Raw genomic sequence first — 144179 nt, forward strand, 5'->3', positions numbered from 1 at the left:
TGCTGTGCCGCTGGCATCGTGTTATGTGCCGCGCCAGTAAATATGCCAGGGAACTTTTTTTATTTACAATTTGAAACGGAGTGACGGGTATCTGATGGTCAAGGAAAATTGCTTTAATGTGCTTGAATCTTGAATTTGGCGGCATTTGCATTGCTTATCTTAACAACCAGGGTCCGAATTTAATCGTTATATCAATTTTTTCTAAAAACAAATTCCAATTTGTAAGGTCTTCCAAAAAAATAAAGAACACCAATGAGCTCAAAATTGGTCAATCCAACATAACTTTTATTTTGTGAGTTTTATTTTTATAAATCAATGGTAAAAATTATTTGTTGAGTTTTATTTTAAAACTATTGATGAGTTGTTTTTTACTTTATAAAATTCAAAATAAAACTGAAAACGCTATTGAGGCTATTGTATTAGGTATTTAAGTATGATTTAAAATGGTTCCTGTTGGCTTGACCATGCAGTTTCAATGTAAATAATAAACAAAGTTGTATTCTAACAATAAACTTTTTTAAAAATGAAATTTAGTTTTTGTACGACTTTTATGTGTAACAAGATTAAATAGTTTTTTATAGACCTCATAGCTTTCAATTGAGTTGCGAGATCTTAAAAGTCACAAGACCAAGTTACCATTCGACATAAAGAACTCACGAAGAAATTAATAAAATTATTGTTGTCTAATTAAGTTTATGGTAAGGTAAAGGTAAGTTTATGGTAAAGGTCTTAAACATATATGAATCCTAACCCAAATAGTCCGCGAATTCTTCAGGAAAGTGGTCCTAACTCTCAAAAGTCTTTACCATTGCTTATACTGTGATTGATTTACTATTTACAAATAACTGAAAATATTTTTTTTACCAACGTTTTTTTTGCGATTAGGATTTTGAACTTCCGCATCTCCATCGAGAGTTAAAAAGAAAAAAAGTTTCCTTATCACGAATAAAAAAGCCTAGCCTAGCCTTAAAATTCCTACAGAAATGCCCCTTCTATGACTTTAGTACATTTTTAAAGTAGCTTATTGTTAGAATATAGCTTTTTTGATAATGTATATATTTATTGTTAGGCCTAGTACCCACCTCAATCAAAAAGAGGACGAAGATTTTTTACCACAGTCATTACCGACAAAAGCTTAATTGGCCATCGTTCTTTAGGTAAATCTCTGAGAACTTAGTTTGAAAGAGGTACAACCATTTATTTTTGTGCTAGATTTCTTGCATCTGGGGATATCCGACGGAGCAAGCACCGTCTAGGTGTAACTATAGATAATGTGTGTTCGCTCCTTGCACGATGCTAAAAACGAGGTCCCAAGATGGAGTAAAGACAATATGCAAGGCTACGGATAAGTACTTCAAAAACTGGAATTTCCAGAATTGAGTTTCGGCCATTGAGGAAGGTAAAAGGAAGCGTCTCCGACCCCAAAAGTATGTATGTTCTTGATCAGCATCACTAGTAGAGTAGATCTTGCCATGTCCGTCTGTACGAATGGCAGTCTGTGATCTCGGAAACTATAAGACCTAGAGGGTTGAGATTTCGGATTTATATTCCTTATTTTCGTACGCAGCGCAAGTTTGTTACGCGAACATGCCACGCCCACTCTGACGCCTACAAACCGCCCAAAACTAAGGCTTCTTCAGTTTTATTATTAGAAAAAATTGTAAAACGAAATGTATAGTTCTCGTCAATATCTATCGATCGAGCAAAAAAAAATATTGCCACACCCACAAAACGGTTAAAACTGTAGCGCCCACAGTATTCATGAAATGAAATATTTGCTGCTTGTACATCTCCATCCGCCTTTTGCCCCGAAGGCTTTCGACTACAGCGTTCCTCCTTGATTTTACATTTTATTCGAAGTTCTGAAATATTAAAAGAATGATATTTCCAGTAGACTAGAAGTTAATATGTCAAAAAACACGGATGTTGTAATTTGTTTCATTTTTAAGAAATGTTTTTTTGATCATTCCTGTGGGATCTATAGGATGTAGTTGTCCGATCCGGCTCATTCCGACTTATGTACTACCTGGAATAGAAACGAGACTTTTGGGATGGTTTCACCTCGATAGCCTTAGAACTTTGAGATAAGTTCGAGTAGAAACGGACAGACATGGACGTGGACATGGCTAGATAGACTCGTCTGGTGATGCTGATCAAGAATATACACACTTTATGGGGTCGGAAGGGACCTTCACTGCACGACAAGCTTCTGACTCAAATCATTATACCCTCCGCCGGGGTATACATATCATACAATGAGTTTGAACGTCCTCCACTTTGCTATTTATTATCCACAACTTGAAGTCCCACTTCGATTTTAGTAAGATTGGTAGATGATTGTGGTTTCTGAACTACTGCAAATAATATTATTTTTGAGTTCAATATACAACAAATTATTTTGTAAAATCTTTTGTTACGCAGCTACCAACCGATAGGTGTCTCTGCTATTTCAGTTTGGTAACGTATTGGCGAAAGAAGAACAAATACAAATTCTTATTTTTGCTTTTTATTAGGGTTTTATTAAAATGTACAGTTTTTAATTAAACAAAAGTATGCATTCTGGACTGCTCTTCTAAACTTAATTTAACGCATATTATGAAAAGTGTTTGTTGACTATTTTTCACATCACAACTCGAAGGAGAAAAGAGGGTATTTTTGCTATTGCTCTCTTGCTCAACCAATTCCTAAGAGATGTTTTCGAGTTTTCCGTCGTGCCGACCTAGTTCTCTTAAGCTTTTTTTTCTCTTTCGCTGCACAACTGTAAGAGAACAAAATAATATTGTTAGCATACAAAGCATGGTTTTAAAAACGACACGTTGATGTATTTTTAAATAACATTGTACAATTGGTAGTACTAGGTTCCTTTATATTTTGTTTCGTTTTTTATATGTTGTATAACAAATAAACGTATTTTGTTATATTTACATTGGCTTGCCGGCAGTAAATTCTTTTAGTACATTCTGACTCAACAAATATCCAAAATGATTTGTTGCCTGTAAGTACTGGCTTTTGAAATAAAACATCATTTAGATGATCAAAAATTGGCTTTAGTAGCTCTCCTCTGTCTCGATCATGTGAGTATTTTCTTAAGACAAATTGATCTGAATAGCCCTGAACATTTATATGTAATTTAAAGGTTGTTTTCCGGTCCTTAATATACATTCTTTAAATTTAAATTTCAGCTGCACACTGGGCCAGCACACAAATCGAGTTATTTTTGCACATTTGTATGTGCAAAATATTACGTTATTATTAATATTATTGGTCATAGTTAAATAACTATTTAAACAAGTTAAAAGTAATAGTAACTGCAAAAAGAATTTTTCAAAAATCATTTTTCTTATATTTTTTATAATTTTTTGAAAATGCTAAAAAACATGAATTTTAGCCATATTTTTCTCTTTTTCATACAAATTTTTTCCGACATTGTCACCTTCAAAAAATCATAAAAAATATAAGCAAAATGATTTTTGAAAAATTCTTTTTGCAGTTACTATTATTTTTGTTTGAAGAAACTTTTTGCATCAAAAAATTTAAGTTTTCAAGTCGAGGAAAAAATTTCAAAAAGCACATTTTCACACAAATTCGTCCTTTTCAATAAGTGTTGAATGGGTTATGAAATGTATTGTATCATTCAAACGGCGTTTAAATTACCTTTCCATTGATGCCAAAGTTAACAAGAAGTAAGTTTAAATTATGAGTATATTTAACTTTTGTTTTGAGAAAATACTTTCGACCACCCCTGTATATTCTTTATGGGGTCGGAAACGTATCCTTTACTGCGTTGCAAACTTCTGACCTAAATCTTAATACCCCCTGCAAGGGTATAAAAAGTAATAAGATACAACAACAAAATACACTAATCCCGTAAACGCAACTTATTTAATATTAGCTAATGTAATTATAAGTAAATAAAGAAAAACAAATACATAATACTACTACTACTAAACTACTTTTATTGTAAAGTTATTTTTCCCAAACCATCTGCATTGGTCAATTTGGAAAAGAAAATTTTGCTTGTGTATCCACCCTAATGAATTTTTAAGGTGAAATGAGCCCTCCATCTGAAATGGTAGTTTTCTGTACATAATTAACTTATGCGAAAACCAAAAATTTGTATTTTAAAGTTAAGGCGATGCGCAAAGGCCTCAAACTTTCAGTAAAAATGACTCACACGGCACATACAAACGTTTCTACTTTTCCTTAATTTGACATATTTTTGGTTCTGATCGAACAAGGGAAACAAAGAAAAAGAAAAGAAGCAAAGTAGGCTAGACCGTAGAGCTTCTGTCTCTGTACCCAAAAGGACCGTGTTCGTTCCCGAGCAATTCTTTTTTTTTTTCTTCTTTCGTGCACCTTACGAGACTTAAATTAATTTGGCGGTATTCACATTGAAATGGCAATTATGTTTTAAATTTTTGAAGATCAAAGGGCTATGTTAGCATAAAGCAATTCGCATACATAGAGTGATAGTCCATATCACGGTATTGACTTTTATTTTTAAGTAGGATTTTGCATTCAGGGACTTCGACTTTATGAATGGCTTCAATGCTTGAAAAAGGTAAAAAAGTATTTAACAAGCTGTCAAAGATCAAATTAAAACTTGGGCAATTAGACAAATATAAAATATTCCTCAAAAAAATTTTTTATCAACTTTTTCTATACGTTATGCATTAAGGATATCAAAAGGAAATATATATGAACTTAAAAACTACACACGAAAAAAGCCCGCCCGTAGGAACATAGACGAAATAAATGTAGGGGAAAGAGTCTCTGGGCTTGAACGGTCTGTTTTTTCTTACAGTCAACAACCTACGGTATTGAGCCCTAAATAATTTTTTAGTTTTTGCTAATGTAACGATTTGTATTTTCAGTTACACAAAGGACTCGCTGGCACGCCCGTATGGATCAATGTCTTTGAAAACCTGTATTTATAGTAAAGTTTAAAATAAGCAACTTGTCCTTTAAAATCCTAGTCCCTTAAGGACTGATTATGTGATTCACGAAACAAAAAAAAACAGTTCTAAAAGTTTGGAGGCCTTTAAGTTAAGTTTTTCTTTACTATTTTTAGACTTCGGGTGGTAAACTTTTGAAACCAACGTGATCCATTTTTAACTTTTTTAACATTATTGTACTCAAGATTTCAGTCGGAAATCGGAAGCGAATTGCCATACAACTATGTGCGAATGCTGCCATTACAAACCAAATACATATAAATAAATACATCAAGTCATTACATATTTTTTAACAAATAAGTTTGGATTAATTAATCACCTACTTATAAACTAATTTTAAATGGCGATCTGCAGAATAAATATGTTTTTCAAATTTATAATTCAGGATTTTTTTTTAGAAATCATATGACTCTTATACCAACCATTTTTCTGTAAGCATTGCTATTTAACATATTCCTGAATGTTTTATAATCAAAATCCCGATGCTACTTTCGCTGCAATACACGCTAAAATACTTGACGCGTACTTCTTTTACAATTAAACATCCCTCGAACCCTAGCACAGAGCCAAAAGATGGTTGCGCTGCAAATTCAAAGCCACTATGCTCTCTTTTTTTAAACAAGTCAATACGAAATGCCTTTTTTGATTCCAAACGCAGTTTGTCAAAGAGTTCAACTTGCACGACTCAATGAAAATTAGCTAGTTTGCCATCGCAAAATAAACTATGGCCTTCGCATTGTAATTCGATTGGAAGGGTAAGGTTGTCAATGCAGTCCAGCTATAAATGAACAACTATAAATTTGGAGACAGTTCTAGACATTTCAAGCAAAATTGACCAACTTGAGATTCCTAGATTCCTTGATTCCTGTATCAGCTTTTGTCTTATGTTATATATGAATTTCTTTATTCTACCGGGAACTTCAGCTTAAATAAAGCTCTTGCGTTTCGGCACCAATGTGTTAATAAAATTCTGTTGTACACGTACTTTTCAGTCATCCTTAGTTGACACTTGTCAAATTTTATCTGTATGGCAAAGTTAAACTCTGATCTGTTGATTTAATGAAACACAAACTGGCCAAATTGGGTGGATACAACTCGAGATATAAAATAAGATACGAAAAAAGTTCTATATTTAACATTTGAAACTTTAAAAAAGAAAAAATGCTATGGTCGATAGCCTCGACTATTAGATACCCGTTACTCAGCTAAAGGGAGTGCGAGAGGGATGGAGATATGCCCAAAGCAACTCTGCTTGGCCTATAGTGCCACCTAGCCTATAGCCTCAAATTTTAACAATGCATTAAAAAATGTTGTCTCGGAAACTTTAAAAGCTAGAAAGTTGGGACTTGGCATGTAGATTTTTGAGCTTCTTGCGCAGCTCAAGTTTGTTGCAGCAGAGTGCCACGCCCACTCTAGCGCCCACAAACGCCAATTACGCTAGAATCTGCTCTCAGTACGATATCGACTATAGCGTTCTCCCTTACTTCCAATTCACCTGTGGTGTAGAAACGCAGAATAAAAATGTGAATCAGTGGAATCCATAATTTTAATACGGTGCCGCACTTCGCACAATTAAACCAGTAGGCAAAGAAAAGAGAAGGGTTCAGGAACTGAAACACAGAAACAAAAAATTGAATGAAAGGGAATTACAATAGGCACTTTCAACTGACTAGACCAGGAGCATATCCTACACCACAAACGCCAACCGAAGTGAAAAACTTCTCGGGGCTGAAATACCTCCCTAATGGTGGTCGCCAACCCACGGCAAGAAAGTGGGCCGAATTGTAACATTCTCATGGCTCCGAAGCTTTCTTTTTTCCACATCCACTTTCTGTTGATTTTTCTGCTCTTCGCTGAAATTAAATTTTAAATTGTTTCTAGCAGGCCGAAACTGGGCCGCGTCCGGTTTAATATTATCGGAGAGCTACCAACCCCACTCCCACAACCCAAGCAAACCCGACCATCCCAACTTTTGTCAGTGCCAGCATCGTCTTAGGCTTGATTCTCCCCTCAATTACATTTTATTTGCGCGAAGTTGTCTCCCTTCCCATCCCCGTCCAACTCTGCCCGAAGAACCCAAACTTGGAGCACGGGTATTCCATTGCCATGGCATTGCCATCGTCATCGTCATCCATCAAGGCGGCCTTGGCAGCGCTCCCTGCTTTCTTGCCTCTGCGGAAGGAAGCGCGCCATGCCAACATTTATTCAAAACAGAATAAAAATATATATAAAAACAACAAAAAGGGCAACTACAACTAACGACGGACTCGGATCTCGGTGGCAAAAGGGTAGTCGGCTGGCCGGGCGGACGGCTCGTCGGACGGTGGGTGGGTGCGTAGAGATTTTTAGATGGTTTTTTCGGCGGACGGGGGAGGGCATGGGAGGTCCTGGAAGGGGCTGCTTGAACCACACCAGTAAAACAAAATGGCAGTGCGTCCTTATATCTATTTTCTTTTATTTTCACATTTTTAAATTTTTTAAACTTATTTTCTTTGCCACAGCTGCTTTTATTATGGCGAGATTTATTATGCCTTACGTCCTCCCAAAAATAAATTGTCGATTATCCGAATATAACTGTCTCCACGAAGAACAGCGAGGACAGCACTGTTCATTTCGACTTTAAAAGAATATGCTGCAGTCAAATACTGTGACAACAAGTTACTCGGTTTTCTTCTAATTATATAGAGGTAAAAACTATATGACTATATACTGGCCATACATGTATGTACGACCTTGTTAATTTAAGCCGGACTTTGGTAAATGTAATACATGTTTTGTACCCGCTACTGTATTGCACAGTGTTCAATAAAAAGGATCTGCGTCTGGGCTCACATGGTCAGAAACGTAACTGCCAGTAAATGAAAAATGTATATAAGGCTCGAGCTATCTGTGTTGAGGTAGAAATCCGTTGTTTTTTCCATATTTAAACGGGCAAACATTTAAAATCATCGATGTTTCTCCAGTTCTAATCGGAAGGTGTATTTATTTCGCAATTGGTTATCAGTATCTTAATGTGAAAGCACTCGACTTGTGTGTTCCTTTTCGTTTGTCACTGTGCATACACTTAGACTTAAACACTTCGTAAAATTTTCGTTACACTCAAAATATTACAAAACTTACAAGTTATACTATACTACACAGAAGAAACGTTGTTAAATCAGAATAAAACAAGAGAAAATGCTATTGTCGATGTCCTCGACTATAAAATACCCATTACTTAGCTAGAGAGTGCGAGAGGGACAGTGGGACAGTGGCACCCTGTTGGACTTGCGCTGCACAGGAATCCCAAGAATCTGCATGCCTTATCCCAAGATTCTAGCTCTTTTACAAAGGCTCCGAGATCTCAGCGTTCATACGGACAGGAAGACATGGTTAGCTTGTCTCGGCTGGCGGTATTGTGCACTATTGTAGTGGGTATCTTATAGTCGACAGTCTCTTGATTTGGACTTTGGTCGGCTAGAGTGATTCGTAATCTCTGCAGCGGGTATTTGAATCCAGTCTTTGCACCTGATATTTTTAAACCATTTTCTCATTGATTAAAAGGTTATATAAAATCCGTCGGAAAGTAGGTAACAGGTAGAACGAAGCGATTCCTTCTATCGATCTAGCCATGTCCGTATGAACGCTGCATGCAGCCACTAGAGATTCCTGCGTCTTACAAGTTTGTTTCAGCAAAGTGCAACTCCCACTTTTACGCCCCCAAACCACCAAAAACGTTTCCGGAGATAGCTAGAAACAAGCCACACATTTATCTTTACGGGAATAGCTTTTGAATGAGTGTTCAGCGACTCAAAACTAACCAGAAGAACGTTTATTTTGAAAAAATCAAATCTGTTACCTAGTGTAACGTAATGTTTTTGTCTAATATCCACCAGATTTATTTGAAATGCTTTAAAACTATTTATCGTTCTTGTTATTTTTGTAACGGTCTACTATATGTATGTACATATGCGCAGTTGGCTGGCAAATTTAATTTATAAATCATTTTAGCGGTTGCTCTTATCTGGGTGCGGCCGCGAAAGGTTCAGCATTTGGAATGGATTTGAATGTGGAATATGTAAATGATCTAAGTCCGAGGGGTGCAAAGCGATGGGCAAATCAGTGTCCGAGCACCAACCCTTTAACACTTCGAGGTCCTTCGTTGCCTGACCCATCTACCTACATATGTCTGTCAGAGTGATTACCTCTCCCTTGTCCTCAGCGCCTCTCCTGACCCTTTTGCAGCGAGCTGTCCGCTTTATGCATAAATTAAGTGGCAGCGACCCTAGGCGCAAACAGGCACCACTGACACTGATCGCCGATACCGGTGATACCGGTGGCGGTACCGTTACGCACTGGAGCCGCGTTCGCACCGGCGCCGGTGCCATCTGGTACTCCGTCCCTTGAAACTCGAGCGAACCGTCCGCTTTTGCACTGCGCGGCAATGGATTGGAGGGGACTGGACCGGGTTGGGGCTGGTGACCTAACCCTTCAGGGGTTGCTGCAGCCAATTGCCTGCGCTTGCGCCTGCGTGACCCTGTGCACATGTGTATCTGTGCGTTCGTACACTGAGACAAATCAGTCCAAAGGTGACGAAACTGTCCAAAAATCAACGCACTAAAGCAAGAACCAGGTTAGGAAATAAAAGTCTTGGTGCGGGTGGAAATTGCTTTGATATTTTGAATAACGCTGCTATTTTATAAAGTAAAGTAAAGTAAAGTACATTATAAAGCATACTTAAGAGCTAGCTCAGCTGGGGCGAGTGCCACCTAAAAAAGGCGAAATTATTTTTTTTAATGTATTTTCAAAGAGGAAAATCACTGATGAAAATTCAAACCTGGGGGGTTCAGTCCCTCAGTGTATAAAATTACCACTTTTCCATCTCAGAAATTTGTCCGCATTGCTATTATCTACGGTGGTCGCCGGATTCCATCTGCCGCTCTACTGCTAGGGTTCAGCCAGCTATAAGGCACAGCGTTTGATTAAAAGCACTTATACTTGAACCTCTGAAGTAAAGGCAAATAGTCAGCTAAGGCAGAAGAACTGACTTGATTGCAACTGACAAAAACAAGACTACACGCAGATCACAAATCGAGTATTTTGAAAGCTTCTCTTACAATTTTTTCTCCTTCTTTCCTGTTTTTACAGACCCAAGTCGCGGAAACAGATGTGCACTTGCGGATGCACAAACACAAACGCATTTTTAAGAGGTCACTTTGCTCCATCCCCACCAGTGCCTGGCTAAATTTATGTTTTTTCCTTCTTCGGGGGTCAGTATTCCACCATCTGCTTCTGACCGCAAATCGTGATCGCGATTCCTGACGTCGATGCCACCACTTAGTTTCTTTTTAGCTGCATATATGTAAATGACTGCAACAGTATGCTAAAGGCATTCCCGAGACGGACCAGTGGGTTCCGCTTACTTTGCTGTGCTCGTAGGAGTAAAATCATTCCGGCCCCAACTCACTTATAGTTAAAATTTCTCAAAAAATATTAACTTAAATTGAGTACATTTGGAATTTTAAGAAATAATTAAGCTTGGATTTTAGAAACGAATCTACCCTATTCTCAAGCTGAGAAATGCCAGGCGCTCAAATAGAGAATCAAGTTCTTGATAGTGAGCTTCGAAAGTCTCAAATTCAGAACACCACCCATTTCCAGAAAATAATATTTTATAATAAAAAAAGTTGTTTAATTTTTGCGTTTATTTATTTAACTCCCCACGTTACGAAATATCTTTAACATTCAGATTTTGATCTAAACTTACAACGGCATTTAGCCACTCGAAAATGAGTAAGAGCGTGGTCCAGCGGAAATGTGTCAGCTCCTGTTTTTTTTAATCCGGGCTCGAGTCCTGCGCAAGACTTCTTTTTTGTTATCTGTTAATTTAAGTATTATTAGTAAATGAATAAATAAATAACAAATGCCAAGACATTACAAATTTCAATTGAAAAAAACGGTGAAAGTGGAAAATTTTTAAATTGAAAAAATTGGAGATGTTGGGAACACAAATTCCTGGGCTAAATAAACTTGCTAAAATGTTCGGCATATGTATAATAATTTGATGTCTCAAAATTTGATATCACAACAATTGTACATAGTTGCTTTTATTTATGGAAGTATACATAAACATACATGCATAATTATTACCTGAATCATTTAATCTGAAATATGTACACAGTACATTGACAAATATGTATAAATGGCTGTAATGTATACCAATTACATGTGTGTGGCTGCTCACAAACACATGTAAGCTCTTACATTTGCCATTTCGATAATTATGTATTTGTTGTACATGTGTACATATGAATTTCAAACTTTCTAAATACCTCACTTGGTGCGCGACCTTAATCATATTTAGAAAAGATATACAACAATAAAAGAAGCTAACTTCGGCAAGCCGAAGATTCTATACCCTTGCAGATATGAATGTATGTACAGATCTTTCCGATTTTAGAAAACTACAAACTAATTACAGAAATTTTAATGTTTCATATCAGTTTACTACCGTATGCGTTTACCGAATTTGAAATATAACGGAGTTCGTATTATTTTGACATTGATTATCCGATCGTACCTATATCAGCTATATGATGAATTCGTCCGATTTTATTTAAATTTTATTCGATATTCTGAAATATAAAAGAATGATATTCCCATGAGTAGAGGTAAATATGACAAAACAAATTGAAATTATAATCTTTTAAATTTGTTTAAAAATATTTTTTTTATTTTTCCTATGGAAACTATAGGATATAGTTGTCCTATCCTGTATACTATATATACTATATACTACCTGCAACAGAAAAAAGGCCTTTGGGAAGGTTTCATAACGATAGCTTTAAGTCCGAGAGACTAGCTTGCGTAGAAACGGACAGACGGGCATCGCTAGATCGACTCGGCTTGTGACCCTGATCAAGAATATATATACTTTTTGGGTCGGCAACGCTTCCGTCTACCTGGTACACATTTTCCAACGAATCTAGCATACCCTTTTACTTTACGAATAACGGGTAAAAAAGAAAAGCACAATGAGTTGTCCGCCTCGACGTGGAATTAAACCCACACTTGCACCTATAAGCTTCCAAAACATATGTACAATGCGCAGGAGTTAGACCCCAAGGATACCACTTAGGGCGGTTCTTAGCGATTATTTCTAAATTCCAAACAAAACTTTCTTAAAAATAGAACATTTTATACAAACTGGAGCTGATATAGTCAGGGTAACTTGTTCTTGTTTTTTAGAAAAGTATTTCTAAAAAACATGATTTTTTCCTGAATTTCAATAGTATTTTCATTTCTATCAATTTTCTTAGAATGGCAATTTTAAAAATCAGCACCGTTTTTTAAAAAGTGTAGTAAAAAATCTCTAAAATGCAAAACTTGTTTTGTTTTTAAAAAAACAATATTGCTACAATGTACAAATTTTTCTATCCTTAAAAGGGATTTTTCTTTAGTTTTAGAAAAATGTAATCTTTCCTAATATCAAATGCGATTTTCACCCTTGAATATAAAATGGCAAAATAGATAAGAAAACAAAAAGCTTTTCTATATTTCTATGATGAATTTTTGTGAAGTTCAGTAAATCTTTTCTTTATTTTAGAATTTCTTTCTTGTTTTTATATTTAAGAAAACTATTTTTTGAGTGTAGATGGTATAATACATTTTCGTCAAAAAATTTGATATATTGTTTTTACCACGTTAAGAGAATAAAGTATATATATTCTTAATCAGGATTAATAACCGAGTCGATCTAACCATGTCCGCCTGTTCGACTGAACGACTGTTCTCAAGGTGGCAAACACCGCAACAGCGCCACCTAGCGTAGATTCCTTTATTTGCTTAAAACTTTTCAAGAAATGGTCAGATTTAAAAATGTTGTTGGCAGGTAGATAACATGATAATCAGAACAAAATCTCATGTACACTTTTACAAAATATTCGAAAATGTGGGCGCCAGAGTCAGCGTTGCTGAAACATATATGCGTTGCGCAGGAATCTCTAAAATCTGGACTCCTTGGCTAGATTGGCATGCCTGGTAATCCTGATCAAGAACGTATTACATTTGTGAGAATTTATTGCTGCTGATCTGCTTTTTATTTCAAGAACAAAACATTTGTCAATTTTAATTTGCCCTACCTCCGCTCCTTGTCTATATAAGAAAAACAAAAAACATATATATGTTTTAGTGTGGAAAGCTTTTTTATACGTGATACAGGCCCCACTGGTCGGTTTTGGGCCACCTTCCCCGGCCTACAGTCACAATTGTCACATAGCAAACAAAAAGAGGGTCCCACAAATGTAAACATGCGTGGAAATATAACCGCCACGCATTATATAAGTGAAACTTTATGTACGCATATTTATTTCCAGTATATACACATATTAAGGTAGGCGCATGTATGAATACCAACGCACTAATGGAGCTGCGTTCTTTGTACTTAGCATTTATTTATGCAAAACAAATTGCATTTACACATTTCACGGCTGCTTGCATCGGTGCACTGTACGTGGGCGCGATGGTATCTTGTGGTTGGTAGCCATCCTTTACAGATTCATACTTCATGCTGGGATAAAAAATAGCGCCTTCGACGCTACAACCTGAGCTTATCATTCAAGTTTATTTTTATACCCGAGATACCCAAACCGCAGTTTGTGGCGTCCATATATGTAAGGCTTTTTTCCAGGATACATTTTATACTTGATTTTCCAATACTTATCGGCCGAATAATACATTTTGGATTGGTTTATGCAAAACAAATTGCATTTACACATTTCACGGCTGCTTGCATCGGTGCACTGTAAGTGGGCGCGATGGTATCTTATGGTTGGTAGCCATCCTTTACAGATTCATACTTCATGCTGGGATAAAAAATAGCGCCTTCGACGCTACAACCTGAGCTTATCATTCAAGTTTATTTTTATACCCGAGATACCCGAACCGCAGTTTGTGGCGTCCATATATGTAAGGCTTTTTTCCAGGATACATTTTATACTTGATTTTCCAATACTTATCGGCCGAATAATACATTTTGGATTGGTTTAGTCAAATTACCAATATTTAAACCGTTAAAACATACGTTCTTAACAGGTTATATACATTTGTACCACGAAAAATAGCGTGGTATTAAGTTACTTTCAGACCAAATAATTGTGGGAAGATTTGTTTGCCCGAAGAGTGCCTGTGAGTGTGGACTGATGTGAAATTTTTTTTAAGTCGTGGGAAACGGAATTTATGAAAATTGTAGTACCATTATGCCAGTTCACATATTATTGGCAAGACTTTAAAGCTGAAAAGGTCTCTTTGAAATAGCTAGCCATACATATATAGCCGTTAGAGTGGGCGTGGCAAACTTTTTTTTAGGTCAATCGATAGGTGTTGTCGAGACTAATACATTTCAGTTAACATTTTTTTTCTAGCATGAAAATTGTGGGCGCCAGAGGCTTGGCCGGTTTGTGGGCGTTAGAGTGGGCGTGGCACACTGACGAAACAAACTTGCGCTGCGCAGGAATCTCTAGAATCTGCATGCCTAATCCCAGTATTGCAATTTTTATAGTTTCCGAGATCAGAGCGTTCATACGGACAGGCGGACATGGCTGTATCGACTTGGCGTTATCCTGATCCAGAATATGTATACTTTATAGGGTAGGATACGATTCCTTCTACCTGCTAAATACATTTCGGAGAATTTATTATATCATTTTACTCTACGAGAACCTGGTATAAACCTCTATGTATGCATATGACCCCTTACATTTAAAACATGTTGCTCTTAACTTTAAATCAACCACTTTGGCCTGACTGAAATAATTATTTTTAAAAAAATGTTGCTTCGTTCATTTCGATCGCATTTTCTTTTAGTCTGGGATATAGAATATTTTAACTTTCCATCTTTACGAATTTAATTTTACACAAGTATCACTGAAGCTAGTAACAATCCTTAAAAATTGAATAGGTCTTACTAATATGGATTTTTTCTTATAAGTACAAGGGTATACAAACTTCGGCTTGCCGAAGTTATCTGCCTTTCTTGTTTTAAATTTCGTTATACCCGTTACTCGTAGAATACAAGGCTATACTAGATTTGTCGGAAAATATCTAACAGGTAGAAAAAAGCGTTTCCGTTCCTATAAAGTATATATATTCTTGATCAGGCATTACTAGCCGAGTCGATCTAGCCATGTCCGCCTGCTTGTCTGTCTGTCCGTCCGAATGAACGCTGAGATCTCGGAATTTATAAGAGCTAGAATGTTAAGACTTGGCATGCAAATTCTTGTGCTGGATTCCTGTTTGTTTCAGCAGGGTGCCACGCCCTCTCCAATATTATAATTATATTATATTTTTAGTATATTGTAAAAATGTAAATGAGATTTTGTTTTTATTGAAATCGGAACAGTCATTGAAAAGATATTACTAAATCAATATTTTGCAATTCAATAGAGATTGCACACCACATGCAGCGAATCAGCTGTTGTCAGCTAGGTGGCGCTATCCGCTCGATATGTTAGTGGAAAAAGCAGAGTTGCTTTAAGCATATCTCTATCCCTCTTGCACTCTTTTAAGCTGAGTATCTTATTTTAAATTGTCATTGTTCAACAAAAGCATATAGAACAAATTTTAGACATACTAATTTTAAATCTATGAAAATACAAAAGTTTTAAAAAATCAAGCAATAATTTCACAATGCCTACAAACAATGCGAAATACTAAAGTTTTAAAATATTGTGGGCAAGTAAACATAAATAAAAATATTTAGGTAAGAATAAATTGAACTGAGCGAGAGCACATGAGCCGGGCTTAGTTAGCGCTGTTTTTAAAGCGTGTTTTAAGAGTGTTTCTAACTTTCAATTATGTATCTCTTTACTAAACGAATATTTCAACCTTGTTCAACTTTAAAAATAAGATCATTTAAATAAAAAATCATAATTAAAATATTTTGAGTACAAGTAGTTCTAAAACTAAGAACAGTTTGTTCTTAAATTAAGAATTTTTCGCTCTTAAATTTAAAATTTTACGAAAATAAATGTATTTACGAAATACGGTACCTTTTCTTTCAGTGAAGAATTGAAGACTTCCTCAAGCAATAAGTTTGTTATTGCTGTCAACGGCAGGATATGTGGTAAAGTAGTTTGTTTTTGGTCCGTCAGCGAAGAGTCAGTTTTTTCGCCTAATATTCGAATTCTACTTATGTCACTACAGCTCTTGATATTTAAATTCTTTTCTTATAGTAATGAGAAGTTCTGCCAAGTTGATATCAACTAACTAAACTTGATCTTTTGAGATGGTTGCTAATCAACAATAGGTATGTTTCTACCTCTAACAGACCTTTACCAACAGCATAAACAAAGATTTGCATGGGATTACTTTACATTTTTAAAATCTAAGGTTTTTGTACGGTCGTTAATGTGTTTAATCTGGTTCGGTGTTCAAATACCTCCGTACATATATGTACTACACACTTATATAGGCACATAGGTAAAGGTACATAAGGAAAGAGCGAGATAGGGGCAGATGCGCGCAATGTGTTTATTAATTTATAAGTATTAATTCGTGCAGGCTTGCCACAGAGCGAAAATGCACCATTATGACCGTTCTCACACAAACACCGGCCACACATACACACATGCCAATTATGAGTTTATTCACACACATGCATTTGCGCATACATTTATGTAGGCACATATAATGTGCTCTCCAATGCACTTAGTATACAATTGCAGAAGTAAGGAGGCTATAGCAATTGTGGCGTTTGACTTTTTACATATAATTAGAGTTGGGATCTAAATATTGTTGGTTATGTATTATGTTATATCCTCGGTAGAAATCATTATTTTTCAGTACTAAGGGAACCCAAGGATTGGATTATATTTTGATTTTTTAAATTAAACAAAAAATGAGACTGCCTCCTTGTTATTGGCTTTGACTGTAAGACAATAACTTTTACTATCGAAGGAACACAGGAAGTTATTCGCGTGTCTTATAAGTGTATACACTTTGTTGATCAATTGGACCAGTGCGAGAGGGATGGAGATAAATTCATACAGCAAATCGGTTGCTTACGAAATTTCACTAGCGCCACCTAGGCTTTATTGTTAGCTAAGTAACGGGTATTTGATACTCGAGGCCATCGACTATAGCGTTTTCTTTTGTTTAACTATGAACATATTTTAAATAGATGTACATCCATGTTTACTATGTTGCTTATAATTCCCAACTAAGACCAGCTTTCCGTGCACCCAGACGCCTTAGTCAAACTGTGAGAAGCTAAGACTAATTTAATACAAATTTTCTGTAAAAAGTCTTCACGTCAAGCCATAAACTATCCAGTACCCGTTACTTAGCTAAGGGGAGTGCGAGAGAGATTAAGATAAGCAAAGGGACTGTCCCGAGATTTCACACTTAACTTGCTTTTAACTTTAATAAGTGGTCCGATTTGAACAAAAGATGGGTATTGATAATAAGAACAAAGTCTTATTTAAATTTTTACAAAATATCAAAAAATGTGGTCGCTAAACAGGTTTTAGCGTTATGGGCGATGCACTGCGCAAGTAGCTTAAGAATCTAAGTGCCAAATCCAAACTCTCTAGCTTTTATAGTTTCCGAGATCTCAGCGCTCATACGGACGGACTGAGAGATTGACGGACATGGCTAGATCGACCCGGCCAGTGATCCTGATCAAAAACATAAGTACTTTATAGGGTTGAAAACGATTCCTTCTACCTGTTACATACTTTCCGACGAGTCTAGTATACCCTTTTATTTAAAAAAAATATGAAATTATTTGCATGTTGCTTATGAAAATGTCGCTTTATCTTGCACCGATTACCATTATTGCGATACAACTATCTCGTTGCAGTACTGCAGAAGATGTTGGCGATTATTATCAAACAGCTTTTTATACCATTGCAGAAGGCATAATGATATCAGACGTTTCCGACTCCATAAAGTATATATATTCTTTCCACGCAAACTAGTCTTTCAGTTTTAACGCTATCAGGACGAAATTTTTCAAAGTCGGATCGAGCCAGATCGGACAACTATATTCTATATATAGGAACGATCGGATAATTTATGTCAAAATTATAGATAGACCGTTATATTTCGTTTTCGGTAAGCATACACATAGTAAAACGAAATGGAACATTATCTTAAAATTTTTTAAAAATTAGTTTTTAGTTTACTAAAATTCGGAAAGCTCTGTACATCCAATGCGCCCACGGGAACGACCTGCAACGGTATAGCAACTTCGGCGTGCCGAAGTTAGTTTCCTTCCTTGTTTTATATAATCTTACATAATTTCTTAAGTCGCTATAAGAAGTATAATTCCGGTTTTCAAAACTTTGCCCGTATATTCCTCAAACATCCTTCCGATCTCTTCCATTTTTACGGAGAATTGTTGGATGGTTCATCTCCAAAGTTCAAATGTGGCACAACGCGCGGTAAGATCCTCGTTTGCTTCAAACTTTAAGAAGTACGTGTATTTATTTAGCTGTTTACTAACCTTTACCCTTTGAAGGGCACCAACTGGAAGCCCGATTCACCTGACCAGGACAAGTATATTGTTGTTAGCGCATGGATAATTCAGATCCCTCTGTGCTGCTTTGTACACTCTGTGGGTGATTAGCGCCATAATTGGTAATACGGCATTACTTTCGTATACATGTCATATCTTAGCAAGCGTTTATTTTACAAAAAAGTCTATAGTGATTAAGAATATATATTCTTATAGGGTCGGAGACGCTTGTCCTACCTGTTACATACTTTTCCATACTTGTACATACCCTTTTACTCTACGAGTGACGGGTAAAACAAGTAAATGGTTTTTAATGTTCTTTTTATGCTTTCTAAACCTTAATGTGAGTACTTGTAATAATAATAATAATAATAACTGTGATAGTAACTGTGAAAATAACAATATTATCTACAAATCGTTAATGCACTTTTTTAAACCTGATTTGCAAATTATTTCTACGATTTAATTTACTACCCACTTGAAAAGAGTTTGAATGTGGCGCTGATATGGTTAGGATTACGGCATTTGCTTTAACTATGGTTTTGGCTTAATATTTCGGCAGTGAGCTTTGAACTTTACCTTCTACCACAACCTACATACATATGAGTGAGCCTGGATTGCAAATGAATCCAAGTACGTACTTTTTTTGCACTTAGCAGTAACTTAGAGCCCCGAAACAAGGGTCTCTCCTCTGATGGCTGCCAGTTTATGTATAATAGTGCAGAAAATCGATAGAGGTCGATATGCCTCGGACGGAGCTCAGACTAAAATCGATTGCACAGCAGCGGTGGCAACCAGCTTTACATAAAAACGTACATGCAGCACACACGTCCCCGTATATACATGCATTTAAATCATTTGGGGTTCGATAGTGTTTGCCGGCTGCATATGGGCTCTGGAGCTGCCCACATGTATGCGTTTGTACATAAGGACATCACATAAACATTAAAATGCATACTGCTGCACCGTGACCAGAAATGCATCCGAGTTGCACACACAAGCTAGACAGAAACAGTCGGCCACCAGAGGGAGAAAGGGAGATGGCTGGACTCGGCCAGCAGGGGGAGCAGAGGTGGCAGGGGTGGCAGCAGGGGTGGGCGCAGGGCAGGAGGTGCCGGAGAGGCCTTGAAGTAGACATTAAATCATGCACAAATTTGCATACCACCGACCAGGACCCGGGTCTGCTGTGGTTGCAGCAAGACGGCAGCGGGTGGGGTGGTTCGCCGGGTGGTTGCAGTGGTCATCACGGCCGCCCCGCCGCCATATAAGGGATGTTACTGCGGAAAGTGCAGCGATGACCGGACCCGGCCCGGACCCGACGAGCAGCGCCGAGTGCAGCCGGGACGCACGGACGGCACTGGCTGCCCCTCGGCCTGTCTGCGTGCCGTGAGAGCAATCAGTTGGCGGGGGTGGCGTAAGGGATGATGCAACGAAAACGCATCCGAAGCGCGGCATGGGCCAGACATATTTGGCCCACACACATCCACGGCAACGAATGGTCTGTGGGCATCGACAGCATGCAGTTGCATGCACTGGAAAAAATATCCTGCAACACCCACTCACCATGGGATCGAAAACGGTTCCAGTCCTGCACTCGCAGGAGAAAGGGGTGCAGTCTTGACTTGTTGTAATCTTAGACCAGTTTTTTGAGCCGCCTGGCTGTTACTAGTAAAGTTGCACCTACGTTTTTAAAATAAATGCTGTTCGCAGTGGCACCTAGGGCATTTCTCCGAGTGTGCCACTGCAACTGCAAGTGCAGAAACAACTGCCATTGCAACTGCAGTTGCCGAGAGCGCCGGCGCTGCGTGGCTCCCCGTCCAGTGCAGAGTGCAAGGACCTGAATCCACATCCGCCGCTTCGTCGCTGCAGTCGCTGCCGCTGCTGTCACTTTTTGTTTAACACACACAATTTTTATCTTATAATAAGCACACCGCTGACTCCCAGTCATTCTCCCACTCGGCGCCCCGCCGTCCCTTCCCCACTCTGGATTCCCCTTCTCCAGCTTCCCAAACAACGTATTGCTGAGGCGATGATTTTTATTCTCAATTATTTTGGATGCGGCATTCACAAACGCAGTATTCCATGGAGTAGAACAGCCGACTGCGGATCGTCCTGACCTCGCGGAGCATTTTTATTTTATCAAATGTGCATAAACAAGATATAAAAGACTGTGGATTGTTAAAAAACCAAGCCAAACTGAAGAAACTAATTTGTTTAAAAACGACTAAGCACAAATGAATTGCGTTGCGAATGTGTTCAAGGAACTTTCTACTCCTGTGCCTTTTCATTTGTGTTTTGCCTCTATCAGATTGAAAATCTGACAAAACCTTTTCTTTTCCTTTCGTTTAATTTCAGATCATCATAATTTTAACAAAAACAATAGACCAGAAAACGTTTTTAACATAAAAGCAGAATCCGTAACAAGAGATAAAATCACCCAACTTAACTCAACTCAACTCAACCATCTTTTAGTTATAAAAGCAATAGAACAGATGCAATTAAACCTCTGATTTTTATAAACTCATTAGCGAAAAGAAATATCAACATCAGCTTCATCACAATTTAAAAAAAAACAACAACCAAATTGATATAACCAAAATACAAGCCGACCAACGAGAACAAACCGTTAAAAACCATCACAAATTTCTATGTTAGATAAATGAAACAAAAAAATAATTTACAACAAAAAGTGTTGCAAAATTGAAATCAAAAGTACAAAACCACATAAATTAATTACGAATATAATTATACAATTATTACAAGTACTAACGAAACTTAATGCAAATTATAAAAAATTGTAACAGAATATACTTTTCATCTTTCAAAGGAGTACTCTTCTGTAGGTTTGAGTGAGGATTACGGGCAGACTTGAATTAATCCGGCAGAGGCTACGGATCGATAACATACAAATTTACTTGTGTATATAATCAAGAAGTCATTTAGTTGTATAAATAGCTAACATTCTATACTTAAACTAAACCATATAGGCCAAGCATTTGGGTTTTCGGGCTACACCGACATTAATAATTCCTCACAGAGGGTACATTCCCACAGCTACAAAATACATTCCCTGAATGCTTACTCAATACACACTGACACCGGAACAGACAGTTTGGAATACCACATACCCTACAGCTAGCACTTCATGCAAAGCTGGCCATACTCACGCCGTGGCATTCTCATATGTAACTACACACCTAACAAGAAAATCGGGTTACCCCTTTTAATAATAAGAGCAATTTTCAAAAACACTAATTGTAATAATATGATTAAACCTGAAGAGAGATATAACAATTATTGTAGACCACAGTACGTAAACTAAGATATAAGTCGTATAGTTGTATAACACCACTAATTAGGCCCCTACAATATCATAGATCAGTAAAATACGTGGGAGATTTTTTTAATTGGGTACTAATTTAGGTCGATTGATACAAAAGTACTTGTAGTCCATTTTTGGAGATCCTCGGAATACTTTCAAATTTTATAAAATTATATTTTTATATACCTTAAATAAGGAGGCGTACATATATAATTGTAGTTGCGAAAAATACAAATCCGATAGTTAAGTGATACTCTTTGGGCATAAAAATAGATAAAGGTATCGGGTAACAAATTGTGATGTAAAATTAAAAAAGTAAAGCTAATAAGGAAGGGAAAATCCAAGTAGAAAATAAATCAATCTGGCTCCATGGCTGTTTGGAGGGAGTAACACCAAAATAGGCGATTAATGAATTTCACAACCAATATATCGCGACACCGAAACGTGTGCCTTATTCCGGCCTTATGTTTAAAGGACTTTCAATAACACATCAAAAACAACTTATACTAAACCAATAACCACACTAATTATAAAATCGTCGCGTGTAAAGTCACTAGGAACTAGATATTCCACAAACTCTAATTTGATTGGTATGCTCCCCGTCGCCTGCGCTGCAACTGTCATCGAACTGTAATCACAACGGAGGATCAATGTTTATTTTCAAGGTAATTACTGAACCCGAGTGCCGATGTGTAAATTGAGTTCAACAGGACACTCGGTGATCATGTCCTGTCTACCAATACACCTAACTATTTAGTGCTTGACCGGTATCCCTATCCCAGTGGGGACGATTTGCTAGCTAAGAGCAAGTTAAAAGAGAGCGTTGGGGCTGCTGAGCGAGATGCTGGTGTTGGTGGACCCGAAGACGGGACGAAGATATTTTGCCGAAGGTTTTGGCGCTGAGTCCAGAAACGAAGACGTTTGGCTTACTTTGAGCCAACGAGGACGATGACGATGGCGACGGCGATGACTCGACTTCAGGCCGACTCCACTTTTGTGTACAAGTTCTATTTCTAAACGAGACGTGTCTGAACCCCCAGCAACAGTCATATTTATACTTGGCCGAGGCGGCGGCCAAATTAGTTTTTCTATGACTCGCGTGCCGCCAGGTTATCTGTAGTTTACTGGGAGCAACTTCGATTTCTCAGCTGTAACTTAACCGTAACCGTAATCGAGGCCGTGCACACAGATATTTATTATTTTACTTATCTACCACTACAAAAATAACCTCGTATAGAGGTAAAAGAGGGCGGAATCCCGAAAGTTCGCATAGGCCACTTAAAATAAAAACCACAAGTTACTATTATTTGCGGTCCCTGGCTTCTATCTTTTATCAAATTCTTAAGTGCAGGAAACAAAATATGAGTTTCCTCTGTTGAACAAATATAATTTTGAATTCGCAACTATCTTGTTTCTAATCCTAAAAACAGTAGTGATAAAGAAGGTCGGAAAGTATTATCGACATCCATTAACGTAAAAATTGTGATAGTGCTCAGTTATAAAGCATCATATATATTAAAGAGAATCGATAATTACCTACAAAGTAAAAAAGGTGGAGAATTAGTGCGGCAGCTCGGAATAAAGCAAAGGTTTTAATTCATTCTAGCGTTATTTGGAATATATTCACAACTACAGGTTCGAGAAAATGCATTATCTATCTAAGCTAAAACATTTTTAGTGACCTTTTTGTCCATAATAAATTCACTTAAATTGTGACAACGATATAAGTATGGCTAGTATGTAGCTTAAGTCATTTAGAATCTGCATTAACGCCACATAAAATGGTTTATATATACACGGTAAAAAAGGAGCACCTATCGATCAAGTTAAACTTAACTTCTCAGATTATCTGAACAGAATAATCTCGAGATTAATTCTAGCACATTCCACAGTTGTATTCTATAGCGCGGAGATCCTACGAAAGCATTACTTCTTGTAACCATTTGCTTCTTCACACCCCACTTTAGTGAATTAAAAAAATATGAGAAATAAAGGTTACCAAAATTTAAACTGTGAAGGACGGCAGCATTCCGAACCACATTCCAGGTTACTTTTGAGATCCTTACAGAAGGCTTTTTAGTATTGGTGAAAAGTTTGCAGTGCAGTGGAATGCCGTCTTGGCTTATCTTTTTAACAGCTCAGTTTAAAACAAGAGAAAACGATAAAGTCGACAGCCTCGAATATCACATACCCGTTACTTAGCTAAAGAGAGTGCGAGATTGCACTCCCCACAAAAGCGGCACCTACCGTTCATTCCTATAGGCTGTTTACCAGATTTCACTAGCACGCCACATTGTGTGAAGCCTAGGTGGCGTCTCCTAAACAGCCAATTATATCCATCCCTCTCGCACGCTATTGAATTTGGTAATTATTTATTAATGTTTGGTTATAACTTTTTAACGAATGGTCCGATTTGAATAGTTTTTGGCATGTAAATGGGAATTGATAATAAGAACAAAATCTCATTAAGAGTTTTACAAAATATTATGTTAAAGGCGATGAGCAATAGCTTCAATGGAAATAATTTTGCTAATGAAAAAAATGTTTATATTTTTAATGTTAACCAAATGAGCTATGATTTAATATTATTAGATTTATATAGTTATTGACTTTATGTTGCTCTAGAATTTGTGTGCTGTACTTTTTGTGTACTTAAGTTAAAAGCAATTTCCCCTGCTGATAAGAATAATTTACTCTTTATTTAAGGACATTAATACAATTTTTTTAAAAATCCGGTACTTTTAGTGATCAATTGTTTGTGGTTACCAAGAAAAATCTTTTTTTGTGATTATATTACTCCTTAGGGTTAGGAAAAATCATACTTTTTTGGTCCTGCTTATTAAATATTGTTATTCAGACAAGCAAATTTTCGGATAATTTGCGATTTAAGAATGATTTATTCTCGATTCAAGAACGCGCAGCGTATTCATACTTAAAGCAACCGAAAACGCAATCATATACCAGTCACTGAGCTAACAAAAAATGTAGGCATATGATATATCTCCATCCCAGCGTTCATAACGTTCGGAAACGTTTCTTTCTCGCTGTAACATACTTCCGAAAAATCTAGTATACCCTTTTACTCTACGAGTAACAGGGATAACAAGGACAACAGTTTCTATCCAAAATCAAGTAAAAACCGCACTTAAAATTAGAATTCGTTTTTTATGAGTGTACTAAGGAAATTCTAATATTGGCTGCAGTTCTTTTTTAAACTTTCAGAGTTTCGAATAAATTTTTTTAAGTCGGATGACTCAAGAAATTAAAGCTCCGTTGTTTTTGATCAAATTTCCTTGCAGTGCAGCGCTGTTTAACGATTTCAGAATTTGGAAAAAATTGTTTTTAAAGCTGCCATAATGAAAAAAATGTATAGCTTTATTGTCTTTCATTGTACTCTCTTCTAGCATTGTTTTAAAATTTCACAATTTCTAATTTATTTTATATAAATCGGGCGATTCTATTATATAGCTGCCATATAAATATATATATATATTTTGCCAAATATTTCGAATATACGGATTCTCTAATACTCGTATACGTATGATTTTAATAACATGATATATTAAAGCATTCAATTTTTTTAAGCCGTTTCAACAAAATTAAGAAAAACACGGATACGATTGAGAAAGTATTCAAAACCGTTTTGCTTTGTTTCCTCAATTACTACTTGCCAATACAAGAAAATTGCTCATATTTATTATATGGTTTGAATAAATAATAAATAATTATATTAAACAAATAAATAAATAAATTTGAATCGAGTATAAAAGCTAGGAAAGCTCTGCCAAGCGAGAGGCTGGCAAGATATTTTGTTCAGTGTTGTGTTCATAGTCAAGAGACTCTTGGCTCGAAAAAGAAATAGGATAAAGCCCATTGCCAAGCATCCAGTCATTAAAAGAGACGATCGCACATTCAACATATATTTTGTGACGAAAAATGTCAATAAATTGGAAAAAATAAACACAATATTTTCTCATTCGGTCCTTTTTACCTTACAGGCTTTTTGCCTGCACTGGTATTTTCTGTTGCAACGTAAGGGTTTTAAAAGTGGATTCAGATAATGCGTACTTAATCTTAAAAGCGTTGGTCCAACTGCTGAGTTACACACGGATCGAATGTGTCTTAAAATCTTGACGGTCCAGCGGTATAGTAGCATATAATTGGACTTCAAAGACAATTGACTTTTGAATATTTGGGCAACCCCCAAATACCCCATTCGCGAACCTTTCTGAACTAAGCAATGGATTTCATAGTTTCTTGTTGTTTTATTTTACAGGCAGTGACATGATATGAAATTAAGATGCTTTAGCCAGGCACCCACCTCTCGCAGTTGGCAGCACAGATCTGCGTCCAGGATCGAAAGTAAAGGTCTTATCGATCGGCCCGAACGGCCAAGCGCAGTGAGCTGGGAAATCGATTTCTGCCGTCTCCCAACCATCTTGCTTCGAATGTTCAAGATGGACGCCGCAGACTTCTGGCAGCAGGCACGTGCCCCGTTCGGCCTGCAGTACAACTCGCCCCCGAGTCAGCCGCAAGCACCCCACCACACCCTGCACCACTCCCTTCCCCAGGAGCACGAGCTGCTGGCCGAAGTCCACCCAGGAGGCCCAGCCACCGGCTCGGGCGCAGTGAACAGCAGCAGCTCCATGGGCCTCTCCAGCCCCCACCCCGCTCTGGGCGGCAAGGCCGAGTCCGGCCACATCCTGCAGCAGCACTCGGAGCAGCAGTCCTACGGGGGCGACTCCTTCCGGGGCTCGCAGTCGCCCCAGCTGAGCAGCCACCACCTGTTGTTCAACGCAGCTGCGGCCGCTGCCGCGGCGGCCCACCTGAAGTCCACTGCCATGCAGAACAACCTCTCGCCGATGGGGGCGGGCAACTACGGCCACGGCTCCTTGAACGCCCTGTGTGGGATCAAGCCCAAGCAGGAGATGGACGCCAAGCCGGCCCTCCAGCCGCTGGACGAGTGCCGCCAGCCGCTGGCCCAGGCGCAATCGCAGTCCCAGCCTGCGTACGGCGCAGACTTCTACGACGTGGGCGAGTCGCCGGCAGGGGAAGTCTCCGAGGCGGAGGGACGAGCGCTGACCATCGGGCTCGGCGGAGCTAGCAAGAGATCCTCCGAGGAGCCGCAGGCCAGTCTGCAGACCCAGCAAGCGACGGGGGCAGGCCGGGGCTTGCAGACGCCGCAGTGCCCCTCAATGTCCCCCGGGACCGGGGGCAGCTCCAACTCGGGGACGGGACCCAGACCCGGGCCAGCACTGATCAACAAGACCTTGTCGCAGGGTCAGCAGTCTCCGCAGCACTCCACAACGCCGTCCGGCGGCAGCACGACGCCCGACATTAAGTACAGCAACGACAAAATGGCCAACGAAATTCAGGTACTTTATATTTTTTTCATTTCAAAATATATTTGTTCTAAGAGCTTCTTAAATGCCACTTAAAATTTTGAAAGATTTAAAAAGAAACACAATATTTAAACGGGGGAAACGCTCTAGTCAACGACTTTCATACACTTTCATACTCAGCTTACCGAATTATTTTATTACCTAGTGGTCCGACTTAAATAATTCGAAATTGAGCCGTTAGCAGGTGTTTGTGTGGCGTGATCGACTGGTCTAGTGAGACTGATCAAGTTTCAAACAAAACGCCTCTTAACGAGGTAAAAAACTAGTGAAACATCTTCAACTTTCAAAAGTTCTGATATCAACTTTTGTGTCGAAAATGTTTTAAGGGATCCACTAAATAAATAAATAAAAAACGCTTCATCAAAATCGCTCAGCTTATTTCCCCTTACGCTATTGTATTGAATTGTGTATTGATAGGGCCACGACCACTCTAACGCTCACTAAATTTTTGGGTCAAGCATGCAGATTCTAGAGATTCTGGCGCAGCGCACGTGTATTTCAGCAGGGTGATACGCCCACAAGCCGCCCAAAACTGCGGCGCCCACATTTTCTGAATTTAAAATAAAAAATATATTTTTTTTTCGCTTGTCAATACCTACCGGCATGCAGAACGTTGCTTAAATTGGAACATTAGTTAATAAGTGGTGCCCTTCTGATAAGCCAGTAGAGAAAAATGTAATGTAATGTAATGTAAATTAGATGTAAATGAAAACATCAATGATTCCTCACCTCATATTGAAAGTATATTTATTTTAATCTTCGTTAGGAGTAACGGGTCAAAAAGTATGTAACAGGTAAAAGCAAGTTTTTTCCGACCCTTTAAAGTATATAGGATCAATAGCCGAGTCGATCAACACAGAGAAAATTCTGACGTTCTCATCTGAGTTGAGAATGTTCTTAAAAATAGAACGACATTTTTAAGTTGAAAAAGTTTTTATTTTGCATGAATCAAGTTGAGTTGGCGTTACTTAAGTACATTGTATGTACAAACAAACTATTAGTTCAGTCCTTAGTGTATACTTATCAAAAAGTTGTTAAATAAACTCAATTTTACTTTTCTCTTCTCACCATTTCGCTCTTATATTAATACCAAAATGTACTTACACGGTTTTTAAGAACGAATGCTCTAAATTCAAGAACAATGTTCTCAATTCAAGAACAATGTTCTTAAATAGTTTTCTCTGTGTAGCCTTGTCCGTCTGTCTGTCTGTCCGTATGAACGCTAGGAAGTTGTTATAAAGCCTACAGGATCTAGGGGTTCTTAGGCAGCGCAAGTTTGCTTCAGCAAAGTGACATGCCTACTCTAACGCCAATTTATTTTGCTCTCTTGTTCAGTAGTTCACTTGCTGATGTCTTGCAATATTTTCGCCTACTGTTTGGATGAATGACCGTATGCAAAAATTAAAAAAAAAACCAAAATGAAAAACTAAACAAAAACAGCAAGAGATCAAAACTGAGCAAGTGAGCAAGGGAACAACATTCATTCACTCAGTTGAGTGAACAACTCTTTTTTGTTTCCTCGTTCATGCAGCACAACACTAGTGTTAACTTAAATACAAATTATTAATAATACCTATCTACATACTGAGAATCGTGCCCATCGAACTATTTTTTAAATGTTATGACTAAGTTAAACAGGCTTTGAAGTACCGCTACCGTCCGCTAACTGCCGTTTCGCTGGCATCGCCACTAGAAAAACCCAAGAATTTTATTTTGTTTGAAATTTGGATTTGAGTAACGGGTATCTGATAGTCGAGGCAGTCGACTATAGAATGTGTGTAGAACAAAAATTTGTGTGGAAGATTTGCTTTTGCAATAACAAAATAAACACATCACGTGAACGTAATAGTAAAGTACTATTTTTTAGATACGAAGCTATCTGAAATGGTCAATTTGACCAAGAACATTTTTTTGTATCTAGAATAAAAATTTTAACATAAACCTATTGGTTTCGTTAATATGTACACATCGACTGAGTGGGCGTGGCAAACTTTTTTCCAACTTTGTTGCTTTGTTGGCTTCCGAGATCACAGCGATCATACAGACAAACGGATATGGCTAAAAACATATCAAAATATACTTTATAGGGTCGAAAACGCTTCCTTCAGCTTGTTACACGTTTGTTTTTACTCCACGATTAACAAATACATATATTTTTTAATAATCATAACTCAAAAGACTTACACATTCAAAGAAGACATAAATTATTAAAGGAATAACGGCAACAAAAAATATCGTTGGTGCTCAGTAATTTTACATGGGCATTTGCAACCCAAAAACTGTAGGCGTTTCCATAAGCGTCCATTTAACAATTTTTAAGTGAACGAGCCTTTTTCAATTTTTACATCCTATGTAATGTGTTTTATTCTTTGAGTAAACCATATTTAATTCTAGCTGCTATCTATGGTATCACTGCGATACGTATAAAATGACACTGGATTGTGAATATATTAAAAAAATATACAGGTCTTAGAGGTATGGGAGCTTGCGGCGTTAAATAAGCCCGCGCTGCGAAATAACCTTAAAAATGTGCATGCCAAATCCCAAAGTACTACATATGTCATAGTTTCCGAGATCTCAGCGTTCATACGGACGGACGGACAGACGGACAAGCGGACATGGAAGTTCGACTCGGGTAGTGATCGTGATCAAGAATATATATATTCTGTCACATACATAGTGTCCGCCGACAAGTAACGGGTATAACAACCCATTGTCATAAATCACTTTCGATTATTCACCAAAAAAAAACGATGAAGTACTAAAGTAAATTAACACGAAACACTCAAAATGCTGAGACTTACGTTTTTTGCGTGTTTAATATTTTAGTGGAACCGTTATCGGAAAAGTGAAAAGGTAGGCTGACTATGTTATTAACGACCTTGAAAGTTTTGGTCTGTTCATTTGCACAAAAGTTTCAAAGTGAATTCGTTATTGACCACTGATATTTTTAAGTTGTTTTAGTTTGGCGTGCTCTTTGTTGTGCCCCTTGTGTTTCAGCGATTTTCTCTTAGTCCATGCCTCTCTTCTCCTTTCCCTTAATACTGCCGCCTTTGCTTAAGAGTATATCAAAACGTACCTAAGCCACCCCTTTTTCCAGGAGGGAAATTTCGAAAGCTGCCTTCGCCTTAGTTCCGCTCAGAAGGGGAACATCGTCCACGAGCTCGCCCAAGTCTCAAGAACCTGCCCGCACTTGGAAGCCCTTGTCGCGGGACATCCAGCCTTTCTGCGCCAGTTTTCTTGGCAGGCGGTAGCTTTGGCGGCAGCACTTCTCTTTCGCTATCACTAAACACCACCCGTCTCGGTCCCACTGTATCTTCTGTGTGCCGACTAGTTCGGGAAAAACGGTCGAAAATGAGAGAGGGGTAATGGTAAACGGTGGTGTGGTGTGGTGTGGATATGTTAAGTTACTATAGTTAGGCAGTGAGAGCGAGGGAGAGCGATGGCCCGAGAGAGATGACAGAGAGAGTGAGGGAGAAGGCAGAGAGCGGTTCTTATCTTTGCTTAGTTTTTAGCTATGCTTTTTCTTGGAGCACCGAAGTAACCCCCGTTGTCGAGCTTCTTCATATGTACGCGAAGTGTGCGAGATTCTTAGCCTCGGTTAACTTGTAGGCGAGTCTTGGGGACCGGAACGGGGATGCAAGTTCAGGTTCAGTTCAATAACACACACACACGCACTCGAACACTCACATAGGTATACAAGGATATAAAAGTCAGTTCACTGTTCCTAGTCCAGACGTAAACTCCGCCGCTGCCATAATTTTGTTTTCCCTCGACTTGTCTTCCCCGCCTGCCCTGCCCTCCCTTTCCCTCCTGTTCCTGCCTTCCTGCGAAAAGAGAGAAGAGAGCGCAAGATGCAGACGCCGTTCTTTCGGGAGCTTTTTCCTTCCGTCTTTTTTGAAACTCCGTCCACCGTCCATTCCGTGCTTATTTCCTCAAGAAAACAATAATAGCGCATAGAGAAAGAGACGTCGAGTTAGAAGCTCGACCGCGGCAGCGACCGAGACAGAGACAGAGACAGCGACGACAGAGACGAGGCAACAGCGGGATAGTTTAAGAAGAACCCCGTGGCACTCACGCAGTGTCCCGTTTGCTGATGATAATTCGCCGTGCCGGCAGAAGTTCAAAGGACATCAGACCGTAAGGTTGTGTGCTCCGGTCTGCATCGCGTAGCTAAATATCCCAGCGAAACTAGAATCAGTTCGTTCGTTCGCCAGCTATTTCGTGGTCGCGAGCCCAAGTAATTTCGATGCCCTGACCACCGATAAAGTGTACCTCTAGTGCATTCGCGGTCGAACAACAACCTTGCGATCCAAAAAGGAGACGAAAATGCGTCCTTCAGCCAATGCAAAATCCGCCTAACATGAAACACAAGTGCCGCACAGTTCGCCAGTCTATAGCTCGGGAATAGGCCAGGGAACCAGTCACCAAAACAAATCAACGGATAAATTGAGGCATCAACACACCGCAAGGGAACTGTGTTGTATTCGTTCCGTTTTGTTTCGCCCTACGATCGGCCATTTAGATCGATTCGTATACAATGACACTTGACTGTGAAAAGGAGCACGATGTAATTTTTCATTTTTCAATCACCACTTGAATATGTTCTCTTTTACTTAGAGAGTTTTAAGTTGGCCATATTTGCTATAGTTACTACAGCCATGTCGTTGGCAAACAACAAAACAAAGCATTTAATTACCGATAAGAAGCCATTAGAACAGGTCCTCTTATAAAACACTTCTAGCTAGTTTCAAATAACATAACATTTTGCAATAGGGCAACAATTTTTCATTCAATACAAGTGTTTAAAAATATTACTTACCAAGCTAAACATTTAAAGAGAAGTACCTAATCCGCTGTCGAAAATCGGACAAAAAAGGGGTCTGTGTACGAATACACAATCTTGCAACCTTAACCCAGGATATATTGTTATTAATATCTTGAACATGTTTTTAAAAAATTGTATAATGTTGTTAAAGTAAAATACGGAAAACACCGTCTAATGAACTTTTAAAATGCTAAGCAATGAAAAGTAAACTTTAAAATGTGGCGTTACATGAGCCAAAACAGGGCCTGAAAGAAAATCGCTCCACGTGAGTTTAGTTACCGACTTGTTCTGATCCCCAGTGTCAACGCTAAAACCGTTATAACTAAATAGCGCTGGAAATGGGTGTCCAAGTAGTCTTACGTGAAAAAGTCGTCTACTTTTGACCTAGTAATTTCATATTTCCCGCATCACTTCCCCTATATAAGAAACAAATGTTGTGCGTCAGCTAACTTATGATTAAAATGTATCCCTTCGATTGTTTTTCAGCTTCAGCTATCCCGGTCGAGCAGCGCAGCCGCGATCAGTGAACGCACCCTTGAAGAATGTTGGTCAACCCTGCAACGAGTGAGTTGGCATCTGTTCCGTTGTGTATAGTACTCTTCCTCGTCAAAGACACGTACTCAGCTTCAGCTGCAGCACAGCACATCCCCATCACCGAACACTTACGTACCAACAACTAGCTATAGCTGTACGCGCTCCCACGATCCGTGTACCTTGTTACCTGGGCTTGGGGAAGAGTGATACTGCTGCCTAAAGTTAGCTTATTTCAAGTTCACTACACTTGTTTTGCTTTAATTTATTTTAGTGGGCCTTTTAGTTTGGGTGCACAAAAATACTACGATCTCTGGTTACCTTTAAGTTAAAACCTATTGCTGATTTTAAAGCTGATAGGACACAAAGGGTATCTGCGATTATAAACCCAGACGTCGAAACCCTGCACCCTAAATTTTGATTTGCAAGTAAAATGTTTATTTTCCGTCCATATAAACATAGTATGAGTTATGTATTTTCTTTCTACAATTAATGGCTCTTTTAAGTTTATTGTTTTAAAACATGTACAAGACACACAAAATCTATTACAAATTAAATGTATGTATCCGTAAAATTATGCACTGTTTTATTTTCTTTTCTCTTATTTACACATATTTTTGGGCCAGTACACCGAACCAAATAACCACTAAGAAGAATCTCAATATAGTATAACCTTCTCGGGACTGTCCTGATTATGGGCTATAGGATGGTATAAAAACAGCCGGACAGAATGAAAGACGGACATGTCATATCGACTCGCCTAGTGTGAGCGTCACTAACAAGTATCCTTTAAATGGTTGCAAATGTTTCCTTCACCGCCTTTGACCTAAATAATAATACTCTTTGAAAGGGTATAATAAGTGAACGTCGTACGGGATACAGTTTCCTAACTGAGGTTATTAGCTAAATAGTATAGTATCAGGGTCTTGGCACTTGGCATTAGGGAATATCTAAAAAGTAACTGTAAAATAACATGGTACAAGCCTATAGCCATTAAATTATGTTAATATAGACGTCTATAGGCATGTCTACATACTTATTTTTCGATCCTAACGAGTGGCGTTTGTGAAATCGCGGACTGCATCCAAGTATGTATAATGTTTCTCGATGTTAGTGCCATAAAGCAGCCTAGAAAAGATTGGTAAGGTAACAGAAAAATCGACATCACTTCCTTTAACATACGGATAAAATAGTCTTCAAGACTTCCTTTGTGTTTGCGTACCACTTAGTAGAGTCTATCTGGACAAACTACTGGTATATGTGTACAGTGTACACACAGATAGGCACATGTATGGCTCTTTCCAACATTTAGAAGAAGCGCCTTTAAAAAATTATCAGAAAAGAGCAGGGCAACAACAGATTTTCCGTACATTTGAAGACACCGGCGTCCCGTCTGAATTGACCTTCCCTCGTATGTTTTGTCTTCCACGACTAAGGCGCAGACATAAACACATTCGCAAGTCCTTGCTTACGTGAGTGTGAGTATATATCCTGCACGTGTGTGTGTGCCGCTTACATACGAACCAACGAACTCGCCCCAACCGTACGAACTCATTTGTCCACCCCTCACGTTTTTTCAACCATTTTTATTTCACTCACCTCGACCACACGCCGAGCGAAGCGAAAAGAAGCGATGGTTACCGCCTCCTGCTACCCCTAAGATAGAGCGAAAGAGGTCCGGCGGACCTAAGTCCATCCCTCTTTGAGTTTGCGTCCCTGGCACTAGGGGTCGAGTGCTGGCGGAGGGTGGAAGGCTGGGGGTGGAGGGCGGCGGGGAGAGACTGCGATACTGCGAGAAGAAGGAAGCGAAAATAAAAACCAAAACGAATGAAGAAGGCAGGACTTACAAAAGGGAACGAGGTAGGGAGAGGCATGTACGTAAATTGAATGCGACTTTCTGAGTGCGCTCTCTTCCTCGACCTTTTTTTCTCCCAACGATAGTTCCCCTTTCCTTAGTTTTATTTTCAATTAATTCGACAACGATTAGAATATTATTAAAGCAAAGGAAACACATTATTGAGCAATGTTACATTATATACAATTTTGGGAACTATCTTGGGACAAATTAGTTCACCAATCTACAGTGATCAAATTTTCTTCAGTGTGCCAAATATGCCATTGCATAGTTTCGGGCGGCACCTCAAATTGTCTATCTGTACAGAACTATTGTTATAACTTTAAAGTGACCAGTTGAGTATACCCGTTACTCGTAGAGTAGGGTATATTCTGTTCGCGGAGAGGTATACTGCATATTTTTGATCAGGATCAAACCATGTCCGATTGTATTGCTAGAATAAAAACGTCAACAGGTCTCGTCAACACCTATCGACTGACCTAAAAAGATTAAATATCTCAATCTCCCTTCCGGTCTCATTAGCTGAGTAACATTATTATTATTATTATTTTTATAATTTTAGACAGAAGTTTGTAACACATTAACGGTTTCCCATAAGGTACAATCACTAGACGAGTCGATATAGCCATGTCCGCCTGTCTTAGTACCATTTTCATAGAATATGTGCGCGGATATCAAGTTTGAAAACCCCCCGATTGGATCTTCATATATTATAAGTTATAACTCCAACAGGAAAGATCGGCTTAAACCGCGATAATTTTGACGTTTTTGGTGCAACTTTGCCAATCGTATTGGTTTATGCATACCTTGATTAGGTTGAAAGCGCTTTCCGATCGAACTATATCCCCTAGCTCCCACAGGAACAATTGGTTAAAGCATTCCGCTTTTCGCGGATTTTTAAGAAATGTTAGCGGCCTTAAAGCTAACATTATAATATAATACCCGGTACTCGTAGAGAAAAGGGGTATACTAGTTTCGTCGGAAAGTATGTAACAGGCAGAAGGAAGCGTTTCCGGCCCCATAAAGTATATATATTCTTGATCAGCATCACTAGCCAAGTCGAACTAGCCATGACCGTCTGTCCGTATGAACGCCACCAAGCTCCTAGGTGCGCTATAGGCTAGTTGGCGCTGTAGGCCAAGTGGCGCTATAGAAGAAGAAGATAGGTGGCGATGTAGGCTAGGTGTGTTGGTAAAAAAGGCAAAGTTGCCTTAAGCATATCTCCATCCCTCTCACACTCCCTTAGACTGGGTAACGTGTCTCTAATAGTCCAGGCCATCAACTGTAGCGTTTTTTCTTGTTATGCTACCAAGGTGTTTTCAAGATATTTTATATTGTTTTATTATTATCTTATTATAGTCATATTTGCTTGCCTAAGATCAATTTAAATTAGTAATGGCTTTTCCTATTGGGATTTCATTATTCAATTTTTTTAGCTAGTGCAACGCTTGACAAGTCTGCCCCAAATGTGTTTAAGATTTTCAGTAAATAGCTGGAAAATCACCTCCTTTGTCGGTCTCAAATAAAGTAGGCTGTCCCTGAAACATCTGTGCTGGACCGGACTTGTTATTTAATCGTAATCCCATTTGCCGGCAGTTCGTAACTGCTGTTGGCTGAATCTGGACACGCCGTCCGTTGGGCCGGTGGTGTTTGCATTCCATTTTTACGCGATTCACAGACTGGGGGTAAAGGACGAAGTCAGACGGCTGTAGTCGTGATGCCGCTGCTATCCACCTACCTACTAGGACCAAGGGAATAAAAAGTGCATTCTGTCTCGGACAAAACCGAATGGCCCTGGCGATACGATGGAAGGTTGCTAGAGCCAGTGGAAACAAACCATCGCCTGCCCGCCAACCAACCAGAGAGCTACACGAAATCAGCCTCGCCTCTTCCCTCGTTACCACACTGCACCTAATTCTATCCTTTTGGCGAATACTGTTGTTACTCCGTAAATATTTTTCAGAAAAACCAAAAGGAGACAGAATATATGTCATGAGAAATTGATGGTATCTAAAGTAAGCGCGAAAAAACTTAGAAAGAGAAATTCACCGTGGGAGTCCGCGTAGTGACGAACCGCACCAGGAGGGTGTGCGAAGGCGACTACTATATATACACGAATAAATGAATGTCTACTGTGATGGTCCGATCGTAACGAGTGATACACCAATCAAAAGGTATCGCAAAAACTAAAGGAATTGCATACCAAGACTTTAAGAAAATCAATTGGCTAGAGAGAAAGGGCGGTGAAAGTGTTAAAGTAAAAATCTTTTGGGGATAAATGCTCAAGTTTATTAGCCCAGTTTCATTCTTATTCAAAAACCGCGTCGAATGACAATTCATTTGTTGAGATCCGATGCTTTGCACATTCGGCACGCTGCAATAGGAAATACCTATGTCGGCAAAAAGCACCAATACTTTGCTAAAGCGTGCTGAACGAGCAAATTTAAGGAAGTTTATTTATTTAGTCGAATGTCAAAATTGTATATTAATAGTTTGTTATAGTATGTTGAATAGTATGTTGAAGGTGCGATCGTCACGACCCTTTTCCTCGTTAAGAGGTGTTTATGTTTGATACAATTTACTGTACAATTACACAGGTACACAGCCAAAAATTTTCATGAACCATTTCTAGTTTTTAATGATAATTGGATCCTCCTGAGTAAAAGTCCCATAAAAACTTGTGTTCCATCACCTACAGGTCCCGCGGTATAGCCACAAACGCAAGAAACAGATGTTTACCTATATGTTGTCACATTTAAAATATGTCATGGCAAGCTATAGATCGAAGTTAACAAGTATTTCGTCTTCGGAATATAACATTTTAAATTCAGCCTCATGTCCCCAAAAACGAGTATAAAACATCTCCAAGTCAATTTTGTTATTTTTTTGGGTGGTTCATACTTGATTCCAAAGACGATTTAAATAACTATACCAATTAGACATGTTTATTCGCATTGCCGTGACCTTTTCTAAATTTGACAACTTATAGGAGCAATCAGATACAACAAATCCAAGAAAATATCCTCATGAAATCGCTTTAAAACAAAATTAAAGTAATGTGGACAATAGATTCAAAGATAAATAAAATTTTTTTTTTCCATCAGAGAAATTGTGAAAAATAAATGAATTCTAATTTTGTTGTCAAATTCCAAAGATATAGACAATGGTTCAAGATGAGCCCTATCTTTTAGCAAATGTCGGTATGTATTGAGAGTGTGCTCCAGTAAACATTTTTAAGATAGGTCGAATTATGTAGGCCACATAATTCAATATGTCGGCAAAGAGCACCCAGTTGTCAGAGAAGAGTATAAATGGTTTCTGAAAATTTCACAAAGCTCAATTTTAGGTTCCTGTGTTATCAATAATCCCAATTTGTAGAGATATAATTGTGCATATTTATTTAAGTACGGCTTAAACAGGTTAGGTGCTCCATACAATCACTGAGTATTTCCGAAACTGTTAAATTGCTGAATGGTCCAAAGTTCAGCAACAAGTTCCAGCTGTTGAGGGAATGGTCCTAAATGATTCCTGTTGAATTTTAAAACAACCATGCATTGTAGTTAAATATTTCGAAAATAAAACATATAATATTTTATTTGTCACTTTATGTAAGCTAATGTCTAAAATTATTAACAAGGTAAAAAAATTAAACTATACGTTCTCATATGATGCTAATATATTACAAAGATGCCTTGGCAGCATCCAAGTTGTTGAATTGCTGAAGTTTCTAAAAATTTAATTTGTATAAAACAGCTGGCCGAAATTTAACAATTCAGCAATTCGCAAAAAAACAAACAAACAAACACCACCGATGCCAATGCCACGGTACCTAGGAATCTGGAAATCTGACGTACATAGTGAGTAAAGTGACGGGCCTAGTACACTGCCTAAGGGAACATTTTAAGATAACAATGCCATTGGTATTTTAATAGATTTTGATCAATAAAATCTTCAAAAGTGAGGACGCCGGACAGGCTTAAGGGTTGTGCCACTAAAACAAACTAGCGCTCCTTAAGAACCCCTAGAATCTGTATGTCGAGATTTCAGCGTTCAAACGGACAGCCGGACGTGGATAATTCCAGTGATCCAGTGGCTAGTGATCCTGATCAAGAACATGTTTACTCCTCCTTCTGCCTACATATTTTTCGACTAATACTATATACCCTTTCCCTCCACGAGTATCGGGTATAATGAGAGAGGACGATATATTCGTGTGCCCCGACTATCATATATCCGTTACTCAGCTTACCACATTAACTTATTAAATGGTCCAATTTAAAAATGGACTTTTTTGGCACACCGAAAGATATGAAAATATTATTTAGAGTTAAGGGGCACTAAAAAATATAGGGCCCCATAAACATTAGTAATTAGTGGGTTTTGTGTAGTAGATGGATATTGATTATCACTTACACTTTTACAACATCCTTGTGGGCGCTAGACAGACTTTAGCGTTGTGGGCGTTTTAACCCATGAGTTTAGTTAGTTTAGTTTATATGTGCGGGAAAAATGTTGATATTTAAAAAAAAATCTTTATACCCCTGCAAAGGGTATTGTGATTTTAGTGTGAAGTTAGCTTCGCGGTATTAATAAGAACAATACATTTCAATTAAAATTTTTTACCCGCGGTTTTTTTTTTTTAAATTAGGCTAAATTTTATTTTTTTTACATTGTGTATGTCAATTAACTTAAATGTTACAAACCTCTTAACGAGGTTAGGGGTCTTGATGATCACACTTTCAACATGCAAAAGTTCTGATCTCAAATTTTGTGAGGAAAACAGTTTGTAAATTCGACTAAATAAGTATACTTTCTAAAACGTTGTTATTCTGTCCGCTTCAGTAAAATATTTAAGCTTCTCACATACAAAGGTATATTATATGGCAGCGTGTCGTGTCGTAATTTGTAGGGCGAAAATTGTTGTATATCAAATAAGCAAAACCACCTCTTAACGACGTAAAAAGCTAGGGACGATCGCACCTTCAACAAACAAAAGTTCTGATATCAACTTTTGTGACGAAAATGTATTATACGATCTTCAAAATAAATGCTTTTTCTACATTTTTTTCATTCATCACGCTGCAATTCAATTTGCGTATTACTATTGAACAGAACATCGGATTTTAACAAATGAGGTGACATTAGACCCGTATTTTAAGTGACAACTAAACTAATAAACTTGTGTATTTATTCCCAACGGCCCATACAGATCAAACTTTCTAAATTTTCACTCTTACACTTCCACCGCTCCTTTTCCCAAGCCAGTTTATTTTTGCAATCCTTTTCGTTTTTGCGGTACCCTTCGATCGGACGATCACAGTAGATGTTCATTTCTTCGTGTACATAGTAGTCGCCTTCGCACACTCTCCTGGTGCGCTTCGTCACTACGTGGACCGCCGTCCACGAGCTTTTTAATACACCAATAAAGTCAACAAGACCCCAAAACCCAAAAAGGGATTAAAACATACCAAAAACAAATTTATCCCCTCCGACCCCAACAGTTCCAAATTTTCTATAATTTTACTTTTAGCGCTCATTCTCCTAAGCTAATTGAAATTTTTAAGCCCTTGGTGCAATCCTTTTAGTTTTTGCCATACCTTTCGCGTATCACTCGGTATGATCTGATTATCACTGCAGATTTTCAGTTCACCGGCTATATATGTAAATAGTAGTTGCTCCTGCACACTCTCATGCGCTTCGTCACTGCGTGGACTGCCGTGCACAGTGATTTTCATAAGTTACGTTTTTGTAATAAATTTAAATATATCAAACGGAACTTCGACTTTAATACGTATATATTTGTTTCACTTTTGCATTGCTTTTTGCATTGTGAAAAGAATAGAAAATTCTCCAGCATTAATTTCACTAATTGGAATAATACTCAATCGCGTTTAGATTTGATTACTTTGAACTACCCTGCAAACCATATTCGAACAAGCCGAAAATAAATCTTTTTCTTTCTGCCACGCCTTTTTTAAAAATTACTTTAAATGCTTTTTTATATACCTATATAAATAACATATATATATAATTATATATATGTAAATAAAATACTTAATCATATTTCGTTCATGTTTCAAACAAATCAGAAGAACACCTACTTCCCTCGAAAACATTATTGTCTTTGATATATTTATATAATAGTTAATATATTTAACTACAACAATATCGTTGACACTCTGCGCGTTTGTAACGGCCCGAATGCTTTTGGAAAGGTGCATCTTTTGAAAAAATAAGCAATGAGCAATTAATCTTCGGCATGCTGTTCCCATTTTTTCGTATATCAAAATAGTCTTGACAACTGTTTTGCAAAATGTTTCCATTAATTTAAACACTTTTTATCGGCTGATTCGACCGTTACTTTTTTTTAATTTTAAGATCGAATATTCTAATTTTTAGAAGTTCAATCATACAAGTGTTGGTAAAAATGCCGTTTTTATGCCTTTCATTTTGTTACAATTTTGGAGTAAAAGAGATAGCTATTGTGAATGTGCTATTTTGGGTGTTAAAACGTTTTTATTGGCTTGGTATTGGCCCAAATAATAAATTTGTTAAAAATCAGCAGAACGAATGATGACCTCACAGTGTGAGTAAGCAGCTTACCCCCAACTAAAAACGTTACCATTACCACTAACATACATGTTTATTTACGTTTAATAATTTTTGATTTTTGACTTTCCACCAGAGTTTTAGATTTTGCTGACATGTTTTTCACTTGTACGACATGCAACGGTACACATTTTTATGAAAGTTCACAAAAAATAAAACATACAACTGTCCATTACCGCAAAAGGTAAAGAGAGTCTATAAATATAACTAGTATTGACAGATGCACTGACAGTAAGCCGCGGCTTAATGAATTTATGGGTTCTTGAGGTTGAGGTATACCTGCCTACGGCCAAGAGATTCTCGCAAATCTGTTTGTTTGACTAACCGCTGCCTTTTTAACGTGTGGTTTGCACTTGCAGCTTTTTATGCACAAAAGCGCGATGCAGCAAATACAGCAGCAGATTCCCCGAGTCGGCCTTGGAACCCACGGCGTGGCCGGCACAGCTAACTTGGGCGGCAACATCACGCCCGGCTCGGATACCAAGCCGCACCAGTGCCAGCAGTGCATGAAGAGCTTTTCCAGCAACCACCAACTCGTGCAACACATCCGGGTGCACACTGGAGAGAAGCCGTACAAGTGCTCCTACTGTGATCGTAGATTTAAGCAGCTGTCGCATGTCCAGCAGCACACGCGCCTCCACACAGGTGAGTAGTCGCACCGCAAGAACGAACGCCAAAAACGCGCTTATCAAACAAATTCACCTTATTTTTTGCCCACAGTAGTATGTAGACACCTAGAAAACCAAATAATCGAACACTTTGGAAACATTTTACAATTTATTTAATTTAGGAAACAGTTCCCGTTTCGTTAGGGATTTCAATTTTTATGTAGTTGCGTAATGAAGTATAAAACGGGTTATTCAATATTTTTTCACCCAACGCCAAAAATTGAACGCAGCGTGTTAAAGTTGAAGCCACTGACTCCGAATTTCGGAAATAAATTTAAATGATTTCGACTTACTGAAGAAAAATATCAAAAGAGCGTACACAAATATGGCGTCGTTTGCTGTCCCTATCGGTTTACTTTTGTAGCGTCCCTATTTTAAGACCCGGAACAAATTTAAAAAATGTTAAATAAGAAAGTATTTTAAGTTAACACTAAAGTGCTTCGACTATCATATATCAGTCCTCAGCTAAACGGTTTAAATCATTAAATAAAGGTAAGGTTTAAACCTTTTTGGCACACCGATAAATTGACAGATACATTTTATCAGGCGGCATATCGATTTTAGTTTTCTTGTCCTTTAAAACTACAAAAAAAAATCGTAGAATTTTGCGACTTGGTGGCAACCCCATACTAACTTATTGTCGAAAATAAGTCGAAAACAAGGAAGAACGCTATAGTCGACTATCAGATACCCGTTACTCACTTAAAGGGACCAAAGGGAAATGGAGATATGCAAGCAGCAAAGCGAGATCTCAATGTATGGTTATGTGGGCGGTAGACAGAGTTACGAGTAACGGGTATAAAACCATGAAGAAGTCACCTATACAAATCTAGTGACGATCGCACCTTCAGCAAACAAAAGTTCTGAAAAATCGAAAAAAAACGCAAAAAAATGTATTAATAAAATGTATATATATAAATCATGTTAAAAAGGCGTACAAAGCATTTCAAAATACCTTTCTAGCAACATATATCACAAGCTTGTAGCTTTAGTAGTTCACATGTTACGGGTGTACAAAATCTAGCTATTGAAAGCTGTTTTCTAGCCAAACTATCTAGTTTTTCCAAAAGTGTTAAAAGAAAAGTTTCTTCTATTGTTTAACATCATCTGTTTAACATCATCTTAAATTTCCAGGACCTTCAAATAGAGTTTGGATACGCACAAAAAAAGGTCAATGCTCAGGCAGCGTAAGATGTTCTGAACTGGTAAATGTGGCCATTTTTGTTGATTAATAACTTTGAATCGAGACAACAATGTGTCGTATGTCAAAAGTTAAAATTTAATTTGAAATCGTTAGAACCGCTTTGGAGGAATCAGAAAAAAAAGCTTAAATAATATAAATAAAAAAAACTTTGGCCCATAATTTTTAAACGGTGGTATTTAGACAAATTATGTTAGAAAGCATTTCAAAATACCTTTCTAACAACATATAGCACAAGCCTGTAGCTTAAGTAGTTCACAAGTTACGGGTGTACCTAATTTTTCTATTTATAGCTGTTTTCTCGCCGAACTAGCTAGTTTTTCCAAAAGTGGTAGAACTGATGTTTCTTGTACTGAGCTGTTTAACATCGTCTTGAATTTTCAGGACCCTAAAAAAACGTTTTGGGACAAACTGACAAACAAAATAAAATTTTCATTTTAAGAAGTCCCCCAAAATCTTTTTTTGCTTATTACTTTTGAACGAAGCATACGATTTTGACAGTTTTCGATTTCAACGCGTATTTTAAGTGAGAATACAAGTAGGTTAGTAGCGGGGGTATATATCCCCACGGGTCCCAACATATCTAATTTTCTAAATTTTCTCTTTTACACTTTCACCGCTCTGATTTGATTGATTTTCTTAGGCTTGCAATCCATTTAGTTTTTGCAATACTTTTCGATTGATGTATCACTCGTAACAATCGGACGATCACAGTAGATTTTTATTTCTTCGCGTATATATAGTAGTCGCCTTCGCACACCCTCCTGGTGGGCTTCGTCACTACGTGGATTGCCGTCCACATTGGCATAGCTCAAATGACTTTAAGAAACTTAGCTTTTTTATAAAAACCAACAAAATGTTCATAAAGATCATAAATAGTTGTGGCCACACTAACATAACAAAAAACGCCTACAGTTAGAAAACTGTCGTTTGCATAGAATCTAGGTGCTATTAGAAGCTTCCCTCGTGGCTGAATTGTCGTTTCTTTGAAGTTTTTGATGACGGAGTTAGTTAAAAACATTAGATTCATATTTAACTGTAAATTCGATCAGCTACCGTCCCGCTTAGCGCCCACATTTTTTTATATTTTGTAGAAACTTAAATAAGATTTTGTTCTTATTATCAATTTCCATCTACATGCCAACACTACTTCAAGACAGACCATTCATTAAAAAGTTACAGCCGAACAATAATAAATAATGAGCAAACTCAGTAGAGTGCTAGAGGGATGAAGTATATAGAAACAGAAAATCGGCTGCTTTCGAAATTTGACTAGGTTTCACGTTTTATGGCTTGTTAAAGAAATCTCTTAAACGATAGGTGGCGCTTTTGTGTGAGCTGAGTACCGGGTATCTGATAGTCGAGGCTGTCGACAATGGCGTTTTCTCTTGTTTCGGTCTTACTGGACAAATACTGAACTTTCGACATCGTTCGGGATGGAAATGCCAATGAAGTCCGCTACACCTAGTTGCGATTATATTTATTTCTCATAATTTTGTAATCAATCGTCAGGTCTTCAGCATTTCAAATAGTTTTCATCTAAAGAGGTGAACGGTCAGAGTGAAACATTAAAAATATATACAACAAACCTTTTGGGGCTGAACGTTTTGCAGAGAGAATATATGAATACAATATTTGACATCAGAGCTTATGTGTGCTACAGGTGTGATCGTCTCGACACTCTATCTCGCTAGGAGGTGTTTTGTTTATATATTAAATAAAACAAGAAGTTCGACTTTTACATTAAAAAAGGCATTTTAAATTTATGCGCGATTTATGCTTCAGCCAGAAGTAACGCACCCATTTCCAACCAAATTGAGCTATCATTGACTAACATCTATAGATTATTAAGAATATCGTCTTGCTGAATTGTACTTGCTTTAAAGTAAACATAAAGTAGTCTTAATATTTTACCATATTCAAAAAAATGGCTGTTGGCTTCGGTTCTGGTTTGACAATTTATGAGTTATTTCTAATTATTCTAATTGTAATTACCAAGATGATGAAAAATGCTCTGGGCCCGTTCTTGAATAATTAAAACGGAAAGTGGTCCCAGTCCAGCACTATTCTTCAGACTATATTGGTACTCGTAGAAAAGGCAAGTCTGACCTTGGTCTTCGCCTTCTTCCTTAAATCTTGCGTCCCTATAATAATGTCCTGTGTTTGGGCTCGCATTCAACACATCCTTGCAGCTGGCAAAATCAGCGGGTCGTCATTGCAAATGGCAATGACAAAGATAATTAAATAAACTTGGAGAGCTTTTTGAGTCAGTATCCGCGCCCATACCACCCTCGCATCCCTCCTTGAGCCCAGGAAGTTGGTGACTCGGGACAGCCGAAAGGGATGAATATGCGAACGGTTCTGGCAATACGGGAAAGTATTCAACGTCATTAGCTGCATTCAATGTCATTTCACTCTCCTGTACCGAAAGAGTGCCCATTCTGGCACCGGTCCCCGTATCCGCCGTTTTCAGCTCACCTCAACCGTTCCTCGTTCACACCTGATTGCAACTTTACAATTCCTATTTATGATTTTTATCCCTCGCTTTTTATTCCGTGCCTTCTCACCTTTTTGGACACAGTGAGATGAAAACGCTTTAATTGAAAACCAGTTTGGCCTTACCCCAGTAATAGGAGTAGCCTAGGCAGCGACGGAATTCCACCTTTTAACGGACGGGGTTTCCCATCCACGCGGAGCAGGATTGGGTAATTATACCATACAGGGTCCCGGGCCGGCCGGTTTCCTAAGAGCTGCCGGCGCGAAGCCAGGGCGGCGGGATGGATAATGGATAGCAAGCCCATTAGGAAAGGAAGGCCCGCGCGGCGTTGAAGCTGCAACGCGGTCAGTGCAGTCTTTAAGGCGCTCCAAGTGACAGGTCAAATGAAGTGGCGTTTAGGCGGCGACTACGTGCCCCCGGGTGTGAACCTGCAGTTGTTCTTGGTCGACGGCTCAGCGAAGGGTTGTACTTGCTGTCCCAGGCGTGGGACTCGACCGCAGCTCCGTCTACACGACTGCACTTTGCGACTATTTATTTGTATTTAATGTTACTGGCAGGCAAAGTGACACTAAGTAGCTTAAACGTTTTAGTCACCGGGCTGCTCTGTCTTCGGAGTTGCTGCTGACCTTCCACTTTTTATTTAATTGCACGATTAAATGAAATTAATTTTGCTTCAAATCGTAAATGCGGCACTACCCTTTTTCGCTGTTTCTTTAGCTTGCTGCACCACCGACCCGCATCAAAAGCGTCGCAAAATATTTTAAGTAACCGTCTGCATCAATTTGGAGAGCTTGGTTTTAATCATATTAAATGAAGTCAATCAGTCAATTAAGCGCCTTTAGGTATTTTGATATCGTGAACAGAATCTTTAAGGTGCTGCAGAGCTGCGGCTTCTGCGATATCTTTCTACTTTGTTTTGCGAGTATAGAACGTCATACCTCATTTGTTGTCATGTAGGTAGTATAAATATACGAAGTGGATTAGCACGAAAACGAGGAAGGCTGAAGTCCGTAACATATAAACAACAAACATTCTTTATTATAAAAATTAGAAAACAATTCTCAGTTTACATTTTTTGTAAGAATTACAAAAATTATTATTTTCTATTTTTATACCGTTGCAGAGGGTATAAAGTTTCAGTCAGATTCTTGATCAGATATTCTTGATCACCATCACTAGACGAGTCGTACTAGCCATGACCGTCTGTGCGTCTGTCCGTTTCTACGCAAACAAGTCTCTCAGTTTTGAAGCTAACGGGATGAAACCTTTTGAGTGGGTGTTGCACTTTGATGAAATAAGGTGGCGCCGCGCGGGAATCTCTAGAATATGCATGCTTAATTCAGAGATCACAGCGTTCATACTTACCAACTAACCAACAACTTATCAAAATAACAGTAAAAAGGTCCCCAACCATCAAATTGTCAATTTTACCTATCAAAGTAAACGTAAGAATTACTTTAACAAATAGTTATGTAACTATAAAATAGGATTGTAGTTATATAAATATATTTTTATAGTTATCCAACCCACAAAATAATGTTAAAGTTTTTAATCATTTTTACTTCACACATTTTTTCACACCTTTAACAGAACAAATATCTAAGAGATCATACCAATTTTTAAATTTTTAAGGAGAACGACCCTACAAATGCCACCTGCCAGACTGCGGCCGAGCCTTCATACAGCTTTCGAATCTGCAGCAGCATCTACGAAACCACGACGCTCAGGTTGAACGTGCAAAGAATCGCCCCTTCCACTGCAACATTTGTGGAAAGGGATTCGCCACTGAGTCTAGCCTGCGCACACACACGTCTAAGGTAAGTACCCGTTGTCATCAAAGCTGCCTGTCATGTCGCATTTTTTCATTGCCTTTTGTATTACGCCCTCCGATACCGCCCATTACCTCGAACCTGATCTTCGTGTCGATCCCTTGCCCTCTCGACCCATCAAAAACCCTGTTGCAACCGAAACACCGCGCATTGCGAACAGGAGCTACAGCTGCATCTTGGTGTCTTGCAGCAGCACGCCGCACTAATAGGTGGTCCAAACGCCACGTCCTGTCCTGTGTGCCATAAACTTTTCCTTGGCACCGAGGCTCTTGTGGACCACATGAAACACGTTCATAAAGAAAAAAGCCCCCCGCCAAGTGGATCAGGTAAGAAAATGGCGACTGATATTAGTAAATAATGTTTGAATAGTCCATATTTAAACCACTATGTGAAATTAGGCGTGCTTAATCGCACAAATCTTTGAGTGTCATTTGGTAAGTGTGGGTGAAAATGGCTACACCTAGGATCAAATTATTGGGATCAATTTGAACCTCAATAAGTATCAAAAGTATGCCACATTGTATGAAAAATCCTATTTGACCCTAAATAGTGTAATTTTGACAACAACCGTGGATACTTCGATACCGATAAAAACTTTTTTTGATAGTTCGAGTTTTGAACTGCGCTCAAGTATCGGTTATCATGGCATTTGATCTAAACACCCGCGGGAAAAGTTGTACGATAGACCAATGGGTAAGGTGTCTGTATCCGATGCGAAAGGTCCCCAGCTCAAGTACGCGCCGATGCAGAGTACGCTGTAAGATTTTTATACCCTTGCAGAGGGTATATTGATTTCAGTATAGTAAGTATATATGTTCTTGATCAGCATGACTAGACGAGTCGATCTAGCCATGTCCGTCTGTCCGTCCGTTTCTACGCAAACTAGTCTCTCAGTTTTAAAGCTATCGGGCTGAAACTTTCCCAAAAGTCTTATATCATTTGCAGGTAGTATATGAGTCGGAACCAGCCGGATAGGACAACTATATCTTATAGCTCCCATAGGAATAATCGGAAAAAAAATTTCAAAAAATTATATCTTTGGTCTTTTTTAGCATATAACCTTCTAAGCTTGGAAATAACATTTTTTTATTAGTTTTGAATTTTAAATTAAATTTAATCGAAATCGGACGACTATATCATATAGCTGCCATAGGAACGATCGGAAAATTGGTGGAAAAATAATATGAAACAAATTATAGCTTCGGTGTTTTTTGACATATTATCTTATACTATTGGGAATATCATTTTTTGTGTTTTTAAATTTAATAATTATAGCTGCAAGGGTATAAAAGCTTCGGCTTGCCGAAGCTAACTTCCTTTCTTGATAAGAATAATATCTAAGACTTCCTTAATAATAAAGTTGTATTTAAAAGGTTTTAAAACTTCAAATAAAAAAGACAAATAAGTTCGTCACGAGCGGGACTTGAACCTCTAACCCTCAGGTCCGTGCGGCAAAATGTTTTTTTCTGACAAATAAGCTTTTTTGTAAAAAACTTTTGCCAAGTGTCATAGTGATCCCATATTAGGGTGAATTTGATGACTTTCGTATCAGAGATTTTTTGACACTTATAATGTCACATTGACACCTATATAGGGGCATATTGATGGCGATTTGTACGCATACAAAAGATGTCCACGTTTTTTCTTGAATAAATCATTGTACCCGTTACTCGCAAGATGAAACGGTATATTAGATTCGTGGGTAGAAGAAAAGCGAGTTTGACACCATAACACATACACTTGTATGCTCTTAATCAGGATTACTACCAGAGTCGATCTAGCCATATCCGTCTGTCAGTCTGGAAGCCTTTCCGTCTGTCTGTGTAAGCGCTGTGATCTTCAAAAGAGAGTTGATGTTGATTAGCTATGAACTAGCACTAGTTTGCTATCCGATGGGCCACGCACACTCCAACGCCCGCAAACTGCCCAAAACTGCGGCGCCCACAGATTCTTCAGATTGTTGCGCAGCGCAAGCGTGTTTTAGTAGGGTGCCACACCGACTCTAGCGCCCACAAAAATCCCAAAACTGTGGCTCTTACAGTTTTAATGTTAGGATAATAAGCAAAACGTTTTTGACGGTCTTTGTCATTTGGTGTTGGTATGCGGTTCCTGACAGTGGAGCTGAGTGTCAGAGATGGAGAGGGATAGTATTCCTTATTGTTTTTTAATGAAAACCGTTGGAGGCCGGCATTAATCTACAGTGAGGACTCCAAAAGAGGGATTAATTGATAAAGAGAGAAAATTGTTGGTAGACCTTATAGTTTTTTTACTCGTAGAATAAAAGAGTACACTGGTCGGCATATGTATTTTGACAAAACAAAAGTTAAATATACTCATAGCTTGAATTTACTTCTTGTAAACTATAGACATCAATGGAAAGGTAATTTAAATGCCGTTTGAATAATACAATACATTTCCTAACCCATTCAGTATTTATTGAAAAGGACGAATTTGTGTAAATCAACTTTTTAATTTTTTTTGTAAACTTTTTTCCTCGACTCGAAAACTTACATTTTTTGATGCAAAAAGTTTTTGCAAACAAAAATAATAGTAACTGCAAAAAGAATTTATCAAAAATCATTTTTCTTATATTTTTTAAGATTTTTTGAAAATGCTTAAGAACATGCAAATATAAGCAAAATGATTTTTGAAAAATTCTCTTTGCAGTTACTATTATTTTTGTTTGACGAAACTTAATTTAAGTTTTCAAGTCGAGGAAATAGTTTAAAAGTAGATGTTTACACAAATTCGTCCTTATCAATAAGTACTGAATGGGTTAAGAAAAGTATTGTATCATTCAAACGGCATTTAAATTACCTTTCCATTGATGCCAAAGTTGACAATAAGTAAGTTCAAATTATAAGTATATTTAACTTTTGTTTTGTCAAAATACTTATGCCGACCACTGTATGTTGTATTCGTCGGAAAGTATGTAGCAGGTAGAAGGAAGTTTTGCGCACCCTATTAAGTATATACGAGTAAATTTAAATTTTATTTATTGTTCAATACTTATCTAAACGTTGAGAATGGTACCAACCAGGTTCTTATTTTAAAAGCTGTAATTAACCGCTAGGTGCTGTACCAACAGAAATTTTTTTAATCGTCATGGCACTCGACTGTGGTGTTTTCCTTGATGTATTTTAAGATTGGATCCACTTATTGTTAGTCTCATTTCAAAGAAGATTACATAAATAAAGCATTACCGTAATACAAAAATTGTTTCTACGATACCGTAACTGATCTTCGGGAAACCCGAAATCTATGTTTAATGTATGTATACTTGTCATATGCAACGTTTGTTGTCTTATTTGTATTTTTTGCCAGCCCTATCCCAATTCAGCGAATTAAATCAGGGAACTGGCAGTGGGAACGGAAACGGAAGTGGAACTGCCAACGATCAAATCTCTGCGCATACCACATCGGAGTCGAGCTGCGCACAGAGCTCCCATCAGGCCTCTGTCGGTGGCCCCAACATAATCGACAGCTATTTGGGCAAGCGGAGGACAGCCAATCATCCCTGCCCGGTATGCGGCAAGCACTACGTCAATGAGGGATCCCTCCGGAAACACCTGGCATGCCACGCCGAGACCTCCCAACTAACAAACAGCCTACGAATGTGGCCTTGTAGCGTTTGCCAGGCAGTCTTTACTCATGAAAATGGTACACCTCAGAGTAGTTGGCCCAAATGTGTAATGGATGTAATCGTTTTCTGTTCTGCAGGCCTTCTTACCCACATGGAGTCGATGCGCATGGATCCGAAACATCAGTTTGCGGCCCAGTACGTTTTGGTATGTTCACAAGAGTTGCTAGGCAAAAACGGAGTGGAAAGACAAAAAGCTTAGTTGTTTCGCGACTTCGTTATTTTAAAAACTAAAAGGCCCCCCATTCCAATCTCCCATTTCAGTCTCGAGCGGCTGCGGAACAGCGAGAGCGTGAGTCCCTGCTAGCGGTAACCTTGGCCGCCAGCAGTGGCACTGGCGACAGAATGGGGATTGCAGATGCCGCGAACGTCCTGACAATGGGAGCACACAACTCAGAGGGGTCCAACTCGAAGTGTCCCTCCCCTTCGGTGAACTCCGAGTGCTCTTCGAACGGACGTCTAACGTCATCAACAACCTCTGATCAGGACCAAGACATCGACCATGGGCTGAGTGAAAATGAGAACAGCAACCAGAACAACATCACCAGCAGCACGAACAACAACAATAATTGCACCAACAACAACAACTCAGGCTCTAATAAAATGGTTGAGCTTCGACTTCAGGGTTCCGGCCAATATACCATGGACACGGATCTGCACGTGGCCAACCGAATGTCGTTGATGGCCGCGGCTGCGGCTGCCGTTGCTGCGTCACGACCGCAGGACGGAGTGGACACCTCAGCAGTGCCGAGCGCGGCGGTCCAAGCTGCTGTGGTCAATCTGGCCGCCGCCATGCGAATGAACAATCCCAGCAACGGCCCTACCGCCTACCAGCAGCATGTAAGTATTATACTCGGGAAGAACAATTTGAACCAAGGAAGAACGCTACAGTCGAGTACCTCGACTATCAGATACCCGTTGCTCAGATAAAGGGACCAAAGGGAAATGGAGATATGCAAGCAGCAAAACGAGATTGAAATGCGCCACCTACCGGCGGTAAACAGATTTAAACGTTATGGGCGTTAGAGTGGGCGTGGAAAATTTTTTTTGGATCAATCGATAGCACAAGACCAATACATTTCAGTTAACATTCTTTATCTAGTATAAAGATTGTGGGCGCCACAGGCTCTGGCGGTTTGTGGACGTTAGAGTGGCCGTGGCATATTCGCGTAACAAACTGGCGCTGCGTACAAGGCTACGGAATCTAAATTTGTGATCTCAATTCTCTATCTTTGATAGTTTCCGAGATATCCACGTTCATATTTACGATTTTTTTTTGTCAATAGATAGGTATTGATGAGAATACATTTCTGTTAAAATTTTTTTTTTCTAGCATCAAAACTGTAGGAGCCACAGTTTTGGGCGGTTTGTGGGAGTTAGAGTAGGCATGGCACTCTGCTGAAACAAACTTGCGCTGCGCAGGAATCTCAGGAATCTGCATACCTAATCCAGTATTGTAGCTCTTATAGTTTCCGAGATCTCAGCGTTTATACGGACAGACGGACATGGCTAGGCCGACTCGGCTAGTGATCCTGATCAAGAATATATATACTTTATGGGGTCGGAAACGCTTCCTTCTGCCTGTTACATATTTTCCGACGAATCTAGTATACCCTTTTACTCTACGAGTAACGGGTATAACGATGGACTGGTTGAATCGTTCAATTTCGGCCAGCTGTTTATCAGTCCTTTCATACAAAATCAATCCACACTTCAGCAACCGAACAACCTTTGGGCTGTTTATGAGCATTTCTGGTCGATATATTTGGACTTGATTATTGAGCTCGGTGTTTTGTTCCACTTTCAGCACGGCGACCACACCCAGTCACACCACCCACTCCCGCACTCACATCCGCATCCACATCCGCATCCGCATCCACACCCTCATCACCCTCATCACCACCAGCAGCAGCAGGCGCCTCAACACCAGCAGCAACAATTGTCCCATTTGTTGGTGCACACGCACCCCGGCAACAGCCACTCCCGCTCACAACGATCTCCGAGTTTGAACGTGCCAAGTTTGCAGAACGAATCATCTGCTGCCGCATCGATCGCCATGAACATGAACGTGCACATGATGCGCGGTTCCCTTGAGCCGGACCCGGGCCTGGGGGGAATGCATGCGATAGAAGTCCTCCACCAGCAGCAGCACCACCACCAGACGTCCAACTACTCGCAGCACGCCATCACGCCCACCAACCAACAGGCCCATCCGCACTCCCAGGCGCACCACACATCCCACCACCACCCGGACGCGGAGACGGCGCTCCGCATGCACCAGGCTGAGGCGATCCTGCGCTCGCACACCGAGGCGGCGTTCCGACTGGCCACTGGCACTGTTCCTGTTCCTGTTCCTGGCCCCGGAGTAAAAAGCGAGGCCGACCAGCAGCAGCCCAGCAGCAACGGCAACGCTAGTGGCAGCGCCAACAGCAACGACCAACAGCACCGATTCCATTCACACTCGAGTCAGCAGGAGCATCAACTGCCATCGAGCTCGTGAAGTTCGGCGAGTGAACCCTCCATGCCAGATCGAGGATAGATTGAGGATAGAGATGCAAAATCAAGTACAACGATTTTCCTATTTCGTCTTTTGCAGTCGAAAGAAAGGATTGGATACATACGAATGCGTAGGCCTCCATTACACATAAATTAGTTTATGGACGAGGTATTGATGTAAATGAGATTATGTTTGTATGTAAGGTTAAATAGGCAACACCGCCCTAAGTTAAACAGCGACCCCATTCATTGTGCAATAATAAAAAGTAAAGTCAATGTCGACAGATAACTATATGTAAAAACTTTCGTGTTATGTTTACGTTTATTATAAGAGTAAAGATTAATGCGCGAAAATCATTTAAAACGAATTTTTTTGGGCTATTACAAAGGCAATGGGTTTCACACAATTTCTGGGAGATATTAACACGATAAAACACAGTTTTCAAAAACAAAATATACATCAATGGCCAAGAAGTCAAGCCGGATTGTTTTAACTTGTAGAAGTCGATAAATAGCGTCTACCGCGATAGAAAATGCCTGCAGGGCAGGACTTAAAGAAGTTGGAAAACTAGCCACTACGGAAAAGTAATCTTTAAATGATTTTAAGCAATGTTGGCATGGTCTAAAATGACGTTTGACTCCCCCAAACGTGACTGAAAAATACGGGTTTTTTGAGGAAAATTATCATAGCCAGCACATTTGTATTACAACATTTTAAGCCCCCATTTTTCTGTTTACAATTTTAATATAAATGTGTTGTCTACTAAGATATTTATGTTTTCATAAACCCATAAGTTGTTGATAATTTGAGCTTATCTAAAAGTTGCATTGGGATTTGTCGTTCTTTTACGCGCACATTTGGAAGATGACCAGAAAATCCAGAATGTAAAAACTGTAGTGTCAAATAAGGAAATACCTAACCCTGTACTATACAAAAATAACAGTGTTTTTCGTTCGCATTTCGGGGGGGTACAAACACCATTTTAGACCATACGTTTGTTGCCCCATACGATTTGTCAGTTCTTTCCGCCCCATACAAATCGACCTGCCCTAATTTACATATTTACAGTGCACGATCAAAACAAAGAACATTCTGTTTCAAATATAAAAACACATTTGTTTTGCTTAAAACTGTGACAATAAAGTTCATTTACATTTGTTCTAAGCGTGCGAAATATATCAAAGCTGGTGCCTACTTAACATTGTATACATTTGCGTTTGGCTATTAGTGAAGTGATTTCGTTTCTCTTTTCTTTCTGATGTTTCTTTCGGTTTTTGTTAGGGTGGACTTAAGTTGAATAAGACTTTCCCAATTTTTGTATAGAACATCAAAATCAAAAATTCAATTTCATTACACCTTGTTTTTAAAAAAATAAATTTATAAACGAGTTAATTATTGACTAAACATAATATTAAAAATGCTTTATATCCTGCAGAATCTCAAAAACTGGATGTTTTCTCATTGACGGACTACACGAAAGACGTTTGTCCGGAATTTATGCGTCAAAAAAATAAATTTACAAGACGAAAAAGGAAAGGATCACGAAAGCTTATAATATATTTATAATATATAAGGGAGTAAAGGGTATAGTCCCAAACGATTCGTTTCTTGAATGACACTTTCCAAAATTTAATATTTTTCAAAAGTTTAAAAGCAGAAAGTTGCTGACATCTATTGAGCATATTCCTGTCAAAGTTCGTTGGTAAAATTCCAGCGGAGTTAATTATTACAGCTCTTGGCCTAAGCCAATATTATTTTCTCTTTTTAAAGTTGTAGGGCAAGGTGACGAACTGACAAATACACACTAAGACTCTATGCAGATGTGAAAATTATTTATTTTTCCTTCAATAAAAGTTAAAAACGTACAATACGGTGTTCAAATTAAACTGTGCACTTAAAAATCGTCTACTTCATTTCTGGGTTTTAATTAAGTTGTTCAATTTCTAATTCACATAAAACCATAATCATAACAAGCAAACACAGAAAAAAACAACAAAATGCTCTTCACGATACCCTACAAGGTACTGTTGGAAATATGAAGTAACTTTCATACGGCGCAAAATAATATAAAACGCAAAGTACCAAGAACTTTTGCTAAAGATCATGTTAAATGGCTGGATGTATGGATGGTTTAAATTATCTCACGAACAAATTACGGGAATTCTTAAAAATAAAATTGAAAATAGATTCTCGGCACAACTATTTGGAATTTTTGACATGACGTCACATATAAGATTTTAAGACTTCGTCACCTACCCTACACTCCCCTAAATAAAAACAAGTGAATCAATTATGAAATCGGAATCCTGTTTTAAATATTCCTTGGAAACGCTTCCAGATATATTTTGGAAAGCATATAGGTGCATCCTGGTTACAGTTTATAGCATTCTAAGTGTGCTTACTTGGAACGCATATAGGTGTGTTCCTGGGTACAGTTTGCAGGCGCATTCTAAATAAATGCGTTATAGAATGCGTTTACATGGAACACAAGTAGGTGCATTAACACGATACCTTATTTTTTACCCAAATGGGTTCAGCACACGTTTTTGGTGATAATTTCATAATCAAAGAATGCTTTCCTTTTCAACTTATCTATTTCTTTTCCCGCTTAATGGGACGCTGCCTACCCCGACTTTTTAAGATACCAAATACCCTTGTACATCAGGGATGAAACTTATAGAATATTTGTATAGAACCTTGAACTTTTTAAAGAATACAATTCGAGTTAAATACAAAGTCCAAAAGAACCAGTTCCCTACGTTTCTCTCCAGTAAACCATTTTAGTCGCAATAACCATTTATTTGTAAAACTGGTCAAAGGGCGTGTTACCGTTCCTTATGGCTTTATGGCGAAAATAAAACTTTTCTAGTGTCATTCGCCGTGTTCTACGCACAACAAATTAAATTTAGAAATGAAATGTGTTTGATAGAACAAATTTGTTAAAAATTTTAATTTATGGGCATATTTAAATATTTTAAATAATTTTTCTTCATGTATAATTTTGTTTACATTTTTTAAGTAGCTTTTTAGGTAGTTTAGCATGTACACAAGGGTTGCACGAAGTTCTAAAACAGAGCTGTAAATGTTCCAATTCAAAGAAGACTTGTTTTATAATATATTTATTTTTTTCCGGAGAACAAATTCTTTACACGTACTTAAGTCGCTTTTTTAAGTTTTAAGTAAAGTTGTCAATAAATAATTACATTTCAATTTTTTAGTTTTGCTATTCGAAACAAGCCAAAAAGCCCTAATGTACATGCATCATTTCTTGTCAACTCTTAGAAAGCTGCATTAATTGCAATCAATAATATTCAAGTATCGTTGTAAATCACTTTGAATTCAGCATAAAGCCCAACATCTATTTTTCATTACTGGGAAGCTGTAATAATAGAATCATTATTATCGAGCTTACATTTATCCCATTATTGCTATGCTTAAAATCTAAATCTATACTTAATCGGTCGGTTATTCATGTAATCCGTTGCGTCCACGCTTATTTGGTGAACAGAACGAATTTGCTACGCTGCTGGTTCCAACAGTTGTTTTTTCCTGCACTCGCTTTAGATTAGGCGTATTTGTGGGTGCTTGCAGTTTCGTGGTTGCGGGATCTGTAGAAATAGATTCAAAACAGACGAATCAAATACCTAAATAAGCATATAATTGTTGTTTAATCAGGTAAAAGGCTTACCCTGCAGCCATCTAACTTGAGTAGCTGGTCCGTAGCCCTTTTGATTTCGAGCAGCAATCCGAAAAATAATTGCTGGTTTGTTTGAGCAATCTACATGTGCGTTAGAGAGTGAAGCGTTGGGCACCGTGCATTGATTTGCGGCACCGACATAAACCCGCACAAAAGCCAATTGAGGAGTGGACAATGCCTTATCCTTGGCAGTCGGTTTTACTGCAAGGTATACTGAATATTCAATTATCTCCTTAGTTTTTTGAGCTGGGGGTGGCTCCCAAGTTAGATGGGCGCCCTCCTTGACATCCTTCGAAATCTTAATTGCCGAGGGGGCACCCGGAAAGCCTGGTAAACAGGTTTTAAAACTTGATATCTACGGGGAATATAGAGAAAATAAATGTTTAAATTATTTGAATTGAAAAATTGAGAAGGGACGCGCAGTATCTAAGCAATATCAACAAGCAGAGAGTTTTCATTAAGGGTGGGACAGAATAATAAATTCGACTTGGATACAGTGTAAGTGTAAGAATAAGGCTGCGACGAATGAGGTAAAGTAGATTATGTAGTTCGAAAAAACGTTGCAAATAGGTCGGCTATAGTCTGATCAGTTGATGCGGTAATATTTTCAAACGATAGCAAGGAATTGGTGGATTTTTAAGGTTTGTAAGATTTTAGATCGGTAAAACTAGACCGAATACTTAAGTATCTAGAATAAATAGATTGAGATCTTTAAATTTCCTATAAAGTCTAGACTTGTTATTTCTTAGGTGTGTCAGCTCTTTACTGAACTAAGGTGGCTTGTTGGAGACTGACGGATTGAAAAACGATTTTACGGCACTAAAGAAAATATTTATAGCATCATCTATATTTTGGGATGAGTACAGATCGGACCAATCAAATCCTGATACATAAAAGTTTAGCCTCCGAAAGTAAGCCTTGCGAAAACAATGAAATCGATTAGTTGACTTCTCTGATTTTTCTACTAACATAGCACCAGTATCGATTGGGACCTTGGAAGCAGGATGATATGGATCTTCGGGTTGAGTAAGAGGTGCTACTTTGGACAGAAACACGCAGTCCGGATTAGTTACAAAACACAGATCCAGTAAATGGCCTAAAGATTTTCATATGTCGGTAACCTGAGACAAAGATGTCAAGCAAACCTTCAACGGAAGTAATATAGTGGGCCTGTAGAGTAGAGTAAAAGGGTATACTATATTCGTCGAAAAGAATGTAACAGGCAGAAGGAAGCGTTTCCGACCCTATAAAGTATATATATTCTTGATCAGGATCACTAGCCGAGTCGATCTTGCCATGTCCGTCCGTATGAACGCTGAGATCTCGGAAACTATAAAAGCTACAATACTGGGATTAGGCATGAAGATTCCTGATATTCCTGCGCAGCGCAAGTTTGTTTCAGCAGAGTGCCACGCCCACTCTAACGCCCATAACGCTTAAGTCTGTCTACCGCCGGTAGGTGGCGCATTTCAATTTCGCTTTGCTGCGTGCATATCTCCATTTCCCTTTGGTCCCTTTAGCTGAGTAATGGGTATCTGATAGTCGAGGTACTCAACTATAGCGTTCTTCCTTGGTTTTGTTGTCAAATTTCTAGCATTTACCCTATGAGGGTATAATAATTTCAGTCCCATAAAGTATATATCTTCTTGAGCAGCATCCGTCCGTCTACCTTCCCAGGTAGTGTATAAGTTGAAAAGAACAGGATCAGACAACAATACCCTATAGCTCCTATGGAAATGATCAACAAAAATATTTTAAAAATTGTAGCTTTGGAGTGCTTTTACATATTAACATCTACTGTTAGGATTATCATTCTTTTAATATTTTAGAATTTCGAATTACATTTTTAAAAAGTAGGACGACTATATCATTTTGCCTTCACAGGAACGATCGGATAATTAATGGGAAAATAATAGGAAAATTAGCTTGTTATCTTTGATCATATTCTTTTCTACTCCGGTATATCGCGTTTTTTTAATATTTCAGAGTTACGAATTCTATTGAGGAATACAATTATTACGTTACGAATTCAATTCAGGAATAAAATTATTAATCTACAAACCTCTCCCCACTCCCCTCGACCACATGTGTTGATAGCACTGAGACGAAAACGATAAGCCGTTCCAGGATCCAGATTGGTGCGTGGAAATTTGGTGAAATCTGGAAGATTATCCACATCAATGCCGTCAAGAAGGGAATCACTTATGCAATTCGATTCAATGTAGCTGGTGACTGTGTGTGAGAGATCCTTAAAAACGCCTACTGTGTGCCATTTTTGGGTCTCGTTCTGCGACGTGCTTGGCACACCGACGACCCCTGAGGTGGATTGAATCTATAAAATAAACAAATTTCATAAGTAAATTAGATATTAATTTTGAATCTGTTAAAGGTTGTCTCACACTATTCGTAACTCTTATTTGCTAAGCCAATTATTCCCAATATCACAGGTTGACAAAAAAGGCCAACACATAACACTACAAGATCTAAAGAATTCTAGCTGTCGATTACGACCTCAAACTTGAAAATTTTCCATCACTTCACAGTTTTGAGAAAATCGTGGTCAAAGTACCAAAATGATGCACTTTTAACAGCTTAATAACAGCTAAGCCATTCGTAGCCCAAAATATATATCTGAAATTGTACTTTAAACCATTAACTTTGGCAATTAACAATCGCTGATTTTTTGGGACCCATGTTCCTTTGGTTAAAGTATATTTTACTAAGTTCGTTTTTGTTACCTTTTATTGCATAATACTGCGTTTATCACAGAAATCGTGTAAACCAACCTTATATATGGGCACTTCCAGGGGTCGCGAACGTACGTTCGTACGCACTTAGAGCAAATAAAACAAAGAAAGTAAACGTTTTCTGAACATTTTTTTGCTATTCGATAGCATTTTGTTAGCTCTTTGCTTAGAGCTATCATTTTCAGAATATTGGCAAAAACACGCGGTCGCGAACGCATGGCTTCAGCTTAATCTAGTAAAATGCAAAATCTGCGAATTGGGACGGAATATTCTAAAGCAATAACTTTTCTTTTAAAATGGATTCATGTAGCTTTCTATCGAGTCTGTTCGTAAGAAAATATCTCCATTTGTTTTTTTTATTAAATTAATTACCGGTCGCGAACGTACCATTTTTCCATGTTGTTTTATTAACAGGTAATTGAACATTTTTTCGCTCTCTTTGAATTTTTATCTTCTTATTAGATTGCAATAAAGAGATTTGGTAGAAAAAGTGGAAACAAATCATATGTTTTCCTTACGAAATAATTAATCATCAAAATCCCTTTAAAAGGAGCTAAAAATGAAAAAAAGTAAATTTTTTCAGTTTTCAGGGAAGTTTCTTCAACAAAACAAATGAAATATGCTATGGTATTATGAAAATATGGCCATTTATTTGTGAAAATACGAAAAAAAACAATTTGGCGGATTTTCCCATATGCCAAAGATTTTTATATAAATATACCGAGTGTTCTTATGACACCTTAGTGGTATAGTTGTTTTTTATACAAGAAAATTCCAAATTATATATATAAACCCCAGAGTATTACAAAATGTGTCCAAGAACAAAAATCCTACAATTTTGATATATTTGTTCGACCATTCCTATGTGAGCTTTGTCGTTATATACTACCTGCAGTAAGGAAAAGATTAAAGCTAATTCGGTAGTTATTCGGATTCGGAGTTTGTTCAGACAATGATTTGCATTCCCACTTTTTCTTAAAAGAAAGAGGATTGGAACTAAAGTGGTCTCAGTGGAAAGCAACATTATAATTTCAATAAGTTTTATAACCTTATAAACGGAAACCGTGTATTGTTTGGTTATCTACAATAACTTTGCAATCCGCAGACTGCAGGTCTAATTATAAGATCGTTGACTTCTATGATATTCCACCCCAAAATTATTATACCTGTTACTCGTAAAGTATGTAACATGTCTTTCAAAGTTATATTCTTCATGTCGCTAAGCCTGATCACAATAACTCAAACAGCAACAAGCAGATTTTTTCAATTTTTTTTCTCACATTCAGCATCTAAAAATGTACTGCATGAACGATGGATTTTACAATATAATTATTTTTATTGACTAAAAAAATAAAAACGCTATAATCTTTGCCAAATATTCAATTTGTTTTCCCCAGTTCCCTCGTTTAAGCAGTAGATGTTAAGATATAATATACATTATAATTTTTTGACGATCCTGTCACCAATTATTATGTCCACCGGATGGCTACTTTTTATACCAGTTACTCGCAGAGTAAAAGGGTATACTAGATTCATCGGAAAGTGTGTAACAGGCAGAAGGAAGCGTGTCCGACCCCATAAAGTATTTATTCTTGATCACGATCACTAGCCAAGTCGATCTAGCTATGTTCATCTGACCGTCTGTCCGTGTGAACGACTAAAACTATAGGAGCTGGAATGTTAGGATAAAATATGCAGATTCTTGTGCTTTAGCAGGGGGCCACGCACACTCTAGCGCCAACAAACGCCCATAATGCTAAAACCCGTATAGATCCCACATTTTTAAATATTTTGTAAAAAGTTTAAATATATTCATACAGAAAATCGGTAACTTATGAAATTGCACTAGCTCTACCTTGGTTTCACATTGTGGCTTGTTAGTGAAATCTCGGAAACAGCCGATAGGAATAAACGAAAGGTGGCGGTTTTTTGTTAGCTGAGTAACGGTTATCTAATAAACGAGGCCGTCGACTATAGCGTTCTCTTGTTTAACTATGAACATATTTTAAATAGATGTACATATCTGTTCCTGCTGTTTACTATGTTGCGTATAATACCTAACTAAGTCCAGCTTTCCGTGCACCAAGACCCATAAGTCAAACTGTGAGAAGCTAAGACTAAGACAACTTCAGTTGTGTGAATGTTCGATGAATGTTTAAAATGTAGAAGTAAAAGAAATTTATTTTAATGTCAGATTTCTATGAAATAAAATGAATTCAGTAAAAACGGCTCGCAGGATTTTTGAATATACGACAATGATGCTAGCAGTCCAAACACACTTTAAGATAGTTGACCTAGTTTTGTGGAATGGAACCACCGCTCTTGCAATTCGTTGGGCCTGAAAGACGACTATATCATATAGGTGTTATAGGACCTATCGATATATTTAAGGGTGCATTAACTTCGACTTGCCGAAATTACCTCTCTTTTTTGTTAATTTAATAGGAACAAATTTATTTTTATTGAAACTAAAAAAAAAAAAAAGAAAAAAAAAACTTGAATGGTGAAAATGGTACAGTCGTTCACATCTAAAAGTTTTGTCCAAATCATTGAAAAAAAGTAGAAATTATATGTCGACTTACAGATCGTCTCAACTCACAGAACTACAGAATGTAATATACACAATGTAATATATAAATGTTGTCACATTCGACAAAGTTACCGCTAAATTAGTGGGCTTTACAATGCTAATACGGTTTTAAAGACAACTGCATATCTTTTCAAACTTTTTTTCCTTACCCCAATCGTATAAAACTATAATGTACTTCAAACAACAAAAATAATAATAATATTTAATGGAGGTTAGTAAACGTACGTGGTTCACCACTATGTTAATAGCAACTATATAGATAGACTTACATTGGATTGTTGATTCTCAGTAACGTTGCTACCTCTGGGATGTGTTTCAATACCCGGTCGTTCTATCAACTCTTTCATTGCTACGTTAGAGTTTGCCAATGTTGTGACGTCTGCCGTTGCAGCTTGCAACACTGCTGCTGAAGCCAGAGCTTCTAAGTGCGAGCCATCGACTAAATTAAAGTATATTATGCATTTCTTCTTAAAAAAACTGCTTTCTCCTTTAGAAACAAACCATTTTGATATTGGTGTGGATTCTGGGACGTTAATATCTTCACGGATTCTGGTCCCTGCTTATACTTTTCATCTTCATCACGATTTTCATCAGTTGAGTCGGAAGGGTCCTTGTTGGTTTCCGTATTTCCCAGCACTAATACCTCAGCGGACTTTATTGTGGTCAGTATGGTGGCAGCTTCAGTCTCCGAAGTGGTCGGCTGATGGCGATCATCGGGAGTTGAGGTTGACTTAACCTAAAAGTGATTTAATTTTTATAGATACTGAAGCTAGCTTTGGCAAGCCAAATTTGTAGTATTGTTGCCCTTAAAATTTAATTTAGCTCCTTAGTTTACCCTTGTGTTTAATCACAGTTGGAAAGTATGAATACATTATTACACCCGTTACTTGTAAAGTAAATGGGTGTATTTTATTCGTGGAAAAGTGTGTAACATGTAGAAGGAAGCGTCTCCGATCCCGTAAGTATATATATTCTTGATCATAATCACTAGCCAAGTCGATCTAGCCATGTCCGTCTGTCCGTGTAAACGATGTGATCTCGGAAACTATAAGAGCTAAAGTGTTGAGATTTCATATTTAGATTTCTTATATTCGTAAGCAGCGCAAGTTTGTTAGGCGAACATGCCACGCGTCCTCTGACGCCAACAAACCGCACAAAACTGTGGAGCCTACATTTTTCATGATAGAAAAACAAGGAAGAACGCTATAGTCGAGTGCCTCGACAATAAAATACCCATTACTCAGCTAAGAGGACCAAAGGGAGATGGAGATATGCAATCAGCAATGCGAGATCTTAATGCGCCACCTACCCGCGATCTCAATATATGGTTATGTGGGCGGCAGACAGATTAAAGAGTTATGGGCGTTAGTGGCGTGAAAAACTTTTTTTGGGGTCAATCGACATGTATTGACGAGACAAATTCATTTCAGTTAAAACTTTGTTTGTCATGAATACTGTGGGCGCCACGGGTTTGAGGGGTTTGTGGGCGTTAGTTAAGCGAATATGCCACATTCGCTTAACAAACTTGCGCTGCGTCCAAAGCTACGTAGTTTTCGAGATATCTGCGTTCATATTTACGATTTTATGAAGTTTGTGGGCGGCTTGTGGGCGTTAAACTTGGCGTGGCAAACTTTTGTTGAATCAATCGACAGGTATTGATGAGAACAATACATTTCAGTTAAAATTTTGATGCTAGTATTATGCCTGGACGGTCAACTACCACTAACTTAGCTACGTTCAATCATTTTTGCATCCACCGTTTATCAGTCATAATCAAGTTGATGTAGTCTACACCGAATTCGCCAAAGCATTTGTCAAGGTCTCCCATAATGCTTTATTGGCAAAACTGCAGAAATTGGGATTTCATTCATCAATACTAAATTGCTTTAAATCTTATCTTATTTAAATCTTATTTAGATGACCGGATTTACAGAGTAGAGTTGTGTTTTCTCAAACCCGTATGTGGCAACTTCTGGCCTTCCTCAGGGAAGTGCATTGGGTCCGTTCTTTTCATCATCTTCATCAATGATTTAAGCTATTGCATAATAAATTCTGAAGTCCTGTTGTTTGCGGACGATCTTTAAATATTTAGGTCTATAAATTCAATCTCCGATGAACTTCTTCAATAGGACCTAGTAAGTATGGGAAATTGGTGTTCTCGTAATAAGGTGCCTCTGAACTTGTCAAAATGTTTCTACGTTAGGTACAGCAAACGATTAATTAATGTCCTCAGCTCGTATTCCATAAGTTCTTTCCTTAACAAATGAATCCCTAGACGTAGAAGTTATGTTTGATACCAACTTCACTTTCATTGAACACATAAATTACATAATTCCGAAGGCATACGCTTTGTATGGGTTTGTAAAACGAAATTCCACGCAATTTAGAGATCCGACCAGGAAACTAAGCCTTTTTTCATCGTTCATTAGGCCCAGATTGGAGTATGCTTCGTTTGTCTGGAGTCCGACTGGTACTACACACATCAATCGAATTGAGCGTGTTCAAAAAAAAATTCCTACCGTTTGCCCTTCTTTCTTTGAACCTTAATGACCCGGTCCCCTCTTACTCTGCGAAATGTCGTTACTTAGAATCCATTAAAGATTACGTTCCACCTATACGATTTGTAGGCTCTCAAATCGACCTGCCCTAATTTACATGCCTTAAATTAATTAAGTTTAAGCGGCTCTGTGTGGACAATGGTGTCACGGTTCAAATGCCACTTAAGACAATAAGTTTACTTGGCAAGTTGCTTACAATCCTTTAAAGATTACCTTCCCCTATACGATTTATAGGCGCCAAAATCGAACCGCCCTACTACACACACATTAAAAACATAGGAACGATCGGAAAAGATTGGAAAAAGATAATAAACATACTTATACCCGATTCTCGTAAAGTATGTTGTATATTGTGTAAATGGGATTAGGTTTTTATGATGCATAATCATTTACATGCCAACAATTGTACCAAGGAACCTAATCTAGGTGGCGTGGTGTGCAATCTCGGCAACAGTCGCTTTGCTGCTGACATATCTCCATCTGCCTCGCACTACCTTAAGTTTGACTCATTTTATTTTGCATGTCATAAATTGGGATCTCACCTGACGAATTAGCCATGAATTCTTTTTAATAATATATTATTTATTTCCGAAGCCTATATGAATTTGTGTTAGGTACTTATACCATTTTTTTATAGTCAAGCAGCTCAAAAACGAAATAAAGAATTCATAGCTAATAACTTAAAAGTGATCGCATGTAGAGACCGACTAACCTGCTTTTGATTAATAAAAAATCATGTCTTTCGTTACATACATATTCACTTACCATAGACTCCATCTTGTCATTTTGCTTTTTGGATATGTTGGGTGTTTCTATTGCATCACAGCCTATGTTTGCCGTGTCCCTCACGCCCGTTGTGCTGCTCACGCCGGAAATATCTTCAACAATATCAGCTGGCTGTTCCCCAATTATAGTATTGTGAGCTCTAGATGGTCCTGTCATGTCACCCCCAGTAGATATTGATGCAGACACTGATGACGACGTGGCGTTGTCATCATTATTATCTTCCTCCTCCGATCCAGGTTGAGCCTCACTTCCAGAAAGTTTCCGAAGATCTCCGGCTCCATCCAACTGCTCGATAATATCATCCATTGGATCGGTATCTTTCATAGTAGCGACTGGGATAGGAGTTTCCGATACGCTGTCTTTTAGTGATTGCGGAGCTGGTATGAGTTTTGCATTTACGCTTTTAGTTGCTAGGGTGAGGGCACGTTGGCTACCTCCGGCATTAAAAACAAAGCTTTTTCTGTTACTTAGAGCCGCAGAAGAACCAGGAGAGTTGGTAGAGCTTGTTCCTGGAAGCACCATTACTTTATTTGATACGTTTCCAGAAGTAGCAATATTTGCATTGGTGCTCATAACAGTAACCGCTTTACCGCCAATATACAAGGCCGTTTTTTGATGGATGGGAGTGCCGGTTGGTTTCTGCCCAACAGCTACTGATGTCGATCCTTGCACCGTTGATATATTCCGCAGCATCTTTACCCCACTTTGGTTGGATATTACCGTTCTTTGTCCACCTATCGCTTGCAGTGGACTGGCCGTTGTCGACGTTGAGCTAACTATACTTACAATATTTGTCCCTGATGTAGGGCCACCAGCACTAGTCATAACCGTGTTGGCTGGAACGGTTCGCATACTGCCACCAGTGGTTACAATAATGATCTGCTGGTTACCTAATTGCGCTCCTTGTTTATTTGTTATGACAAAAGCCGGCTTCCCTCCCATTACGTTCGGCGTGACCTTGCCCATTTGTAAAATGTTTGAATTCTTCATAATCAATTTACCACTAGCCATTGTATGGGGCGATACCAGCTTCAGAACGTTTCCAGACACAATAGGTTTCTGGAGTTGATTTCCAGGCAAGGTCGATCCCTGGAAGAATTATAAAGGAATATAAAAAAGATTATTAGCAAGAAAGTTGTTATTTCTTTCGTACTTATTTAACCCCCAACATTTTCCGTTTTCGAATTGTTTTTATACCCGTTACTCGTAAGCAAAAGGGTATTTGTATTCGGGGAAATATATGTAACAGGTAGAAGAATGCGTTTCCGACCCTTTTAAAGATATCGGGATGAAACCATCCCAAAAGACCTTTTCCTATTGTTGGTAGTGTAAAAGTCGGAACGAGCCGGATCGGACCACTAGATCTTATGGCCCAAAGAAAAAATCGGAAACTATAACGTTTTTAAAAAAAGAACTGAGCTATTTTACTTGAACTTTGCTAAAGACATGCAATTAAAAATTTTAATTTATTTTCAATCTTAACTAAGCGTGTTGATTTTGGACAATTTAAAATCAAAATCCGCTTAACCAAAAGTTTTCAGATTGAATAATGTGCACCGCCGACTCTAACGCCCACAAAATGTTAACTCAAATGTATTGGTCTCGTCAATACTTATCGATTGCCTGGCCGAATGTGACGCCCTCAAACACCCATAAAGCTGAAATCTGTTTGCCGCTCACATTACCATATTTTTAAATCGCGTGTAGGTGGCGCCTAACAATCTCGCTTGCTACTTCTATGTCTCCATCTCCTTTTGGCTCCCTTTAGCTGAGTAAGGGGTATTTGATAGTCGAGGCATTCGACTATAGCGCTCTTTCTTAATTTTTTATTTGTACAATGTCCATACAGGGGTGGTCAAAAGTATTTACACAAAACAAAAATTAAATATACTCATAATTTAATCATGTATATTTCGGCATCAATGGAAAGGTCATTTAAATTCCGTTTGAATGATCACTGTGGACAGCAGTCCACGGAGTGACGAAGCGCACCAAGAGAGTATGCGAAGGCGACTACTATATATCGATCGAAGGGTATCGCAAAAACTAAAAGGATTGCACACCAAGACTTAAAAAAAAAATCAATTGGTTTGGAGAAAAAGCGGTGAAAGTAAAAAAGTGAAAATTTAGAAAATTAGATCGGGGCCGTTGTATTGTCACTTAAAATACGTGTCGAATGACACCTTATTTTTTCAAAGCCCGATGCTCCGATGCTTCAAGAGTTATACGCAAAACAAGATTTTGGCGGACTTCTCAAAACGAAAGTTTTATTTTGTTTGTCAGTTTGTCCCAAAACGTTAGTTTAGCGTCCTGAAAATTCAAGAAGATGTTAATCAGCTTTATTTTAGAAACGTAAGTTCAACCACTTTTTAAAAAAATCGCTAGCTTGGTGGGAAAACAGCTATAAATTGCTATGTTTCGTACACGCGTAATTTGTGAACTACTAAAGCTACAGGCTTGTGCTATATGTTGTTAGAAAGATATTTTGAAATGCTTTGTACGCCTTTTTAAAATGATTTGTCTAAATACCAACGTTTAACAACTATGGGCAAACATTTTTTTTTTAAATATACATGTGATTTTCTTTTTCGACACGCTTTATCAAAATCGTACAGCTAAGCACAGGCATATTGAATTGCAGCGTGCCGAATGTAAAAAATGTAGAAAGAGCATTTATTTAGTAGATCGTATAATAAATTTTCGTCACAAAAGTTGATATCAGAACTTTTGTTTGTTGAAGGTGCGTTCTTCACTAGGTTTTTACATCGTTAAAACTCAAGAATCCTTTTGTGAATGTGAAAATTTCAGAAAAAAGGAGTAGAAAATGATGGATCGAATGCAAATTTCTAAACATTTTCAAAAAATCAATAAAAATGTAAGCAAAACGATTTTTGAAAATTTCTTTTTGCAGTTAATATTAGTTTTGTTTATAGAATGTGGAAGTTCAAAAAGTAGATTTTCACAAAAATTACGCATTTTCCAGTACTGAATGGGTTAAGAAAAGTCTTGTATCATTCAAACGGAATTTAAATGACCTTTCCTTTGTTGCGAAAATGTACATGAAGAAAGTTCAAATTATGAGTATATTTAACTTTTGTTTTGTGTAAATACTTTTAACCACCCCTGTACGTTTAATCTAATATTTACGTTAATATTACATGCTCACCTGAATTTGTGTAGTACCAGATGCCAAATGTGGGTTTGTAATTGAAATACCATGAGAGGAATTCCCCTTTGGTACGTTAAAGTTAACTTTGGGCAGCGTTTGAACAGTCATGCCACCACTGCTGGTCTTAACAAATTGGAGCTGAACGTTCGGAGCAAGTGTAAGCGGCTTTTGAATGAAGTATTGCTTTCCACCGATGGACGTGGTGGCTTGTGCGGTGGGCTGAGATTGTACAGCAGCACTTGGCACGGTTTTTAATATATTGACTGCAGTGCCGCTTCCACTGCTGCTGCCGCTCTGTTGAGCGGAAGCTAGGCGTACTGTTTGGGATGCAGTTACGCTAGGGACAATACGCAAAGCACTACTTGACGCTACAGAGCTGAGGACGACGTTCGCCGCCATCGCACTTGGTACTCGCATAGCCAGAGGGTCAGCTACACTGTTACCTCCAGTTATCGTGGTTGTAGTAGATGATCTTACGCTGGAAAGAGCTGGTCGAAACTTTTGTAATATGCTAGTAACGGCGCTACTATTGGTTGGGGTGTTGTTGCCGGCTACAACGGCAGTACTGCTGATTACAGATATTTGGGGGTGCACTGAAGTGGCTGACGTGGACATGGAAAGGGTACTTCCACCCACCGAGGCACTTGGTTTCTTATGGACTCGTGATATCGGCGATGAAGGAGGCGAAATTGATTGTAACAAGTCATTTACAGATGGTTGAACATTTGTTTCGGACGGACTACCACTCATTTGCAACGTATTTTTTTCCAACTTTAAGGCTGTAGAAGTTGCTTCGACTCCAAGAGTCAAGGCACTTTCAGAACAATTTTCTGGCACAGTTCCAGAAGTTTCAGCAGGTGTTGCCGTGCTTTGCTGAAGACTGTTCTGGTTTAAAGGTTTCGAGATTGGATTTGGTGGCTGGTCGATTTTCTGGATCTGCAAAACGTATGCGGCTGCAAAAGTGGTCGCAGTCCATGAGAGCTCAAGTGCATGAGTAGAAGCGCGAACTAGCGCAACTTTAACTGCATACAGTGGCTTCGAGACCTCCAAGTACCATAGGTCCTTGCAGCAAACCTGTAAGAATTATGTAATTTTAGGCAGGATAGTTATAGAGTTATGTGAGCTTTTTGAAAAGAACACAAACTAGTTTTTAAAATTATAGCTTATAATAACAAGCAAACAAAAACAAAATTCAATCGGTATATTGTTTTTACCGCCTATAAATAGGAATATGATCAGCAACAGAATGTCTCACCCTAACCTGGTTGTTCCATGCTTTGCGATAACCATCCCGCCCTGACCACACGTAGAGACGACTTTGAATGCCAACTGCACAGTGGCCAGCACGAGCCCGCGGCACATTTTCCTCTACAGTATCTAATGTGACATTGTCCCAAGTCATTGTTTCTGAAAGTAAATATTTTAATTAAAATTTTTATTTTATAATATGTATAGAACAATTATAATAAAGTGAATTATCAGCGAAACCAGATTTATAGTCGATGCGGCCAACTCTTTCTTAGTAAGTGGTACGACGAAATAAATGCTTATCCGCTCTAGCCTCAGAATTGTGGGCTCAACAGATTTTTGCTATTTGTGGATGTTAGAGGCATACTTTTTTTAGGTCATTTCACTCATTCATCATACGGACATGGACATTAGTGATACTGATCAAGAATATATATGCTTTTAGCTCTTCCTTGTACAGTGACAAGAAAGAAGCTACCTAAGCTGGTATAGTCGAATTAGTTATATAGAATTTAATTCCTAATTCTAATATATGAAAAAAAAAACAAGGAAGTTAACTTCGGCATGCCGAAGTTTGTATACCCTTGCAGGTTTAATTATTAAATCTAAAAATACAAAAAATGATATTCCCAATAGTATAAGATAATATGTCAAAAAACACCGAAGCTATAATTTGTTTCATATTATTTTCCCACCAATTTTCCGATCGTTCCTATGGCAGCTATATGATATAGTTGTCCGATCCGGCTGGATCCGACTTATATACTACCTGCAAAAGATATAAGACTTTTGGGAAAGTTTCAGCCCGATAGCTTTAAAACTGAGAGACTAGTTTGCGCAGACGGACATGGCTAGATCGACTCGTCTAGTCATGCTGATCAAGAATATATATACTTTATGGGTTCGGAAACGTCTCCTTCACTGCGTTGCAAACTTCTGAACGAAATCATTATACCCTCTGAAAGGGTATAAAAATAGTGCAACCCAAAGTAAATAAAGTATGAAGCTAGAATGCTTATCAATAATATATGTACAGGGTGTCGAATGCTTTTGGAAATATGTACCTTGTATTTCGACTTTAATAGCTCGTTTGACATTGTCATGGTCTCAAAACTGGGAAATGCTTAAAACGTATTTTCAAAGTAGAGAGTCTTCTACGAAACTGCACGAAAATGCAAACAAGTCTCGGGAGATGTGTCAACCTACCTCCTGGACGCTAGACCATTTTTGGTGGGGTGCCGTCGGCAACAAGTGCTTGCCAATCACCGAGAGACGATTGAGACCTAAAGCACAGGAAAGGTGTGAATCGTTGCAAGTCAGCAACCGTGGCCCTAATCTTTTGCGATCGGTCAATATGCGATGTACAGTATTTTTCCCCCACACCTGTCTTCTTCATTAATAATATAAATTAAATCGTAATAATAACGATTTGCTTACACGAAAAATAAATTCACCATCGATTTGAAGAAGGTGACAAAGGTAATATTGCAAAAAATCAATCGGGGAAAAAGCACAAATAGAAATGGGGTTTAAGAAAATATTTTGACATTTTTAAAGAAGTTTAAGGATAGGATAATATTTTAATATTTTTATTTAAATCTTTCCGACCATTGTTAAAAATGGATCCTAAACGTACACAAATTTGCGGTGAGAAAGCTAGTTCAATATATTAAAATCATTTTCGAGGGCATACCTGTTATTAAAAAAATGTACTTACCCAAGTCAAGAACTGCAAGAGTGTTTGTGCATTTCCATTCACGCTCTGTTGTCGACTTCGAATCATTTATTACCAATGGAACCCATCCACCAAACACATACATTTTGTTTGCAATCATTGTGGAACTGTGTAATGAGCGTGGTAAAGGCGCCTGCCCCAAAGTTCTTGGTTTTGACCATGTCATTGTGTCTTGAGTAGATACACATTAAACAAACGTAGAAAAATAAAGTCAGCTACTGAAGTTACCTGTATCTAACAACCACAAATCTCCCAAGCGGCATCCACTCATTCCTCCATAAATTAAGAGATTTAAATTTCCAGAACCTTTACTGGCAAACGAAATTCCTGTGTGCGATTCCCTCGGAGGGGGACTGTCGCCATATGTTTTAGGTACTATCCACTTTCCGTTATGACTGTGAACTCCTCGAGTATCCAATATGTACAAATCGTTCAAGTATCTGAAGTATAGTAAAATATGTTAATAGACCGTATTATTTATGCATAAACATGTAATAACGTACTTTGGAATATTATTTTTTGGATCGTCCGATTCATTTGCTAGTCCTCCAAACAAAAATATTTTTTCACCAACCATTGTAAAACTGTGCCCCAATCGAGGACATGGTGACAACCCACTATCCGGTGACTCTGGATACATTTTCCTCCATTCCCATTTAGTGGCCTGTAGCTCATAGAGCTCATTTGAATATTTTCCGTACTCAATCATTCCACCGAAGACAAACATGCGAGTACCCTCCACAACAAATCCATAAGCAGCGCATCCGTTCGGTACATCTCCTTTTAGCACGGGTACGTACCATTGATTTGTAACTACAGGTAAATGAAACAGGAGAATAAGCTACTGTCAAAATTCAAACTATCGTTTTAACATTTTTTTATTTCTTCAAAAGCTGAACTTTATAAAAGCTAACCAATTAAAATAATTTTATTTCGCAGGTCGAAGTGGCTGTGAAACGCCATAACAATCTTGCGCTTAATAAGAATCTTAGGAGTTTTTCAAATCGCCAAATCTGGCATAACAATTTCGATGAGTAAAATTGTAAATTTTTTTAAATTCAAATTGTATCTAAGAACTATTGGTCGAATTAGGTCATTAACTTAATCAAAGTGAGTCTAAAACAGGAAAGGAAGCTAACTTCCGCAAGCCGAAGTTTATATAATCTTGTAGCGCCCATTCAGCGTAAGTTTTTTATGTGCATCAAAATTTAACAAGACTTTGCGCTGAATAAATTTCTGCGGCACACATATATATTACATAAACAGTATATATTAAAAACTAATTTGTTTCGTAATTCTGAAATCTTGAAAAGAACTACACAGTTGCGGTCATGAAAATAGTAATGCATGCACCGTTCCCCTTAAAAGTAATACTGTGGCTTTCTTTCTTGTCCGATTGAAATAATTTTGCATTTTTTGGTTAGATAGGATATCCCATTTAATATTCGGTTTAATATTATTTTTAGAAATTATGTCAAATTTCGATGGCTTATTAAAATAGTAGTGACAGCATTATTAATTCAAAAAATTATTAACACCTAAAAGGAGTGCGAGAGGGATGTACATATGCTTCCAGCAAATCGCCTTTTTTCACTAGCACACCTATAGCGCCAACTTGCGCCGCTAAGCGGCTTGTTTAGGTATTAGAGAAAACATCTGTTTTGCTTTAAATTTAACTTACATATCTACATTTAACAACAAAATCTAATTTTAAAAAATTGTTGACAATAAATTTTACCTACTACTATTTTAATATCCGTCGAAATTTGACATATTTTACAAAAATAAGCATTTGATATTATATCGAATATTGAACGGGAAGTTTGCCGTATTATACTCTGTATAGTCAAATCTATCCAACTAATGCAAATTGGCTTTAATCGGAAAAGGATTTTTTCATAATCGCAGTTGTACGTCCCAAAGTAAAAAAAAAATTCCGGATGCCACAGGGCGCCCATTCACCGTAATTTTCTTACGAAGGGATTTCTGTGACACCCCTGATTTTGTCGAGAAACGAAGCTGGATTAAATTCTATTTTGTATAGCCATAGTTACGTACTTAATTGTTTGTAAGCTTTAAAAGGTGTCGCAACTTAATTACCAGTGTTATATACGTGCAACTCGTCAACAATTCCTTCGTTCCCGCCGCCGAATACGACCATAAGCTCCTTTATATTTATCGCGCGGTGTCCATGTCTAGGTCGAGGCTGTGGTCCTGTTGGGTTAAGAACCCGCTTCCAGCGAAATCCAGACAAGTTATTGGCCACGTGGTGGTCAACATTGTCCTCCAAATCCATGGAAATTCGAGTAGCACACTTATGATCCTCGGCTTGAAGGACATGTTCTGTTTTCAGATCATCAGATGTAGATACTCGTCCGCCCAGAGAAATGGCTGGGCCCGCGAATTCGGAACATTCCATGTTATGGTCAGAAGTGTAATTGTATCAACAATATAAATAAAATTTGTATTGTAGACAGCACCGAGTTAAGGATGCATTCTTTCCACGAAACCAAATTTAGCTGCAAAAATGTAAATTGAAATAGTATTAAAAGCAACACAGTAAATTTTAAGAATCCTAGCTTAACACCGCTACTCAAAAATTGTAATCATCTCTCCAGTTCGAATCTAGCTAGCATTGGCAAGACTAGATTTAAAGTCAGCCAAGGAACTGTTACTTGTGCCCGGCTAAATTGATCTATTGATATGTTGTGTATACATACAAACATTTACTGGGATCGTAAGAACTATGTTAGCATGCGAAAGGGTATAAAAATACCATACAGTTCTGTATACTAATGTGCGATTCCTGCAGAATGAAAAATACTAAACACATGAAATACTCTATACACTCCACAATTTAGTTTCACCTGGCAATGCTGGAAATGGACGCTTCACTATAGTGCACTAGATCACATATTTTATGCGCAAACTTTGACATACCACCCAATGCCTTTAAAAATACTTTGCTATCGAAAAGGTCTCTGATGTCAAATATATATTCTTTTGCTATACCAAATGTTTATTATAAAGTGTGTAACCACAAATCGCTGTTCAAAATTCACAATAAAAAGCCGAACAGAACACCTATACGCACGCACGCACGAATTAGAGGTGGCAAATAGGGATGTGAAGAATATATCAATATATCGATATTTTTTGAATAAAAATAAATATTTATATCGTGATATTTTTTTTACCTAAAAACCCGAGTGGTCACTTTATTTCATTATAAATCTAAGGCAAATATGTAACTTTTTGTATCACCAGTATTAAACAGTAAGAAATCATTTAGTTTAAGTGGCAATTCAGCCAACAGCACCCCAGAAAAGGAATGCTGGATGAACTACGCGGGGACTTGCTGATAATAATGTGCCTCCAAACTAAAGTTTATACAAATTTATGAATACGATATTAATAAGTGGTTGGTTGGTCACATATTGTAATCTAGTTTTCTTTCCGATTTCAAATTTCACGGGATCAGATTTTCCCAGAAATACTAAACAAATTCAATGTTTCTGCGGAACATTTGTAATGTTGAGCAACAAAAATACTTAATTTTGGGTGTCTTGACTTAAAAAAGAATTTAAATACAAAAATATCAAAAATTCGATTCACCAATATTTTTTAGGTGATAAAAAATTTAATTATTCGATATTTTTTTAAAAAATGTATATCATCGATATTTTATGTATATATTTTCACAATCAGGAAATATCTTATTATTTGTAGTGTGACCGAAGTTTTCAAAGTCCACACTCAATGCATGTAGCATGGAGGGAAAACACCAAAAACGCCCATGACCATGCTACACGCGTTGCGGGTGAACTTTGAAAACTTCGCTAGCACTACAAAGAATAAGATTTTTTGACTAGTGAAGCTATTAGCCGATCTGTGTACTAGGCTTTAATGCCGACAGAATAAGCGAAGTCAAGCCTTTTTTTGTTTCGCTTTTCTAATGCGTATTAGCAAGAAGAGAGAACGGCGTTCGTCGGAATTCACTGACGAAATCTGGTAGTTTTTGGTATTTCCTTAGCTCATCTGAGTAGCGCGGTGAAAAACACACCCAACGAAAAGCGTTAGCTGCCTATTTGCCTCTCGCTCACTCCTAGGCTAGCTTGCGGTCGCTGAAGCCGAATTGAGTGAATGAAGCCGAAACACTCTCTGTGTGAACAGGGTATGAGCCAAACTGAGTACTAGGCTTACATCGTGTAAAATGTAAATTGATGCAGATAAGATACTCACGCTGAATGGGGGCTTCTCGATTTCTATGGCACCCCGGTATATATAAATATATATATATTAGTGAAGCATCCCGTAAAAAACAAACAAATGCAACAAGCCGCTACAGGTGCGCCATCACTTTAATTTATCCTATTTAATTCGGTGTCGCCTTTTAGAATTGATTATTGTGCCTAAAACTCTGCTATACTTGCGTGATAAGAACGTCAATAATAGGCTGTGCAATCCAACAGATTGATACTGTGTTAAATACCAAAAGAATAATAAAATAAAAAAACTTCAAAAAAATTCAAAATTAATTGAACACCTATTTAGCTAAATATCTAAGGACATCCTTGGAAAATATATTTGGTAAGAACTAATTTATAAATTACTAAGTACAATTATAAAACTTGAATAAATAATGAAATTTTATTGCTTTAAATTTATTGAACCCAAAAATTGTTTGTATTAAAGTAATCTTCGTTTTAGTACTTCGTAACTTTTGCTCCAGATTAACATTATTAATAAATGAAAATGGGCCGAAGGAATTTAGCTTCCAGCTCCCCTTCTTTTTTAAATATTTATTTTAGTATTATATACTAGCTTTAATTTGTTAAAATAAAACTAAAAAAAAATTCCATTTTGTGTGTGGAACAATTTGTAACTTTGTAAACAGGCAAAATATTCCCACGTTTTCTCCGCGAGTGTATGGATGTGTTTATGCTGCTTATCGCACTGGTAGACGCCGCAGTGCTAACGTAACAAAATCAAACAAATGCTGAGTTTGATATCTGCGATAATCAAGAGCAAACAGCTGGGCTGCAGATAGCAGAGTCAGAAACTTTTAAACCCGCTCACATCTACAAATAGCGCTGTCCTCCATTTAATGCAGCAGTCCGTTTTGTTCACAGATTGAAGCGATCAGTCAGTTCCACAAAAAACCAAGGTGAAGCATATTAATTGAATGTCGGTGGGACTTAGAAAACCAAACATTTATGTTTTCCTTGCTAGTGCGCTCTGCAAATATATCGATTACTGAGTTTGCAGTGAATCAAAAATAATTCCGATAGTGAATCGTTTTGATGTATCGATACTTGCATCTGTCGAGTATAAATATTGCTGAAAAATAAGGCGGAGTGGAGTGTCTGAAATTTAGAATAATTATTTAGCTACATTTCGCGGCGCTATTACTTGAGTCGTGTACAATTAAAGAAATTACTAATTGTGTATGTATGCCAAAAGAAAAGTTATAAGCTAAATATCATTGATAATAACATTTAATATGACCAAATCAGAACACAGGCGTGATATCATGCATATCCAATCATACACACCTACTCCATTCGTCTGTTTAAAATCTAAAGATTGACTGATATCATCGAAGGTAGCCAGAATCAATATATTAGTGTGTATAAGAATAATGTGTTCTCGCTTGAAGGTTCCGTTCCCCATACAGACGTATGTATATCTTATTCCATTGCCAATGTGGCCAATACAAGTGCAAATATGTATGTAGCTCATGTCGTGACGTATGACGTAAGATTCCTGGTTGTGGAGCGTTGATATAAATGACCTGGTGCCTGATTCTTTTGAACAAGGCTCCGATACGAAAATGCATATACTAATATCGGTCCTATTATATCGCGTTCGGATTTAAACAAGAAAACGGCTAAGCTATAATTCAATAGTATGAGATAGTTTTTGTTACAAGGCGTGGTATAGTGTATACTAGAAAAACTGTGTACCTTCATACATATGTATGCATATACACTCTAAATATGCATGTAGAAGAAATAATGGTGGACCTCGCATGTAATGTTCGCAAGAATTTGTGCCGATGGTCCAAATATGATCTTCCCTTTGCCCGAATCAAACTCAAATACATGCAAAATTATGCACCAGTAGATGTTCTTCAAGACGTATAAATGCGTGTATATCTATTTATGGAAGATGTTCATACCTCATCACTCTGATAAACGTTCAGAACTTTCATAGCTGTGCTCATGAAACTAGTAGTGCTCTTTAGCTTCGAAATTTGACTTCCAGTTAAATAATAAAAGGGATAGTTTACGGTTTAATTTCAAACTTTATTTATGCTCGCTCGAAAAAAGGATTTTTGTAACCTGTTTGAAATTTCCTATGCAGATCTATATTACCCTTTTAAAATCGATATATCCTTGCAGAGGGTATTATGATTTCTGTTAGCAATTTGCAGTGAAGAAGTCGTTTCCGGCCCTATAGGAATTTATATATGTATATTATTAATCGGCATCCGTCTGTTCGTCTCCCAGTTTTAAACTATCGGGATGAAGCTTTCCCAAAAGTTGTATTTTATTTTCCGGCCAAAACAAGGCGTATCGACAAAAATAATCATAACAAATATTGCAGTTTTTAAGCCAGGAGTCAATTAAAAAAACATTTTTTTTATTTTTACCGTTTAATATATATATTTAAATATACACTACCAAAATTTCAAGTCGATCGGACTAATACTCTAATATGGGCTTTGCAAAACACGTTTATAAAGTACTTGTTTTTCGGAACTTTTAAGCGGCTTGACTGGTCATATCCAAACATAGATCATATTTTTCAACCTTATAAAAAAAACGACCGCCTCTGGCAAGTTTTTTTTAACTTAAATTTTTTTTAATATGAATATGAATAAAATTCAGGCTTTTCTGGAGGCAGGTTTAGTCAACTCCTAAACAAAATTTTTAAAAATTTAAATTTTCTTTAAAAAATTGGCAAGCTGACTTTCCAAAATGTTTCCAACCATGCACAGAGTGAATTATTCAAGTAATTTGCACTCAAATTGAGAATTTTGGTACTCAAAAATTCAGCATGAACAAAAATTCTCACTTTGAGTGCAAAATACTCACTTTCAGTACAAATTTCTTTAACGCTGTTTCTGAGAAATGTAAAAGAAAAGTTTAAAAATCGGGGAAACATTTTGTTACTGTTGGTATTTAGACAAATCACGTGAGGAGAGCGTACAAAGCATTTCAAAAAACTTTTTCAAAAACACACACAGGCATGCTGCTTTATCTTACAAGCGGGTCTTAAAAGTCTTAAAAGACTTTTTACAACATCAAGAATCTCAAGAGCTATACAGTCTAAAGCTTAAACCCTTTCAGAGGGTATAATGATTTCAGTCAGAAGTTTGCAACGCAGTGAAGAAGACGTTACCGACCCCATAAATTATATATTTTCTTGAATATAAAAAAAAACGAGTCGATCTAGCCATGCCCGTCGGTCTGTCCGTTTCTACGCAAACTTGTCTCTCAGTTTTAAAGCTATCGGGATGAAACCTTCCCAAAACTCTTATTTCTATTGCAGATAGTATATAAGTCGGAACGAGGATCGGACAACTATGTCCTATATCTCCCATAAGAATGATCAAAAATATATTTAAAAAAAAAATCTACTACAAATTAAAACTTCAGTGTTTTTTGCCATATTAATTTCTACCACTCCATTCTTTACCCTACCATTCTTTTCAAATCTCAAAACTACGAATAAAATTTTAAAAAACCAGTCGCTTTAATCATATAGCTGCTATAGGAACGATCGGGTAGTTAAGTGAAGATAATACAAGGACCGTTATATTTCGTTGTCGTTAAACATATACGGTAGTAAGTTGAATTGGAACAATGTGTCTATAATTAGCTTGTAGTTTTCCTAAAATCGGAAAGCTCTGTACATGCAATGCTCCCACGGGGACGACCTGCAAGGGTATAGAATCTTCGGCTTGCCGAAGCTAGCTTCCTTTCTTCTTTTTATGTTTATTTTTTGTTGTAGATTACTGTCTAAACTACAAACATATGTGTTGATACTAAAACTATACTTACTAAATAAAATTAAGCAATACATTGCATTCTAGGTAAACTCTAATAAAAGAATAATAATTAAAAGAAACGTTTATTGCCGTTACTAACAAAACAAAATCACAAAAAAAAGTAATATTTTCGTTAACACCTCTATGCCACGGTTGTCGAATATTTCGGTTAGATTTGGATTTTACTGGTATTGTGTATTTTGACGTCATTATGTTTTATCAGATTGAAGCTTATCAGTTTGCCGATTAATACGTATGTTCTTTTCTACCTTGCTTTCGTACTTGACTGAATCCACTTTCAGCTAGATATGTATTTACGACGGTTCATGCAGTCATTTCCTTATCTTGATCAAGTCCATAAGGCGTCACTCCCGTCATTTCACGGTTTGGGGCTACACGAGACAAGTAAATGAATAAATAAGTAAATATCTTTGTGTTTTATATCCAAAATCATTTAGGTGGTCACAGTTAAAAAATATGTATATTGTTCTTATAGCCTTGCAGAGGGAATTATGATTTCAGTCAGAAATTGGCTGCGTAGGGAAGGGGAGTTTCCGACCATGTAAAGTGTATATATTCTTGATTAGCATAACTAGACGAGTCCATCTAGCCATGTCCGTCTGTCTGTCAGTTTCTACGAAAACTTGGCTTCCGAGTTTTAAAGCTGGTAGTTTATTAGTCACAACGAGCCGGATCGGACAACTACATCCCATAAAAATAATCGGAAAAAAGAGAGAAAAAATTTAACTTCGTTGTTTTTGATCATATTCTCTTCTACTCTCCCGAATATACCAATCTACCGAATATACCAATCTTATGAATATACTTATGATTTAAATTGCATAATATGGTGCAAGGGTATATCAACTTCGGCTGATCAAAGATAGCTTCTCTTCTTGTTTTATACAAAATTTTCACGAAACGATGCCAGCTGGGGAATTGGCATTTGGAACTAGCTGAAAAATTTGTGGTTTGTAGAACTCATGTTTTAACACTTCCGTTGCTTTCCTGTCACCTAAATTGGTTAAGCGTAACTCGAGAAATAATTATATACCAAGGCATAGCATTATATATCATACTAAAATGGTAAATACAATTTAAAATATTTAAATGGTAAATAAAAAACATCAATTAAAAATGATTAAATAAAATAAATGACATCCTCATTGGACCCCGAACCTGCGTCACGGGCGATTTTAGTTTATACCAAGAATTTCCTATATTTATGTAATAACTCTTGATTTAAGAAAAACTTCCTAAACTTTAAAGATAATTTTCTTGTATTTAGAAAAAAAAAAAATTGTAATGTCTATTTTCAACAAGAAAGGAAGTTGTTCGGCATGCCGAAGTTTGTATACCCTTGCAGTTATAATTATTAAATTTAAAAATACAAAAAAAGATATTCCAAATAGTATAAGAAGCTATAATTTGTTTCATATTATTTTCCTACCAATTTTCCGATCGTTTCTATGGCAGCTATATTATATAGTCGTCCGCTTTTTATTAAATTTAATTCAAAATTCAGAACTAACTAAAAAATGTTATTTCCGAGCGTTGGAGGTTATATGTTTAAAAACACCGAAGCTATAATTTGTTTCATATTATTTTTCCACCAATTTTCCGATCGTTCCTATGGCAGCTATATGATATAGTCGTCCGATTTCGATAAAATTTAATTCAAAATTAAATAAAAAATGTTATTTCCAAGCTTTGGAGGTTATATTCTAAAACCACCAAAGATATAATTATTTTAAATTTTTTCTCCCGATTATTTCTATGGGAGCTATAAGATTTATTTTTCCGATCCGGCTGGTTCCGACTTATATACTACCTGCAAAAGATATGACTTTTGGGAAAGTTCCAGCCCGATAGCTTTAAAACTGAGAGACTAGTTTGCGTAAAAACGGACGGACAGACGGACATGGGTAGATCACTCGCCTAGTGATGCCGATCAAGAATATATATACTTTATGGGGTCGGAAACGTCTCCTTCACTGCGTTGCAAACTTCTGACTGAAATCAATATACCCTCTGCAAGGGTATACAAATGTAGGATAATTCTTTTTTATTTTAAGTGTGTTTCCCTTAGCTGAGTAACGGGTATATCGGTGCCACTTTTTCTCTTGAATAAATTAAAAAAAAAAATAAAACCAGTTAGTCAAACATCAAACAAGTTTTTTAAAGCCTTTACAAGTTTGGCCGAGCTAAAGAAAGCTAACAACAGAAAAACTTATTTCTCTTCACGTTTCGTAGAACCCTTTTCTTACCAGTACTAGGTATTGATTTTATTTTTACTTACAGATTCGACCATAACAAATGGCCACTATAGATGGAAGACCGGCGCAATATGGTATTTCACTTAAACAACTACGCGAGCTCATGGAGCATCGTGGTCCTGAAGGTGTAAATAAGATTGCGGAATTTGGTGGTATTCATGAATTATGTAAAAAGTTATACACATCTCCCAATGAAGGCAAGTTATGCTCCATATAATATAGACATTTGTAAAACGTACTTAATTTAATTTTAGGGTTAAGTGGATCGAAAGCTGACGAAGAGCATAGGCGGGAGACATTCGGTTCAAACGTAATACCACCAAAGCCACCAAAAACCTTTTTGACACTAGTCTGGGAGGCTCTTCAAGATGTAACCCTTATTATTTTAGAGGTAGCTGCATTAGTATCGCTCGGTCTATCATTTTATAAACCCGCCGACGAGGATGCGCGTAAGTTCTTTAATTCTAGTTAATCAATTGACACACAAGTAAGTGTAGTATTACAAGGCTATATTTTATTTAACAGCTGTGCTACAGGAGGAAGAGGAACACCATGGTTGGATTGAAGGATTGGCCATTCTTATTTCTGTTATTGTAGTAGTTATAGTAACAGCTTTCAATGATTACTCAAAAGAAAGACAATTCCGAGGTCTGCAGAATCGTATTGAGGGCGAGCATAAGTTTTCAGTTATCCGAGGAGGGGAGGTGTGCCAAATTTCAGTTGGAGATATTCTGGTTGGAGATATTGCTCAGGTCAAATATGGAGACTTGTTGCCGGCAGATGGGTGTCTCATTCAAAGTAACGACTTAAAGGTATGTTTTAACTAAACTAAATATCCGAGTGCTATAATATAAATAGAATATTTGTTGTGGAAATGAATATGAGCATTCGTAATATATTTTTATTTAACGATTTTTGCAAAATATTCATTTCACCTTTGAATGTTATTACTTGTTATGCAGGTGGATGAATCGTCGTTAACTGGAGAATCTGATCATGTCAAAAAGGGAGCAGATGTTGATCCCATGGTTCTATCAGGCACGCATGTTATGGAAGGAAGCGGTAAAATGGTTGTTACTGCCGTAGGGGTTAATTCACAAGCAGGCATAATTTTTACGCTTCTTGGCGCGGCAGTTGATGAGCAAGAAGCAGAAATTAAAAAAATGAAAAAGGGTAAGTACGAACAAAGCCAAAGTACTTTAATTTTATATTTAAACACAATCCAATCGTTTTCATAACGAATGTAATAAATGAAGAGCCTGCCGGCGATGGTCTGGAACTTTTTTATTCTTATATATGCGTATATTATATATTTATTATTTATTTTCTTTTTTGTTGCTATTTTTTCATATTCCAAATGTCATATGTGAATTGCATGATGTGAATTGATTGACCCATCATCCTTCATCTACCCAATCAACAAACCAATTTGTCAACCAACCTACCAAATATAACCTGCGACCAACACCTACCACAAACAAACCAACCAATCTACAAAATTAATCCAAAATGTAAATGAAACGGAAATTTAAAATGATTGAAAATCATTGTTGAAATTCAGAAGCTAAAAAGGCCAACAAGCAAAAGAGTCTGACAGGTGAATTCTTGCGTCATATTGATAATTATTATTTTTGTAATATACATATTTTTCAAGCGAATATTTATATGAGCGTGTATATTTATGAACCTACTCAAATATGGTGTTTTCTTAAATTGATACTGACAGTCTAAAGAATTTTAATTAAAGTTAAATTTTCAATTTATTGAGTACAGTGATGGCAAGCAGAACCGTCAAGCCCAGTAAGGAACAGCGGCCGACAATCACACTTCAACATGTTTCGCTGCCAAATCACTCACACACACACAGTCACACATCATTATGAGCTGTGCGTCTGCTGGCCATCGCTGATTTAGAACCAATAGTTTTTATTCCTCAAATCAATATAATTTATAAAGTAAACAAGAAGAAAGTCCATATTTTTCTAAGTATTTTTTAATACTACCAGTAGAAGAGTCGATATAGCCAAATCCGTGTATCTGAAAAAGTTGAGACTTACCCTTTTATAATTATGCCACGCCGACTCTAATGCCCACAGATCGAAACATTCTGTCATGAATGTCACTGTCAGTATCGGCGCCTATATTTATTATAGAATTGCCTAACAGATTAAGGGGTATTTAACAGTCAAGACAGTTCACTATACCGATCCTTCGTGTTATAACCCTTACCAGAAGTGGCCTTTTGCTCTCCCTATAAGAAAGCTAACATCAATTAATAATGTTTTAAATCAACAAGTTATCAGCTATAAAGAAAATTTAAAAAAAATTGTAAATTTCAGTTGCCTACTAGAAAGTGAGTGTAATGGTAACGAGTGATCGATAAGTAATGTCAAAGGAAGGACTCCTCAGGATCAGTAAAATTTTGAAGGAAAAAATTATAAATAAATAATCTGTTAGGCCAGTTGGGGATAAATATCACAGTTTATTAGACTATAGTTGTATTCTTACTTAAAATACGCGTCGAATGACACCTCATTTGTTAAAATCTTTTCAAAAGTACGCAAAATAAGGCTTTAAAATACAAATGTGTTTGGTTTGTCAGTTTGTCCGAAAACGTGTTTTAAGGGTCCTGAAAACATTTAAATGTTGTTAAATGGAAAACAGCAATAAATAGCCACATTTCGTACCGTAACTAGGGTAAAGCAACAGACTTGTGCTATATATTGAAGAGGTATTTTGAAATACTATGCAATTCTCTATAACGTAAGTTGTCTAACTACCGTAGCTTGAAGTAGTTTTTAGACCTTTTTTGTTGCCTTATTTGTTTTCAGCAGCTTCATATAAGAAACTTTAGTTCTACGACTTTTGGAAAAATCTGATAGTTAAACAGCTATAAATATCTAAAGGGCGTAACTTCTATGCTGCTAACAGACTCAAGCTTTATGTCGAAGAAAAGGTATTTTTAAATTTAATGTTCAAAAACTAGAGAAAAGGATATAGTACCTCTTTTGTTAAAATCCGATGCTAAGTTCAAAAGTTATCCAAAAAAAGTTTATGGATGACTTTCCAAAATAAAAATGTTTGTCCTTTTGTTTGCGGATATGCATCAAATCGTGTTTCTAGGACGTATCCGTAGAACTAAATTTTACTGCGTGTAGCAGCACGATATAAGAAACGTTTGTTCTACGACTTTTGAAAAAACTTGCTAGTTTGGCGGAATATTGTTAAAATAATCTTGCTGCTCTTGTTGAAGTTGCATAAATACAATAGTTTCAATAGTATCTTTTTGGAACTATTCTTAAAGACGGCCAAAATAATTTAATTTTGAATTCGGAACTATATATCCCTTGAGATTGTTCACCTTTTTACTAAGCGATGAAAAGTGCATCGCGTTTCAGTTCAGTATGACAAACATTTCATGCGATCCCAATTTGTTGACAAAATGACCACTATTTATTTGCAATTCGAAACTATGTAGCCCTTCATTAGCTTAGATTCATTAGCTTTTCATACATCAAACAAAACAGATCTTAACGAGATTAAAACAAAGTGACGTCGCACCTTCACGGTACAATAGTTATGATATAAATATTTGTGACGAAAAAGAATTATAAAGTAAAAAAGTAAAAGTTACGATAAAATACGATATTCATATAAACGAAGTTATACAGTCATTTTTTAAAGTCATTTTTGTCATAGTATTGAGGTATATAAATTGAAAAACACTGAAATCAATTGACTTCTGATATCAAATAACAACACCTCTTAACGAGGTAAAAAGCTAGAAACATATAAAAGTGGGGATATAAACTTTTGTGACGAAAATTATTCACCTATAGGCTTAAACATGTCGAAAACTTACCGTATTGAATTAAATGTTTTAAAATACCAAACGGGTATTTTTATATAGTTATTTTAACCATTTTTGGTGAGGTGCCAATAAAACTTAGTACTTTGAGTTTTTTACCACAGATTTATTATTTAAAAAATTAACTTTATAAATTGTTAAGTTAAATTTGAATTCAAAAAAATGAAAACTTGTTGTTAAAGGGTTTCAAAAAAATTCACAGAAACAAGTACTTCAATAATGAAGTGATCGAAATTCTTAAAGAAAAACACAATTTTAGGTCTTGTTCGAATTTGGCTACCAGGCTACCTGGCTACCAGTTAAAAAAGTGGTTTTGCCGGGCGTTCCTTTTAAGCGCTGTAACTTTCTAACAACTTTAAATATTAAAAAATCATTTAAGTTACATAATTGTAGAGGAAATAATTGTGATTAATGCAATAAATTTTTTTTAAACCGAGACATGATAGACATACAATCAATACAATTAATTAAATATTTATACAAACGAAAAATAAATATTTAACAAAGTAGTGAAGGCAAATATATTTAAAAACAAAATGCTTACCTATTTCACCCTATTGTTTCAATAGGCTATACGATAAAGTCGCCAGACAGATACATTTTTTGTCCTGAACAGGTAATAAATAAAAAAAAATCGATCTGAAAAGTTTCAAATCGCTATATTTAAAGCTGCTCAATTTTTTTTTGGAATCCATAGGCTCCGATTGGCAAGCGTTTTCACCCTGTTTCAGGTGTCCATAAAACATACGATCTGTATATTTTCATGTCCATAGATTTTACACTGCGTAAAATATCTTAAGCATTAGCTTAGTTTTGCATACAAACAGGGAGCACTAGGATATTGCCATACAAACAGAGCGGCTTTTAAACTGGATTTGCAAAAGATTCAAATCGCTAGCTGTTAAACCGACCTCGCAAGCAGTAATGAAACAGACGGACATGTCTATATCGACTCGTCTAGTGATCCTGGTAAAGAATATACTTCGTCTCCTTACTGCGTTACAAACTTTTGACCAAATCTTTAATACCCTCTGCAAGAGTTGAAGTCAAAAATGTGAACTTTTTATTTAATACTGTAGGTTTTTTTTCTTTGCATAGCTTAATAAGACATTGTAGCTTAATTTAAAGTTTGAAAATTATTAAAAAACTTGTCGCTCGATTCAGGTGAAAGCGACGGTCGTGCGCAAATAAAGGGGACCCAAGCGCCAACTCAACGCCAAACAGTTTCAAGCGAAGGAACCAAATCTGAATCTGAAGGAAATCATGTGCCGCAATCCTCCTCGACATCCGCAGCTGCTGAGACAGGACATAAGAAGGAAAAATCTGTGCTGCAGGCAAAGCTGACAAAATTAGCTATACAGATTGGATATGCTGGGTCGACCATTGCCGTACTTACAGTCATAATTCTGATTATTCAGTTTTGTGTTAAGACATTCGTTATTGACGAAAAGCCCTGGAAGAACACTTATGCCAATAACTTGGTAAAGCATTTGATTATTGGAGTTACAGTATTAGTAGTGGCTGTACCAGAGGGACTTCCTCTGGCCGTTACCCTATCTTTAGCATACTCGGTCAAGAAAATGATGAAGGACAACAATTTGGTTCGGCATTTGGATGCGTGTGAAACAATGGGTAATGCCACTGCCATTTGCTCTGATAAAACCGGAACTCTTACGACCAATCGTATGACTGTTGTACAGTCTTACATCTGTGAAAAATTGTGCAAGGTTTTGCCAACGCTAAGCGATATACCACAGCATGTAGGCAATTTGATTACAATGGGAATATCTGTTAACTCAGCTTATACCTCAAATATAATGGTAAATTTGTAGTTGTTGTTTTAAGCCCAATTAGTAATAATATATTTTAATTGTTTCTAACAAAAAGGGTGGGCACAACCCAGGAGATTTACCAATCCAAGTTGGCAACAAAACAGAGTGTGCTCTTTTGGGCTTTGTGCAAGGCTTAGGTGTAAAATACCAATCTATTCGAGACGAAATTACAGAGGACAAATTTACCCGCGTGTATACTTTTAACTCCGTTCGTAAGAGCATGGGCACTGTGATTCCCCGACCTAATGGAGGATTCCGATTGTATACCAAAGGAGCTTCAGAAATCATCATGAAAAAGTTCGTATCTTTATTGAATCATACGAATATTTTAATTGTTCATAATAATTGCAGGTGTGCTTTTATCTATGGCCATGAGGGTACCCTAGAAAAGTTTACAAGGGATATGCAGGAGCGTTTAATACGCGAAGTTATTGAACCAATGGCTTGCGACGGTCTGCGCACGATATCTGTGGCGTATCGCGACTTTGTGCCTGGCAAAGCTGCAATTAATGAAGTGCATATTGATGGCGAGCCCAACTGGGACGACGAGGAAAACATTATGACGAATCTTACATGCCTCTGTGTGGTTGGTATAGAAGATCCAGTTCGTCCCGAAGTACCGGACGCCATTCGAAAATGTCAACGCGCTGGTATAACTGTTCGCATGGTAACTGGAGACAACATCAATACAGCACGATCAATTGCCAGCAAATGTGGTATTTTGCGGCCAAATGACGACTTTCTTATTCTGGAAGGCAAAGAGTTTAATAGACGTATTCGGGATAGCAATGGGGATGTAAGCATTATTAATTAGTGTATTACATTCTTAAACCGTTATTTTTATAAACAGATTCAACAACATCTTATTGATAAAGTATGGCCGAAATTGCGGGTTCTAGCACGATCATCCCCAACCGACAAGTATACGTTGGTTAAAGGTTTGTTTTCTTTTCTTTTTTCGTATAGTGTATAAAGCTCTGACTCAAAGAGCCCGCCACTTAAACTGTTGTAATTGTTCTTTTATTTTAATATATTTGAAGGTATTATTGACAGCACTGTTAGTGAAAACCGTGAAGTGGTTGCTGTAACTGGCGACGGAACAAATGATGGTCCAGCTTTGAAAAAAGCTGATGTAGGCTTTGCGATGGGAATTGCCGGCACAGACGTTGCTAAAGAAGCTTCTGATATTATACTAACTGACGATAATTTTAGCAGCATTGTAAAAGCTGTAATGTGGGGTCGAAACGTATATGACTCCATAGCAAAGTTTTTACAGTTTCAGTTAACGGTCAATGTAGTCGCTGTTATTGTTGCATTTATTGGTGCGTGCGCTGTGCAAGATTCTCCTCTTAAGGTAAGTAGTCCAATAGAGAAATTGTATACAATTCTAAAAACAACACTCTATAGGCAGTACAGATGTTGTGGGTCAATCTAATAATGGATACATTGGCATCGCTTGCCTTAGCAACAGAGTTTCCGACTCCAGATCTATTGCTCCGTAAACCCTATGGCCGCACAAAACCTTTAATATCTCGCACAATGATGAAGAACATACTGGGTCAGGCGCTTTATCAGTTGGTAATAATATTTGGACTGCTCTTTGTCGGTAAGTTATATGAAACAATTTTATTTTGTGTTATATATTTGAATGCGTTCTAGGTGATTTAATACTTGATATTGAGTCTGGACGTGGACAGGAACTGAATGCTGGCCCAACCCAGCACTTTACTATTATTTTTAATACATTTGTCATGATGACATTGTTTAACGAAATAAACGCTAGAAAAATTCATGGGCAACGCAACGTTATTGAAGGACTTCTTACAAATCCCATATTCTACACCATATGGATTTTCACTATGATATCACAGGTATGCTACATTGAAAAAATGTTTAATATATCTAAGTATCTATTAAAAATATTTTAAGGTGTTAATAATTCAATATGGAAAAATGGCATTCTCGACCAAGGCTTTGTCACTAGATCAGTGGCTCTGGTGTGTATTTTTTGGAATCGGCACACTTGTCTGGGGTCAGCTTATTACCTCAGTGCCTACCAGAAAATTACCTAAGATTTTATCGTGAGTAAATGTTTAACGTTATTACGCTTACCCGCTTATACATAAGTGGATGTTGATGCTCTAATCTGCTTGCATTTCTTAAGTCTAAAATCTTTTGCACGGTGGTATTAACACGGTGCTTGCTAGCCCTAAGACTCAAGGCTCTAGTTAAGTAAAATATTAATATGTATTTCTGCTTGTATTATTTGATTAGTGCTGGTGGCTATAAACTTTATACTTTATAATAATTATTATCAAGATGCATGTATTATAGTTAGTATTTTAAATATCTAGTTTTATGAATATGTTTTTCAGTCAAAATAAATAACCTGTTCAACAGACTTTTTTCGTAAATATAATTAAGACGGATATATGAATGAGAGATGTTATTTTTTATACTTTGAAAAAATAAAAAATATTCAAAATTTTAGAAGGTAAGATTTGTTTAGCTATTTTTAAGTTATTAACCGAATGTATGTATGTTTAAGTAGCATATAATTATATAATTGCAAATATTTCAGTATGTCAGGGCTGTCACAAAAAGACTCATTTAAGAAGTATTCGCTGTTGTTTTGTTTTGTCTTGATTAGAAGGCCCTTTAAATCTAAAGAAGTACAAACGGAATGGGAATCCTACCTTGTTTGCCTAGGTACACACTGGCAGAGGGTCAGAAGTTTGAAACGCAGTAAAGGAGACGTATTCGACCCTAGACATTTTAATGTTCTTGTTTAGCTTCACCTGGCCGTTTGTCAGTCTGTCTTTCTATACAGCTTGCGAGCTCACTTTATTCGCTAGCGTTTTGAAACTTGCGCAATCGTCATAAAATATATCAAGTATGAAAGCCGCCTGGTTGAACGTCTACATCCTAGAGCTCCAATACGAAATGTAGCTGTCTTTAAATTGCAAAATGCTATTGACATGCAACTTAGAAAATCGTGTATTGTACGTTAACCATGCCGATCGAAATTAGCAAGATTAACCTTATGGTCCAAAAGGTACAAATTTCATGTTTTGCAAGACAGTTTCCTACTTCTCGTCGGTTAATGTTAAATACTTTATTTATATCTTATTTTTTTCATAAAAACTTCCACTTGACGGAGTAATCAAATTGATATTTTGTACAAGCTATTGCGACCCATAAGTTGTTCTGAGAGTCCTTTTAATTTGAATTTTACAAAAACCTACGCTATGACACGATTCAAGACACATTTTTTCCAAAATGTTAGGTCATATGGTTTGGGCTGCGGCACCATGATGGAAATCGAATTAACTTATCTTACAGTTACACCATAATTTTGCCTAAATTTCAATTTTTTATAATATAAATCTATCGACCAAAAAAGATGATAAAACACAACTTCAAAAAAGCACAATAAACCTATTTTTCCATACGTGCTTTGTTTGATTCGCTCGGACGTAAACTTCAATTTGGAACCCATAATTATTGTTCAAACGTTTCTTTTCTCAGATTTTACGTTATCTACAGACAATTTGCAGTCGTAGAAAATTCACATTTTTAATATTTGTGAAGTTCCTGCGTTACTCGTCCAATCATATTGATCTGCTTAGCAACTTTAAACGTTAAAGTAAATTAAATTTAAAAAAAAGAAGCGAAGCTAACTTCGGCAAACCGAAGTTAATATATTCTCTGCAGGTCGATTCCCATGGGAGCATTGTATGTACAGAGCTTTCCGATTTTTAGAAAAGTAAATAATAATTACAGAAATATAAAGATAGTTTTCCATTTCAATTTACTACCGTATATGTTTACGGTAAAAAGAAATATAACGGTCTTTTTATTATTTTGACATTCATTTTCCGAACATTCCTATGTTGACAAAGTTAGGGGTGGGAAATCGATTTTTTCGAAAAATGTTCTGGCTGGAACACATGTCGTATGAGTAATTTTAAAGCAAACTTTGAGGACGATTCGCAAGGTCTAAATCTTAACAAAATTGGTTTTTATTTTTAATTACATTTTTTACAGACCTTAATCTACCATGTAAAATGGTGAGAACTAGTTTTTATTTTTTGGACCACCCTAGTGTACATACATATGATTGCAGAGTTCATTTTATTTTCAGCCTGATAATTTTAATCAAAACTGTTAATATTTTTCTTCAGTTCACTTCGACATCAACGACTTAATAAAAATCACGATTTAATTTAGCTCTAATTTTAATGTATGTTTAGGATGTCACGTGATGACATTTTAAAGTTTGGGGTAGTAATCTACAGGTAAAATCCTTTCAGATATTGTAGTGCTTAGTCTTAAGCCAAGAAAAAATCCGGGTTTTGTCGACCAGTGTAATTTGTACAACTGTTTTTCACGAGGTGTGAACGCCTAATATTTTTTGTACTGAATATTGGTGGACAAGATATACAAAAGGTTTTAAGTTTTGATAATAACCTATCATTATACGAAAGAACTCGATGCATGGCCGTTTTTTAAGGGAACTCAAGAGTTTGCGTTGCATTGATATTTTGATATTCGTAATATATATTACTTTAGCTTACGTCTTCCGTTAAGACTTCAATAAAGGCAACAGCAGACCCTTTGCACGTGCATATGTCGCGTTATGTCATTTAAGGCATACCGATGGAAATTGTTTGGATTTAAATGTTTTGTTCTTCAGGTCGTTTAGCTAGACGACACGCACTTTAATAGCGTTTTTCTCGAAACCACGACTTGGAAGCCTGTGGACACGACAACTCAAAACGTTATGAACCGATACTGCTTAAACTAAGGATTTGAAAAAATATATTAATAATACCCGTTACTCGTAAAGTAAAAGGGTATACTACATTCGTCGGAAAGTATGTAACAGGCAGAAGGAAGCGTTTCCGACCCCATAAAGAATATATATTCTTGATCAGGATAACTAGCCGAGTCGATCTAGCCATGTCCGTCTGTCCGTATGAACGCTGAGATCTCGGAAACTATAAGAGCTACAATACTGGGATTAGGCATGCATATACCTGAAATTCCTGCAGCGCAAGTTTGTTTCAGCAGGGTGCCACGCCCACAAGCCGCCCAAAACTTTGGCTCCTACAGTTTTATGCTAGAATAACAATTTTAACTGAAATGTGTTGTTCTCATCAATACCTATCGTAAACCAAAAAAAAGTTTGCCACGCCCACAAACTTCAAAAAATCGTAAATATGAACGCGGATATCTCATGAACTATCAAAGATAGAGAACTGTGATTTCAGACTTAGATTCCATAGCCTTGTACGCAGCGCAAGTTTGTTATGCGAATATGCCACGCCCACTCTAACGCCCACAAACCGCCCAAACCTGTGGCGCCCACAACTTTGATGCTGGATATACAATTTTAACTGAAATGTATTGGTCTCGTCAATACGTATCGATTGACCCAAAAAAAAAGTTTGCAACGCCCATACGGCTTAAATCGACCATATATTGAGATCGCCGGTAGGTGGCGCATTTCGTTCTCGCTTTGCTGCTTGCATATCTCCATTTCCCTTTGGTCCCTTTAGCTAAGTAACGCGTATCTGATAGTCGAGGTACTCGACTATAGCGTTCTTCCTTTTTTTTTATTAATTAAAAAAAATCAAGAAAGGAAGCTAACTTTGGCAACCCGAAGTTTCTTACCCTTTCAGGTCGTTCCCGTGGGAGCATTGTATGAACAGAGGTTTCCGATTTTTATAAAACTAAGATCTAAGTTACTGAAATTTTTAGACAATGTTTTTTTTTTCTACCGTATATGTTTACCGAAAACGAAATATAACGGTCTTTGTATTAATTTGACATTAGTTATACGATCGTTCCTATGGCAGCTATATGATAAAAAAAATTGTATTCGAAGTTCTGAAATATTAAAAGAATTATATTCCCAAGAGTGGAGCTAATATGTTAGAAAACACCGAAGTTATACTCTTTTTTGGGGAGCTATGGGAGCTATAGGATATAGTTGTCCGATCCTGCTCCGAGACTAGTTTGAGTAGAATCGTGTAGATGGACATGGCTAATCGAATCGTTTAGTAATACTAATTAGGAATATATATACTTTATGAGGTCGGAAACGTCTCCTTCACTGCGTTGCAAACTACTGACTGAAATTATTATACCCTCTGCAAGGATATAAAATCGCCGTTAATTCGATTTTTTTTGTAAAATATTTTTTGCAATGTCAGCACTGTATCAATACATAACATCAATACCGACCGGGTGAATTTTTATGTCGATAGCTTTTACATTCCGCAAAACTGCGCCATTTCCTAACAATTAAACATTTGACATGGGTATATCGTTGTGCCTACTGGTGCTAATAGGGTCGGAAACGTCTTTTTTTCTGCCATAAAAAACACATTTTTCGAAGTATTATTAAGTTGGTTTAAAGATAGTCAATCAATGCTTAATTCCGACTTTCAGATGGAATTTAGTTACAGGAGATTTCTGAGCCACCCTACTCTTTTACAATAAGTTGGGAGGGGAAACTCTTAAAATTAGCTTTGTAAATTTTAAATATGGAGTTATCCGCTTGTTTAACACTTGTACATTCATCAAATCCTGTATATTACAAAAAACTAGTACAATTAAAAAAAAACTATTAATTAAACTAATTGTGGTGGATAAGAGCGTGGTCTTTGAAACTGAGAATGCTAAAATGATTATTCCGTCTAAGTTTCCCATTCAGCCTATTTATTAAACCTTTTCATATTATAGATGGGGTCGCGGCCATCCCGAGGAGTACACAGATGCCATGAACTTGGGCGAGGAACGATTTGATTCAATTGATTCTGATAAGAAGCCAAGGGCTGGACAAATCCTCTGGATTCGTGGACTAACGCGCTTGCAAACTCAAGTAAGTGTCATACCTAAAGTAACATTTACTTGCAATTAAATAGTAAACCTGAAAATTTTGAAAAAGAGGATCAAAATTATGTTATCATGTCTGTTTAAATTATTATATTGTTATTTTGCTATGATTTATATTATTAATTTCATATTTCTATACATTAATCACATTTATTGCATTACATGGGTTTTTTATGCTATCTAAGTCATATTTTACACAGAGGTTTAATTTGATTAATTTTATTTAGACGCTGACAAGAAATCGTACAGACATTCTGTTTTAGTCTTAGGGTTTATTTTCCGATATATGCTGTGGAGGCATATATAATGAAAGGCGAAAGGATTTGATGCAATCAAACATTCATACTTTTAAAATTTGTATGTGTGATACAAAACATTACAATTTCGGACATAAAGATGCTAATGCCAACAAGTCAACATATCGGTCGCATGCATCAGGAGAAATATGAGTTTATTTTGGAGCTAAGACTATTAATTCTTTGACATTGATTTAGTTCTTTATTTTTTCAATAAAATTGGAATTATTCATTTTTCTCTAACTAGTCTTCATATTGTTTGTGTTTCCCGTCAGTAGGTACACCCTTCACTGGACACATTACCTACCGTCACGTAAATTAGTCAAGTTAGATTGTTCATACATGTAAAAATATTTTTTTATAAATATATATATTAATTAAATATATACATATATAAATATATAATATATATATATATTTATATGTACATATATTTACAATTAATAAATATATATATCTGTGTATACTTTATTATATATACATATAACAGGCATGGAAGTTGTTTTTTGTAAAGTTTGCTGATAAAGTGGATTTTTTTAGGTGATCGCAATATTCGGCTAGCCGAAGGTCACTTCTTCACAATGTTAAATAAATAAAAGTGAACTTAATGTATGTACATATGCTGCAAGGTAAGCAGTTGCAGTTAGGTAGGCATACGTAGTAAGACATTTTACTTTTTCCTACTGAAATTTTTCTAAACTTATTGTAGATTGAGTTTTAAATAGAACTAGACCAGTTGGGTGTGAAGCCACAGCTTATACTGCTTTACCTCTGTCTGTTAAATCTTTCAACTTTTCTTGCTCTATCTTCTTTCTATCTCTTTTGACTACCTATTTGTTGTCTGTTTCTTGTACATAATCTTTTTTATTGACATTTTGCAGTTCAAATGTTATTTGAACAGGGAACATTTCGGGAATAATTCTGAATTCTTATACAAATTATTATATAAATAATATCTGTAATAATACCATCCCTTAATCAAAATATGTAGCAGTTTATTTATGTTGTAGTATTATCTTTTTGACCGATTTTAAAAATTAAATTGCCTAAAACAACAAACAATCTGACTACAAGCGACTTAATACATATTTTCAATTACCTGACAGCACTTTTGTACCCTTATCCCTGCTCTTAATAATGTAATTTGTGCACAAGTGCATAATTATTTTTAGATAATTTCCATGTCTCAAATTTTAACTGTTTAAGCAAATATTTACCTTTAATTTATGATTAGGCTATATAAAATACCATTGTGGTATTTTTCTGAAATACTTTTTTCTTCTTACTTTATATTAATACTAAATAAGACTTTATAAAATTGAATTGGCTTGTTTATAAGATGCATGTAATTTTTCCATAAAAAGGAAAAATATGGCCACTCAGTAATTCTGTATTCGGAATACCGAAACCCATTTAGCCCTGTATCCGTTACTTTACATTTAATCACTTTTACCATCAACCATCAACTTTAATGTTTTGAGTCCTTACAACAAAAACAGTTAAACAATTAAACACTGAAAGGTTCTGATGTTGGCTAACTTGGAAATTTTGTAACTAAAGATATATATAATAATATAGAAACAAAAAATATGCCAAAGGAAACTGATTTTCAATAAATCAACTAAGAGTTCAAATAATTTTGAAACGGAGGTTAAAAAAATTAATGTTTTTATTTTGTTAAATTTTTTTTACTCCTAAGTTCGTGAGTGCTTAAGTACTTTTGATACTTTGTATACTAATTTTGACAAGTCCCCGTGTTTGTTCATCCGACTGTAGGACTGTGCGACAGAACTCCTTTTGTGGTTTTACCTGATTTAAGAGCTGTTTTTTATGATTTGAGTTAACTTCGGCAAGCCGCAGTTTATATATCTCGTAGTCCAATTCATGTCGTCATCGCTCCTCAGAATATTTTCTGGCGAGTGTGCATCTCGTAATCGTTCGCGAGCTTCAAACTTTTTGGCAAAGTAATATCGCAATAACTTTAAGACTGGGAACTAGTTTGCGTAGAAACGGAAAGGCGAACTTGGCTTTATGTCAGCGGTGAGCTCTGCTCAGCGTCTGCCTCTGCGTAGATCAGACATATATATCATATCACATATATTAAAGCGAAGATTATCAAAGCGTATAAATTATTCTTATTCCGGGGTGCCACAGAAATTCGGCGTCGTTTGCGAATCAGGGGAAACCCAATCAACTTAAAATTTGTTGGGTGCCACAGAACACCAACAGTTTTTCTTTTTAGCATTTCCATAAACCTTTTTGAAATTTGGATAAAAACTTAATTAAATTGTTCGGCGCCCTATAAAATATTTTATTCGGTAACTTTGAAAATACTCAGAAGGGTTTTCAAATAAGTTCTTAAAAACTTTGTCAAAAATGTCATTAGCTAGAGTCTTAGCCGCAGAGTTCTCAGAAGCGCATTGGACCTGTTCAATAAAATCTGAAAATACGTACACCGAAAAAATCGTCGTCAATATGCCCCTATTTGAGTGTCAATGTGACCCAATTGAGTGTCACGGCGCGTACTTGATCCAGGGACCTTTCGCATCAGAGACAGACACCTTACCAATTGGTGTATTGCACAACGTTTCCCGCGGGTGTTAAGTTCAAACATGTGCGATGGGCACAGTTAAAAACTCGAACAATTGGAAAAGCCATTTTCGGTATTGAATAATCACAGATGTGGTTTAAATGACACGAATTAGGTGCAAATGTATACTTTTGGCACTCATTTAGGATCAAATTGATCCCAAAAATGTGATCCGGCGTAGTGTTATTACACCCACACTTATTAAGTTGACACTCAACGATTTTTTTTGGGTGTATGATATGTTCTAGTTTTCTCTTAAACCACTGCTAATTTGACTCATTTCAAATAATAGCTCTTGCGTCAGTTATGGCGTGGATCCTTTTAGGGATCGTTGAGATGATCAAGGATGACATTGCATTCACATAATTTCCCCTCATAGAGCATTGTGACTGCCGTAAGATTCTTAAAAATTGGGTAGTTCCAAAGAGCAATTGAAAAGTATGAGGATTTCCTTACACTCCCATTGCTGGAAAGAAAGCTGGGACATAAAATTTAAGCAAACGCAGTGACAAAATGCAAGCATCACATATTCCAAAAATTTGGGCCTAAAAAGGTTCGAAGTTGTTCTTTATAAAATTGACCATCATTTGTTAATATAATTTTTAACTTAAATAAAAATATTGTCTGATTAAAAAAACATTTAAACGAAAAGTGACTGTAGTCAATTGCCTCAACTATCAGATACCCGTTACTCAGCTAACCGACTTGAAAACCAAGAAACACTGTTTTTCTGCAAACCAATTTTGAACAAAAAAAAAAAAAGAGACCTTTCTCAATTACCAACTACCAACCAGCTGCCTAGCTACAATGGAACAACGAGACTTTATTATCCGAGCGATGACGTAGAAAATATTAACAATGAATTACCCTAATTGTCGATTATATAGTATATGTATATAATAATTAAATTTATATAAAAATACGATTTTATCAATGAAAAACAAACAACATATAACGGTTATAAAAATTAGTTTCTTTCTTAACCTACTTTTCCGTTTTTTAAAGTTTTTTTTTGCTGGTTCAGCTTTTGGTTGTTTCCGATGACATGGAAATGAACATAATTTAGATAGTTAAATTTCCTGACCCAGGTAGTATTTTACTGGTCCCAAACTGGTCGCTTTTCCTGCAGGGATGTAATTCTTATTTACGGTAGAACAATGCTCTGTAGTCCATATTTTAATAATTAATTAAAAAATGCTCCCATAAAATGATGTACCCGTATCTTAACCCATTGTATATGCATAGCTTGCCTGCAATAATAAAATAAAACAAGCGATTAAGAAAAACACAACTGTTTTTTAGTACTAGTTACCTTTGGGCCGTTCTCTTACGAACCGAACACCTTTTTTGGGTTGACATTTTTGATTTGCCTGAAACTTCTTTTTACGTATACTATTCGGTAAATAAGTAAACAGTATCAGGATTTGGCCGAAATTAAATTTAAAAAAAAAAAAAAGAATTTAAATTAAAAAAAATTTTAACTATTGCCCCAACAAAATTTTTTTTTTCTAATTTTAGAATATGCTTTCGTATGTCACCTACAGTCTGTTTTTTTATAAGTTGAAGCCATTTTTTGTTTTTAAGATATCGAATTTTATTTAATAAGCCCACCTTTCAGCAAGCTGTCCCTCTCGATCGCTCTCACTAGAAGCTTATGGCCATTGCATTTCTGTGTTGTTTAACAGTCTGTTGATAATTTCTGAATGATAAAAAGGAAATATATAAATTTAAGAACAAAAGATAATTTATTTTACCACTTCAATACTTATACTTTTTTTATAAATTATTTTAATTTGTTTTCGTACGTTTTTTTTACCCTTTTTCATCAATGTTCAAAAATAAACATTTTTATAAAACATTTTAAAATTTAAAAAAATGTAAGCCTACCGTTTTGTTAGGGAAAACTTGTTTGTTTTTTAGGTTTTTGACAAATTATACCCATTTATTGTTTTAAAAAAAAATTAAAATTATTGTTATTTTATTTACTAACTACCCTGGGAAGAACATTTTGGGATAGAAACATTTGTTAAATTTAGGAATTAAGAACCAAATCAAAAATGTATTTCATCATTTGTACTTACAGGACCAACCTTTTTTTTTTCCAATTTCCACGTTTTATTCGAGGGTTGCTATATATATTTTTGGCTGGGTTTTAAACGCTTCAACAGCCTTTTCTGGCGACGAAAATCGTTGACCACGCATTTTTATCTTGATGTGCTGTTTTTGGACAACCTTCACGACCTTCGTCTTCGAGAGAGCGTCGGCCCCAATTGAATTCATTAAACCAGTTTTCCCAGTGCTTTAGGATGGTGCTTCCTCGCCATATAAAGATTTAAGTTCATCGATGCACTCTTGTCATGATAATCCACGTCGGAAGTCGTGAAAAATGATTGCACTAAAGTGTTCATGAGTTATATCCATTTTTCTTCCGAGGTAAGTTTTTGATTAATCGTTAATCGATGTCGAACGTGGTCACGCATACAAAAGTTGTAGGGAGCTTCTATTGATAAAAGTCAAAACTTTTTTTTGGAAAAGGCCAATTGGCTAGAAGTGACCTAGGCCAGAAACTTAAATAGCAGCCCTCGCATTCTGAATTTTTATTTTAAAAAATTAGGATGATATAATTTTTGCAAAAATAATAAACAGATATATTTAAGAAGCCACTTTTGCGTGAACGTTGCAGTTTCAATCATTACGTGAAGAATACAAGTCAATCCAAAACTTTGACAAGTTTAATAATATCGAAAAAATGAACTAAGCTATTCCACGTTTTTCTTCGTGAAGTTTTTTTTCATCTTATTTTAGGAAAATCTTCTATAAAACGCAATTTTTCCTATTCAAGAGGCTTAAAAGAATTTTTAAAGCAAAAAACAAAAAATCAAAGCTTAAATTTCTTCAGTGGTGTGCCCCCTTTAAATTTATGGCTATACGGCCTTGGCATGATCAGTGGTACCTCATCCCTCCGCTAGGTGGCGGCGCCAATGGAAATGCCCGGAAATTGTATTTTAATTGAAACAGTAACGGGTGATAAGTGCCTCGGCTATAGCGTTCCTTCTTGTTTTATTTTTTATTTGTCAGGGCCGTATTTAGCAGGACCTGGTCAGTGCCGTCACAGCTAGTAGATAACAATGTGAAGTGTAAAATGTACAAATGTTAAGTAGATACAAATGTAAGCACCAATGTTCCTTCGAATCTTATATATATAATATAAGGTATATTTATTTTATTTTATGTGAGACAATAACGAGTATCTTATAGTTGAGGCATAAGGCGACAGCGTTCCGTCTTGTTTTTTTTTTTTGAAGGAAAGTTACAAAGTTCAGTCAATAATTTAAAAATGAATTTCCAAATAACTTTCTAATTTTAAAAATATTAAATAAAACTAAAATGAAGCAACATTTTGCAATTCATCCTGGAAGCTAAATTGAGTTTTAGTATAAGCAAGTTTAAGAAATTTCTTAGTTTACTTATACCTTACCACAAAACAAGAAAACCGGCATAAGCAGCAAAGATTTGAAAAAAAGTTATGAAAATGCAAAACTAAATTCATTGGTGTTTTGCGGCGCTCCGGAAATTATTCGAGGATTTAACTCTAATCTCGACTATGGCGTTAATTTTTTATTTAAAAATAGGAATACAAGCAAGATGTATCTAACAAAAACTGGGGGATACTTAAAGGGTTTAACAAGTAAAAATCATAAACCAGCTGATGAAATAAGTTTGTAGGTAAGGTTTATTCGGAGTGTCAAAGAAATCTTTTTCGGACGAAATTTGGGGGAAACTTGAATTGATGCTTTCGTACATTTCCGCCGCAGTTCGCACAGAGACGACACCGTTTATAATTTTAGGACCTTAATTTTCTGCACAGTATCTCCGAATTCCGCAAAAAGGAAACGAATGGATTGCGAATTCTTAGGAAATACCGGCGCGGTCAGCCTTTGCTTTTTGTGTTAGCGATTGTATCTCCCTCGCACTTTCCTTAGCTGAGTATCGGGTATTTGATAGTCGATAGCATCGACAATAGCGTTCTCTCTTGCTTCAACTGTGTTTAAATGCCAAACTCGAAACCTTGAGATTTTATTACAAGAGAACCATGCCTGGCCGCGCAGTTGTTTATCCAGTAAATTCTTAAGAATTCGGGGTTCATCAAAGATAGTAACAGCAGTTTTAAACTGCAGATTTCCAAATGAAGTGGCTTTAATGCTACAAAATAAAATCGTAAAGGAGTTTGTGGTTGCTTTTATTATTTTTATTACTTAACCCTTTTTTTGCGTGCTCTGGAAATGTATTGGCACATCGAACCTACAATTACTTTAACCAATTACACTAGGGAGTAAAGAGCTAAAGAGCTATCAGTACTTAACTATTTTTAATGCAGAGTGTAAGAGTTTATAATTGTAAATATATCTATGCTAAAGTACATAATCCACCAAATATTTATTTGAACATCCTGCAAGATATAATGCAAAACATTCTAACATTATTTAATATTTTTCGTCCTTTCAATATGCTAATTGCTAATCCATTCCCGATTGAATCAACCTATAATAAAACAAATGACGATAATAACCTAATTTTATTACTATAAAATCATATTAATAAAATATATAAATAAAAAAATACAAATTAAACCACAATCTTTGTACGTATGACCTGTGTCATAAACATCATTAATTGCAATCGCAAACTCAACTAACGACCAGATTTCAGTACCGGTAAGAATTGTATATTATTTTATGTATTGGCAGCTAGACAGTGTTTTGTTATACAAAAAACACAAAATCATCTTTTATGATTATATTTCTAATATTATTTTTCTAAATTAATCCTCGCTTACACTCGCACCCTGACATCGACGAGACTTTACTTTTGTTCCCCTTAACCCAATATGCATCAATTGACACCCATTATAGGAGTAGACCGTGCAAAAATGAATATATGCGTATTGTATATATGAAGAAAACAAAGTTCCTTGTTTATAGTTTATATTTGTCTTTTCGTTAGCTACTGTAAATAGTTATATTTTTTGTAATTTTAGAGCAATGCATTTTCAGATATACACAACAATTTCTTGTTAAAATGGCAACACTAGCACTTTTTATACATGTATTAGTAATCAGGAAAAGGCGGAAAATTAATGATCTAACTCAGCAATATTAAAAATCTGGAAAGGACATAGTTTAAGAATGTCTAAAGTATAACCCGCCTTACTTTGAGAATTACATAACATCTCTGAAAAGATTTAATTTTGTTTTTCTTTTTTAAATGGGAAGTGTTGGTCGCATTGTAAAGCAATCTCACGTTTTTTGGGCAACAGCAAGATCGATCATACTGTGAATTCTAATTCTTTATAGGATATTTTAGCAGCTACAATTACGTGAGTACGATACGCTCTTACTCCGTTAAAAATCATTAATGTGTAAGATTGGTAGTAAGAAACTAAACTTAATGTTTTGTATCGCATACCTTTATATGTTTTGCGACTATTTTGGGCTGCGGGCAAGTTAATTTATAAATTTCTTACATAAACAATATTTTGAACCTTTCATATGTGAAAAGTATGTTTCTCGCAAATTAAATTTTGTTTAGCTGTTTAATATTCATACTCTTAAAGAGGGTAAGGGAGAGGTCTGTAGGTTGGGACACCTTTTATTTAGTTATATACGTTTGAAAGCTTGATCTCTTCGTTTTACAACGAAAATGGAACGAGTTTTTACCTTTGGAAAGCATTAAACAAATTTGTTTTGTTAAAAATTGTGTATTTTGGTTCAGTTTTACAAATTAATAACAACCTACCAATCTACCAAAGCACACAAGATTTTTAGAAAGTATTTACCTTTCTAAATTTTAGTTTGTCGTTAACTTGTTCCTCCTCTTTTTTAAAGTGCTTGTACTTTTATGATGCATAGTTATAGTTGACGGTTATATACAATATCTGGCTTAAGCCTGGCGTATAACTTTTTCACCAAAAATCATTAAATTGAAAATACAAATTGTATTTCAAAATATTGAAGAAAGTTATCTCTCCCTTACAGACCGATCTCAATCAGCATCACTTTACAAGTCGATATAACCATGCCCGTCTTTTTCAATTCCGTTTGCGGCTAGTGGAAGTTTATGTACCCTTGCAGTTAAAACGACATCATGCAATCCATATACTTATATGCTAGAAATTATTATAGAAATATTCCGATAGCTCCTATGAAAGCTATTTGCTATATACGTAAAAAATGTAACCCAAAATTTGAAATTTTTGTTTTGCGAAATCCATTCGGTTTGTAAAAGAACGGCCCATATATATTTTTGATCAGCATCACTAGGCGATTCGATCCAGCCATGTCCGTCTATCCGTTTCTACTTAAACTAGTCTCTCAGTTTTAAAGCTAACGGGATGAAACCTTCCCAAAAGTCTGTTGAAAGTAGTATATAAGGCGGAACGAACCGGATCGAACAACTATATCATATAGCTCCCATAGGAACAATGAAAAAAATTTTTTTTAAATTAAATAACTTGTTTTGCTTCAAAGTTAATATTTCAAAATTTTGAATAACATTAAAAAAACCAGACGACTTGATTATATAGCTGTCATAGAAACGATGGGATCGTTTTCGGTAAATATATGTAGTACATTATCTTAAAATTTCTGTAAATATTTTTTACTTTTCTAAAAACGGAAAGCTCTGTACATACAATGCTCCTACGGTGACGACCTGCAAGGGTATAGAAACTTCGGCGTGCCGAAGTGAACTTCCTTTCTTGTTTTAACTGAATTAAAAAATATTTATACTTATATTAGTTTAAAAAAAAAATTTTTAATAGGGAAAAGATTTACTGAGCTGCACAAAAATTCACCATAGAACGAAATTTCTTAGACAATTTTTTCCATAAATATAAATTTTTTTAATCTATTTTGAATTTTTGTATTTAATGGTGAAAATCGCCTTTGATTTTAGGAAAAAAGACTATATTTTCTAAAACTAAAATAAATCCTTTAAGAACAGAAAATTTTTTATTTTGTAGCAATATTGTTTTACTAAAAATCATAAAAAGTTTTGCATTCTAGAAATTGTTTTCTAAACTCACAAGCAAAAGTCGACTTATTTTTAGAAAATTCACAAAAAAGGTATGTTTTTAGAAATATTTTATGTTAAAAAACAAAAATAAAATTATCCTGTTAACATCAGCTCCAATTTGCAGAAAATGTTCTATTTTTAAGAAATTATTCCTTAGAACTTAGAAAAATTCGACCCAAATGGCTTATAGCCGGAAGAGCGGGTTCATTCCCACTTCGAGGCGGACAATTCGTTGTATCATTTTTTGTACCCGTTATCGTACAGTAAAAGGGTATACTAGATTCGTCGGAAAGTATGTAACAGGCAGAAGGAAGCGTTACCGACCCCATAAAGTATATATGTTCTTGATCAGGATCACTAGCCGAGTCGATCTAGCCATGTCCGTCTGTACGTCCGTATGAACGCTGAGATCTCGAAAACTATAGAAGCTACACAGAGAAAATAAAATACCAAAACTGGTCATCAATCGGGTATTTTTGCATATCAATTTTGATCCCTTATGTTGCCATATCATATTCATATTTTCGAACATATGAAATTGATATTTTCGAACATGTCAATTTGGTATTTTTCATACCAGATTGATATGCGCACATATCAAAGCTGTGACCAAATTGTGGTATTTTTTAATATCCAACTGATATGCTTTCATATCAAACTGATATGCTTTCATATCAAACTGATATACTTTCATATCAGATTGATATGTTTGTAATATTAATATTAATCAGTGTTGTTTTTACTTTTTTGCATCTTATAAACAAATAAAAATTGAAAACCCATAAGATCGCTGTAAATATTTATTTTTTATATATTTCGGATCAATTATAAAAATAAATCCAGGACTTAGCAATAAATGACCGATAACGCTGTACTCGGATGCCTCCTGTAGCTTTGCAGCAGCGCCAGGAAGACCTTCTTCTGTCCTCGATAGAAGTTTCCCAGCGAAGTGGTGGACGCCAACTTGCCCAGTTCGGCATCTTGGCCAGCCATTTGACTTTGAGTAGTGCAGTCTGTGTTGTCAGCCACCAAAAAGCACGTTACAGTGTCCAAAAAATAAATATATTAGAGTTAGACAAACATCAAATAAGTACAATTGAAAATGAGATACTTACCATTTGCAAAAAAAATAAATAACATATGTAAATGTTTTACTTTGTACATTTTCACTTTTCGTCAAATATTAGAGAGACCGCGGAAATTCTGTCAAAAAATATCTTTAGTACCATACTAAATACCATTAATACACAAAAAATACGAAAGCACAGTCATATTTTTTTTCGAAGACTTTTCGATGTTACGTTTGATATGAAAAACATATCAAATTAATACGAATTTATATTAATATAATGCAAAATCATATCAATTAGAAATGTTGATATGAAACCGTATCATGTTGATATGAATTCGTATCAATTTGATATGTAAAAGGTGATATGTGAAAATTGAGGAGACAATATCAAACGGGTATTGTTCCGTTTTTTTCTCTGTGTAGGCTATTGGGATTTGGCATGCAGATTCCTGAGCTTCTTGCACAGCGCAAGTTTGTTTCAGAAGGGTGCCACGCCCACTCTAACACCCACAAACCGCCCAAACCTGTAGCGCCCTCAATTTTCATGCTAGGTAGGTGCCGCATTTCAATATCGCTTTTCTGCTTGCATATCTCCATTTCCCTTTGGTTCCCTTAGCTGAGTAACGGGTATCTGATTGTCGAGGTACTCGACTATAGCGTTCTTCCTTGTTGTTTCTTAACTCGTTAATACTCGATACACATTTTTAGTTAGTTAATCTGATTTTAACTTTGTCACTGTTCTTATACTATTTAACTATAATAAAATACATGTTGTAATTATAATATTAATATTTATCAATTCACAATCAAAAATCAATGGATAAATAGGGGGAATAACTAGAAAAGAGCCAGATCATTTTAAAAAACCATACATATGTACATATAACCCTAGAACCCAAAAGAATAAAATGTGGATAGACTTTGTGCGGCGCTTGTAGATTAAATTCAGTTATTATATCGGTTCCTATTTGAAACTTAAAGTGTGTTAACATCATAATCAACGTGATTAAGTAAGGGAAAGCATAATAGGTTGACAAATGTGAATCCAACAAGAACCATTTACATCACCGGCAGCGGCATAATCCATAAACAACCAGAATAACTCAGATTCCCAATTATTGTAAGAAATATTGATGTTTCTTAGAAATGTATTTTCTAAAATTAGAAGAGAGCACCATTATTTTAGAAAAATTGCCATTAAAGCAAAATCATAGGCGATTTTCGTGGCTTTTTTCTTAAGTGACATATTATAAAATTTAAATCATAATGGCTAAATCGTAAAGGCTATAATTCTATGCCCAAGGAAGGGAAGGTAATATGTTCAAAAACAACGAAGCTACCATTTTTATTTTATTAGTTTTCCAATCATCCTTATGGAATCTATAGGACATAGTGGTCTGTTCCGACTTATGTGTATACTACCTCCAATTAAAATAAGTGTTTCTAGCTCTTCGTAAATTAAAAATATTTTCTCCTTTGGGTTTGGTCTGTGTGTATGCATTAAATCGCAGTTGCAAGGGTGCACTTGTTCTATTAAGCAGCTCAAAAAAACGTTTCTTCAACCGCTTCCTAAAATAAGCTAAACCAATTTTTTTGCTTTAGCTACTGAACTGTTGCTTATTACGCTGTCTAGCTTAATTCGTCTAATTTCCATAGTATAGCAACAACTTTAACTTTCTTGTTTTAAATTACGTCTAAACATTCGTTTACTTTTCCTTTTATTCCAAAAAAGCGACTATATTTCTATGTTAATTTGGAACTGTATAGACATTAAGTTTTCTCAACTTAAAATCCACGGTTTTATGTATTAAGCAAAAAATTGCAAGTTTTATCATGCTGCATGAGCATAAAAATGTTTGTAGATACTAAATTTATTAAAAAAGTGTTTTTATTAATCCTAAAATTAGTAGGTATATTAATTTTACTGTTTTCACTTAAACCTTAAATAGGAGCAAATAGAAGTAAAATACATAACAAATCAAGCCAATAATAATAATAATAATAATTATAATAATAATAATAAATAAAACGCTACAGTCAAGTGCGTCGATTATCGCTTAACAACTTAACTTATTAACTAACAATCCGAGTTAAGCAATTCTTGGCACGCCGATAGAAATTTACACTAAAAAGTGTTCATGCCATAAACTTTTTCGATTTGTGGGCGTAAGAGTGGGTGTGGACATTGACTGAGGCAGATTTGGCACTATTGGAATCTTGGTGTCAACTCTTAACTCTCTAGCTTTAAAAGTGTGAGCGCCAGAGCGACTGTTTCAGTTTTTTCGAACTGGTTTCCCCTAGCGTTTTTAGCTCTTCTATTGCCCACAACCTTTTAATTATAGGTTAGGTTTTTTTATATTGTTCGTATTGTTTATAAAAACGTAAATCCTATTTAATTTTTTCAAAATCACGGTTTTGTAAAAGTTAAAATGGGATTTTGTTTCATTTATCAATCAATCATCATACCAATATCAAATCGGACTATTCAATTAAAAGCTATGTGCAAATAAAGTTTTCACAGCTTGGTGGAGCAAGTTCGCGAAATCGAAAATGGTCGCTTTCCAGCTTCCATATCTCCCATTCCATAAGCCCCCTTAGCTAAGTAATGAGTATCTAACAGACGAGGCATTCGATTATAGCGTTTTCCCTTGTTTTAATGTAGAAAATGTGTCTTAAGTTTCAAAATTATCTCTTAAACTGTTTAGAAACGTTGGTCAACACGGACTTTCAAAACGTGGTTTGGAGCATTCTCATTCTTTTTTTATCTTGCGCCGTTTATTGTTATACCTAGTTAAAAGTTTTAAGCACTTCTCGTTAAAAACGGTTTGCTTTAATAAGCGTAATAAAAATTACACAAAAATCGATATGTTTTGTCAGTATACTTCATCCTTCGTTAAAATACTTGCGGGTTTGCTGAACGTATTCTATTAATATGAAAGCGATCGGTCAATCGTTTTTGAGATATCGCGTTTAAAAGTTCCAGTTTTCCCTTGAGCGCTCTGCTCGGCATTCCTTCTGAGCGCTGTAACTTTCGATCGAAAGCTTCGATTTTAGAATGCGTGAAATAGGTTAGCCCTTTTAAGGACGAATATCCAGTGACATGGTATCATTTGTCATTGCCGCTTCAAAAAAAAGTAAGGCTTGGTTAACTAATAACTAGATGTCTATTAATAACTCTTAAGTGTTAAAATTTGTTGGTCGACAAAACGAAAGTGACGTTCAAAATTAAATGAAAATTACGACTACTCCTTTTATCAGGTTCGCCCTTTTTCAATAAATCATGTGATAGCAGACTGCATTTGTTTCGTTCGATAAAACGAATTTTTCTTTACATTAGCTTTCGGTACAAATAACAAACTAGAACCTTAACACGACATTCAGAAATCTTCACTAGGGTTCAAAATGAGATAGAAATAACCAAAATTTATTTACCGGCTTCTCACATTATTTGAATGTTCTAAGCAGAGAAAACGGTTCCAAAGGTACTAGCACAAAATCGCGCTAGCAAATGGTCGCAATTAATTTGTTGTTAAACTGATACATTTTTATCTGCGAACGATGCGGTGTTTACGTACACAACTCGTTCATCTGTCAAACTGAGAAAACAGTCAATAATTAATGCGTAAGCTAAATCATTTATAAACAAAATTGGGATTGTTACCTGTTAACTGCGTATTACTCAAAACATGGTGGGCAGGCTAACATTTCAGCAGGAAACGACATTTAATTTTGTTTTTGTCATAACAAAGTAGAGCCATGCATGCGTACATTCATATACATGTATACATATACAAATATATAACCTATAATTTTAATTTGATTCTCCTTTTTTAAACATGTTACAATTATTGATTGATCCGCTTTGAATTTCGATTATTTGTTTCAAAAGTAATTATGAGATATTTGTTATTAATTTTTGTAATTTTAAAGCCGGCGGAACCAATACGAGAGACTGAGGTGTAATTGACAATTGCAATAAAATGATCATCAAGTTCTACATACATGTAATATTGAAACTAACCTGCAGTTATCTTCGCAAATTCGAAAACTAATCTAAGTGATATAATAAAGTATGTGTATGTCATTACATTTTATAAAGCCCCTGTTGATCAAAATTTCTAATATGTACATTGTAAATTAAAATAATAATGCAGCAACATATAGTAGACCATAGAAAGGTTAAAAGCATTAGTAAAGTTATGTAGGACCTCAACCTAAGCCGGAAAAAAGAGTCCGTTCATATGCACATATTGTATTTGTCTACACAGTGAGAGTTACCTTATTTAAATATTGGTTGTCAGGGGATGTGTGTAAGTATCAACATTTGAAACGGGACTACCTGAATGTTAACAAGTTTTGGTGTTCAAATAAATAAATTTATTTCAAATAAATATTTTTTGGCTAGGGTATGTTGTTAATTGAACCTTACAAAATGAGTTAATTTTAAGTACAGCTCAAACCAATTAAACGGATTTTAATTATTACTGATTTGCTAAAACAACAATAAATACATCAAAAACAACCATATTGTTCACCATCAAGACTAGCTACTATTACTACTTTAAACTTCAATATACAACAACAACAGCAACATCGTCTTAAAAGTGTCTTCTGCTCCGCTTCAAATTCTGTATGTTTAGTAATTTTCTCTGATATCTACTGAACTATCTTCTACAACCACCTTCAATACAAACGCTAATCCAACTCTACACTTCTAAAGGGCATTCAAACGTACGTAATTGAACTATTATTTTTTCTCTACTTAAAACATTATTAACGAACCATCATGCACGTCGATTAAAGTATGAACTGTAGCAGTACGAATCAAGTCATATAATCAATTAGTACATTTACGGCTAAGTGTAAAGTCCTCCTCGCATATTCCTACATTATCCTTACCTTTATGCGGCACTTCCACGCCCAGTTCTGCCAGCACACATTTAAGTACCAAAGTAGGATTTTGGATTTTATCCTCAGGGTCAGGTTTTTCTATGTTTGATTATGGTGCCAGTCGGCAGTTTCGTATGGTAATAGAAAAAATGTGGGGTTAATTAATATTATTTATTAATACCTAATGGATTTTATTAAAATTTTGATTCACTGATTCTAGGCTAGTTAGTTTAGTGAACGTGGTTTTTAGGTAGGGGACTTAACATTTTTACATTCGAGCAAATATAAAATAGTGCTAAGCCAAGAAAGAGGTCATGGGTTTAACTAACTCCTCGAATGGAAGGTGATTTCGTACATTGTTAATTATTTTTTTATAATTTATTTAAAAAATATATTTTGAAGGATTTAAATTTTTGTATTTCTAATATTAAAATACAAAACAATAAGTTCGTTTCAATTTTTTTAATTTATTTAAATAAAATGCCATTTTTTAAATTTTCAAAGAATTTATAAGAGAAATGTAATTTATTCCTGCTTTTTAGGCGCGTTGCTTTCAGTAAATGTTCAAAATTCGTAGCCATACAAATCGGAAACTTACAAGAAGAGTACATTAGTCGAAGAAAACAATTAAAAAATATAAACAATAAGTTTTTTTTTTCTTGATTTAATTAAATAAATGCATTGTTTTTTAAATATATTTTTAAGGAATTTATAAGAGAAATGGAATTTAATTTCTGCATTTTAGACGCAATGCTTTCAGTAAATGTGGTTAAAAAATCATAGCCAATATCGAAAATTCACCAGGGGAGTACATAAGTCGAAGAATACTTTTATTAGGGGGTGCCCCAGAAATCGCAGACCGCCCATTCAGCGTTAGTTTCTTATCATTAGATTTCTGTATTTTAATTGTGCAATCAATATAGATTTTATATGACTTGGCGCTGAAGTGATTTCTGTGGCACTCCTAATTTTGCAATGACCATTCTGCAGGTTCTTTGTATAATAATCTATAATGTGAAACATTATCCCACTTTTGACACACAGAGCGTGTGAAACGTAAACGTATAATTGCGTTCTGGAATACATTTGGCGCTTAAAAACTTTTAATGTGCTTATCTGGAACTGCTATTTCTTGACACATCTCCCTATAAAGTAGGGGGAGGTCTGTAGGTTGGGACACTTTGCCTGAAAATTGGTCATTCCCTTATAGTCAGTAATTGGGGACGCTTTTGAAGTCATTGAAACTCACCTTAAAAGTACTCCAAACTTTTAAGAACTATTTGTTTATGGAAATTTATTCAATTTTAGTTAGTTCTAGGCACTTTTCGTGCCTTTTAAGTAAGTTAATTGAATTACGATTGCTTTGCAAATCGAATTTTGTATGTATACCTGGATTTGGGTAAGAGTTCTTATAATGGTATTCAACAAAATCTCAAACTTTTTTATGAAACTGCAAATTGGGTAACTGTGCCGGAAGTAGCCATTAAAAATAGGAAAAAACGTGATTGCCCAATGTGTAACTATATGTATAAAACTGTGCTATAAACATCTCAACCACAAGCGAATATGTATATATCTGTCCTAAAAACAAAGGAAGCACAAGTGTCTCAAAGAAGTTATAAGAAATATCTGTTTGAGTACATAGTGATTATGAATTAAATACAAATTTTTTTTGGCCGAAGATTTAAAGATTCAAAGTCTGAAAGAATTTTACCAAAAGATTACGACCCCAAACCTAGAAACTTTTTATCACGTCACAGCTGTTAGAAAATCGTAGTCAAATAAACACATTTTCGATTTTTAGGAACTTTTTACGGCCTTATAACAGCGAAACCATAGATGTGTCAGCTTTCACTTTTTTATCTATAGTAGCCTCAAATTTTCCTTGTTAAAGCTAGACCCTGACACTCACAACACATACAAATTTCAGGCTACTTAGACGAAAAAATTATATCATTGTATAAGTTAAAGGTCGTTTGGGATCGTAATCAACCGGTAGTTTAAGTCCTTTAAGATTTTGTAGAGATTAGTCTTGGCCTTATTTGTCGACATGTGTTTTATTCTGTTTGGCACATAAAAAATGAACTCAGCCGAAGCTCAATTAGTATTTTATAAAACTTTATATATACTATACTATATTCTTGCATCAATTCACTACCACTATGCGAGCTTTATAATATTTTGAGTAAAGCCAAATCAACAATCTCGTTTTTTTTGTTGTTTAGAATACCTGTGAGCGATAATATAACGTCGTATGTCAAAACATAGTAGTTTTGGTGTCTTTACGTTTGTATATACCTTTATAAATTGTTAATTTTATTTAATATTCCTTTGCTTGGAGTACTAAAATGAATAAACAACTGTTTGTTAGACTTAGACACGACAACTACAACAGCATGCCCTATATATATTAAAAGGATACTTGATTTTCAGAGTTTAAAGTTGATAATAGTGTCTAAGTGCATTTTGGTTTGATTACTTCTTTGGTTTGATTACTTCCTACTTTACTTTATATATGCATATGCACAGGAGAAAGCCACAAGATCAACAACGATGTATTCGTCCGCATTAGTGTCTCACTTTCTGAATCCGAGTCCGCTTAAGTAAACACGAAATCCTTCGCACGCATGATGAAAAGCTTTATTTTTATGTGTACACCTATGTATGACTACACATTCCTAACCGGCAACGCAATACAGCTTATATTGCAGATCTGAAATGTTTGAAATATTTTTTGCAAAAGCGCTCGATTGACACCCGAATAAAACCATTTGGTTCCTGCCTAATTTTGTTATTAAAAAATTAAACCTGCTTATAATGGTTTACATATGAATTTACAAAAAAAGTAAATGCATATAAATACATGTTTTAACTGTAATGCTATTTCGTTATTTGTTTCCTTTATGTTTACGTTTCTGTTTCTGTTCGTTTTTTGTCTAATTTTGTTTGTTTCAGTTGCGTGTGATTCGTGCTTTTCGCTCGACATTGGAAGACCTAAACGAGCGCCGATCGATGCACAGCTTGCATAGCTTACGCAGTCCTCGGACGGGCATGCCGGTTCCAGTGGGCCACCCGTTGTACAATTTAAATCTGCTGAGCCCCAATTACATCAAGCACCACCAACAGCAACCAAAACAACCACCGCAGCCTCAACAGAACGTGTCAAGCGCCATGCTACCGTCGGATATATCTTATATTGACGAAGACCCGCAACAGCATCAGCGTACCTTGCACAACGGACTAACTTCCCAACACCCATCAATATCCACAAACACAACTGCCCCTGCCTCAAGCCAAAGCTTCTCAGAAATTGCACACACCTTGCAACAACAAATCCGTTGTAATAACACCGAAGCAAAACATTCCAATGGACAGAATGAGACTCGAATTTAGATAGTTTCAGTTGTTGTCTTTAATCAAATTAAGCGACCCAGTTGAATTTGATGTTGTATTTACTTTGAGACAGTGTGTATCATATCGTGGTGAGGCCCATCAAGAATTCAACATTCAAATTAAACTAGCCATGGTTTTCCAAACATAATCCCAAATGTGAGCCTCAGCCCAATACATTAAGGAATTGCACATGCTTATTACAGAATGGAATTTTTTGAGGAAACACGTTGATCATTTTTTGATTAAACTGTAAAACCTAATAGGAACCGCAATTAGACAAAAGTGAATTTATTTAGCGTATATATTCAAAAGTGCATGTAAATTTTATAATCCCGGATATGTAACATTTATTTTCATCATATATAAAATAGCTTGTTATCCTGAATCCCGAAAATGATGTTCCGTAACTTAATATTTACCTATACCATTTAGAAAACGTAAGCATGCATTTTATATAATAACTTCGTATTTTTGCAAAAAAATGTATTATTGTATTACTTTATTACTAACAAAAACTCAAATTTTACGTCTATTCTTTCTGCGTGGAACGTTTGTATTAACGAAGTTAAAACAACGTGGAGTTGCTTGTCAACATATTTACTGTGTATCTCAGTATTTTTTGGGCTGCTATTTCCAATAAAAGTTTGCTGCGGAGTTGATTATTTTCCACATACAGAGTATAAAATGAACCATATATCGCAAATGTATAGACATTTATATTCAAAAATATAAGCACGTTGGTATCAGTCAAATGTGGTAAAGTAAAAATTGGTCGCTTGAAAATATATAAATAATTAGGCAGTTATATTGATGATCCATTTAAAAACGCTCGGTAAATACTTACATGTGCTTACATACATATGTCGAAGGTTGGCTGGTAATAAATTGCAACACGTTTCAGAAACGGTTTTACCTAGTCATCACTTGGTAAATTAATATTTAAAATTCAGCATTTGAAACCGTGTAAAGAGTTAGGTAGCAGTATGGATCTTTCATTTAAGAACGTCGGCTAAGATCGTATATGTGCATACATATACCTATATCGAAGCCGGACATATATATATTTTTTTTAACACTTTCAGACAACGTTTCCCTGCTCATAATTTAAATAAATTCCTGTTGTGTCCTTTCCAGAATTATTACTTGCTAAATCTTAGAGTTAACACGTCCTCCTCTTTCACATTTACATAATAACGCAAATATATATAATGTTATACACTAACCGTAACATGCATAATCATGGTGCATACATCTTTTTGAATATTTTTGAACACCAAAGTATTTTTTTGATCATTTAATCTTACATTTATTTGCTTTAAAAAATTGAACAACAATACATGTATATTATTATATTAAACTTAATGTTAAAATGTTTGTAGTGAACCATTTTTATAGCAGCAAGATTAATCTAAATTTCAGCCTTCTTATATCTATTTTTCTCTTTCCCACTTATTGTTTTCTATTTTACTTTCTATCTCTCTCCCTCTCTTTCTCTTCATTCTTAAAGGTAATAGGCGGCGAATTGCAAGAACGCTTGATTCCGGTCCCATATAGCAAGAGCAACACTGATCAAGCTGTAAGCCTTCACAATTTTATTCAAATTAATGTTTACAAATTTATAATAATTAAACAAATCCAAGTATTAAGTTCTATTTTGGCCAAAACGTGGCACTGAGAATGAGCTTAAAAATGGTATAACTTTAATGTGTTTTAATATTTATACATAACATTTGAAACGTCTGTTTGTCTGCAATAATACGCGCTGAATATAAAGCATTAAAGCCTAAGCTAAAAATTAAAACAGTTCTCTCGATTCAAAAGATGCCGTACTTACCGTATTTATGGTAGCGGACAGAAAAGGAAAAGCTCGGATGTCCGAATAGCTCAGACATATCTAAGATTCCTTTTACCTTGTTAATTAATTATGGCTTTAGTTTTCTTTGGGCACTGCTTTTTGTTTTTCAATTTCTATCCTGTGAACAATTGATTTTTATAGTAGTTTTGTCACTAATTAAATGAATTTCCAATTTGATTGTTGTGTTACGCATGCTAGAATTATACTTGCTTTTAGATTGTTGTTCATTAGTTAAACTAATGTCGTCCGAACTACCGATCATTTAAACACCATATAAAAAGGATTAGCAACACATATTGATTGTGAAAAATGCTATTGCTTATTATATGTCCGTCTGATTCAAGCGGGATGTAATTAATCCATTTTTCGCTTAAGATCTGCATAACTATTTAACTACGTGTACACAACTGCTCGTAGAAAACATAAAATGGTCCCTTTTTGTATTTCATTTAGTTTATACATCATAATAGGAATGTATCTTCATATGTGCATAATCGGCTGTTTAGCTTGACTGATTAAATATGTTCATCTTATACTGTTGTTTCTGTCACTTTTGTCACTGTTCTTGGTGTTGTTCTTTTCTTTTTACCTAATGTGCGCTTAGATTCGTGTGGTGAACGCATTCCGGCAAGGTCTCGACGCCCGATACGGTGATCACACCAACACGTCCCTGGCAGAGGTACTGCGCAAGCAGACCTCTCTGAGCAAACGCCTTTCGGAAACCTCTTCCATTGAGTATGCCGACAATATACCCGATGAGCTGACCATACCAGAAATCGATGTCGAACGTTTATCATCACACAGTCACACTGAAACCGCAGTTTGAATTTTATTGGCGTTCATATCCATTTAAACATACAAACAGCACACATTCTTGAAAATAACAACTTAAACCAAACTCACGCACATCGTGACAGTGAGTGCATATACTACTATCGAACTGTACATGTTTTGTTATAATATTATTTTGTTCAAGGAAACGGCCAATCCTGCTTTGAATTGTTAAGAAAAGATACTGTAACGCAGCCAACTACATATACTTAAATAAGCAACCCGGAAAAGCCAAGTCATACTTTCAAATTGTCATAATTTACAATAGAACATAGCCCACGGGCCACTTGCTGTTAATATGAGTGTTTACAATAATAAAAGGTACTTAAAATAAACTAAATTATTATACAATGGCAGACAAATTGACTGTAATCACTCTTACCTACAATTAACTCAAAATGTATATGGACAGATCCTATTACACACACTCAGCCATCAATTACTATTACTATTACAATTAATAAATGAGTCAATGACAAAAAATGATTTTCAGGTGTTTCTTTGAATGTAAAAGGTAATTATTATCTATTTATCTACAATACTTGTATATTATCGCACTTGAATCTAAATCTTTACTTAATTACCTAGCTTCCTAGTGCTATAAGCAACTGCAATAAACTACACTAGACACGATGCAGTGTGAATCTATTCTAACAACTGGGGCATTCTGTAAAAAACCAGCCACCCAACGAAAAAATTTGTACGCTATATTTTTCGTAATTTTTTACGTGTACATAAAAACAAAATGTCTTACTTTTTTTATTTTAAATTCTAAAACATCGGTTGATCCGTTCAAAATTGTAGTTTCTCAAAAGATTTTCGGCCGCATTACTTTAACTATATATAGGGTGGCTACCCTACATTCGAAAATCCGCCATGATCGGTAATTTGTTAGCTGCTTATTATACAATTCAGTCAACCAATGTTGCTCAACATGACCAGCACTCAACAAATAAAACAGTGAACAGCTAACCGGCTGTGTTTGTTTCTGAAATCCCTTGTTTCAGGTTATAAAATTTGTTTTATATTATTTTTTGGTTTGCATTTGCCGGTCTTGCTCCCGCTATTGGCACTTTCTTTTCTGAATTCTATAAGTTTCCGTGCGAATGTTGCAATGTCGGAGGAGCAAGTATATCTAACATTTTCCGAGCTGCCTCTGCGGCCGACGCTCGTGAGAATAAGTTAGCTCACTCGATGGCTAAGGAATCACATGGTTCGAAACATTCATTCTCTGCATAGGACCCAGTCTCCCGACTGCCCGTCAATACTGATGAAGTCATAAAAGAAGCAGATTTCAAGGTGCCTAGGAATTCTAAGGCTACTGCCCTTGATGCTAATAGGTGACTTTTTGAAGTTTTTCATGAATCGTCTTATAAATATATAGACATGGTTTATGTAAATGCAGTTGTCGAAGGACGAAAGGACGCAGGGCACTGCGCCAACCACCCCGATGATAGAAATCGGGGTGGTGCTACTGTCATCAACTCCTCCCTGAACTATCATTAAACCAACACAATAACCGAGCCCCACCTGCAAGCAACTGCTATAAATTTGATCACTGCGTTTAGAAGAATTCCGTTTTGCGCTGTATTCTGTCCTCCTGGTCATCGTCTTTCGTAGCCAGCTGAGGGATTTTCGTAGCCGCTTCATTACTTGAGGATATTGGAATGCAAGTTATCCAGCTCAAGATCCCAGCCTCCTTACCCAATTTATAAACAAATTCTTTATAAGCAATTCTTTGCTGAGAACGCCTTCCAGCTCAAGTGCTTAGCCGCCATGCGCAAGTCATAAACAATTTCTTATAAACAATTCCTACCTCAGAACCCATTACTCAGCTTTCCCACGGAATCCCAATTTGGTCCCCCACTTCAGTAGAAGTTCATTACTAAAAACTGCAGAGTAATCCGTTTAGCAATCGAGCAGAGAATTTGATCATCCAATTTCCCGACTCCCTTGAGTCCATCTCTTGCCCAACTCTTAATGAGTTCCCCAATTCTCTTAAACAGAGGTTTGCTTATCAGATAATCGGCAGTCGGTTGTTGCATCAGAGAAGATCAGTTCTAACAAAAAATAATTGTGAACAGTGAAATAAAAATCGATATTAAGGAAAGTTTTTTATAAGTGAATAAAAAATAAAAATATATTTTTTTAAACACCATATCTATTGGGGTTGCAGACGGTCCTGCTCTCGGGGAAACACTCTGATGTCCGTTGTCTGTAGCTCAACCATGCCTACAAGGTAAGTTCCAAAGTAAACAGGACTTTTTGAATCTAGCGCCCTCTAGTGGCGCCATCTATATGTCAACTGGTGCGTTAGAATCTTCTATCGTTTATCGACTTCCAGTAAAAATTTCATGACATTTCATTTATTGGAAGTGAGGTTATTGCGTTTTAAGTGTCAGTATGTTTTTGTCATCGGAGCGAAAATGAGCTTCGAACAAAGAGCCAACATTAAATTTTGTTTTAAAATTGGTAAAACTTTTACCGAAACGTTCAATTGATGAAACAAGTTTATGGCGATGATTGCCTATCCCGTAGCAGAGTGCACGAGTGGCTTCAACGTTTTCAAAGTGGTCGTGAGGACATAAATGACGATGCACATGTGGGCCAACCAAAATCCGTGATCACCGAAAATTCCATCGAAACTGTGCGTGAATTCATAAAAAATCAGCCGAAATCATCATTGAAATTCATGGAAATAGAATTGAACATCTCCAAAACATCGATTTATCGCATTTTGACTGAACATTTGGGCTTACAAAAGGTGTGTGCACGGTTTGTTCCGCACACATTGACTGACGCCCAAAAATTGCTCAAAATTCAACATTCGAAGGACATTATTAAAGAGGCAAAAAAAGACCCGAACTTCCTTTACAAGATTGTGACTGGTGACGAAACGTGGTGTTTTCAATATGATCCCGAAACGAAACGCCAGAGTGCTGAATGGAAGGCGCCGGACGAGCCGAAACCCAAAAAATCGCGCCTGGAGAAGTCAAAAGTGAAGACAATGCTGATTTGTTTTTATGATTCCAAGGGTATTGTCCACAAAGAATTTGTTCACCCGGCCAAAACGTTAATGCGGTATTCTACCTTGGAGTTTTGAAGCGTTTGGTGCGCCGTATTCGACGCGTTCGGCCCGAATATCGCGAAGATGGACGTTGGAAGTCGATAATGCGCCGTCTCATTGATCGACGCTTGGGTCCGACTATTTGACCAAAAATCACATTTTAACCATCAACCACTCCCCGTATTCACCTGATATGGCACCGTGCGACTTCTACCTTTTTGGAAAAATGCATTTGCATTTAGAGGCCATTCAAAAGGCTTGCACCGGCATACTGGCGGCCATACCTGGCAACGAGCTAAAACACTCGTTCGACATGCTTTTGGACCGTGCAAAACGCTGTATTAAAGCAGAAGGAGACTATTTTGAATAAAATAAATTGATTTTGCCGAAAAAACTATTTGTTCTGTCTTTTTTTTAAAAGTCCTGTTTACTTTGGAACTCACCTTGTATTCTAGCCACTGTGAGCCCATACATTTTTCTTGGAACAATGATCATCTTCCGACTGCCATTGATTTTCAGTGTATCGAGGCATCCAGTGCAGCCACCTTACAATCTCCGAGTTTTTGGGCCTTTCCTCTGATCATATTTCGCTCCCGATATATTTCCTATCAGGTCATTGCCAGGACTAGGTTTTAACCGCGGGTGCCGGGCTCATTGCTTTGACTAAGGATTATTCCGAATAACGTTGACTCCTTTGCTCAGGTTTTGGTAGACAAGATCTATCAAGCTGCCCCTCCTGCTAGAAGTGTACCTGTTCCTCCGCCAACATAGGCTTGTTCGAAAGCCAGAAGTGCAGTCGTGGATGAGGACAAGACATACCATGGACTTGGCAAGTGGAACTCACAAAAGTCCTCCGATTGGCAAAATCAATATTTTTTGAGAATCATCTTGGTGCCATTGATCCTTACCAGAAGTTTGGATTCGCATGGAAATGCACACACAATCTGAAAAGGTATTTCCATCACAGGTTTTCTCTTTAACGAAGCAATGGCACATGGGCTCACTGTGATTCTGAAACAGTATAAGTATTTGCACACGATCTGGAAAATCGCTTTACTCCGTTTGATTTTGCAACAACCCAGAAAAATCGGACAAGGCTTGGACTCCCTTTCGGGCCTTCTGTTGTTGTGCGATTAGTGGATTAAGAAGAGGTCCCTAATAATATTATGCGATTGGTCCCGACAAAAGCTCCTGGCATGGATAAGGTTTATGGTAAAGTAGCAAACACTCATTAACACAGCTCTGCCTACTTTTCCTTGGAAACGTGCGCTAGTTACATACATTTTTTCAAGAAGGTAAAAGCCCGCAGGCTGATAAGTCTTCTATCCACGTTTTCCAAGATTTTTCAGCGGATCGTACTTAATGGGCTCCTGGACATTGATGCCTTTAGTAATGCTCTACCAAACCATACGTTTGGTTTTCGTAGCCGCTTCTCCGCTATTGGACATGTTCACAGAGTATTGAGCCACAATCTAGATGCCTTATAAGGTCATAAATACTGATTGGCCGTTTTTCTTGATGTCAAAGAGGCATTTGATAGGGTTTGCCATAAAGGTCTTCTCTACAAACTAATGCCGCTGTTACCCGAGGGACTCTGGAAGCTCGTTGTAATTTCTAGTTGACATTAGTTAACATCTATCTGGACTACGTGGAATTCGTGCTGGTGTCCCACAGGGAAGCATTCCTGTCCCGGTTCTGTACAGAATGTACACCTCGGATCTCCAAAACCCTCTTACTCGTGGTACACTTCTTGACACCTATGCAGATGATACTGCATTCCTAGCATCCCATCTTCAGCCTCCTGGCGTGTACAGAACCAGGCGTTATTGAATGAGTTGAATGCTGTCTTCTCGGTGGAATATTGCGCTGAACGTTGATAAAACGCAACACTTTACTCTTGTTCTCATAGCCTTTACTTGGATGGAAATAGAGTTAAGCATCAGAAGGTAGCTTAGCTTGGTGTTATTCTTGAATGCCGTCTTTGCTGAAAGGATCAGATTTAACGAGTCAACGCATCAGCAAGGACGAAACTGGAAACAATGGACTGGATCCTTGAGGCTCTTTCCAAACATTTTTATTACCAACTACCCCTTTTACTGTACGAGTACGGGTATAAAAACATTTAAAGGAGCGAATTTCATTCCTAAAGAAACAATTTCGTCCTTAAAGAAAACTACTTTTATTATCAAATCGTTTATACACTCACTTATATTAACACCGAACTTATTAATGGTTAGAAAATATAAATATAGGTATATGTACACGAATTTATATTCGAAGGTGAATCTCTTCGGGCGAAATTTGGGTGGAATGCTTACGTACATCAATACAAATTTCACCCGAATAGTTTTTACATTTTTGAGTTCTCCAGTGTTGCAAGTAAAACTTTTCTTGGGCTTACTCTACAAAGAACTAAGTAATATAATAGATTTTGATTAAAAACAACAACATTTAATAAAAAAAAGACACTGAATCCAATTCGAATGTACTAAATAATAACTCTTGCCTGGACCAAATTGTTTTATTTTCCCGAAATAATTTAAAGCAAACATTATAAATATTCTATTGTTTTATAAACGCTATGTCGACTCATAACTCGTCAGTAAGGCAGCATCAACCGGCTCTAAGCAACTGGGACACGTAAGACTCCTCAACAACCAATCGTCTATACATTTAACATGATAAATGTGCATGCAAGGAAGATAGCGCACAGATTCATCAACACAGAATTCTGCCATGCAAATTACACATTCTCGTACTTTTTTCGAGCTCCCGTCATACGTTCCAATGGGCAAATGCTGCATTAATCCAATACGCTTAGCAATCTTTACTTGATTTTCATCTGAAAGTTGTCGATTGATTGAAGGTGTTCGATTTGAGGAAGCTGAGGTGGTGGGGTAAAATACTGGTTGATACTGTTCGTCCTGCTGAAAAGAAAATGTCCATGAAGGTCAGTTTCACGAAATTTTAAATGAGAAATTCTATAAGTATACAAAAAAAGGTAAAAAGGTATAGTCGAGTGGCCCGACTATCAAATATCCCGTTACTCTGTTGACTATTTTCAAAATAATTAGGCTTGCACATTACTTAAAATGCATATTTGATTTCAGGCTGACAAATGACGCCGGCATCGTGTTTTCAGACTATTAATAATAATACAATCTCTTAAAATGTTTATAAATGTTTAAGTGAGGTATTTATTAGCAAAATATAAATGCAAGATTGGTTTAAAGTTTAAGAGTTACCACAACAGAAGACAGCTTATACCTAACAGCAGAAAATATCAGCAGAAGCACTGAAAACTTAATGGAAAATTCCTTGTAAATAGGCCAGCAAAAAGGCACTAAATATAATATTTAGCAAAACAAAAAGTTGAACTTTTTGCTTAGAAGCAACTTGTTACGTAAGTATTCTTTTTTGATTCTTAGAAAAAGAAAACAATAATGGTTTGTAGCCAAACATGCTTAGACTTGTATTTAAAAATTCCATTTTAAATATGTCGCGTCCGTAATTTACCTTTTTTATTTTATGTCTAAGAACTGGCTGGAGTATGTCTGATATTTTAACATAAACAAAACAATCTCTTCTTCACACGTATTTATAATTTTAAGAAGGGTTCGTTTCACCATGCAATGATATTTTGTTTTTCATTTGAGTTTGTAATATGCACTGGGCGGTTATTTCTGACTGTGAGGGTAGGCAGCATGTTGGCCAGGACTTCAGATGGCTTTAAGGCACACGTACTTCAACCCTGCAGGAAGTCAGTGCAGTTTCTACTAATAGTCAGTGAATTATTATACTATACACATACATTTGCCCGAAAGCACTGATCAAGATCATAATATAGCCAACCTTTTTTTGCGCTGTTTTTTTAAACAACTTATTTAGCTTCAAGTCTCCCAAGTCCGTCAACCAAATTCCATGTCCAAGTCAAAACTTATTTTGTGCCCGTGTATTACGCCGGAGTTCCAGCAGGTCATACACACGTAACTATAATGGTATTTTATAACTACCAGTTATACCAACGCTTTTTATACCCTTGCAGAGGGTATATTGATTTCAGTCAGAAATTTGCAACGCAGTGAAGGAGACGTTTCCGACCCCATAAAGTATATATATTCTTGATCAGCATGACTAGACGAGTCGATTTAGCCATGTCCGTCTGTCTGCCCGTCCGGATGAACGCTGAGATCTCGGAAACTATAAGAGCTAGGCTATTGAGATTTGGCGTGCAGATTCCTGAGCTTCTTACGCAGCGCAAGTTTGTTTTAGCAGAGTGTCACGCCCACTCTAGCGCCCACAAACCGCCCAAAACTGTGACTCCTACAGTTTTGATGCTAGAATAAAAATTTTAACTGAAATGTATTGTTCTCATCAATACCTATCGAGGTTTGCCACGCCCACTTTAACGCCCACAAACTTCAAAAAATCGTAAATATGAACGCGAATATCTCGGAAAATATCGAAGATAGAGAAATGGGATTTCAGATTTAGATTCCGTAGGCTTGAGCGCAGCGCAAGTTTGTTACGCGAATATGCCACGCCCACTCTAACGCTCACAAACCGCCCAAGCCTGTGGCACCCACAATTTTGATGCTAGATAAAAAATGTTAACTGAAATGTATTGTTCCCATCAATATCTATCGATTGATCTAAAAAAAAAAATTTGCCACGCCCTCTCTAACGCCCGTAACGCTTCAATCTGTCTACCGCCGGTAGGTGGCGCATTTCAAAATTTCCCTTTAGCGGAGTACCGGGTATCTGGTACTAGACTAAAGCGTTCTTCCTTGTTTTTAACATACAAGTATGTACTTATATTAATAAATGAATTCTTTGTTATCGTCAAAACAACCAAAACACATTAAATTCTAACAATAACAAAATAAAAGTAAGGATAACACTTTTTGGGTCTCTACCAGGCGTCCAGAAAAACTAGCATGGACACAAACCGCGTTTTTTTTTTATATTTTCATGTTTTTAGTTAAGTTGACCCCATTCGATCGAAACTAACCCCTAAGGTGTCAGTCAAATTTTATGAACTAGCGTTCATGAATTGTCAACAAACGGGCTTAGGCACTTTTTGACTTTTTGAAAGTTTCGAGCGCATTTTTTTCTGGGTGAAGTTAACGTCTTTCAAATTACGGTTAAGGTTATTACGCTATTGACTATTATTTTTAAGTAGTATTTGGCGTTCAGAAATTTTGACTTTATGAACGACATAAGAGCTTGAAAAATGTAAATCGTACTATTTAGCAAACTGTCAAAGTTAAAAATCAACTCCACATCATCTAAACGAATATATAATATGCCTAAATACCCCAACCACTAAGGATATAAAAAGGAAATAAATAATGGGGTGAGTGTATAAATTTCATACAAAATCCGCCCTAGTGTACGGTCTACACTAAGGCGGTCAAAAAAATGAAATCAGCCATATCTTTGATTCAATACTGAGGTTTAAGTTTTACGCATTTGCAAATTTGTAAAAATTCTAATGTTAAGCTTGCTATATAAAAAAGGGACCTAAATAAACATGCCCGTATTTTACGGACTCCTAATTCTGCGTGCGATCTTTTCCAATTTTTCGCAGTAGGATTATAAATCCCTAAGCAAATACATTAATAATTATAACGGTATTTGAAAATCTGTACTCTAGCTAGGTAAAAGGTATCCAAATATTTGTATACCTATGGTTAAAGCTACAAGAAAATTATAGCTTAGTAAACGTATCAACACTGCAAATATACATACATGGTATAATGGCTGTGTTCCGCTGTTTTGCCCGTTAATACTGTCATTGCCTCGTAAAAGTGAAATGTCATCTGATCTGCTTATTTTCAAGCAATTACCCATTTTATCCGTTTTAGAAGGATTTACCTGAAATACATAACTTGTGTTAAATAAATGTATACATAATTGCCTTCTTAAACGTACTTATCGTCTTAAAGCAAAATATTGGCCTCTTTGGCTGGTTCCAATTTAACGTACATAAGATGTTTCTTCTAACTTAATCGACTCGATAACTTTAGAAGCTAATGCGACGCACATAGGGCCATTTATCTTTTTGTTGTAATAAATCAAATCTTTTGAACCAATTATAAAAATTTAATAATCTAAGAGATAAGTAATGGCACAACCTATAAAATTAACGTTTTAATTTAATGTAGTAAAACGATTATATTTAGTTACCATTTTTTTAGGTAACATTTTAAAAAGATTAAAAAATATCCTGAAAACGGTTTTTGATTTGTTATTATAATAAAAACAAGTAAAACTCACTAATAAAACTAATCGTCACCCAAAACAATACAAAGTTTAAATTAAAACCCATTTTTTTAAAGAACTTATAACATAAAAACAGATTATTTTTGTATATTCTTAATACTAAAGATCATTATTTTGCCTATTTACAAATTGTTTTTGAACTATTTGCACTTTTATTCGATCGGATGCGTTTCCGACCCCATAAAGCATATATATAGCAGGGTCACTAGCCGAGTCGATCGAGCAATGTCCGTGTCTGTCCGGCCGCATGAACGCTGTGATCTCGGAAATTACAATGCTAGAAAGTTGGTCCTAGGCTTGCAGGTTCTAGAGATTATTACGCAGCGCAAATTTATTTCAGCAATGTGCCACGCCCACTCAAACCGCCCAAAACTGTGGCGCCCACAGTGATGCTAGAAAAACAAATTTAACTGAAATGTATTGGTCTCGTCAATACCTATCGATAATGTGTGTATGTAACTAATTGCAGACTAAGAGAGAGCAGCGTGAGCGGCTAACTTATTCTATTGAATAATTAACAATTTAAGCAATTTGTTCTTTTTGTCTCCCCTCTATCTCTCCAATAAACTAAATACCAATTTCAATTATCTAATTCCAATTAGGTTAATGTAAAATTTAAATTATTAAAAAACAATAGAAGGGCCGCGGTATGGGGGCTTCTCGCTCTTCGCAGTACTTCTCTTTTCATTCTGACATGCAGTGCATTCACATAAGCTTAAAAAAAGAGACCAAAGATCGTTCACCCCGTATTGAAAAGCAATAGAAGTCAGTAAAAGGACCGAAATGTTGCGCACGTAACAGAGCTGTAAATCTTTTTTTTTCCCAATAGTCTTCGACTTAATCTTGTACGGCGAATCCCGTGTGCGTAATAAGATTTTTTTGGGAATCTTCGAAGCGTTTTTCAATTTCAAAGCGGTCATCCTAACATTTTAACATAACTTTTATCCATTTTCAATTTTAGTGCTTAGCTTAACGGGTATCTGATGGTCGAGACACTCGACTATAGCGTTCTCTCTTGTTTTAGTTATTTTGTTAAAATGATAAAGTGGCCAGGCCTTCCTATCAAACAAAATTTCCGTAAATGTCTCAGTGATTGTCTCCTTCTGGGGTCTTCATCTTAATAATCCGCGGTCTTTTTCATTCATGAATAGATTGCTCTATATATTGGAGCCTATCAAAAATGTCAGTGTGGTGAATATTAGTTTCAACTAAAAAATGTGTTGTTAAAGTCCATATTGGGTCATTTTGTTCTTAAAAGTTAGCAGTAAACTTTGTTTAGAAGAAAGGCGAGTCAGAAATATCACACCGCTCAATAAGTTCCCGGCCTAACAAGGAAAAACTTTTTTTTTTTTTTTTGAAAATTTTGTTTTATTCATCAATATAGTTTCCATCTACGGCTATACACTCAGTCCAGCGCTTCTCCAACCTTTCTATGCCATTTTTGTAGAAAGATGAACTTTTACCCTCAAAATAGGTCTCAGTATCGACAATCACCTCTTCATTTGATAGATATCTCTTGCCTTGGAGGTGCTTCTTGAGATCTGAAAAAAGCCAGTAGTCACTGGGGGCCATATCTGGAGAATAAGGTGGGTGCGGCAGAAGTTCGAACCTCAATTCACTCAATTTCACCATTGTTGCCATAGACTTGTGGCATGGTGGATTATCCTGGTGAAACAGTGGTTTCTTCTTGGCCATATGTGGACGTTTTTCCTTGATAACGCGATCCAATCGATCCAGCAGTTTTATATAATATTCGCTGTTTATTGTTTTACCTTTTTCCAGGTAGTCTATAAATAAAATCCCATGTGCATCCCAAAATACAGAAGCCATAACCTTACCCGCCGATATTTGTGTTTTGGGACGCTTCGGACGGCTTTCACCGGCTACCACCCACTCAGAAGACGGACGATTGGATTCTGGAGTATAGTGGTGTATCCAGGTTTCATCCATGGTTACGTAACGGCGAAAAAAATCGGTCCTATTGCGCTTCAACATGCTTAAACACGTCTCGGAAGCATCGATGCGTTGTTGCTTTTGGTCCGGTCCACTTCGAGCAGAGCTTTCTCATGTCCAAATGTTCATGTAATATCGTAAACACACTGCCTTCCGATATCTTTGAGGCATCAGCTATCTCCTTTAATTTCAATTTGCGATCGGCCAATACTATTTTTCGGATTTTTGCCACATTTTCTGGCGTAACTGCTGTTTTTGGGCGACCACTGCGTTCAGCGTCTTTGGTGTCCACACGACCACGTTTAAATTCATTGTACCAATCTTTGATGGTTGATTTTCCCGGAGAAGAATCTGGGTAATGTTTATCAAGCCAAGCTTTTGCTTCTACTGTATTTTTTCCTATCAAAAAACAGTGCTTAATCAGGACACGAAACTCCTTTTTTTCCATATTGTAGAAAAACCCAAAGGTTGTATTACTTAAAAATTTGTAACTTAAAAGCACGTGGTCACAGAGTTGTATAATTTTTACACAGAGCTTATGATAATCGACACTTTCGATAAAAAATATCTATATTTGCTTACTACTGCTCCTTATATAATCGGGCCGCGAACTAATTGAGCGATGCGATAAGTAATACGGTGCCGATGCCTACATTTACACGATGCCACGATGCCAGTTTTGACAGTTCGTTTCACTGTTTCGTCTAGGCTTTCAAGTTGTCAGACTCAACCCCAGCCTATGAACATGTTACATGTGTTTTATTGTTTACAAGTTAATGTAGTGGTCTTGCCTACTAAGTTCTCTTTTTATTTCAAATGTTCTTGGATTGGCATTCCTTTTCAGAGCGAGGCAGGTTCAGTCTAACGTAGTCTGAGCATGGGCATGAGTGGGATAGACACTTTTACTAAAAAAAGTGTTTTAGTATTGGAAGTGTAAAATGAAATCGCTTTTGGAGTTTTCTGAGAAGAAGTCATGCCGTGCCAGAAAACGTTTCGCCAAGAGTCCTGAAAAGGATAAATCGGAACCAGGATATAAAAGGTAATATTTGTCAATCTTTGTTGTACTCGTGTTGAAATAATGGTTTTAAATCGGCGTTTTAAAAACTACAAGTTATTAAGTGCTTAAACTAAAAGCCTTAAGAAATCGGGTGTAGATTTTATTGCTTTACTTTTAGTGACCAATGTTCTGATACTTGGTTTTGATATATTAGGTCCACTTGGCCTTTTCCCAAAAATAAATATGCACTTTTATCGATAAAAGCTACAGGTAATACTCTAGTTTACGGTCCTCACCCCCAAAACTCTCGAAAAAATTATCCTCGACGGACCGCGAATTCTTAAGAATTTACATGAAGAAATAAAAGGCGCGGTCTGCCATGGTTCTCTTGTAATCGAATTTCAAAGTTACGTGTTCTTCTATAAAAATAAAGTAGCCTTTTTCACGACTTGCTTGATTTTTTATAAAAATCATGTAGGCTTTTGAATTTTTGTAACGCAACTACAAAATGTCTCTGTGCGAGTCGTGCAACGTTACTTTCGGGAGTTTCCTTCCTGAAGAAACACAAATCCCACACCACATTAATTCATGGCATCTTCACAGCGATGGCCAATTTATACAATTCAAAGGTAAAATTATTTGATGTATGTACAAATTGGGCATACAATTTAAAAAAAAATCACCTCATTTTTTTTTTTTAATTTATGCCAATCATGTTTTGGACGATTTTTATTAAGTTTTACGTTTACGAATTTTTAGTTTTCTTTTTTTAAACATACATCAAATATATTCTTATAAAATATATACCGATATGAAATGAAGGTGCGGAAAAATGTTAATGATTAAATAAAAAAACCATACAAATTAGATTGTGTATTATTTAATGCTTTACAGATTTAGATTAAATTTGTCTGCAGTCACGACTTTTTCATAGATCGCGGTCCATGGACTACTATGTGTTGGCTCCTGTAAGTCAACAACCGCGATTTCTTCAGACTCGCTTTACTAGTTTAAAAGTTACGGGCGTACGAAATGTAATTTAATTTTATTTTATTTTATTTGTCCACTAACATAACGGCGTTTTCCAAAAGTGGCGAAACTAAAGTTTATTGTATAGTAATAATATTGTATATAGTATTGGTCAAGGCCTTGTCTTGCTTTCTTGAAAGAAGTGATTCAATTTTCCTTTTATACGGCAAAGCTCAAGTTTGTAATACCAGTACGACAAAAAAGAAGTTGGTACAAACATTAAAATGTGATATTTTACAGTAAGAAACACATCTCTGCGGGACGAACTAAAAATTCTTTGAAAATTGTAAGTTGCTTACAAGAAATGATTCCATTTCACCAGTAGAAGACGTCTTACAAATGAGAACCTGTCAGGTACCCGTTACTCAGCTAAAGGGAGTGTGAGGGATTGCATATTCATAATTTTTTAACGTATGATCAATCTGAATCTAAATATTTTTAGAAAGTAAATGGGTATTGATAATAATGAAAACAAAATGAAGTTTACTCAACAAGTAACGGATATAACTACATGCAATCAAAATAAAATGTACCCTAAATTTTAGAAAACAGCCATTCAAATCTTTTTTTTCTAAATACAAGAAATTTGTTTCAAAGTCAACGAAATTCTTTCTTGTATCAAAAAAAACTCTACTTAAATATAAGAAATGTTTACCATAAACTAGAATCTAAAAAAACAAGAAAGGAAGTTAGCTTCGGCAAGCCGAAGCTTATATACCCTTGCAGCTATAATTATTTAATTTAAAAACACAAAAAATGATATTCCCAATAGTATAAGATAATATGTCAAAAAACCTACCAATTTTCCGATCGTTACTATGGCAGCTATATGATATAGTCATCCGATTTTGATAAAATTAAATTCGAAACTCAGAACTAATTAAAAAATGTTCTTTCCAAGCGTAGGAGGTTATATGTTGAAAAACACCGAAGCTATAATTTGATTCATATTATTTTTCCACCAATTTTCCGATCGTTCCTATGGCAGCTATATGATATAGTCGTCCGATTTTGAACTAATTAAAAAATGTTATTTCCAAGCGTAGGAGGTTATATGTTGAAAAACACCGAAGCTATAATTTGTTTCATATTATTTTTCCACCAATTTTCCGATCGTTCCTATGGCAGCTATATGATATAGTCGTCCGATTTCGATAAAATTTAATTCGAAATTCAAAACTAATTGAAAAATGTTATTTCCAAGCTTAGGAGGTTGTATGCTAAAAAACAGCAAAGATATAATTTTTTAAAATTTTTGTTTCCGATTATTCCTGTGGGATCTATAAGATATAGTTGTCCGATCCGACTGGTTCCGACATATATACTACCTGCAAAAGATATAAGACTTTTGGGAAAGTTTCAGCCCGATAGCTTTAAAACTGAGAGACTAGTTTGCGTAGAAACGGACGGACAGACGGACAGACGGACGGACGGACAGACGGACAGACGGACAGACGGACGGACGGACAGACGGACAGACGGACATGGCTCGATCGACTCGTCTAGTCATGCTGATCAAGAATATATATACTTTATGGGGTCGGAAACGTCTCCTTCACTGCGTTGCAAGCTTCTGACTGAAATCAATATACCCTCTGCAAGGGTATAAATATAAATATTTTCTTAAAAATAAAAATATATGTTTTTGCATGAACGGTCGTACCGAAATATTTAATTTCAGAACTTGTCAGCGGCCGGCTGCTGTATCTTTAGCGCAGGGGGTTAAAGCGTTGGTTAGAAATCGATGTGACGCTGGTTCGTGACCCAATGACACCCTTTTATTTTTTTTTATTATGAATAATTTTTGTATCACCATGCCAAACGCTAAAATGTAGCTATTTTTGGGGTAAAGATCTTCACTATTAACTTAAGTAAAGTAAATAATGAACATAAATTGCATTAAAAAGCATAGATACCTATAACGCGAATAGTACAGAATACGGTTTGCTGAACCCAACTTATGTGCGACAGTGGCCCAGTACATAGTGTGTTCGCACTTCGCGCGTAAGACTCGGTTCCGATCCCGCCGGCGGACAAATAACTATGGTGATTTTTTTTTAAATAAATTGTTAACTATTAGATCAGGGTCAGTTGTAAAATAACATTCATGAATGGGTGCCCTGAAGCCGTTTTCATCGATGGGAGCCTTATATGTCGTCCTAAAGGACTCTAACCATGCAAAAATGCACGGCACGACGATACAAAGCTTTGAGTGGCCAGGGAGGCGAAATGACAATGACAACCCTCAGATCTACTCAGCACTGATCTACAGCTGTGTTCATTAAAATAGCAGTGCGGCAGAAGCGAAACTATATAACGGTTTATTAGCATAGTCCTTTTTGTCAGTTAATCGTTAGTACATTTTTTTTGTATAATGGATCATAGAGATAAAAAACAAACAAAAACCCCATTAGATTGGTTCTGTTTTTGGGTTATTTTCTTATTTTTGCACACGGGCACAACATTTTGGCTGTTCACTGAAATAGAATTTTTTGATTTTCTTCCTGGAAAAGTCCCGAAAATGTGAAAAAATTGGTGAAAATTGGTTTAATAAAGACCATTATTATTAATTGAACCATAATTCACTATAACTATGGAAAAAATTAACTTTAGTGGGTAGAGGAGCTCATTGCTTCAAGGGGGAAAGGAAACAATGATTGAGCTTAGAAAGGAGGGCAAATCGTATCAATATATTCAGTGTCCCTTAAAATTTTCATATGAACCGAAGCCCGAAAAACGTTGTGCGATACGGAAAACCCCAATTGTAGAGGACGTACGCAAAGTGCGCTTCAGCAAAGCTTTTCCTTTTGCATCCTGTAGGACTATAAATGCGGATCTGAGCTTGGGAATCTGTGATGGCACTGTTCTCCGAGGTCTGTTAGATGAAAATTTGAATGCTAGAAGTCCACGAAAGGAGACATTACTTGGTAAAAGACACCCCAAAGATAGGTTGAAGTTTGCCAAAAGCCACTTTAACCAGCCACTTTCAGAAGGTCGATTTATCCTTTGGACAGATGAGTCTTAGCTGGTGTTTTTTGGTGGAACAGGTTCAAAATAGTATTTTCGTCGACCACCAAACACCGAGTACCACCCAAACCATACGCTCAAGATCGCTCAGGTCGTAAGCACTGCTATTTCAATGAACACAGCTGTAAGTTTAGGATTAGGTCCTTGGCAAGGGTATCCCAACTTTTCAACGGTATTGTAGATGCCGATATCTCAGCGCCATACGGACAGCCTGATCAAGAATATACCCTTTATAGGGTCGGAAACGCTTGCTTCTACCAGTTACATACCTTCAGACGAGCCCAATATATTCTTTTACTCTACATATGTACATACATATGTTTGAATAACGGGTAGAAAGTGGTGTTCCGCATTAGGTAAATGCTTAATTTAGGTTTTATTTAGGGTTTTATTGTAAGGATACAGGGATAATTTGATAAGGATACATTAAGGTGATATTTTCACAACTTTTCCCGAATCTAAATACCTTTTCTGCAAAACTGAATCACTTGTTGTATAAAAAGTACCTTTGGTTGGGCAAGGCTACCTCTACCTATAAGGGTCGTAAGTAGACTTCTGCACTCACGGTAAGCCGTTAGAACACTTTCGTTAAGAACCGAATGGGTTTTAATCATATAGTTTCCTTTCTTTCTGTTTTAACTAAAATTTTCGATTGCTGTTTAAACACTTAAACACACCATTTCACGTTAAGGTTACATACTGCTACATATTTAACAGAGGCTGATGAATAAGAAAATACATTTATATAGCCTCCGATTTTAGCAGAAAAGTAATACATTTATATGTACATCCTTGTGTACATATGTACAACACACATGATTTTAATAGTAGGGAACAGCCTTGAACCGTGAAAAACCAAGTGCTTTTATTGTGTCCCATGTATTAAAAGACGAATTGTACCTTGTACGTCGAGTATTTACCTATTTGATAAAATATATTCCAATATCAACGTCTCTTTGTTTGTAGGACCGTAAAGCATACATACTAATACATTTAAACCACTAAACGAAAGTTGTGTACAACGTAAAATACTATTTCATTAAGTGGGATTGGGATATTACAGACACATATGCAGCTAAATAAAGTAGGCCCTGTCCATACCAAGGCTAGATCCCAACTTACATCAGCTGTTTGTTGTTGTTTCGACGACCGGCGAAAATAATAACAAGGAAGAACGCTATAGAAAAGTGCCTCGACAATCAGATTCCCGTTACTCAGCTAACATTATTATTATTATTGAACATTAATAATATTCACCACCAGACTTGCCTTTTCTTAAATTGCTTCAGCTGATTGACAGTAAGATCATGCTAGATGCAATGCTTGTCAACTCTAAAACATCGTTCAAACTACAAGAATACGATTTTTCTACCAGTGAAACTCTTAGCCGACCTGACTACAAGGCTTAAGCATAGTACTCACATCGACGAAAACCGCGAGCTAACCATAGGAGTGAGCGAGAGGTAAATACGCGGCTAAGGCCTTTCGTCGGGTCTGTTTTTCAACGCGGTACCAGAAAAAATACCAGATTAAGCGAGTGAACTTCGATGACCGCCGTCAGCCGCTGCCCAAAGAATAAAAAATTTAATCTTTGGCGGTGTTTGTGCTGAAGTTTTGGAAAGAAAAAATTAAAAATGGAAGAAAAACCCCAAAAACGCCTGCAGAACGTCAGTGCAGATGAAAAAGGACGCCTTATCCAAGCTGTGGCCTATTATTGTGGGACTTCACCAACAGGAAGCAATACCACAACAGGGCAAATCCGCAGATTAGTTGAGGTGCTGGATGAGATCCACTAGAATATCCAGGTGGGAAGAACATGCCGAGTGAGACTTCGCTCTCTATATAAACATCCTGCCGTGCATAAGTGGGACGAGAAGGAAGCTTTAAACTGCTAGTTTACATAAATAAAAATATTTTGAATATTTGTATTTTAATTTCTTTGTACACCAGCAGACTTTTCTTTTTTAAATTGCTCCAAAAATTTCGGTCACACTACAAATAATATGATTTTTCGACTGATAATCATATAGACGAAAACGGTTCGCCAGCTATAGGAAAGATCGAAAGGGAAAATGAGCGGCTAACACTTTTTGTCGTCTCTTTTTTTCACCAATCAAAATCAGATAAGCTACTGAAATACCAGATAAATTACCAGATTTCTTGAGTGAATTTTGATAGGCGCCGGAAAGAATAAAAAATTAAATCCTTAGCTGTTTGTGCAGAACTGTGTCGTATGAAATACAACAAATGTATGGGAGAAACACGACAAAAATGCTAACGGGAATTACGTGTAGATATAAAAGTACGCATAATCTAACCTTTGGGACTTAAAGCCTAGTACTCAGATCGGCTAAGAGTTTCACTAGTCGAAAAATCTTACTCTTCGTAATGTGACCGAAGTTTTCAAAGTTCACCCGCCATGCATGTGGCATGGTCTTACCGTCAAGCAGCTGGGCTTGTCAAACGGAAAACAAATCAATTGGAGCAATTTAAAAAAGAAGAGTGCTGGTGAAAAAGAAATTAAAATAAAAATAAACGAAATTTTCAACGAATGTTTTTATTTATGTAAATTAGAAGTTGAAGGCTTCCTACTTGTCCCACGGGTGCTTCGCCATCTTTCCCGCGCCATTTGTAGTCCAGCTCCAAGCTGGCCAATAATGGCTGGTAATGGCTCCTCCAGCTGTCCCTTAGCGGGCAACCTTATTTCCTCCTCCCTATAGAAGCCGGCGCATCCTCTATCTCCGCTCCATCACCAGCTGCCAAGTAGCTGGTGAAGGAAGAGTCCTTAATGAAGAGCTCGTCGGAGATCGGGATTCTCTAGGGGATTTCCTCCAGCTCTTCAACTATTCTGCGGATTTGCCCCGTTGTGGTATTGCTTCCTGTCGGTCAAGTCACACAATAATGGGCAACAGCTTGGATTAGGCGTCCTTTTTCATCTGCACTGACCTCCTTTAGCCGTTTTGGGTGTTTTTCTTCCAAATTTAATTTTTAAATTCCCCACCGCTTCTGCACGAACACCGCCAAAGATTAAATTTCTTATTCTTTGTGGCGCGGCCAACGGCGTTCATCGAAAATTCACTCGCGAAATCAGGTATTTTTTCTGGTATTTCCTTAGCTCATCTGAGTACCGCGCTGTAAAACAGACCCGACGAAAAGCTTTAACCGCCTATTTGCCTCTCGCTCACTCCTATGGTTAGCTCGCGGTTTTCATCGATGTGAGTACTAGGCTTTATGAAGGATTGGAGGAATTCTATTATAGAAACTTTGGTCACACTCTAACGAGTAAGTCCACGCTACTGTTGAGAAGCCCCTTCCATCTGAACAGGCTATAACGTTCCATGGTTGGTTGCGTTGCCATTCTGTGGAAAGATGCGATGTATTTGCGACGTAAGAGTGACTCCATAAAAGGTTCATCTCTAATTATGAATTGAGTTGGCAAAAACATGTAAACGTTGATGAATTATGCCCATTTAAATCTCGTTGGGCAACCATGGCTGAAGAGACAATAATTCTTGTTTTGTTAGTTTTGGTTATGCTTGTTGGATCGTATTTGGCAGGGAGCATACCGATGCTGATGAAATTGAGTGAGGTTTGTATTTTTACACGAGGGTGTCACAGAAATCTGGTGAAACTTGAAAGTTTTCTGTGAAACCCCCGACAAATAAGTTTTAGAATATGGCCCAACTGTTGCTATCACAATATTACCCTTTAAGGAAAAACTGAAATTTGTCACTGTGCTTGGCGCTGGATTATTAGTGGGCACTGCTCTGGCCGTCATAATACCGGAAGGTATAAGATCATTGTATATGGGCAATGGGCGACCCCAACAACCAACTCCTGACCCAGAGCATCAAGATTACTCACAAACTATTGGACTTTCTCTTGTGCTTGGTTTTGTCTTTATGATGTTGGTGGATATATCACAACGGAAAAGCAATGTCGGAAGCGACAAAAAAAACAATGCTACCCTGACTCTTGGATTAGTAGTTCATGCTGCAGGTAACCAAACTTTTCTTTTCTTTGGAAGCTCTATAAATTAGTTTTTTTGCAGCTGATGGAGTAGCTTTGGGTGCAGCAGCCACGACAAGCCATCAGGATGTTGAGATAATTGTATTTTTAGCTATAATGCTTCACAAGGCACCGGCGGCATTCGGGTTGGTGACCTTCTTACTGCATGAAAAAGTAGACAGGCAGCAAATTCGAAAACACCTGGCATTGTTTTCCTTATCGGCTCCGCTTTTGACTATATTAACGTATTTTGGAATCGGCCAGGAGCAAAAGGAGACGTTAAATTCTGTAAATGCGACTGGGATAGCTATGCTATTTTCCGCAGGAACGTTTTTGTACGTTGCCACAGTTCATGTTTTACCAGAACTTACCCAGGGGGGGTTATCACAGAACGATCAGCATAATTATCGTTTGCTAGAGGAATCTCGTGATGTTGCGAATGACAAAAATGGAAGCAGTAGTATACAATCGTTGAAGTATAGTGAATTAATAATTATGATTTGTGGTGCGCTGCTTCCGCTAGTTATAACATTTGGACATAAGCACTAGGATATCATACCAACATTCCTGTCAAATAAGATTGTGTACAAATTAAGAGATAATATGCAACATACAGGAGTGCTATAGAAGTAGCGGAATTCGTGTAGAAATTAAATTGACGCACGTAAGAAACCGCAAATCTATTTCTGTGGCACTCACTCTAATTTGTGTAATAACTTTAAGGCAATTAAAATATTACAGTTAAAATAAAATTGTAAAAAGGTGTTTGGTAAAATGTAATGGTTTTAAGGGACTTTCCCCCTGGACAAATTAAACCAGCTGAATAGAAGCGTTTGTTTATTTATTTTTGTAGCCTAAGTGCTAAACATTTTTTTATCTGTCTTGTCTAACTCATCGGAAGTGCCGCACAAACTGCTTAATTTGGGAAGAATTATATTTATTCACGTAAGGATTCCGCACAAATCAGCGCCGAATGTATGTGAATTTTTGGTTTACAGGTACAGCTGCGAAAAAAAAAATATCACCACCTACTCGAGCAATGTTTGGATAGCCACCCTACCTATATTTTTAGCTCTGTCAAAACATGCAATACCTTTTTGGAATCGAATCGCTACATAGAATCAGAAAGTGAAACAAAAATGTTGATTTTTATTTTAGTTTTTAAATTATTTAAGAAACTTTATAAAAACTCGAAAAACTTAACGAAAAAAATAATAGCACCACTTTTCAAAAATGGGTTTAAGATTATAGGAGCTACCAATATTCATGAGATAACAATATTGAATTATTAAATCGATGTTTATATTCTTCATTTAATACTTTGTGGTGTATCCTTTATTGGAAATAACAGCTGTGCAGCGTTTTGGGATGGAGTCAACTAGGTCCTGGCATCGCTTTATGGAAATTTGAGTCCAGGACTCCTTAATTACTCCCCAAAGGGATCCCATGGATGTTGGTTTTGATGCAGCGACTGCCTTCTTGACGTCCGACCACAGATTCTCTATTGGATTAAGGTCTGGAGACTGCGGAGGCCACTCCATAACGTTTACAGAGTTGTCCCTAAACCATTTATTTGCCTTCTTGCTGCTATGTTTTTGGTCATTACCTTGTTGGAAGACCCACACGAGCGGCATTTCATACTCTGCGAAAGGTAGCAAATTGGTATCCATGATATCCACGTATACGTGCTGATCCATGATGGCCTTGAGCAGGCCCATACTATCACACTACGCCCTACATTCTTTATGGTCTTTGTGGTCTACTGGGGCTTAAATTCCGAGTTCTTTGGACGTCTGACATACGATCTGGATCCTTTGCCACCAAACATAATCACCTTGCTCTGACCTGACCATAAAATATTCCTCCAATGTTTGGGTGACCAATTTGTATGATCCTTGGCAAACTTCTTTCGCCTAGAAATATGTCTGGCATTTAAAAGTGGTACCTTTCTTTAAGGTTATATTCCCTGAGATATGTACGCACAGTTTGCACCGTCGCATTTATTTTAAGCTACTTTTTAAGCTCAGTAGCTGATTTAAAAGGATCCTTCTTGTTCTGGCGAATCAATCGATTGACGTGAAGGGGGGTCATAGATTGTTTTTGTCCTCGTGTTTCAGGTTTTTCTTTAAAGATTAGAGCGTTGTTAATCATTTTATTTAAATATCCGACCAATCGACCAACTTCTCTGTAAGATTTTCCATCCTTTATCAACTTTTGGATGATATCACGCTTTTTCTTAGTGCATTGCTTTCCACGCCCCATTTTAATGGTATTATCAAACTTTTTGTGTTCAAAATATTGAAATTATAGATAAATCTAATTGACCCGTGCTTTGTTTTAAGGCTATTCGGCAAAATATGGGGTTTTTGCTAATAAACGTGGTAGTGGTGCTATTTTATTTTTCTCCATTTTTTGGGCTTTTTTAATAAAACACTTAAAAATATATTTATAGGAAGGATGTAAAAACAGGGTAACAAATTTTTTGGTAAGCAAGAATACTAGAGTACAAAAAAATTTTGTGTTGAAAAAAACAAACACTGAAAAAAATTTTATGTTACCCAGAAGAAAATGTATTGAAGTGGTGCTATTATTTTTTTCGCCACTGTACTAAAGGAATTTCATGAAAAAAAGACCATTAAAATTATAATTGCTCCTTTGCAAAAGTGAAAATGATATAGATATTCCTATTTAAGTTAGAAATGTGCAGTAAAGTACTTGAACAATATTTTAAATAGCAGTACAGACAAACTACATTTTATGATAAATTTTGCCGATTTCTCGAGGGCCGACTAACCTGGTTTTCTCGACCAGAGAGAAAGCTAGCTCTGACAGGGACTCAGAATCTTTGCTATGGATTGTTTGGCCGATTAAATTACAGCTGATTTCACACGGACTACTAAGATGTAATTTTACCCGTTACTGGTAGAGTAAAAGGGTATACTAGATTCGTCTGTAGAAGTATGTAGTAGTATGAAACAGGTAGAATGAGTACGTGAATAGGCTACATTGAAGAGGGGAGAGTAGGGTAAGGATAGTAGGTAAAGACAACTATATCTTATAGCTCCCATAGGAATAATCGAAAAAAAAAACTAAAAAAAATTATATCTTTGGTGTTTTTTAACTTGAAACAAATCATAGCTTCGGTGTTTACTTAACATATTATCTTATACTATTGGGAATAACATTTTGTGTAAACGTCTTCTTCACTGCGTTGCAAACTTCTGACTAAAATCATTATACCCTCTGCAAGGGTAAATTATATCTTTGGTTTTTCAGTGTTTTTATTCGGTATTGTACTTGGCCTTTCGGAATATTTTTGAGAAGAAAATGTATTTGCTCTGCGTTGGCGCCGTTACAAGGGCATTTTTATTGGGTCAAAATTGGTGGAAAATCATTTCATCGTAAAGATAAATATTGTTATTTATTATTATACGCTTTAAAGGAAAGTACCGAAACTATCGACACCCGTTATTCGGGTTTTATTTATCAACACAACTTTACAAATCGAAGATTCGGCAGACGGTGTTTAACAATGCTTCTGAGCAAATATAAGATTGAAAAATTAGCTCTTTTCTTTTGATTTTGGGATAATATTTAATTATTATTTAAATACTGCATTAATTGCTCCTATGTTGTTGGTGGCCAATTAATGTTAATGAACTAATGACATTTTACATTTTCTTTTCACAACGCAAAGAAAGGTTTGTATTTTCAAGACGGATTAAAACTTGCATTTTCCGTCAATTGAATCCCTAGTTACGTTTATAAATTACACTCAATCAAAGGAACAAAATGGAAACTCAAGAAAACTACACTATCAAGACTGTCAAGTCTGTCTGAAAATGAAGAGCATATGAAAAACGTAAAAAGTATGGAAACATTAAACAATATTCTTGCTTAAGCCTAGTACTCACATCGACGAAAACCGCGAGCGGCTAACGCTTTTCGTCGGGTCTGTTTTTCAGCGCGGTACTCAGATGAGCTAAGGAAATACCAGAAAAAATACCTGACTTAGCGAGTGAATTTCGATGAACCTGGATTAGAAGCGTTAGAGTGGGCGTGGCACATTGTTGAAATAAACTTGCGCTGCGTAATAATTTGTAGAATCTTCATGCCTAATCCCAACTTTCTAGCTTTTGTAGTTTCCGAGATTACAGCTTTCATACGGACGGACAGACAGACGGACATGGCTAGATCGGCTCGGCTAGTGATTCTGATCAAGAATATATATACTTTATGGGGTCGGAAACGCTTCCTTGTACCTGTTACACACTTTTCGATGAATCTAGTATACCCTTTTAGTCTACGAGTAACGGGTATAATTACTGCCTTAGAACTCGAGAAACATGACGTCCTCTTGTCCAGAGATCGCTGGGCCTTCCAAGGAAGCTGCTAGGTGGTGGCATGAGCTGTGAGGCGTTTGTTGTACCAACCCGAGTGCCGGTTAATCTGCTGCCTGACAGAGGGAATGTGGAGGTAATTTGCTAGGGCTTCGTTTCTGCACCGTCATACGCAGCGGTTTTGGACCCTTTGGAGTTTATTGACGTTCGAGCCGGAAGCCCTACCCCATAATTGAATGCAATAAGTTATTGTGGGCACCACAATTGATTCAAACAGCAACATTTTGTTGCCAGGGCTGAGTTTGCTCGTTGGCTAAAGCAACTAGTTGAGCTCCCTAAGTTTAGCTCATGCAGCTGCTATTTTGGTTGGTCCAGGATCAAATCCAAGTACTGCGCCAGGGTGATTGTGGGATGGTGATGTCGTGAAGATCATCCCTAAAAAGGGCCTGTCCTCTCAAAGTGAAATGGCAGTGTGGCGACTTTCTTCCATTTATAGGTATTTGCTCACTTGCCGTACGAGTCAAGAAATAACATTGTGCGCATTCACTAGAACAGCAGTCAAAATGGGAACTTATTTATATATTTGTTACTTTCTAAGCCTCTAATGAATGAACCGAATAATGTAATGGAATAAGGCTGTTAGCATTACTTTTTTATTTCTAATGAAATAACTACTGTATTACAAAAGTAATCATTATTCAAATGAGTAATATCCCATAATCATACCGATACCATCGTTATAATTTAATTTACATAGAATTCTTTTCAAACAGCTATGATAAGTTGTTAAAATGTTTGGAAATAAAATCAAAAAATAATTTGGTAAAAATATACAACAAATATAATATTTACGTTACAGAATTTTTAAAAGAACAATACCCTTCAGTTCCGAAAATAAAGTTTCACTCGTGAATCACCTTGTAAATAACGCGTAACATGTTAGCTTGCACGCTTGAAGAACAAGTGACACTCCATATAGACTATTGTTATTGTTCACAAGTGAAAATTCAAATAAACATTTTTCGAAGTCACTCGGGATTTCACTTGTTCCCTATACTCATTTGTCGTACGTGAAATCAGATGTGAAACTCAGAATTATTTTCAATGAGTTTTCACCTATGAAAATATAGAATTTAAAATACATTTATTATACCCGTTACTCGAAGAGTAAAAGGCTATATTAGATTGGTCGGAAAGTATGTAACAGGTAGAAGGAAGCGTTTCCGACCCCATAAAGTATATATATTCTTGATCAGGATCACTAGTTGAGTCGATCAAGCCATGTCTGTCTGGATGAACGCTGAGATCTCGAATACTATAAGAGCTAGGCTATTGGGATTTGGCATGCAGATTCCTGAGCTTCTTACGCAGCGCAAGTTTGTTTCAGCAGCGTGCCACGCCCACTCTAACGCCCACAGACCGCGCAAAACTGTGGCTCCTACAATTTTGATGCTAGAATAAAAATGTTAACTGAAATTAATTTTTCTCATCAATACCTATCGATTGACCTAAAAATTTGCCACGCCCCCTTTAACGCTCAAGAGCCGCCCACAAACTTCAAAAAATCGTAAGTATGAACGCGGATATCTCGGAAACTATTAACGATAGAGAATTGAGATTTCTGATTTAGATTCCGTAGCCTTGAGCGCAGCGCAAGTTTGTTACGCGTATATGCCACGCCCACTCTAACGCCCAAACCTTTGGCGCCCATAATTTTCATGCTAGATAAAAAATTTTAACTGAAATGTATTAGTCTCGTCAATACCTATCGATTGATCCAAGAAAAAGTTTGCCACGCTAGATAAAAAATTTAAAATCCCTTTAGCTGAGTAACGGGTATCTGATAGTCGAGGTACTCGGCTATAGCGTTCTTCCTTGTTTTTATTTACTTTTATCTTCATTTTAACTAAATTGTGTTATTTAGGTTTTCTGTTAAAGGATAATTATTAAGTAAGCCTAGTTTTATGTTTCGTTAATTTGTTTTTTACATACATAGGTCATCGCCTACCTCAAACATTTGTCCGCGTCCTCTGAATCCTTGGCCAAAGCTCCTGAAAAAATGTATGGGCATATGTTTAAGAAATGCGTTTTACTTGTTTGTTTGTATATTTACCTTTTAGAGTTCCGTATTACCCTATACGGGATCTTAAGGTTATAAGGAAGATATATGGAATTATAGTCATTAATAATACTTTCTGATATTAACAGTTTAAACCATTTTTACAGCGGTTCGTTTCCTATTATTTTTGTTATTTTCTTTGTCTGCAATAATAATAAAAATTTCTTGTTGAAGTTAACTTCGGCAAGCCGAAGTTTGTATATCCTTGCAGTTATAATTATTAAATTTAAAAGAACAAAAAATGATATTCCCAATAGTATAAGATAATATGTCAAAATACACCTAAGATATAATTTGTTTCATATTATTTTCCCACCAATTTTCCGATCGTTCCTATGGCAGCTATATGATATAGTCGTCCGATTTCGAACAAATTTAATTCGAAATTAAAAACTAATTAAAAAATTGTATTTCCAAGCTTAGGAGTTTATATGCTAAAAAACACCAAGGATATAATTAAAAAAAATTTTTTTTTGCGATTATTCCTATGGGAGCTATAAGATATAGTTGTCCGATCCGGCTTCCGACTTATATACTACCTGCAAAAGATATAAGACTT

At 36.6% G+C, this 144179-nt stretch overlaps 5 protein-coding genes and 1 long non-coding RNA gene across 44 annotated transcripts; 3 read left to right on the top strand and 3 right to left on the bottom strand.

The window, feature by feature from the left end:
- Positions 1-20303: 20303 nt before the first annotated feature.
- Positions 20304-55364, top strand: LOC119560367 (zinc finger protein 646). 14 transcript variants are annotated; one of them, XM_037874062.1, is made up of 11 exons: positions 20304-20595; positions 20806-22437; positions 26049-27147; positions 32489-32590; positions 41357-41642; positions 46996-47180; positions 47383-47518; positions 50517-50852; positions 50913-50980; positions 51097-51672; positions 52640-55364. In XM_037874062.1, the coding sequence occupies exons 3-11, from the start codon at positions 26062-26064 to the stop codon at positions 53330-53332; spliced, it is 3468 nt and encodes a 1155-aa protein (XP_037729990.1). In that variant the 5' UTR covers positions 20304-20595; positions 20806-22437; positions 26049-26061; the 3' UTR covers positions 53333-55364. The 14 variants fall into 14 exon arrangements, with proteins under 14 accessions (XP_037729990.1, XP_037730069.1, XP_037730155.1 ...); XM_037874141.1 differs by having other exon boundaries at positions 47386-47518; XM_037874227.1 differs by having other exon boundaries at positions 32489-32566; positions 52640-55363.
- A 1071-nt stretch (positions 55365-56435) lies between these two features.
- On the bottom strand, positions 56436-74971 carry LOC119559997 (host cell factor). Of its 6 annotated transcripts, none has more exons than XM_037873690.1 (14): positions 74727-74958; positions 73960-74378; positions 72363-72672; positions 72088-72299; positions 71842-72030; positions 70132-70283; positions 68874-69950; positions 66598-66796; positions 65687-66543; positions 62865-63099; positions 62633-62802; positions 59089-59358; positions 57018-57381; positions 56436-56937 (listed from the first exon to the last, which is right to left on the bottom strand). In XM_037873690.1, exons 2-14 carry the CDS (start codon positions 74276-74278, stop codon positions 56795-56797), a joined length of 4497 nt encoding a protein of 1498 aa, XP_037729618.1. In that variant the 5' UTR covers positions 74279-74378; positions 74727-74958; the 3' UTR covers positions 56436-56794. The 6 variants fall into 6 exon arrangements, with proteins under 6 accessions (XP_037729618.1, XP_037729470.1, XP_037729393.1 ...); XM_037873542.1 differs by having other exon boundaries at positions 56436-56708; positions 56783-56937; positions 65687-66796; XM_037873465.1 differs by having other exon boundaries at positions 65687-66796; positions 74872-74971.
- A 2180-nt stretch (positions 74972-77151) lies between these two features.
- Positions 77152-117135, top strand: LOC119550109 (plasma membrane calcium-transporting ATPase 3). 15 transcript variants are annotated; one of them, XR_005219450.1, is made up of 19 exons: positions 77152-77306; positions 82217-82388; positions 82446-82640; positions 82717-83003; positions 83154-83364; positions 83753-83788; positions 87224-87879; positions 87947-88188; positions 88243-88687; positions 88742-88829; positions 88932-89245; positions 89299-89497; positions 89551-89762; positions 89821-89972; positions 94642-94780; positions 102384-102395; positions 115617-115685; positions 116569-116880; positions 116941-117135. XR_005219450.1 is itself a non-coding variant. In XM_037858882.1 (18 exons), exons 2-18 carry the CDS (start codon positions 82232-82234, stop codon positions 116788-116790), a joined length of 3636 nt encoding a protein of 1211 aa, XP_037714810.1. In that variant the 5' UTR covers positions 77152-77306; positions 82217-82231; the 3' UTR covers positions 116791-117135. The 15 variants fall into 15 exon arrangements, 14 of the variants coding, with proteins under 14 accessions (XP_037714810.1, XP_037715266.1, XP_037715090.1 ...); XM_037858882.1 differs by having other exon boundaries at positions 116569-117135; XM_037859338.1 differs by lacking the exon at positions 116941-117135 and having other exon boundaries at positions 115529-115685; positions 116569-116709.
- Positions 105542-106103, bottom strand: LOC119550861. Its single transcript, XR_005219508.1, has 2 exons — positions 105870-106103; positions 105542-105767 (listed from the first exon to the last, which is right to left on the bottom strand). It is a non-coding gene; the product is annotated as an uncharacterized LOC119550861 (long non-coding RNA).
- A 4904-nt stretch (positions 117136-122039) lies between the features above and the next one.
- On the bottom strand, positions 122040-134181 carry LOC119555340 (RING finger protein 11). Of its 6 annotated transcripts, none has more exons than XM_037866955.1 (3): positions 134074-134181; positions 125614-125739; positions 122040-122789 (listed from the first exon to the last, which is right to left on the bottom strand). In XM_037866955.1, exons 2-3 carry the CDS (start codon positions 125713-125715, stop codon positions 122442-122444), a joined length of 450 nt encoding a protein of 149 aa, XP_037722883.1. In that variant the 5' UTR covers positions 125716-125739; positions 134074-134181; the 3' UTR covers positions 122040-122441. The 6 variants fall into 6 exon arrangements, with proteins under 6 accessions (XP_037722883.1, XP_037722808.1, XP_037722722.1 ...); XM_037866880.1 differs by lacking the exon at positions 134074-134181 and adding an exon at positions 133831-133971; XM_037866794.1 differs by lacking the exon at positions 134074-134181 and adding an exon at positions 133660-133782 and having other exon boundaries at positions 122040-122786.
- Positions 134182-136554: 2373 nt separating this feature from the next.
- LOC119561361 (zinc transporter ZIP9-B) lies at positions 136555-137936 on the top strand. Of its 2 annotated transcripts, none has more exons than XM_037875135.1 (3): positions 136555-136742; positions 136867-137148; positions 137205-137336. In XM_037875135.1, exons 1-3 carry the CDS (start codon positions 136644-136646, stop codon positions 137214-137216), a joined length of 393 nt encoding a protein of 130 aa, XP_037731063.1. In that variant the 5' UTR covers positions 136555-136643; the 3' UTR covers positions 137217-137336. The 2 variants fall into 2 exon arrangements, with proteins under 2 accessions (XP_037731063.1, XP_037730993.1); XM_037875065.1 differs by having other exon boundaries at positions 136559-136742; positions 136867-137152; positions 137205-137936.
- Positions 137937-144179: the final 6243 nt, after the last annotated feature.

This window comes from Drosophila subpulchrella, chromosome 4 (assembly GCF_014743375.2).
Source record: "Drosophila subpulchrella strain 33 F10 #4 breed RU33 chromosome 4, RU_Dsub_v1.1 Primary Assembly, whole genome shotgun sequence".
Taxonomy (NCBI): Eukaryota; Metazoa; Arthropoda; class Insecta; order Diptera; family Drosophilidae; genus Drosophila; species Drosophila subpulchrella.

Bases quoted from the DNA above. Each gene is read 5' to 3' on its own strand.
- LOC119550109 (XM_037858631.1), top strand. From the start codon at position 82,232: ATGGCCACTATAGATGGAAGACCGGCGCAATATGGTATTTCACTTAAA. The intron at 82,641-82,716 runs GTAAGTTCTTTA...TTTATTTAACAG, and splicing joins ACCCGCCGACGAGGATGCGC to CTGTGCTACAGGAGGAAGAG. The intron at 89,763-89,820 runs GTATGCTACATT...AAATATTTTAAG, and splicing joins TTTTCACTATGATATCACAG to GTGTTAATAATTCAATATGG.
- LOC119561361 (XM_037875065.1), top strand. From the start codon at position 136,644: ATGGCTGAAGAGACAATAATTCTTGTTTTGTTAGTTTTGGTTATGCTT. The intron at 136,743-136,866 runs GTTTGTATTTTT...TTACCCTTTAAG, and splicing joins TGCTGATGAAATTGAGTGAG to GAAAAACTGAAATTTGTCAC. The intron at 137,153-137,204 runs GTAACCAAACTT...GTTTTTTTGCAG, and splicing joins ATTAGTAGTTCATGCTGCAG to CTGATGGAGTAGCTTTGGGT.
- LOC119559997 (XM_037873465.1), bottom strand. From the start codon at position 74,278: ATGGAATGTTCCGAATTCGCGGGCCCAGCCATTTCTCTGGGCGGACGA. The intron at 69,951-70,131 runs GTGAGACATTCT...TAATTCTTACAG, and splicing joins CATGGAACAACCAGGTTAGG to GTTTGCTGCAAGGACCTATG. The intron at 66,797-68,873 runs GTGAGCATGTAA...TAATTCTTCCAG, and splicing joins CTGGTACTACACAAATTCAG to GGATCGACCTTGCCTGGAAA.
- LOC119560367 (XM_037873814.1), top strand. From the start codon at position 26,062: ATGAAATTAAGATGCTTTAGCCAGGCACCCACCTCTCGCAGTTGGCAG. The intron at 41,643-46,995 runs GTGAGTAGTCGC...TAAATTTTTAAG, and splicing joins GCACACGCGCCTCCACACAG to GAGAACGACCCTACAAATGC. The intron at 47,519-50,516 runs GTAAGAAAATGG...ATTTTTTGCCAG, and splicing joins CCCCCCGCCAAGTGGATCAG to CCCTATCCCAATTCAGCGAA.
- LOC119555340 (XM_037866715.1), bottom strand. From the start codon at position 133,767: ATGATTAAAACCCATTCGGTTCTTAACGAAAGTGTTCTAACGGCTTAC. The intron at 125,740-133,659 runs GTACTTTTTATA...TATGTATTTCAG, and splicing joins GTAGCCTTGCCCAACCAAAG to GTAAATCCTTCTAAAACGGA. The intron at 122,790-125,613 runs GTATGTATATTT...TTTTCTTTTCAG, and splicing joins GAACACAGCCATTATACCAT to CAGGACGAACAGTATCAACC.